Raw genomic sequence first — 132,360 nt, 5'->3', positions numbered from 1 at the left:
TGCGCCCAGCGCACGCCGCGCCCGTCACCCGCGCACGCCCGCGCCCGTCACGCGCACGCCCGCGCCCACCACCAGCGCCTGTCCGTGCCCACTAGCTCCCGTCACCGTGCTCGACCGTGCCCGTGCACGTCCATCCTTGCACCCGAATACCCTTTTAAGGGTTCCACCGAGTCACCCGACTCTCAAAACACTTCCCGACTCTTTTTCCTCGTATTCGAGGCTAGGTAAAACACTTTCGACTTAGAGGAGTTAGGACTTTTTATATTTTTGCATGGCTATGGAGTATTATGGTGTTTTCATGCATGTTTCATTCACAAGATTTAATTTTTATGCAATTTTATGTTATATTATACACGTACACTATCTTAGGACTTGCTACCATGTCGGAAAGGGGCTTGGATCATCATAAAGAAGACTATCCCGACCCTATTATGGCACATTAAGTCTCGGCCAATTCTCTAAAGGAGAGGGTTGAGATTTAAATTGCTCTTTTCGGGTTAAGATCGGTCTCCTTAGCCTATTCAAGTTAATTTCCGAGTTTGTTTATCATTACGTTTGTGAATGTTTGTATGTTTGAATGAGCTAAACAAATCGTGATAACGCCGGCTTTTGTTAAAAAAGGGTGCTATTTATCACGGTCGATGTTTGAGCATGCGAGAAATAATTAAACCACGATTAGGAAATCGTTCGTGACTCGGATAGAGCCATGAGAACCTTCGGCCACCCTTCACAAGATGAAGCCGAGGGCTTCTTGGCCTTCCTTGAGTCAAGAATGAATTCCTTATCTCAAGTTTAATTTGTTGATCGGATGATGTGAAGTTTTACTTCAATGTCTTTACGATTCCCATATTAAAATATCATGTAAAGACTCTTTTAAACAAAGCATGCATGGATTCGAGTATCGATGACTCATTCGGGTCCATTTGGTTATGAGGATAGTTTCGGTCATTAGACCAAATTATCCTCGATCCTTATGGAATCGTCTTGGTCGTCGAGTCGCGAATCGTTTTCACAATTAATGCATTCGGCACAACCCTTAAGCATTAATGCCACAAACTGGTTAATCGGGACGCTCACACGATTAAACTCACTTCACACTGATAAAGTTTACCCGAATTGGACATTAACTGATAACTCGCGTCGACGAGTCGTCAAAGGATGTTGGTGCCCTTTTTAAACTTATCAATTTCAAAACCCGAAACGCGCGGTCCGATGTAGCATGGACGTCTCTAAAAAGGGCTTTTGTGTCTCAACTTGAGTTTTCACTTGATTCCAGGTAACTCATGGTCAAGATACGAAGATCTTTCTGGATCACTTCCGGACAGATCAACCGATTCTTTGGCTTTTTCAGGGTTCTTGCACAACCCTGGATGATCCAGGGAATCGGTCGACACCGGCTACAGGCCGAGGTGGCCCGCACTGTGATGTTTCCCCTTTTCTGAAAACATTTTCAAATAAAGGGCAAAATCGTCTTTTCACAATCCAGCGACATCTTAGGGTTAGCATAACAGAAAACACTACAGTACGGGATAAGAACGGGCTACCTGTTCAGGTGCAGGTTCATCTGCATAGCCTTTTCTTATCTAACTGATGAGTTTCTGCTATCCTAACATAGACTCGGGTAACTAGAACAGTTGATCCTTGTCAGAAAACCTGTGAAATGCTGATTAACTTTCACTCGACCTAACCAAACACTAGATAATGGTTAGGAGGAATTCTAGATTCCAAATCTAGAGTCAAAACACGAGTTTGGTTAATTCAGTGGTAATTCAGTGTCACAATACAGAACAACTGTAAAAGCGATTCACACACCTGAGATTTGACTCTCTTTGTCAAGTTCTCAAAACAAAGCCGAATGCTGAAAATTGGCATATGTTTGATTGTTTAGCATATGGCATTTGCTTGCAAAAACACCCCTGGGTTAATAATCTGTTAATTCACGTAAACAAGACAATAACAAACACTTTGTCTGTTATTAACCTGTTGCTTGTTATCTTTCTGCACCTGTTTGCCATGCGGGTCGGGCCTGACCCTAGGCCGAATAATATTAGGGTTCAACGCCCTAATCATCGAGCACAGGGTCCAACACCCTAATCAACACTCACAGGGTCCAACGCCCTATTCAGTGAGAGCGTTCATTGAATTTCAGTTCTTCGGTCTTTTCCCTAAACTCACGGTGAGTTAGAGTGGAATAATAACCGAACGCGAAACGACTGGAATTCGACCCTTTTGCAATTTGTATTTATTGTTTTTGAGAGCATTGTAAGGATTCTATTTGGTGCATTTATTCTGTAAGAATTCCAGTCGGTGAGCGAACGGTCCGAGAGTCGAATTAATCGAATCGGTCTAATGCTTGCCCAGACACAAGTGAATCCAAGATATCGCGGTTCTGGTTCACGCAGGGATTCAACCTCCATGGTTCGATGAACTGTAATGCAAGATTGTGAACCAATTCCCCGACATATAGATTTACTTCTCTCCCGGCTTCTCAACCGACATCGTTTGGTTCATCGAATATCCGGTGTCAAAACGTGCGAGCCGAGTGCAGCTTAATTCACGCGGTAAATAATAAAACATGCAAGCCTAGCAAACCAGAGTACCGAAAGGGCGTGCGGGATATAGGCCCGCACGTAACATGAACCCCCGAACACGGATTTTCCGGTTCCGCACAGATCAATGCCTTAACAACAAACTAGGTGTTCCATACCCCTAGACCCAGGGTAACTTATCCGCCCTCGACCTTCGGGTCGTAAAATGATAAGTGGCGACTCCTTCTCTCACGCGTGTCCGACGCGCGTCCCCGCGGGAAGGTGGACGTTCCGACCAAGCCGCGCGATCCAAAAGCGCGCGATGCGGGCCCCGACGAGAGTCCACATTCGGGTCCGTACAGCTTGGCGACTCCACTGGGGACATACTTAGTGGGTTCAGGCTCGATCCCGTTTGTTTGCTTGCATGTTCATTTACCGCTTTCTGCAATTTTCCGCTTATCTACTTTATGCACCTTTACTTTCCGCACTTGCATTGCATCATACTAGTGGATTTAGGTACCTCGCCTGAAATCCCACGGGCGCCAATTTAGGAAGCTAGGTTAGTCAGAGGTTCCGAGTAAGGGAACGGATCGAGTCGGCTCCGCCACCGAACCGGCCCCCAAAGATCCTCGCTCGATTTCAAGGAATTGACACCCTTGAATCGAGGGCCCCCATCCCTAGTTAGTGGTTTTCCCAGTAGAGCACTGAAACCATGCATAAACAGGGACCGTCATGCTGGACCAAAAATAACCTTCACGCGCCTACCGACCCAAAAGTTGAGTCTTTGAGTCGGCTCGTAGTTTTCTTTTTTAGGCGAGCCTTTTGTTGTTTTCACTAAGAGAGTGTTGTATAATGTAAAGAACTCGTGCTATAATTTATTTTCTGTACCTGCATGCATATTTCCAAAACAAACTAGGACATTACATCAGTTTGTTATAAACATTAAACCAATATCTTATCCATTTAGGTAAGAATGGATCGCCCGCGTCCCTGTCCTAGGCTGGATGTCATCATCACACCGTCAGCGGACATTACTCGCCTTTGGAACATATTCCGCCCAGTAGACCGCGCATTCCTCCGGCTCTTCATAGGAGACCTACCATTGCTCGCCGATTCTCCCATTGATTGGACCCTACTCAGAACTGCCATTAGTTTTTGGGATACTCAGCGAGCCGTTTTCAGCTTCCATGGGACAGAGTTAGCACCTACAGTAGAGGAATATGCGACGCTTCTTCAGCTGTCTACACCGGTTCATGACATCGTGGTGCCCAACCCGTTTGCCACGATACAGAACAGACTAGCCGTCCTTTTAGGTCTCCGCAACGAAGAAGTTTATTGCGAGCTTCAGTATGGAGGGGAGCACAGCATTAGGACCACATGGCTCATAGACTTCATACAGACCAGTGCTTTGAATGCCACAGGAGAGTCTTATCAGCGCGACGCTTGTCACGGATTTCTTTTACTCATCTTCGGAACCATGCTATTCCCGTACTCGTCGAACCTCACAGACGGGGCACTTGCTCAAGTCATCCTCCAAGTGGTAGGAGGCCATAGTTATGTGGAAGCCGTTTTGGCTGAGACCATTCGGTCTCTTGACTATGTACGAGAGAATCGACGGGGCAGGATGAGAGGATCTCCACATTTGCTTCAGATTTGGCTTCTCGCACACCTCAGGCCGTTCGGCTTATCTCATCCTTTTTCATGTATCACCGACGAGCGATCACTCATCGCTCGCTTACTTCATGTGTTTCGACCTTCCGACCGTAACTACACCGACTGGATGCAGTTTATGGAGGAGCTCACCCCAGCACAGTTTTTATGGACTACACGTTGGAATCCTGGCGGTCCCATGATCATGGGATGTCCTTCGATTATAGGACTTCCCTTAATCAGTCATTTGGGGAGCACACTTATCTTTCCATCCCGAGTCATCAGACAACTCGGCGGGCTACAAGATATGCCTATAGAAGCAGATCGCACTTCACACCGCTTCAGATGGTCAAACACCACAATTTCACTCCCGGATAGGATTCTACGGTTAGAGAGGTCCGACGCTTATGGAGCACGCGCATCGTCCAGCAATTGTACTTTCCAGAACATCCCACTGACGAGGAGCGAGCTTTTGCAGCTACAGCAGCGTATGTGATGCAGTTCCATCCATATGGATTCGCACCTGTTCGTCGACTACGCATGCCACGGATACTGCCAACATCGCACGCAGACATTTCGGATGCAGAGAGCTCAAGTCAAGGAGTCGCACGCACAGAGCTGCAGGTTATTAGGGCAGAACGAGATCGTCTTCGCTGTGAGCTAGTGGATATTCGCGCAGAACTCACTGATCACAGAGAGCTTCAGAGCGAGTTGGTTCAAACTCGTGCACGCGTAGCCGGCCAAGACAGGGAGATAGCGCGTTTGAACGCTACGCTGGATCGAGCGCAGGCAAGAGCGCGCAGGATCTCCCACCCTTGAGCTCATTTACTGAGCGTTTTTGCCTGTACAGAATCCGCGTAGCGCTCACTCAGCTACGGGTCGTAACAGTTGGCGGTTTAATGTTTATGTTTCCTTTTGAACAGACTGCCTTTGTAAATTATGAAACGCGAATCAAGCTGATGTAATGGCATTAGTTTTTTAAACTCATACATCTCATGCATTTATATACTGTCATTTACATCTAGAAGATGGTTAACACATAACAATTGCACTTATACACTTACACATATATAGGTATTAACAACTGGCGTCGCATCGATACCCTACTCGGGCACGCGGGGAAAAAATGGCTGAAGAGCAACAACCTGTTATCTCGGAGCAAGACGCGCCACCGATGCCTGCACAGTCCATCCCGGAAGATACACGTGTGATATCATCTCCAGCACCTACAACGTATTCCGGTGCTATTCCAACGCACTTCCCTTCTCCTGCACAAGTGTCACCCAATGTTGTCGATCCCGTGCGCTTTGCCGCACTTGAAGGGATCGTTAATCAGTTGGCTGCCAATATGAACACCAATATGACAGAGCTCATGGCAATGCTTCGGGATCAAAACCGAGCTTCCTCAAGCCATACTCCGCCTCCTGAACGCAGGACAACTGTTCATCGGAATCCGATTGACCCTCCTATTTATGTGACTGATAGCGAAGATATGTCTTTTCCAGCAACGACATATGTGCCGACAATCACTCCAGTCAGTGATCCTATGCCACCACCACCGGCTCCGACATCAGTGCCATTTCCACCCGCGGCGTTCCTATCAACAGATCCCGCAATGATCACTTTGCCGCCGCGCACCATACCTACTCAATCCCCCATTTACACCGTTCCACCACCGACGGTTCCTCCAGTCGCGATCACACAAGTCCCTGCTCCCACTATGGAACCTTTTTCATTCCAAGCTCCACAAACCCAAATGAGCTTCTCCACCAAACTCCACCGCCTCTAAATATTCCTCCCACTGAGCCTGGCACACCTACTCATGCCGCACCTGCAATTCTACCGACGAACATTCCTCCTGAAAATGAACAGGAGAAAAGAATGAAGAGAATGGAGGAAACCATTCGAACCCTCCAAGCAGGCACGTCCCGTCATGACTTCAGCGACAGTGACTGGAATCTCTTTCCAGGCATGTTGTTACCCCCTAAGATCAAAATTCCAGATTTCAAGAGGTACGACGGGACCAAAGACCCTCGGCATCATCTCCGTCACTACCATAGCAAAATGCTTCCGTATTGGGATTATGAGGAATTTGTCGTCCAGACTTTCCAAGACAGTCTTACGGGATCAGCGCTAGATTGGTTTATGACCCTGAAAGCCGGCGACATCTCTACATGGACAGATCTCTCTCAGAAATTCCTCGACCAATACCGATTCTGTGCAGAGACACCTCCTACTCTTCTTGATTAGCATGGCAGAGATGAAGAGAAAGAAAGTCAAACTTTCGAAGCATACGCAACGGAATGGAGGGGAAAAGCGGCAAAGCATATACCTCCAATCACTGAGCGTCAGCAAGTTCAACTGTTTCATTCTACGCTCAGAGGCGCGTATTATTCACATCTCCTGGCTCATACTTCCTCTTTCTCAGACCTGATTGAGGCAGGAAAGAAGTTGGATATGGGAGTTAAGTTAGGAAGAATTGAAGATCCGGCAAGGAATAAAGACAGAGAGACACACAAGAAGAAACAAACTGCCGGAACATCCAGAAGAGGCAAAAACGCGACTATCGGCATCGTCAATCCTGGACATCAAGCTCCACACCCAATGTCGGTGGACTACGCCCCTGCATTACCGATTTCTCAGCCATATGCGCATCCCGTGCAGTATATGCAACCTCATCAAACGCCGCAAGCTTACTTCTCAACCCCGCCCACTGTTATCCAGTCGCAACCTCCGCAACCGTACCCTTCTGTTCAAGTTCAACCAGTTAGACCCCCGACTTCGAGGCCTCCTCAGCCGGCTCAACGTGTCCCAGCTCCTAGAACTCAACAAGACAATACTGCTCAACCGCGTTCACGCAAGCAATACACCAATTTGCCGGCTCCTCCCTCTTACATATTCAGACAGCTCCTTGCAGGCGACAAGATCAAAACGGAAGCACCAAATCCTCGTTTCGATCCGTCCATGCAGAACCAGAATCTTCGATGCGAATTTCATCGGGGTGCTCCTGGTCATACCCTGGACACTTGTTGGAGACTCCGGGATAAAATTCAGGAGATGATTGATGCAAGACAAATCTCCTTTAATGAGGTGAAGCCGCCAAATGTCCGTGCAAATCCTCTTCCGGATCATGGATCAGGTGCAGGACCTTCTGTGAACATGATTAGCATTGCTGCTATTGAGGAGGAAGAAGATGCGCAAAAGCCCTCAATTCCATTTGCTATTAACTATGCTCCAGTAGAACTCGCATTCGCTCCCGCCCCGTTCGTTATAGAAGTTCCTGCAAAGGAGCCTTATCACGATAGTCGAGTTCCCTGGACATACGAGAGCGAGGTTGCCAGTGCAGAATTGAAGATGAGCACGATGGGAATCACGCGTTCGGGACGAGTATATCAGGGTCCAGAGCATGTTGACAAAGGAAAGGCTCTTGCTACTGAATCCTCAATCGCTCCAAAAGCCGTGTCATTCTCTACAAAGAAGGTCACCGATCAAGAAGCCGAAGACTTCATGAAGGTGATCAAAGCAAGCGAGTACAAAGTGATCGAGCAAATGAGCAAGTCACCAGCTCATATATCATTGCTCGCATTGCTTTTGAACTCCGAACCTCATCGGAACGCTTTGCTGAAAGTTCTCACCGCGGCACAAGTCCCGAAAGATACTGCACCGAATAGAATTGAGGAGACGGTGAATTCTATTTTCTCAAATCAGATTTCCTTTTCGGAAGACGAAATTCCCACGGAAGGACAAGCACATTTGCGGGCGTTGCACATAGTTTGCAAGTGCAACAACCACATCGTTGGTCGAGTCATGATCGACAACGGCTCTGCTCTTAACGTTTGCCCCGTCTCCACGTTGAAACAGATGAACGTGGACATGAGTCACATTCGTGCAAGCAAGACCACCGTTCGAGCCTTTGACGGCTCTAAGAGAGTGGTGAACGGTGAAATTGATCTCCTAATCGATGTGGGTCCTTGCTCATTCTCTATTACCTTCCAGATCTTGGAAATACCCAATGCTTTTAGTCTCCTACTTGGAAGACCATGGATTCACGCCGCCGGCGCCGTTCCTTCATCATTGCACCAGAAGTTAAAATTCTTTGCCGAAGGCAAACTCATCACTGTCAACGGCGAGGAAGATTACGCGGTCTATAAAGAAACGGCCATCCCTTATATCAGCATTGGAGAAGATCAGAATCTCCCTTTCCATTCTTTTGACATGATCTCCGTAATTCGAGACTACGGAGAGGGTTAGTCCATCGCGAACTGATCGCATGATTGGAAAGGTTCTCTTGAAGAACAATTATGTCCCTGGAACTGGACTCGGGGCACGCGCACAGGGAATCCTTCGACCAATCGAAATGGAGGAATACCGCAATAGGAGGGGACTCGGCTTTCGCCCTTCCTGCCATGAGGTCACACAAGCCCGTCGCGGAAAACATCTACACCACCTTGCTGCACATTATGGGAAGCTCTATAGGGGCATGCCATTTCCACCACTCTCACAGTTTTTTGCAGCACCACCACAAATCATGGGAGACACCTCAGAGAACCCAATCACTGAAACAGATGACTTCTCTTCGGATGCGGTTGAAGCGTTTTTGGCTTTGCCAGCCATACATGCCGTCATTGAGGAGACATCTTCTAAGGTTCATATCCGTCCTGCACAGGAGGATGAGGAGCTTACCAACTGGACTTCAATCCCGCTCTACTCGGCCATAGTTGCCGATGTGTAAGACGGTCTTTATACATAATGCTACCTGCATGTCGGCAATGCCATAAGCCACATGACAGAAGAGGGGTTTTTGTTATGGCTTGTTAATAGAATCCCTGCATGTTTTTGATTTCCTGTCCCTAAATCTCTTGCACTCGCTTCTAACATCTTTAATTTCTAAGACAATTCACTTTCATGTCCAGGCTCCAATCGAATCCAAATCATGGATATAACGATTCGGATTCACTCGAAACACATCTCGGAAAGTCCCTACCCATATACTTCGGGGAAGGACTTGACGAGGATGGTCGCGTGCCCGAGATAGAAGAGAGTTTGCATCGTCTCGAAAACCACCAACTCACTTCCGTTGAGCCAACCGAAGACATCAACGTAGGCAATGCAGACGAACCACGCACCCTTAGAATCGGAATAGGACTCGACTCTGCACAGAGGACCCGAATGATCGACTTCTTGACAGAGTACCAGGAGGTCTTCGCTTGGTCCTACGCCGATATGCCAGGCCTAGACCCCTCAATCGTAAAGCATTTCCTCCCACTCGATACTGAAAGATTCCCACCCAAACGCCAACACTTGCGACGTCAAAGAGCTGACCTTCTCTTACGCATTAAGGAAGAAGTCATCAAGCAAGTAGACGCGGGATTCCTGGAGGTATGCAATTACTCTGAATGGGTAGCGAACATTGTTCCAGTGGAAAAGAAAAATGGGAAAGTCAGAGTCTGCATCGACTACCGAGATCTCAATAGGGCTAGCCCAAAGGATAATTTTCCGCTGCCACACATCGATGTCTTGGTGGACAATACAGCACGCCACTCACAATTCTCCTTCATGGACGGTTTCTCTGGATACAATCAGATTCAGATGGCCGAAGAAGACAAAGTCAAGACCACATTCATCACGATGTGGGGTACATTTTGCTACAAGGTCATGCCTTTCGGTCTCAAAAATGCCGGGGCAACCTATCAACGAGCAATGGTCACTCTCTTTCATGACATGATGCATAAAGAGATCGAGGTCTATGTAGACGACATGATCGCGAAGTCCAAAGAAGGAGAAGATCATTTGGTTAACCTCAAACGATTGTTCGACCGCCTCAAGAAATACAAACTCCGACTTAACCCAACAAAATGCACATTTGGCGTCAAGTCAGGGAAATTGTTAGGGTTTATAGTCAGTGAGGAAGGCATCAAGGTCGACCCTGACAAAGTTAAAGCGATCATGGAATTGCCCCCTCCATCGACAGTGCGCGAAGTGAGGAGCTTCTTAGGACGGCTGAATTACATCGCGCGTTTCATCGCAAATTTGACAGACAAGTGCCAACCACTCTTCCGTTTGCTTCGCAAGAATGCAGCGGTCGAATGGGATGATGAGTGTCAGAAAGCTTTTGATACCATCAAGGCATATTTAAGTCAGCCGCCGGTGTTAGTTCCACCTTCACCTGATCGTCCTCTCATTTTGTACTTGACGGTGCGCCGACAATCCATCGGATGCATGTTAGGACAAAAGGACGAGTCCTCTCACGCAGAGCGAGCCATTTATTATTTGAGCAAAAAGTTCACTGAAGGGGAGTCCAACTACCCTGAGATAGAGAAAATGTGTTGCGCACTTGTGTGGGTCATGCAGAGACTCCGGCAATACACTCTCTACCATACTGTTCGCCTGCTGTCGAAGACAGATCCTTTGAAATATCTGCTTAGTACTCCGTCCTCCATGAGGAACATAGCAAAATGGCGTTGCCAACTGACGGAGTACGACATCGAATATGTGTCGCGCACATCAGTCAAGGGCCAAGCGATAGCAGATCATTTAGCAGAATTCCCGATTGTCGATGACACACCGATCGACTCTGATTTCCCCGACGAAAAAATCCTCCAAATGAGTGGTGAGGAGGAAACCACCAGATGGAAGATGTACTTCGATGGTGCAGTTAATTCCACCGGATCAGGGATTGGCGCAGTGCTGATATCCCCGGAAGGGCGCCATTTTCCTGTTGCAGCGAAGATTGATTTCCCCTGCACCAACAACATAGCCGAATATGAGGCATGTATCCTCGGCTTGCAGGCGGCAATCGACCTCAAAGTCAAGGAGCTTGAAGTGTTTGGAGATTCCATGCTCACAATCTTTCAGACACTCAAACAATGGAAGACGAAAGATCCAAAACTGGTGCCATATCATGAGTACCTTGAAGACTTGACAGAAAACTTCAAGGACATCTCATTTACATACACACCACGCATGAAGAACCAGTTCGCTGATGCACTCGCAACACTCGCTTCCATGGTTAGCATTACAAAAGAAATCTCATCGAGCCCCTCGAATTTGAGATTGCTCAGGGTCCTGCCCATTGCGATGTAATCGACGCTATCGACGGCAAGCCGTGGTACGCAGACATTAAACACTTGCTACAAACGGGTCAGTTCCCAGCATTCACCGATCGACATGACCGGAGGACTCTTCGGCGCATTGCAGCAAATTTCTTCCTGAGCGGTGAAATCCTTTACCGCCGTTCTTTCGATGCCACACTGCTTCGGTGTGTTGATGAGAATGAGGCACAACGCCTCATGGAAGAAGTGCACGAGGGAAATTGCGGACCTCATATGAACGGGCTCATGCTAGCAAAGAAGCTCATGCGACTTGGGTACTTCTGGTCCACCATGGAGACTGACTGCGTCAAACATGTCAGGCACTGTCACTTGTGTCAAGTTTACGCAAATCAGATCAGAGCACCACCCAATGAGCTGCATCCAATGGCTGCTCCGTGGCCCTTTTCAATGTGGGGCATGGACGTGATTGGTCCTATTAACCCCAAAGCATCCAATGGGCACTTGTACATATTGGTAGCTATCGACTACTTCACCAAATGGATCGAAGCTATCACTCTTGCATCAGTCACTGCAAAGACCGTGGCACGCTTCCTCAGACGTGACATCATTGCACGTTACGGGGTCCCTGCGACACTTGTCACAGACAACGCCAAGAATTTGAACAATAAGCTCATCGATGAGCTCTGTGCACAGTTCAAGATTCTACACCGCAACTCCTCTCCGTATCGTCCACAAATGAACGGTGCAGTAGAGGCAGCAAACAAGAACATAAAGAAGATCATCGAAAAGATGACAGTTAATTACAGAGACTGGCACGAGATGCTCCCATTCGCACTCTTGGCGTATCGGACTTCTATCCGCTCGTCCACTGGATCAACCCCATACTCTTTGGTCTACGGCATGGAAGCAGTTCTTCCAATCGAAGTAGAGATTCCCTCTATGAGGATCCTTGCCGAGTCCAAGCTCAAGGAAGCAGAGTGGGCAAAGCAACGCTACGAACAGCTCAATCTCATTGATGAGAAGCGGCTAACAGCACTTTGCCACGGTCAGTGCTATCAGCAAAGAATGGCCCGAGCTTTTAACAAGAAAGTTCGTCCCCGCGAGTTCAGCCCCGGCGACCTCGTCCTGCGAAAGGTTCTGCATATTGCCCCTGATTCCAGGGGCAAATTCGCTTACAAATACGACGGTCCCTTCATTGTTAAAGAAGTCTTTGACGGTGGGGCAATCATTCTCAATGATATGGACGGGAACGAGAATGCTCTTCCGGTCAATGCTGATACACTCAAGAAATACTATCCATGATAGTGTTTCTCTCATTCCACGTGGATGTTTTCCTCAAATGCACATTTACATTTCTTTACTTTCTTCGCATGTACAATCTCCCAGCATTTTCATTTCCGCTTATTAATACACTCCCCGCTTCTGCCTTTTTCCCTTTCTCTGAACTTGTCCTGAGAGAAAAATAGTAAATCTCCCGCTAGGTTAAAAACCTCTTTGAGGCGGCCTAGGCAAAAATTAGGGAATGAGGGGCACGGTTTTAAATCCCGAAAAAGGGGAATCGTGGCAAAAGGAGAGTACAAAGCGAAATCCTCGCTAGAGTGAAAACCCGAAAAGGCGCTCTAGGCAAAAGTTAGAGGAACCGAGAGGTATGACCAGATCCAATTGGGACGGTCATAGCAAAAGGTGAGCTCTAAATGAGAAAAGAGTCTAAAAGAATACCCCGCTAGGTCGTCACGCATCTTGCGACCTAGGCAAAAGTTAGGGGCCTTCGGCAGCTCGACTATGAAGTAACAGCTACACTCAGTGTGAAGCGACAACAAGTAGTAGTTTGGCAGTCTCCGATGCAAGCAAACTCTCTTTGACTCTCACAGCACAAGACACGTTTCGACATGCAGTCGAATCGTCGTATCCTTGATATGGAGGATCCCAAAATCCTTCCATTTTCCTTAATGCAAATTCTACGGGTCAAGCCCATTCTGTAAATATAAGCCTTTTGTCGAGTCACAATCTAGTGGGAGACGACCACCCCTTTAAATGGTCATCATGTTCAAATCCCCAAAGCATTATTATTCAGACTTCTTGATACATCTTCATTATGGCTATAGAGTCGGATTGACAACCACTATTAGCCCTTTTGATTCTAGTTGCAGGAAGCAGGATTTGAACCCCGAAAAGAGTTTCTTTTTGACGAATGCATGTCTGTCTTATGCCGAAGACTACAGTCTAAATCCGAAGAGAGACCTTCAGGACAACACTCCAGGCACTCAGTTACATCGCAATCAGTTGGCGAGCAATGAAACGTCCCACCACAGCATTGATTGCGACATGGACGAAATCAACGAGGGAAGGAACACAATGATTCCTTCCACACCTCACACCACTCCCCAGTATTTGCATTTACTTCTCACACATTTATTTCCGCAATGCACTTTCATTAGCGTGCACCCTCTCAGGACTGCAGTGCACATTTATTTCCGCAATGCACTTTCATTAGCGTGCACCCTCTCAGGACTGCAGTGCACATTTATTTCCGCAATGCACTTTCATTAGCGTGCACCCTCTCAGGACGGCAGTGCACATTTATTTCCGCAATGCACTTTCATTAGCGTGCACCCTCTCAGGACCGCAGTGCACATTTATTTCCGCAATGCATTTTCATTAGCGTGCACCCTCTCAGGACCGCAGTGCACATTTATTTCCGCAATGCATTTTCATTAGCGTGCACCCTCTCAGGATTGCAGTGCACATCGCAAGTCCACCGGGTAGGCGCCTTTGAACCATGCAGTTCATTCGGTATGCGCCCCGTGCATATTGCAAACTCGCCGAGCAAGCGCTCTGTGCATCTCGCAAGTCCACCAGGTAGGCGCCTTTGAACCATGCAGTTCATTCGGTATGCGCCCCGTGCATATTGCAAACCCTTCGGGTCAGTCCCGACACTTTTCCTGCATTGGGGTCAGTCCCCTTCGGGTCAGTCCCGATTACTTTTCCTGCATTGGGGTCAGTCCCCTTCGGGTCAGTCCCGACTACTTTCCTGCATTGGGGTCAGTCCCCTTCGGGTCAGTCCCGATCCCGATACTTTTGTGCATATTGCAAACCCCTTCGGGTCAGTCCCGATTACTTTTCTTGCATTGGGGTCAGTCCCCGTCGGGTCAGTCCCGACTTTAATTGCCTGTTTCAGCTTTGTTCCGAACTCTACATGTTATTGTGCACATCTCACCATATTCCCTCTTATTAGGTACAACATCCTACATATCCAAACAAAAAGGAGAGGGCCATATAGGAAATTCCATTTGATCATTGCTATCAAACTGGGGTGCTTTTGAAATCTTTGATTGCATCTCTACTCGACACAAAGTCAAGAGAGTCAAGTGGGCAGCTGTCACCCCATTTTGGCTCACCATTCCAAACAATGATATTAGCAATGACCCAAGCCACGACTTGAGCAGAATACAGAAAACGGCTCGGCAGAGCAAGAAATCACTATTCATCCTCAAGTTGGCAAAATTGAGCAAAGCCCTGGACATGACAGAAGGACTCTAGGGGTCCCAAAGGGAACAGAGCGACCAAAGAACTCACACAATGTCCAAAACCGGCGTTTTCAGTGTATTACACGGACGGCACTATTTTCCGATAGTTCGCTCGGTCATAGGAAGATAGTGATTTGGACTCCAAAAATCAAACACCAGTGCCAGAGAAAAAAGTGACACACCAAGGCATTTTGCAGTTCCTATACATTTCTGTACAGTCTTTCGGTCAAAAGATATGCAATTGGTCCAGAGAAAAGTCAGTTCCATATCAGACACTTCCTGTGGCATACAGACACAGAAAGAGACTGCTTCAAGATTGTAAATGCGGAAAGTTAGATCACTTAAAAAGACTTCCGACCCGGAAAACAAGCTCTACCCTCATGCCCCATAAGCACACAGCCTTGCTCAGGAACAAGTTCAGAGTCTTTTGGAGTCAACATGACTTCAAATGACTTCGAACGGCAAAACAAGCAAACGAAGTTCATACAGCATTGCTCAGAAAACTCTAGCAGACATTCACAATTGGGCAAAACAGACAGCAAAACCCTTCGCGGTTTCCCGAATAACCTCCGAAGAGCGGAAATGACCATTTTCAGTGGAAATCCATATCCGGAGGTCCTCTTTGGGGAAATTTGACGCCGAATGCTTACGTTACACAATGCTAGCCTTCTCAAGGCTCAATGTGGAGTCGTCGGAATAATTCACACAACTCATCTAGATCTCTCAAACAGTGCTTTAGAGGTCTCAGATACACTCTTCAAGTCCTTGGAGGTCTAATCTTGACAAACAGAGATTACAGTAATCTCCGGAGTGCCCAAGCAACTCAGAAGTCATCTTGAGAAAACCAGTCTCGGCCTCCTAGGACGTCTCCGGCCCCACGTTAGCATTACCGCTTAAGGGATGATTGTTCACGTGGTTTGACAACTTATGCCAAAATGACCAACATGAGATGCAGACACGGGATATGCTGTCAGAAGCGGACAACTTCGCCCCGATCCGAACTTGCAATGGGCAAAATCGGCTCCCGAGCCCCACACACATCCGGGACATTTCTCAATAGAAAATGTCAATCTTGGGCTCATTAACTCCGTTTTCACGCGTATACCGACAATTCGACGTTCAATTCGAACCACGAACTTCGAATACGCGACCAATCGAGACCCGAGTTTTTCCCGGTTTCTCCTCACAAGCCGTGGGACCCACGGGCTGCCCAAGGGCAACCGCCCTTTGCCCCAAACTTTTCGGCCTTTTCCCCTTTCCTCTCTTGCCCTCACCTAGCCCAAAATATCTTTGGTCTTCCAAGTCAACACTCAAGCCATTAACTCCACCTCCATTAATGCTTCTTGGCTCTTCCTCATCAAGATACTTGGATGACATTCATCCTCATCTCCATTAGGGCAACCGACCTTCATTAATGAGGCCCTTAATGGTGCTTGTTTTGCTTAATTGCTCATTAGCTTCACATATATATTGCCTATTTGTGATTAAGCTAATCATTCATGAAGCACACCTCATCTTGCTAGTTTCTCCCTCTAGAAAATGCTCTCAACTCCTTAGGAACCAGCAGCAAGAAAAGAACTTCATGAAAATCAAGAATCAAGCCAAATAGCTTTGGAGTTTAGGTCGGGATCCATAGCGGGCACTATTCCGACTTATATCCAAAATTCTTCAAACTTCATAGACGACATGTTTCGAACCCAAGGATTCCATTTCTGAACCCAGTTTTTTAGTTTGGAGTCGTTTGCTTATCATTTTGGATCATTTCGGGTGAAGTTGGAGCTCTCGGGTGAACAGTGCCCGTCACCAGGCGTCACCGAGCGCAGCCAGGCGCACCGAGCGCAGCCAGGCGTCACCGAGCGCAGCCAGCATCCGCAGTCAGGCGTCCCGAGCGCAGCCAGCATCTGTCACCAGGCGTCACCCGCGCAAGCCGCGCAGTCACCAGCGCACGCCGCGCCCATCACCACCGCGAACGCCGCGCCCGTCACCAGCGCACGCCGCGCACGTCATCCGCGCACGCCCGCGCCCGTCACCAGCGCACGCCAGCACCGTCACCAGCGCACGCCCATCGTCACCAGGCGTCACCCGCGCACGCCCGCGCCCGTCACCAGCTCACGCCCGCGCCCGTCACCAGCGCACGCCGCGCCATCACCCAGCGCACGCCCGCGCCCATCACCCGCGCACGCCGCGCCCGTCACCGGCGCGGTCGCCCATCGCCCGCGCACGCCGCGCCCATCACCAGCGCACGCCCGCGCCCGTCACCAGCGCACGCCGCGCCCGTCATCAGCGCACGCCCGCGCCCGTCACCGTGCACGCCCGCGCCCTCGTCACCCGGCACGCCCGTTCCTTCATCCGCGCACGCCCGCGCCTGTCACCGCGCACACCCGTGCCCACCACCAGCGCCTGTCCGTGCCCACTAGCTCCCGTCACCGTGCTCGACCGTGCCCGTGCACGTCCATCCTTGCACCCGAATACCCTTTTAAGGGTTCCACCGAGTCACCCGACTCTCAAACACTTCCCCGACTCTTTCCTCGTATTCCGAGGCTAGGTAAAACACTTTCGACTTAGAGGAGTTAGGACTTTTTATATTTTTGCATGGCTATGGAGTATTATGGTGTTTTCATGCATGTTTCATTCACAAGATTTAATTTTTATGCAATGTTATGTTATATTATACACGTACACTATCTTAGGACTTGCTACCATGTCGGAAAGGGGCTTGGATCATCATAAAGAAGACTATCCCGACCCTATTATGGCACATTAAGTCTCGGCCAATTCTCTAAAGGAGAGGGTTGAGATTTAAATTGCTCTTTTCGGGTTAAGATCGGTCTCCTTAGCCTATTCAAGTTAATTTCCGAGTTTGTTTATCATTATTGCATGCATGAAGCCGGTGTTATGTTATCCTTTTCCTTAATTAACACGTTTGTGAATGTTTGTATGTTTGAATGAGCTAAACAAATAGTGATAACGCCGGCTTTTGTTAAAAAAGGGTGCTATTTATCACGGTCAATGTTTGAGCATGCGAGAAATAATTAAACCACGATTAGGAAATCGTTCGTGACTCGGATAGAGCCATGAGAACCTTCGGCCACCCTTCACAAGATGAAGCCGAGGGCTTCTTGGCCTTCCTTGAGTCAAGAATGAATTCCTTATCTCAAGTTTAATTTGTTGATCGGATGATGTGAAGTTTTACTTCAATGTCTTTACGATTCCCATATTAAAATATCATGTAAAGACTCTTTTAAACAAAGCATGCATGGATTCGAGTATCGATGACTCATTCGGGTCCATTTGGTTATGAGGATAGTTTCGGTTATTGGACCAAATTATTCTCGATCCTTATGGAATCGTCTTGGTCGTCGAGTCGCGAATCGTCTTCACAATTAATGCATTCGGCACAACCCTTAAGCATTAATTCCACAAACGGGTTAATCGGGACGCTCACACGATTAAACTCACCTCATACTGATAAAGTTTACCCGAATTGGACATTAACTGATAACTCGCGTCGACGAGTCGTCAAAGGATGTTGGTGCCCTTTTTAAACTTATCAATTTCAAAACCCGAAACGCGCGGTCCGACGTGGCATGGACGTCTAAAAAGGGCTTTTGTGTCTCAACTTGAGTTTTCACTTGATTCCAGGTAACTCATGTCAAGATACGGAAGATCTTTCTGGATCACTTCCGGACAGATCAACCAATTCTTTGGCTTTTTCAGGGTTCTTGCACAACCCTGGATGATCCAGGGAATCGGTCGACACCGGCTACAGGCCGAGGTGGCCCGCACTGTGATGTTTCCCCTTTTTTCTGAAAACCATTTTCAAATAAAGGGCAAAATCATCTTTTCACAACCCCGCGACATCTTTAGGGTTAGCATAATAGAAACACTACAGTACGGGATAAGAACGGGCTACCTGTTCAGGTGCAGGTTCATCTGCATAGCCTTTTCTTATCTAACTGATGAGTTTCTGCGATCCTAACATAGACTCGGGTAACTAGAACAGTTGATCCTTGTCAGAAAACCTGTGAAATGCTGATTAACCTTTCACTCGACCTAACCAAACACTAGATAATGGTTAGGAGGAATTCTAGATTCCAAATCTAGAGTCAAAACACGAGTTTGGTTAATTCAGTGGTAATTCAGTGTCACAATACAGAACAACTGTAAAAGCGATTCACACACCTGAGATTTGACTCTCTTTGTCAAGTTCTCAAAACAAAGCCGAATGCTGAAACATTGGCATATGTTTGATTGTTTAGCATATGGCATTTGCTTGCAAAAACACCCCTGGGTTAATAATCTGTTAATTCACGTAAACAAGACAATAACAAACACTTTGTCTGTTATTAACCTGTTGCTTGTTATCTTTCTGCACCTGTTTGCCATGCGGGTCGGGCCTGACCCCTAGGCCGAATAATATTAGGGTTCAACGCCCTAATCATCGAGCACAGGGTCCAACACCCTAATCAACACTCACAGGGTCCAACGCCCTATTCAGTGAGAGCGTTCATTGAATTTCAGTTCTTCGGTCTTTTCCCTAAACTCACGGTGAGTTAGAGTGGAATAATAACCGAACACGAAACGACTGGAATTCGACCCTTTTGCAATTTGTATTTATTGTTTTTGAGAGCATTGTAAGGATTCTATTTGGTGCATTTATTCTGTAAGAATTCCAGTCGGTGAGCGAACGGTCCGAGAGTCGAATTAATCGAATCGGTCTAATGCTGGCCCAGACACTAGTGAATCCAACATATCGCGGTTCTGGTTCACGCAGGGATTCAACCTCCATGGTTCGATGAACTGTAATGCAAGATTGTGAACCAATTCCCCGACATATAGATTTACTTCTCTCCCGGCTTCTCAACCGACATCGTTTGGTTCATCGAATATCCGGTGTCAAAACGTGCGAGCCGAGTGCAGCTTAATTCACGCGGTAAATAATAAAACATGCAAGCCTAGCAAACCAGAGTACCGAAAGGGCGTGCGGGATATAGGCCCGCACGTAACATGAACCCCCGAACACGGATTTTCCGGTTCCGCACAGATCAATGCCTTAACAACAAACTAGGTGTTCCATACCCCTAGACCCAAGGTAACTTATCCGCCCTCGACCTTCGGGTCGTAAAATGATAAGTGGCGACTCCTTCTCTCACGCGTGTCCGTCACACGTCCCCGCGGGAAGGTGGACGTTCCGACCAAGCCGCGCGATCCGAAAGCGCGCGATGCGGGCCCCGACGAGAGTCCACATTCGGGTCCGTACAGCGCCAATCAATCCCAGGGACCTCAAGGGCTTGGGAGATAAACCCCAATCGCATTGCATAATCCATTTAGGTTTCCCGAGTACCATTCCGGTAACAAAAGGGCCCCTTTCACGGGGAATCTTGTGCTCAGAGCTCATTCGGTGAAAAGTTGACGTTCGAGCTTCACACCACTCATTCCCTACAACTCCTAAGACTAGGGAAATCATTTTGCCTCCGGCCAAGCAAATCAGTTAGGTCTCCCGAGTGACATTTCAATGATCACGGACGCCTCTCGGCAAGCCTTCAGGACTCGTTTTTGATAAACGGAGGACACAGTGGTCTCCGAACACATCAAAACACTCGGGAAACACCGAGAAAGCCCCGTTCGCGGATTCCTAGGACGCCTCCGGATATCGATCTCTAGCCGGGGCCGACAAGTAAACCGTTCTGCCCAAAGCACAAAGCATGCCGACATGAGCGATACATCACGCAAAGGCGCGAACAAGCGATAGAAACGGACAACTTCACTCCGATCATCCAAACGGAGCAAAACCGGCTTTCGAGTCCTCGGGACGCCTGAGCAATCACCCATACGAAGAATGTCAATATTAGGCTCATTAAAACCGTATTCGCGCATACATCAATAATTCATCGTTCAAGCGAACCACAAAAATCAAACGCCCGACCAATCGAGCCCCGAGCTTCTTCCGGCTTTCTTCCTAATCAAGTGGGACCCTTGAGCTAGCCAAGCCAAGCCGAGCCGAGCCGAGCCGCGAGCCATGGCTCTCCTCTAAAGACAAGCCAAATGAGCCTCATCCACCCATTTCAAAATATCTCTTACACCCTATCACTTTTCTTCTTCCATCCATCACCTCCCATCAACTTTTTAAGACAACTTCCCCTCCCTAATCCCTCTTAAAAATTCGGATCCCTTAAGCACCCACTAATTGCACTTAGTTTTCACTAAACAAGCCATTAAGTCTTCCTTTATAAGCCCATTGCATCATTAACTCAATCACAACTCAACTTCCATCATCTCTCTAGCTTTCTCACTCTAGGAAACCCTCTCCAAGCCCTCTCAAAGTTCAGCATTTTCCAGAAATCGTCCAGCTTTCCCTCAGCCCGAAAGCAAGGCAAAATTGCCGGAAAACGCAACCGATTTCCGGCGACCGCCACTAAACCCGAACCAAACTTGACCAAACTTTATATCCCACATGTATTCGACCTCCCGAGTCCATTTCCGATGTTAGTTTTGGCATTTGAAGCTTCCAGCATGCAGTTCCAGCTCTGTCCAGATTCGGGTCCCTAGGACATTTTCCCTGTTTCTTAGCGATTTCTTCCCTCTCGACTTAAGCAAGCTCAACCAAACTTCCTATCCCACATGTATTCGACCTCCTGAGTCCATTTCCGGTGTTAGTTTTGCAATTTGAAGCTTCCAGCTTGCCAAACCAGCTCTGTCCAGAACCGAGTTCCATTGTCATTTTCGCGGTTTCCCGGGCTTCCTCGACATTTCCACCACCCCACCACTATGGCGAGTCGTGCCATCATTTTCTAGGGGTTCCTTACAACCCTCACTCTCTCCCGTGACGAGGTGGTCGCGTGCCGAGAGCCGTCCAACCGTACACCACGGCCATTTCCCTCTTTTCTCCCTTCACAGATTTTTCCAGTTTTTTACCGGTTTTCTTTGCATCTTTCAGGAAAATCGACGTGTCCAATCATCATGAAACCACTGCAGGCACGATCCTCGCTCAGTTAGGAGTCTAATGCCACCGACCTTACATCAAAAGACCACCGGGAGTCTCCCGTAGAGTCGTTTCTTCATCGGGTGCCAGTCGGGTTTGTTCCTCTGGTTTTCTTTTCTAACCCGAACTTTGCAGGAACGTACAGGTCAGCTCGGGTTGAATCTCGGTACGAGCCGCCTATCACCGTGATCCTCAGTCAGTTAGGAGTCCAATTCCACCGACCTTGCACCAAAAGACCACCGGGAGCCTCCTGTGGAGCCGTTTCTTCATCGGGTGCCAGTTGGGTATGTTTTAACCCGACTGGGTCTGTCCTTTTTTTTTACTGACCCGACTTTGTTTTTCATTTCCGGAAAATATACGCATGTTCTCCTCCCGAAACCACCACAGGTGCGATCCTTAGTCTCTTGGGAATCCAATGGAACTGGCCCCGTGCGAAAATTCCATTCCGATCAACCGGTACAGCCCCGACAAGCCAGACTGCCAATCGGGTCTGCCAGTCGACCCGACTGCACCGGTTCGGGTCTGTTCGTTCCAGCCGAGTCTCCCGACTCCCTTTGCCACTTCCCCGACTCTTTCCTCGTGTTCCGAGGCTAGGTAACACTCCTCTACGACTTAGAGAAGTTAGGATCTCTGATATTCATTTGATATGAGGTGTTAAGGCGTTTAACAAGTTGAAATGCATGCAAGTTTACGTTCTTACCTACTCCCATGCAAATGTACATCGTTTATCTTGTTATACGTCATATGAACACATGCATCATGATGGGAAAGAACTTAAATCGGGTTTGAAGAGGTCGCCTTGACTCGTGTGAACCACGAAAACTCATGGCCATTCCTCATGGGAGGTGGCCGAGAGTTTCTTTGGACCACACGGGTCCAAGGAATCATCTTTCGCCTCGAAATAAGCCGGCTCCCGTATTTTCCATTTCGTCGTTGTATGAGTCGATGCCATTTTGATTGATTCCTTGAATATGGTGTTTTGAGTGTCTCACATGTTTATTTGTGTAAATCGGGATCGTGTTGATATCGATTTAGTGAAATGTGTGTTATTCTCACGTGTATGTTGCTTGATGTATGCAAGGAACGATTAGGAATGACGTGAGAGACCCACCAAGACCCAAATCGAGTCAAGGAGCATTCGACCAATCATCCTTAGGGGATGGCCGACTCCTTCGTGACCTCTTTTGGAGTTCCGGTTGGCCTCTCCATCATTCCGAAGTCGATCCTTGGAATTGTTCGTAATTACACTTCCTCTTAATCGTTGTCCACATGTTTATTACTCGTTAGGCATGTTAGATCCGGATATCACCCGTCAAAACCGTAACCGCAACATGGAACAAATAATCATCGAAGAATCTCACAAACGGGAAGACGGAACGCGTCATTTGATTAATTAAACTACTTGGACTAAATAATTGAATAAATTGAATACCAATTCGTAAGCGCGTCGACGGTTCACGGAACGGCGAGAATGCCCTTTTCCTTTAAAAGCTCACAATTTCAAAACACCGAGACGTGTAACACGAATAGAATCGAAGTCTAGCGAATACTCGCGTGCTACAACTCGAGTCCGGGCCTGATTTGAGGCGGCTCGAGTCGAGACGCGCGAGTCTTCCTTAGACTTCTTCGTGTCACACGATCTTCAATTTGCACCCAAACACCACACTTTTTATTATCCTAGGGCATAATCGTCGTTCCGTGATTCATCGATACCCTAGGCGTTAGGGAGTTGGAAACACCTCGATCTATGAGCGGAAAAGGACAACCCGTTCGGGTGCGAGTTTCATTCGCACGGCCCATTCCGTTCACTTTCGGTGTTTCTACCTTCCTATCATAGATTCGGTGGTGAACATTTTATTTCAGTTATAAAACATGAAGAACCGGATTAATCATGCATTCGACTTAATCAAACATTAGATAATGGATAGGGGGAATACTAGATTCCAATCTAGAGTCAAAATACGAGTTTGGCTAATTCGGTGAAACTGTAGTGACACCTCACTGAATAAGAGTCTTAAAACAAATACACACATGTAATTGGCTTAGAACCCTATTCTAGTCCACCATCTATGTTTGCCTAGGTTAGACACATTGTTTGTTAATCAACCCCTGTTAATAACTGATTAAATCACGTACACTCGACTTAATACACCACTTGTCTGTATTCATCGGTATTTGTCAGTTATTGTCTGTTTTTCATCAGTTTTATCATTTTTCTCCTGTTTTCCATTTGTCCTTGCTAATTTGTTGCGGTTCGGGCCCAAGCCCTTAGGTTACGCATTGCACGGGGTCCAATGCCCCAAACCACCGAACACGAGGTCCAACGCCTCTTAATTCACTAAGCGCGTGCAACCCGAGTGCGGAATGGGATCTAGCCTCGATTCACCATCATACTCCGAATATGGCCTATGTGGAAGGCGATTTGGATTGGAAGCGTGAAACAGGTTTAGATATCACCCGGGAGCTCGATCGGTCTAACGGTTACGGTGGGAATCAACCGGTTCTCCTACAAACCGTTGGATCGATCGGACCCGACCCCCCGGCTCCTTGAGCCCGCATTTCCTTAATTTATTTATCGGTTATTCAAAACACACGGTGAGCCGGAGCGGAATATTGGCCCAACGCAAACCGATCGGGATCCATTTACTTATTCAATTATACTTTGTAATCATTCGAGAGAACATTGTGAGAATTTTATTTGTATACTCACTCATTTACTTGTAAGGATCCCCGATCGACGAGCGTGAGGTCCGAGTGTCGAGTCGGTTAAGTCGGTCTATCGTCACCAAGGGATGAGTAAGTTCGAATAATCGTGGTCTCGGTTCGCGTAGGGAATCGACCATCACGGTTCGATGAACTGTAACGCTAAGATAGTGAACTGATTCCTCGACGCACAAGCCTACTCATCCTTCGGATTCTTGGCCCAACTCGATCAATTCATCGACTTTACGGTGTCAAAACGGGTGATTCAAGTGCACCCCTAAATCATGCGGTACCCTCTAGTAACTTTACTGCTTTCCACGGGCTTCGGCCTAGTCACTTTACTGCTTTCCACGGGCTTCGGCCTAGTAACTTTACCGTTTTCCACGGGCTTCGGCCTAGTAACTTTACTGCTTTCCACGGGCTTCGACCTAGTAACTTTACTACTTTCCACGAGCTTCGGCCTAGTAACTTTACTGCTTTCCACGGGCTTCGGCCTAGTGACTTTATTGCTTTCCGGACTCCGCGTCCATGGACTTCGCGTCTACTTTACTGCTTTCCACGGGCTTTGGCCTAGTAACTTTACTGCTTTCCACGGGCTTCGGCCTAGTAACTTTACCGTTTTCCACGGGCTTCGGCCTAGTAACTTTACTGCTTTCCACGGGCTTCGGCCTAGTAACTTTATTGCTTTCCGGACTCCGCGTCCATGGACTTCGCGTCCACTTTACCGTTTTCCACGGGCTTCGGCCTAGTAACTTTACCATTTTCCACGGGCTTCGGCCTAATGACTTTACCGTTTTCTACGGGCTTCGGCCTGGTAACTTAACTGCTTTCCACGGGCCTTGGCCCTGCACATGGTGTCGTGCGGGCTTAGACCCCTCACCTGCATTTCATAATGTTCGCTTCTTAATCAGGTGGTTACCCTACGACAGGTTCGGGCACCTTTGCACATCCCCCCTGAGTATCCAACACGAGGGAACAAACTATTACAGAGAATGACAACAGAGGCGGTCGCCGGGACCAAAAAGGGTGCCTCTCATGATCTTTGGCTACATCTTCTAACCGAGCATGCAACCAAAGAGGGGCAAGCTGTCAGCACCCCATTTTGGCCCACCGGCTTCCCACACAGGGATTCCCGACCGAAGCCCGGGACACTATTCATCACCCGGCAATCAGAGGCAAATAGGCGGGCACGGGGTCATGAGCGATAGGAGAAAGAGCTAGGCCACTGAGAAAAGCAGAGGAAAGCCATCAGAAGAACGAACGAACAAGGAATTCCCCAAAACGACGGGGCTGGCACTGTGGCACTATTCATCATCGAGTCACCGAAGCACCGAAAGGTGCCTAATATGGGACTCCAAAAATCCCTTTCAGTGCCAAAGTGACCAACGACACGTCCGGACGCATTTCCGGGGCAAGCCACATGAGTCGGGACACCCCGACCTCTCACGGACGCTTTTTTTCTGACAGAGCTCCCGGGGCCCACTCCACTGACAAGCAGACGGCCCCCCAAAACGGGCCTACAGGCACCCAGGGACCACCAAGGTCGGGGAACAAGCTTCAGATGACCTTCCGGAACTCGACTTGGTTTCCCGAGGAACGTTTCAGTGGTCATGAACGTCTCCCGGCGAGCTTTCGGGGCACGTTCACGGAAGACAGAGATCACAACGATCCCCGAGCACCTCAAGACATTCAGAGAATACTGAGAAAATCCCAGTCAAAGTCCCCAGGTTTTCCCGGGCCAACGGCCCTCGACCGAGAGCGATGAGCCAACGATCCCCCACGGGGCAAAAGGATCGCCGAAACAAATGTTAGGGTGCACAAAGAGCAATCGGGGATCGAGGGACGCTAAACTTCACTCCGAATATCCAAACGGGGCAAAACCGACTCACGAGGCGCCGGGTCGCCCGAACGTTCGTTCACAACGACGCACGGAGATGTTGGGCTCTTTCAAATCCTCGTCGCTCAAGCATTCCAAATCTACAAATTAATCGGACATCGGAGATCGGATGCAAGCTCAATCAAGTTTCAAGCATTTTCCGGCTTTTCTCTCAATCGAATGGGGCCCACAGCTCAGCCAAGCCAAGCCGTCAAGCCGCGGCTCAACCCCAAGCCACGGCTCAAACCCATGGCTCCGAATTGACAGCCCCAAGCCGCGGCTCCTCCCTCCCACCGGTGGCTCCAAAGCTCCCCCACCACACAATTCAAATTTCACTCACTTCTTTCACTTCCTCTTACACATCCATCACTCCATCACTTCCCTCTTGCTTGCCCCACACTCTACATGACAAAAACCCCTCCCTAATCTTCCCTCCAATTTTCGGCAGCCACCCTAAGCAATTCGGCAGCCCATGTTTAGCCTTCTAAATCGCAATTAGTTCCCCTTAACCGAACCATTAGAGCTCCCTATAAGTTCCCATTCCTCATTAACTCTAATCACTTCTTCACTCTCACTCTCTCTCAAGCCAACCTCTCTCAAGGATCCTCTCAAACCCCAGCCCACTTCCAAGTTCCGTCCAGCCCTTTGCCAAGGCCGAAACCAGCCAAAATCGCCGGGAAACCACCCGCTATTCCGGTAACCACCCGACCCGACTTAAGCCAAAAATCATCAAACATCCTAGCCTACATATTTCTCACCCCCTAAGTCCATTTCCGGGCTTAGATTTTCGATCGGAGGTCCCCAACACCCCGTTCCAGCCGTGAACATAATCGGGTCCCGAGACCCCTAGCCGCGCGTACCAAGCCACCAACGACGTGCCATTTCACTCCACGACTTCGGCGAGTCGTGCCATCACGTTCAAAGGGTTCCTCACAACCCTCACCCTCCTCCGTGAAGAGGTGGTTACGGTCCGAGGGCCGACCAACCGTGCACAACCTCCGTTTCGTCTGTTTCTCTCTTACCGGGTTCCTCACATTTTTACCGAACTTTCTCTCACGTTTTCGGGTTTGTTCTAGCCTTGGCACGCTCGAGTCTGCTTATGGTCATCTAGATCCGCCTCTTAGGAGTCCAACGAGCCTGACCTTGCACCTTGCCGTGCCCGGAGCTCGCGTGCCGGCCCATTCTCCCGAGACTGCCGCGGCTGCGCTCCCACTCGGGTCACCTACCCGTAGCTTTCAATCCGAGTCTGGCGACTCCCACGGCCGCATCCCTGACTCTTTTCCTCTTGCAACGAGGCTAGGTAACATCCCTCTACAACTTAGAGAAGCTAGGATCCTCAATTCTTGTTTGCATGAGACGTTCATATGATTTAAAGAACCGAATGCATGAAAGTTTCCATTTTCCTTTCGGATCTAGGCCTCCCATGCATTCCCATGCAACGTGTGTCCGTTATGTGCCTATGTATGACCATGCCGTGTCCATATAATGTTTAACCTTGCGTGTCGTGACGGGAAACGACTCGGATCCAGACGGGAGAGGCTCCCTTGGCCACGGATTGAGCCATGGGACTTACGGCCAAGTCTCTAGGGAGAGACCCGTGAGTCCCCTTGGCCCACCCGAGGCTATGGCGGTCTCCCCCCTTCCGAAAAGAGTCGGTTCCTATGTTTTTTTATCCTTAATCGTATGTAACACGATGGCATGACGGGGAGGGATCCGAATCGGGGCCGAAGAAATTTTCCCGACTCGTGTGGGCCATGGAAGCTCACGACCCTCCTTGGAGGAATGTGGCCGAGAGCTTCCTTGGACCACTTGAGTCTGGGAAGTTTTCTTCCACCTCGAGACGGGCCGATTCTCGTGTTTTACCCATTTAGTTGTTAGTTGAGCCAATGTCGTCTTTGTTGTTTTCCGTTTGAATAACCCGTTCGTGCGTGTTGTGTGATTCATGTGGTTATGACTATAATGGTGTCGAATAACCGAAACACGTATCATTATTTTGATTGACGTGTTGTGAATGTAAGAAACGATTGAAACCGGTGTAAGAGACCGTCCAAGATCCGGGGACGAGTCAAGGAGGTATTCGGTCACTTCCCTAGGGATGTGGCCGAGTGTCCCATGACTCTCCTTGAGTCTAGACCGGCCTCTTTATCCGCTTGAAAGTCGGTTCTTAAAATTGTTTTGCAATTGTATTTGTCGTTTAATTATCAATCCTATATCAATTACTCATTAGATGTGTTATTTTCGAGTAAGCATCTACTAAGCCCGTTAATTATGATATAAATCTATAAACATCGAATAATTTCACAAATGGGATAAGCTGGACGTGCCACTCGGCTAATTAAATCACTTGGACTAAGTAATTGGGTAAATTGGTCGCCCATTTGTAAACGCATCGACGATTTATGGAACGGCGTTAATGCCCTTTCTTTTTCCATTAAAAAAGCTCACAATTTCAAAACACCGAGACACGTAACACGAATAGAATTGATGTCCAACAAGTACTCACGTGCTATGACTCGAGTCCGGGCCCAATTTGAGGCGGCCCGAGTCGGAGCACGCGAGTCCTTCTTAGACTCCTTCGTGTGACGCGATCTCTAATTTATTTCCGAACCTCGCAATTTTATCATCCAAGGGCATGATCGTCATTCCGTGATTCACCGATACCCTAGGCTTAGAGAGTTGGAAACACCTAGAACTACGAACGAGAAAGGACAACCCGTTCGAGTGCGAGTTTCATTCGCGCAGTCCATTTCGTTCATTTTCGGTGTTTCTTTCTTCCTATTGTAGATTTGGTGGGGATCATTTTATTTCAGTTACAAAATATACAATAAAAAAAACCGGATTAATCATACATTTGGCCTAATCGAATGTTAGATAATGGATAGGTGGAATGATAGATTCCAATCTAGAGTCAAAACACGAGTTTGGCTAATTCGGTGAAACCGTAGTGACACTTAACTGAAGAAGAGTCATAAAACAAACACACACATATAATTGGCTTAGAACCTTATCTTAGCCCGTCCTCTATGTTTGCCTAGCCTAGATGCATTGTTTGCCAATCAACCACGGGTAATAATTGATTAAATCACGTACATTCGACTTAATACACCACTTGTCTGTATTCACCGACAATTGTCAGTTGTCGTCTGTGTTACGTCAGTTTTCCTCTGTTTTGTCTTTGCATATAATGATTTATTGCGGTTCGGGCCCGAGCCCATAGGTCACGTGTTGCACGGGGTCCAACGCCCCAAATCACCGAACACGAGGTCCAACGCCTCTTAACTCACCGAGCGCGTGCAACCCGAGTGCGGAATGGGATCTAGCCTCGATTCACCGTCGCACTCCGAATACGGCCTATGTGGAAGGCGGATTTGGATTGAGCGCGTGAAACGTGTTTAGATATCACCCGGGAGCTCGATTGGTCCAACGGTTACAGCGGGAACTAATCGATTCTCCTGCAAACCATCGGTTCAATCGGACCCGACCCCCGGCTCCTTGAGCCCGCGTTGCCTTAATTTGTTTATCAGTTATTCAAAACACACGGTGAGCCGGAGCGGAATATTGGCCCAATGCAAATCGATCGGGATCCATTTATTTCATTCAGTTGTGTTCTGTAATTATTCGAGTGTACATTGTGAGGATCTTATTTGTATGTTTATTCATATACTTGTAAGGATCTCGATCGATGAGCATGAGGTCCGAGTGTCGAGTCGGTTAAGTCGGTCCATCGTCACCAAGGGATGAGTAAGCTCAGATGATCACGGCCTCGGTTCGCGCAGGGAATCGACCATCACGGTCCGAAGAACTGTAACGCTAAGATAGCGAACCGATTCCTTGACTCACAAGCTTACTCATCCTTCGGATTCTTGGTCCAACTCAATCGATTCATCGATTTTACGATGTCAAAACGGGCGAGTCAAGTGCGATCCTAAATCACGCGATAAATAAACAAAATGGCAAGCCTTGCAAGCTAGAGTACCGAAAGGGCGTGTGGGATATAGGCCCGCACGTAATAGAACCCCCGAATTCGGAATTTTCGGTTCCGTATGACCATTGCCTTAGCATTTAGGTGTACCTCGTACCCCTAGACCCGGGCGACTCAACGGCTCTCGACCTACGGATCGTAAACAGTAAGTGGCGACTCCTTCTCACGCGTGTCCGTCGCGCATCCCCACGGGAAAGTGGATACTCCCAAGCCGCGTTGCATAGGCATCGCGCATGCGTGCCCCGACGAGATTAGATTCGGGTGCGCACAGCTTGGCGACTCCACTGGGGACTTACTTAGTGGGTTCGAGCTCAATCCCGTTTGTTTGCTTGCTTGTTTATTCATCGCTTTTCGTATTTCCCGCTTATCTACTTTGCACATTTTATTTCCCGCACATGCATTGCACATCATACTAGATTCTTAGGGACCTTGTCCGACATCCCACGGGCACCAATATAGGAAGCTAGGTTAGTCAGAGGTTCCGAGTAAGGGAACGGATCGAGTCGGCTATGCCACCGAACCGGCCCCCAAAGATCCTCGCTCGATTTCAAGGAATTCACACCCTTGAGTCGGGAGCCCCCATCCCTAGTTAGCGGTTCTCCCAGTAGCACCGAAAACCATGCATACACAGGGACCGTCATGCTGGACCAACTTTTACCTCCATGCCGTCAACCGACCCAAAAGTCGAGTCCTTGAGTCGGCCCGTAGTTTTTTAGGACGGGCATTTTGTTGTTTTTGTAAGAAAGAGCGATGTACACTGTAAAGAACACAACTATGGTTTATCTTTCCGCACTGCATACATTTTTTCAAAAAAAAAAAATTTAGGACATTGCATTGATTTGATTCTAAAAACGTTAAGCCGGCATCTCCTCCATCTAGGTAAGGATGGACCGCCCGGCTCCCGGCCTTAGGCTCGAAGCGATCACGCCACCAAGGCAAGACATCATGCGCATCTGGAGGACTCTCCGACCGGTGGACCACGCATTCATCCAGGGCATCATCGGAGACGTGGTTATGCTCACCGAGACCCCGGTGGACTGGATCTTCTTGAGGACTGCCGCCGAACTTTGGGATCCCGAGCACGCGGTATTCAATTTCCAAGTGACGGAGTTAGCACCTACGATCGAGGAGTACACGGCACTCATCCAGAGGCCTACGCCCACGACCCACGGCATCTTCGTGCCGAACCCGTTCACAACCATCCAGGGTCAACTCTCCACTCTTCTCCACATACCGGCTCAAGACATCCACGAGGAGCTTCATCAAAGGTGGGATCAAGGCATTTGGATCGCATGGCTCTCCGATTGGACGCTCCTCCGCGCAATGACGCCTACAACGGCTTCCTATCAGCGCGATGCCTGCCATGGATTCCTACTCTTGGTCTTTGGCACCTTCCTGTTTCCGTACTCGCCGAACCTCATTGATGGGGCTATAGCCCAAGTCGTCCTCCAAGCGGTGGGAGGCCATAGTTACGTGGAGGCTTTATTAGCCGAGATCGTCCGGTCTCTTGACTATGTTAGGGAGGTTCGGCGCGGCAGGATGAGGGGATCCCCGCACCTACTTCAGATTTGGCTTCTCGCCCATATCCGCCCCTTTTGCTCATCACATCCGTTCTTTTACATCGCCGACGAGCGTTCGCTGATCGAGCGCTTGGTACCGGTTATCCCACCTCCCGAGCACAGTTTCTCGGAATGGAGGCGCTTTTGGCGTGAGTTGACGCTCGCGCGCTTCTTATGGGTCACTCGATGGAACCCCGGCGGCCCCATGATCACAGGATGTCCCGGGATTGTGGGAGTCCCCCTTCTCAGCCATTTGGGGAGCACACTCATATTCCCCGGCCGGGTAATCAGACAGCTCGGTGGCCAACAGGACATTCCCGCCGAGGCGGATCGTCTACCTTTCCGCATCCAGTGGGCAGACTCTACATCCACGGCCACCGATAGATTCCTGCAGATTCGGGAGATCCGCCGTCAACGGGACGCTAGCACCATACAGCGTCTGTACTTCCCCGAACACCCCACCGATGACGAGCGAGTCTTCGCCGCCACTTCAGCATACGTGGCTCGGTTCTACGCACGGGGATTGGCATTGCCGCAACCGTCCCATGCCGCCCCGACTCCCCGCGCTACGTCCACCCTCGCCCCCGAAGCCGAGAGTTCCATCCAAGCGGCCATGCCCACGGAGCTACGAGCAATCAAGGAGGAACGGGATAGGCTCCGTTGCGAGCTTGTTGACTCCCGCGCAGAGGTCGCGGACTACAGGGAGCTTCAGACACAGCTGACTCGAGCACGCGCCCGGGTCGCACACCTAGATTGGGAGATGGCCCGTTTAAGCGCGGAATTGGATCGAGTGCACAAAAGGGCGCGCAACCTTGCCCACCCCTAGGATTAGTGAACGCGCCCATTTTTGCCCTCGCTTGGACCAACGCCGCTTTCAAGCGGCCACCGAGCGCAAAGGGATGTCGGCTTTACGTTTATGTTCCTTTCTTTTCCGTCGTATGTTCTATTTTGTAAAACTATGGAATTCGAAGCTAATCAATGTAATGACATTAGTATTTTGAAAACTCATGCATCTCATACATCTTGTCATTTTACTTATTTCGCACTTATCGTTTGAGACATCGGTGCTTGCCCTTACACATTCTTGGAATCTAGGTGATCACAACTGGCGTCATACCGCTACCCGACTCGTCAACGGCTCAGGATGGCGGAAGGGGATCGCATTGATGTTTTGGAAGAAGTCAACCCTTCGGTCCCGACTCTCTCTCAACCACCGCAAGCGCACGCTCCGCCGCCTCTCACTCCTGCAGGCGTACTCCCGGTGTATTTCGGCGCCCTTCCAACACATCTCCCGCCCCCGGCGTCTTCAGGGGCGCCTCTGCCACCGGTCTCACCAACCTCCGCCGCCACCAATGACCAAGCCCGCATTGCGGCCCTCGAGGGCACGGTCAACCAAATGGCCACTAACATGGCAGAGCTGCTCGCCCTGCTCAGAGGACCCAACCGGGCTTCCTCGAGTTCCACACCTCAACCGGGACAAGGGCCAACGACCGAGCCGACTCCTTTGATTCCGCCGACTCAGGCCCCGGAGGACACGGAGGCACCCCCGCCGCCAACGTTGCACACGTCCATGGCTCATCCTGTCACCGGCCCATATCCGCCACCACCGGCCCCCACGGCCGTCCCTCTTCCACCGGCAACCTTCCTATCCTCGGAACACATTTTATCTGCACCTCCGCCTGTCTCCATACCGGCCCCAGCCATGGCCTACGCGATACCTCCGCCGACGGTTTTCCCGGCGTCCAACGCACCCGCTCCGACTCATCTTCAAGCCGCGGAGCTCCCTTCCTATCCGTCTCTACATCCTCATGTCGACCCCTCCTACCAGGCGCCGCCCCCCATAGACACCACCTTCCACGAACCGGGCACGCCGATTCATGCGGCCCAGTTCGCCTCGCCGACGCATTTCTTCCCCGAGGCTGACACCGAACAGGAACGAAGGCTCAAGAGGATGGAAGAAACGTTAAGGGCCCTACAAGCGGGTGATGCTCGTCCCGACGCGCGCTACGGCGACTGCAGCCTATTCCCGGCCATGCAGCTGCCCCCGAAGTTCAAGATCCCGGAATTCAAGACTTATGAGGGCACGACGGATCCGCGCCACCATCTCCGCCACTACCGGGGAAAGATGCTGCAATATTGGGAATACAAGGAGTTTGTCATCCACTCCTTCTAAGACAGCCTGTCGGGATCGGCCCTCGATTGGTTCATGTCGCTGAAGGCTGAGGACATCCCGACATGGGAGGATTTCTCTCGGAAGTTCACCGACCAATACCGATATTGCGCGGAAGCACCTCCCACCCTCCTGGAGTTAAGCACCAAAGAGATGGCGAGGGGCCAAAAGTTCGAAGAGTATGCCGCCAAATGGCGTGCCCAAGCCGCAAAGCACATTCCCCCGATCAGCGAGGCGCAACAGATCCAATTGTTCCACTCCACACTGAGAGGAGTGTACTATTCACACCTATTGGCACACACTTCGTCATTTTTCGACCTCATCGAGGCCGGGAAGAAGTTGGATTTGGGCATCAAGCTCGGAAGGATGGAGGACCCCACCAGCAAAGGAGATGAGTCGTCGAAGAAGGTCCCCGCGACATCATCGTCTTCAAGCGGGAGAAGGGGAAAGGAAGTTACGGTGAATACCGTCAACACGGCCCAACAGGTCCCTCAGCAATATTCGATGAACTACACGGCGACGCCTCCCACGGCCCCCTCCTACGCCCCGCAGGCGCCTCAATATCGGCCTCAAGCCTCTACCCAACCAATCTACTATTCCGCACCACCGCCTCCACCCCCATCTACGGCGCCGTCGCCTGTCGTCCACCATTATGCCCCTACTCCGTCCCAAGCCCCTCAATACCAACCTCCTATTCCTAGGACTTCTCAGCCGACACAACGAGTCCCGCCCCCGCAAAGTCAACTAGGCGGTGCAGCACAACCGCGACCCCGCCGACAATACCCGGCCCTGCCGGTTCCGCTTTCCCACATCTACCGGCAAATTCGCGATAAGATCGGGACAATAGCGCCCGGCCCAAGCTTCGATCCAACCATCCAAGATCAAAGCAAGCAGTGCGAATACCATCGGGGTGCACCAGGGCACACCCTGGACACTTGTTGGAGATTGAGGGAGAGGATCCAGGAAATGATCGATGCGAAGGAAGTCGTATTCAATGCTGTAAGGCCTCCGAACGTACAGGCCAATCCTCTCCCCGACCATGGATCGGCTCCGGAGCCCTCCATCAACATGATCACCCTATGCACATCAGGGAAGGGCGAAGGCGAGCAAGGTTGTTCCTCCCCCTTCGTGATCGAGCACATACCCGCAGAAGCCGCAGTCGGGTTCACCGGGATTGATGCACCTCCTGCCCCGCTCGTCATAGATATTCTCGACCGAGAACCATACTCGGACGACAAGGTCCCTTGGACCTATGAAAAAGGTGTCGGGAGCCTCGAGCAACAATTCAGCGTCATGGGCGTATCCCGCTCGGGACGGTTATACAAGAACCCGGCGACCACCGACAAAGGGAAGGCGCCCGATACTGAAGAGGAGACGAGGCCTAGGACCCTACATACTCCGTCCAAGAAGGTGACAGAAGAGGAGGCCGAAGCCTTCATGAAAGTCATCAAAGCGAGCGAGTATAAGGTGGTTGAGCAGATGGCCAAATCTCCGGCCCACATCTCGTTGCTCGCCCTCCTACTCAATTCGGAACCCCACAGGGAGGCCCTCATGCGGGTCCTGATGGCTGCGCAAGTCCCCAAAGGGACGCCCCCGGACCGGATAGAGGAAACCATCAACTCTATCTTCTCCAATACCATCTCGTTTTCGGACGACGAGCTCCCCCCTGAAGGATGCGCTCATTTCCGGGCACTGCACATCGTTTGCAAGTGCAACAACCATATCGTCGGCCGAGTCATGATCGACAACGGTTCCGCACTCAACGTATGCCCGGTAACCACTTTGAAGCAGATAAATGTGGACCTCAACCGCATCCGTCCTAGCAAAACAGCGGTCAGAGCCTTCGATGGTTCGAGGAGAGAGGTAAACGGTGAGATCGACCTCCTCATAGATATCGGCCCATGCTCCTTCAGCGTCACATTCCAAGTGTTGGATATCCCGAACGCCTTCAACCTACTCCTTGGAAGGCCTTGGATTCACTCGGCCGGCGCCATTCCGTCCTCGCTACACCAGAAGGTGAAATTCATCGTCGAGGAGAAAATCATCACGGTCAAAGGGGAGGAGGATTACGTCATCTACAAGGAGACGGCGGTCCCTTACATCAGCGTCGGGGACGACGAAAACCTGCCCTTCCACTCCTTCGAGACCGTCTCCGTTATTCGGGATTACGGAAAGATCGGGCCATCCCGCGTCGACCGCATGATAGGGAAGGTCCTTCTGCGCCACAATTACGTTCCCGGCCCCGGCCTTGGGGCGCGGGGACAAGGAATCAACGCCCCGTTGAAGTTGAGGAATACAAGCATAGGAGGGGACTTGGCTTTCGCCCCTCTTGCCACGAAATCATTGAGGCCCGCCGGAGCAACCGTCTCCACCGCCTCGCCACCCACTATGGTAGGCTCAACAGGGACATTCCAGTCCCCCCGCTATCACATTTCTTCCCCGGGCCTCCACTCATCATCGGGAGCACCTCTGACGGCCCTTCCTCGGACTTCGACGACACGACCGACGCTTTGCCAACCGTGTATGCCGTCACCGAGGAGATTCCTTCAGGGGTTCACATCCGCCCGGCGCAGGAAGACGAGGAGCTTAGCAGCTGAACCTCAGTCCTGCGCTGTCAGCACCCCATTTTGGTCCACCGGCTTCCCGCACAAGGATTCCCGACTGAAGCTCGGGACACTATTCATCGCCCGGCAATCGGAGGCAAATAGGCGGGCACGAGGTCATGAACAATAAAGAAAAACACGGTCCACCGAGAAAGGCGGAAGAAAGCAGTCAGAAGAACAGACGAACGAGGAATCCAGAAAACAACGGAGCTGGCACTGTGGCACTATTCATCACTGAGTCACCGAAGGACCGAAAGGTGCCCAGTATGGGGCTCCAAAAATCCCTCCTAGTGCCAAAATGACCAATGACACGTCCGGGCGCATTTCCGGGACATCCTGCTTAAGCCGGGACACCCCGATCCCCCACGGACGCCTTTTCTGACAGAGCTCCCGGGATTCGCTCCACTGACAAGCAAGCGGCCCCTCAAAACGGGTCTACAGGCGCCCAGGGACCACCAGGGCCAGGGAACAAGTTTCAGACAACCTTCCGGAACTCGGCTCGATCTCCCGAAGTACGCTTCAGTGATCACGAACGCCTCCCGGTGAACCTTCGGGTATTTCCACGGAAAGCAGAGACCACAACGATCTCTGAGTACCTCACGATAACCTCCAAGCACCTCAAGGCATTCAAGGCACACTGAGAAAATCCCGGTCGAAGTCCCTAGGCCTTCCCGGGCCAACGGTCCCCGACCGAGGACGACGAGCCAACAATCACCCGCGGGGCAAAAGGGTCGCCGAAACGAACATTAAGGTGCACAAGGAGCAATCGGGGACCGGGGACGCTCAACTCCACTCCGAATGTCCGAACAGGGCAAAATCGATTCTCGAGGCGCCGAGTCACCCGAACGCTCGCTCACACGACGTATGGCGATATTGGGCTCATTCAAATCCTCTTCGTTCAAGCATTCCAAATCTATAAATTAATCGGACATCAGAGACCGGACGCGCGTTCAATCAAGTCTCAAGCTTTTTCCGGCTTTTCTCTTATTCGAATGAGACCCACAGCTCAGCCAAGCCAAGCCACCAAGCCACGGCTCAATCTCCAAGCCGCGGCTAAAACCCAAAATTCGGTGGCTCCAAGCTTCAAGAAGCTACCCCCTCCACACATTTCAAATCCTTCTTACACCCATCACTTCCTATCACTTCCCCATCACCTCCCATCAACTTTCCCTTCTCTTCCTTTCCCCACACTCAACAAGACAACTTCCCCACCCTAATCTTCCCTCCAAAATTCGGAACCCCTAAGCTCCCCCCTCTAATTGCACTTAAATTCACTAATTTGGCTCATTAAGACATCCTATAAGTGCCTAATTGCAAGACACTTTAATCACAACTCCTCTTGCACTCTCTCTCTAGCTTTCTCACTCAAAAACTCTCTCAAATTCCTCTCAAACTCCAACAATTCGTCCAGCTTTCCCTCAGCCCGAAACCAAGGCAAAATTGCCGGAAAACTCAACCGTTTTCCGGCGACCGCCACTCAACCCGAACCAAACTCAACCAAACTTCATATCCCACATGTTTTCGACCTCCCGAGTCCATTTCCGGTGTTAGTTTTGCGATTTGAAGCTCCCAGCAGCCCGAACCAGCTCTGTCCAGAAACGGGTTCCGTAGGTGTTTCACGGCTTCCCGGGCTTCCCCGACATTTCCACTACCTCACGACTATGGCGAGTCGTGCCATCATTTCCTAGGGGTTCCTCATGACCCTCACTCTCCCCCGTGACAAGGTGGTCGCGTGCCGAGAGCCGCTCAACCGCACACCACCGCCATTTCTCTCCTTTCTCCCTTCACAGATTTTTTCTAGTTTTTACCGGTTTTCTTTGCATCTCTCAGGAAAATCGACATGTCTAATCTTCATGAAACCACTGTAGGCATGATCCTCAGTCAGTTAGGAGTCCAATGCCACCGACCTTGCACCAAAAGACCACCGGGAGCCTCCCGTAGAGTCGTTTCTTCATCGGGTGCCAGTCGGGTCTGTTCCTCAGGTCGTCTTTTCTAACCCGAACTTTGAAGGAACGTACAGGTCAGCTCGGGTTGAATCTCGCTACGAACCACCTATCACCGTGATCCTCAGCCAGTTAGGAGTCCAATGCCACCGACCTTACATCAAAAGACCACCGGGAGCCTCCTGTGGAGCCGTTTCTTCATTGGGTGCCAGTCGGGTCTGTTTTGACCCGACTGGGTCTGTCCTTTTTTACTGACCCGACTTTGTTTTTGATTTCCAGAAAATCTACGCATGCTCTCCTCCCGAAACCACCACAGGCGCGATCCTTTGTCTTTTGGGAATCCAACGCAACTGGCCCCGCGCGAAAATTCCATCCCGATTAACAAATACGGCCCCGACAAGCCAGACTGCCAGTCGGGTCTGCCAGTTGACCCGACTGCTCCGATTCGGGTCTGTTCGTTCCAGCCGAGTCTCCCGACTCCCTTTGCCACTTCTCCGACTCTTTCCTCGTGTTCCGAGGCTAGGTAACACTCCTCTACGACTTAGAGAAGTTAGGATCTCCGATATTCTTTTGATATGAGGTGTTAAGGCGTTTAACAAGTTGAAATGCATGCAAGTTTACGTTCTTACCTACTCCCATGTAAATGTACGTCGTTTATCATGCTATACGTCGTATGAACACATGCATCATGACGGGAAAGAACTTAAATCGGGGTTGAAGAGGTCGCCTTGACCCGCGTGAGCCACTGAAAGTCACGGCCATTCCTCATGGGAGGTGGCCGAGAGTTTCTTTGGACCACACGGGTCCAAGGAATCCTCTTTCGCCTCGAAATAAGTCGGTTCCCGTATTTTCCATTTCGTCGTTGTATGAGTCGATGCCGTTTTATTGATTCCTTTAAATATTTTGTTTGTGCATGTTTGTATGCCCGTTTGCGTAATTATGATCATGGCGGCATCGATTTGGTTAAAACGTGCGCTACTATCGTGCTTGACGTATTATGCATGCAAGATACGATCCGAATCGATCTAGGGGGCCCTCCATAACCCAAGTCGGGTCATGGAGAGCTCTCGGCTCAACCTTTGGAGGAGGGGCCGAGTGCTCTTTGACCCATCCCGGGCTTAGGACGGTCTCTTTCGTTGTTTCGGAATCGTCCCTTGGAATTGAGTGTACCCATATTTTGTGTTTCTATCGTCGATCATGTGCTAGCCGTCTCCTAGGAGAGTTAGTTTTGGAAGATTATCCGTCAAGTCCACAATTCCTCGATATAAGATCACTACCACCGAATAATTTCACAAATGGGAGAAACGAGACGTATCATTCGGTTAATTAAATCACTTGGATTAAATAATTGGACAAATTGAATATTAATTCGTAAACGTATCGATGGTTCATGAAACGGCGGAAATGCCCTTTTCCTTAAAAGCTCATAATTTCAAAACATCGAGACGTGTAACACGAATAGAATTGTGTCTAGCAAGTACTCGCGTACTATGACTCGAGTCCGGGCCCAATTTGAGGCGGCTCGAGTCGAGATGCGCGAGTCCTCTTTAGACCTCTTCGTGTCACACGATCTTTAATTTATATATGAACATCACATGTTTTACCACTCAAGGGCATAGTCGTCATTCCGTGATTCATCGATATCCTAGGCTTTAGGGAGTCGGAAACACCTCGATCTATGGACGAAAAGGGACGGCCCGTTCGGGTGCGAGTTTCATTCGTACGGCCCATTCCGTTCACTTTCGATGTTTCTATCTTCCTAACGTAGATTCGGTGGTGAACCTTTTTATTTCAGTTGAAAAAGACGAAGAACCGGATTAATCATGTACTTGACTTAAATAAACATTAGATAATGGATAGTGGAATATTAGATTCCAATCTAGAGTCAAAACACGAGTTTGGCTAATTCAGTGAAATCGCAGTGACACTTAACTGAATAAGAGTCATAAAACAAACACACACATGTAATCGGCTTAGAGCCTTATCCTAGCCCGCCCTCTATGTTTGCCTAGGTTAGATGCATTGTTTGCCAATCAACCACGTGTAATAACTGATTAAATCACGTACATTCGACTTAATACACCACTTGTCTGTATTCACCGACAATTGTCAGTTGCTTTCCGTATCGTGTCAGTTACATCAGTTTTCTTCCGTTCTATTCTTGCTTTTCATGATTTATTGCGGTTCGGGCCCGAACCCATAAGTCACGTGTTGCATGGGGTCCAACGCCCCAAATCACCGAACACGAGGTCCAACGCCTCTTAACTCACCGAGCGCGTGCAACCCGAGTGCGGAATGGGATCTAGCCTCGATTCACCGTCACACTCCGAATACGGCCTATGTGGAAGGCGGATTTGGATTGAGCGCGTGAAACGTGTTTAGATATCACCCGGGAGCTCGATCGATCCAACGGTTACAGTGGAAACAAGTCGTTTTTCTGCAAACCGACGGTTCGATCGGACCCGACCCCCGGCTCTTTGAGCCTGCGTTGCCTTAATTTATTTATCGGTTATTCAAAATACACGGTGAGCAGGAGCGGAATAGTGGCCCAATGCAAACCGATCGGGATCCATTTACTTATTCGGTTATACTTTGTAATTGTTCGAGAGAACATTGTGAGGATTCTATTTGTATGTTCATTCATCTCCTTGTAAGGATCCCCGATCGGTGAGCGAGAGGTCCGAGTGCTGGATCGGTTAAGTTGGTCTATCGCCACCAAAGGGTGAATAAGCTTGGATACTCGTGGTTTCGGTTCACGCAGAGAATCAACCATCACGGTTCGATGAACTGTAACGCTAAGATAATGAACCGACTCCTCGATGCACAAGCCTACTCATCTTTCGGACTCTTGGTCCAACTTGATCAATTCATCGAATTTACGGTGTCAAAACGGGCGAGTCGAGCGCAACTCTAAATCACGCGATAAATAAACAAAATGGCAAGCCTAGCAAACTAGAGTGCCGAGAGGGCGTGCGGGATATAGGCCCGCACGTAATAGAACCCCCGAATTCGGAATTTTCGGTTCCGTACGACCATTGCCTTAGCATTTAGGTGTACCCCGTACCCCTAGACCCGGGTAACTTGCCGGCCCTCGACCCTCGGGTCGTAAAATGGCAAGTGGCGACTCCTTCTCACGTGCGTCCGTCGCGCGTCCCCGGGAAGGTGGACACTCCCAAGCCGCGTTTGCTTAGGCGCGCGCATGCGTGCCCCGACGAGATGAAATTCGGGTGCGCACATGCGCTATTCGGCTGTGATCGCCGATGTGTAAGATTTATCTATGTATAAGATGTTTCCTGCGTGTTAGCGTAGCCGTAAGCCGCACGACGGAAGAGGGAACTCTGTTATGGCTTCGTAATCCGCACTATCAATGAATCCCCTATATGCATTTTTTGAACCCTTGTCTATTCCACTCTCTCTTCCTTACTCTTTTGTTCATACCATTCTAAATTTTTCTAAGACAATTCTTTCGATTCTCCAGGCTCCACTCGAATCCAAATTCTCGACGCGTTGATCCGAACCCACCCGAAGAATGTCTCGGAGAGCCCGGACCCGTATACTTCGGGGAAGGGCTCGACGAAGACAGTCTAGTGCCTGAGATAGAAGAGAGTTTGCGCCGCCTCGAGGATCGCCAACTCACCTCGCTCGAGCCGACAGAAGAGATCAACGTGGGTACGCAAGAGGAGCCCCGCATCCTAAAGATCGGTACAAGCCTCGACCCAACACAACGGGTCCGAATGATCGATTTCCTGACCAGGTATCAAGAAGTTTTTGCTTGGTCCTACGCCGACATGCCGGGGCTAGACCCGTCAATAGTAAAGCACTTCCTCCCGCTGGACACCGAGAAGTTCCCGCCCAAACGGCAACAATTGTGACGGCAACGGGCAAGCCTCCTTCTCCGCATCAAGGAGGAGGTTGTCAAGCAGATCAACGCGGGCTTCCTCGAGGTCTGCAATTATTCTGAATGGGTTGCAAATATCGTGCCGGTGGAGAAGAAAGATGGAAGGGTTCGAGTCTGCGTCGACTATCGGGACCTCAATAAGGCCAGCCCCAAGGACAATTTTCCCTTGCCCCACATCGACATACTAGTTGACAACACGGCGCGCCACTCTCAGTTTTCTTTCATGGACGGCTTCTCCGGATACAATCAAATTCGGATGGCCGAGGAAGACAAGATCAAGACGACGTTCACCACCATGTGGGGAACCTTTTGTTATCGCGTCATGCCTTTCGGCCTGAAGAACGCCGGGGCAACTTATCAAAGGGCTATGGTCACGTTGTTCCACGACATGATGCACAAGGAAGTCAAGGTCTACGTCGACGACATGATTGCCAAGTCCAAAGAAGGAGAGGACCACCTCGTTAATCTGAAGCGTCTCTTCGATCGTTTAAAGGAGTACAAGCTTCGGCTTAATCCGGCGAAATGCACGTTCGGCGCTCGATCGGGAAAACTACTAGGATTCGTGGTCAGCGAGCGTGGCATCGAAGTAGATCCCGATAAAGTCAAGGCGATCAAAGAACTTCCTTCACCTTCTTCGGTTCGCGAAGTACGAGGCTTCCTGGGACGATTGAATTACATCGCACGATTCATTGCGAACCTGACAGACAAATGCCAGCCACTCTTTCGCTTGCTCCGCAAGAACGCGGCGATCGAATGGGACGAAGAATGTCAGGACGCCTTTGACACCATCAAGGCGTATTTGGCCCAACCGCCGGTTTTGGTCCCGCCTACACCAGGTCGTCCCCTCGTACTTTACCTAACGGTGCGCCGCCAATCGTTAGGATGCATGTTGGAACAAGAGGAGGAGTCCACACGTACGGAGCGCGCGATCTACTATCTGAGCAAAAAGTTCGCTGATGGAGAGTCCAATTACCCGGAAATCGAGAAGATGTGCTGCGCATTGGTGTGGGTCATGCAAAGGCTCCAACAGTACACGTTTTATCACACGGCCCGCTTGCTGTCAAAGGCGGACCCCTTGAAATATTTACTCGACAGTCCTTCCTCCACGCGGAACCTCGCCAAATGGCGTTGTCAGTTGACGGAATATGACATCGTGTACGTGTCCCACACTTCGGTCAAGGGGCAAGCGATCGCGGATCATTTGGCAGAATTCCCAATTGAAGACCACACACCGATTAATCCCGACTTCCCGGATGAAGGAATTCTCCAAGTAGACGACGAGGGAGAGAAATCGGGGTGGAAGATGTACTTTGACAGCGCTGTCAATTCTACGAGATCAGGTATTGGCGCAGTGCTGATATCCCCGGACGGACACTATTACCCGGTAGCGGCAAAGATCGATTTCCCGTGCACCAATAATGTGGCCGAGTACGAGGCATGTATTCTCGGCCTAAAAGCGGCGATTGATTTCCAGGTAAAAGAGCTCGAAGTATTCGGCGATTCTATGCTCACTATCTTCCAGACATTGGGGCAATGGAAGACAAAGGACGCAAAGCTAGTGCCATATCACGAGTACCTCGAGAAGTTAACCGAGAACTTCGAGGACATCTCGTTCACCTATACTCCGCGCATGACAAATCAATTCGCAGACGCGCTTGCAACGCTCGCCTCCATGGTAAGCATCGCGAAGGAAAACCTTATCGAACCCGTTGAGATTGAGATAGCCGAAGGACCGGCACATTGCAACTCAATCGAAGCATCCGAGGCAAAGCCGTGGTATGAAGACATCAAGAACCTTCTACGAACCGGCCAATACCCCCCATTCGCCGACCGCCGCGATCGGAAGACTCTCAGACGCCTCGCGATACATTACTTTTTGAGCGGCGAGATACTCTACCGCCGCTCCTTCGACTCCACACTCCTCCGGTGCATCGACGAACACGAATCGCGACGTCTCATGGAGGAAGTGCACGGGGGAAACTGTGGACCTCATATGAACGGTCTCATGCTTGCTAAGAAGATTATGCGCCTGGGTTATTATTGGTCCACCATGGAGACTGATTGTGTGAAGCATGTCAGGCATTGTCACCGATGTCAGGTTTACGCCGATCAGATCAAAGCACCACCCAACGAACTGCGCCCTATGACGGCACCATGGCCTTTTTCAATGTGGGGGATGGATGTGATTGGCCCGATCAACCCCAAGGCGTCTAACGGACACATGTTCATTTTGGTGGCAATTGACTACTTCACCAAGTGGATCGAAGCCGTCACTCTTACGTCAGTCACCGCAAAGGCCGTGGCCCGTTTTCTCAAACGCGATGTCATCGCCCGATACGGGGTCCCTGCGACAATCATCACAGACAACGCCAAGAACCTGAACAACAAGGTCATCGATAAGCTCTGTGCACAATTCAAAATCCGACATCGCAACTCCACCCCGTACCGTCCCCAAATGAACGGTGCGGTGGAAGCGGCGAATAAAAACATCAAAAAGATCATTGAAAAAATGACGGTGAACTACAAGGATTGGCACGAGATGCTCCCCTATGCACTTTTGGCGTACCGTACATCCATACGGACCTCAACCGGGGTAACCCCGTACTCGCTAGTCTATGGCATGGAGGCCGTCCTCCCAATCGAAGTAGAAATCCCTTCCATGAGGATTCTTGCTGAGGCCGAACTCGAAGAAGCAGAATGGGCAAAGCAGCGGTACAAACAGTTGAATTTCATTGATGAGAAGAGGCTGAAAGCGCTATGCCATGGACAGTGCTATCAACAAAGAATGGCTCGAGCCTTCAACGCAAGAGTCTGCCACCGCGATTTCAACCCCGGCGACCTCGTTTTGAGGAAAGAGGTTTTCTCCGGTGGAGCAGTCGTTTTGAGCGACATGGACGGCACTGAAAACGCCTTTCCCGTCAACGCTGACGCCATTAAGAAGTATTATCCGTGAGCACTCGTATATTCTTTATTCTCCGGGCTCCGTGCCCCTTTCATTATAAGACATTTCCATTTCCGTGGGCGAGCTTCAATTCCCACAATCTGTCCAATACTAAGCTTTCTTGAGAGAAAAAATAAATTTTCCCGCTAGGTCGAAAACCTCTTCGAGGCGGCCTAGGCAAAAGCTAGGGAACGAGTGGCACGACTTAAAATCCCGCAAAGGGGGGTCGCGGCAAAAGGAGAGCACAAGTCACTTCCTCGCTAGGTCAAAAACCTCTTTGAGGCGGTGTCAGCACCCCATTTTGGCTCACCATTCCAAACAATGATATTAGCAATGACCCAAGCCACGACTTGAGCAGAATACAGAAAACGGCTCGGCAGAGCAAGAAATCACTATTCATCCTCAAGTTGGCAAAATTGAGCAAATGGCCCATGGACATGACAGAAGGACTCTAGGGGTCACCAAAGGGGAACAGAGCGACCAAAGAACTCAACAATGTCCAAAACCGGCGTTTTCAGTGTACTACACGGACGACACTATTTTCCGATAGTTCGCTCGGCCGTCGGAAGATAGTGAATATTGGACTCCAAAATTCCACACCAGTGCCAAAAAGATGAAAAGTGTCCCCAAAGGCATTTTTCAAATCATCTGCTCTATACAGAACAATATTCTGTATACAGAGAACTTTTCAGTGGAAGTCCAAAAATGCCGGTTTCCTGGAGAAAAGTTAATTCCAAATATCGGACGCGGCCATGCCCCATCAGCACACAGAGTGGGAACAACGCTTCAGATTGTCTTTTGGAAGTCACACAGACACTTCAAATGACTTCCGAACGGCAAAACAAGCATACCCCTCTTCAGAAGAGCATAGCCGGAGAAGGGTCTGATGGAATTACGGCAAACGAAGTTCATACAGCCTTGCCCAGAAAACTCTAGCAGACATTCACAATTGGGCAAAACAGACAGCAAAACCCTTCGCGGTTTTCCGAGTAACCTCCGAAGAGCGGAAATGACCATTTTCAGTGGAAATCCATATCCGGAGGTCCTCTTTGGGGAAATTTGACGTCGAATGCTTACGTTACACAATGCTAGCCTTCTCAAGGCTCAATGTGGAGTCGTCGGAATAATTCACACAACTCATCTAGATCTCTCAAACAGTGCTTTAGAGGTCTCAGATACACTCTTCAAGTCCTTGGAGGTCTAATCTTGACAAACAGAGATTACAGTAATCTCCGGAGTGCCCAAGCAACTCAGAAGTCACCTTGAGAAAACCAGTCTCGGACTCCTAGGACGTCTCCGGCTTCACATTTGCATTACCGGCTTAAGGGTCAATTGTTCACGTTGTCTGACAATTCATGTCAAAATGACCAACGTGGGATGCAGATACAAGATATGCTGTTAGAAGCGGTTAACTTCGCTCTGGTCACCCGGAACGGGCAAAAACGGCTTCCGAGCCTCGTACGCACCCGAAGCATTCTTCCACAAAAATTGACAATCTTGGGCTTATCGGGATCGTTTTCTCACACACATTGTCGATACAACGTTCTTTCAAGTCACGGAACTCGAACACGTAACCGATCGACATCCGAGCATTCCCGATTCACCTCCAATCCCGTGTGGGACCCACGGGACCTTCTTCCCCTTGCCAAAGACAAGAAGAATCACCCCTCTCTTGTCATCTTCTTCTTCAAGCCAAGAAGACAACTTGCCTTTGTCTTCCTTTTGCAAAATATCTAAGTGTTTCAATTCAACACTCCAACTTCCCATCCAAGCCATCAATGCTCTTATCTCTTCTCCATTAATGCAATGGATGAGGATTGAGCTTGATATTTCCTTAAGAAATTCGGATTCCACTAATCCATGGCCCTAATTGCACTTTTCTTCACTAATCTTGCATTTAAGCTTTTCTATATATTGTCCAAATGTCATTAACTTAAGGGGGACCTTAAAAACACTCTCTCTCTAGCATTTCTCACTCTTCAAAAGCTCTCAAACTCCATAGCAAACCGCAGCAAGCTTCAGCCATTTCCAGCAAGCAAAACCAAGCAAAACCGGGCAAAGTCTTAAGTCGGAATCCATCCCGGCTTGAATCCAAACTTTACCAAACTTCATATCCCACATGTTTTCGAGCCCCTCTATCCATTTCTGAACTTAGATTTTAAGTTTGAAGCCTCTAAGCCATAGAACCAGCCTTGAACAAAATCTGGACAGATTTGGTCCTTCTCGGGTAAAAAATGTCAAACCGGGTTTCAAGCCTTTCCAAGTCGGTTTGAGCTACCAAAACCCATCAAACACCTCCCCACACAACCCTAGGGTGTCAAGAAGTCAAGAAATCCAAGAAAAACCCGTCGGTTTAACCCCAGGAAGAAGAAACAGCCCGACTGCCCAGTCGGGTCGAAATTTCTGACTGTTTGTGCGGTTTTCTTGCAGATCGGGTTGATCCGAGACTCTTTTCGGAAAACGACCACCACAGCCACCTCCAGAGGTGAGTTAGCAGTCGGGAGCCGTTGGCCTTGCTCAAAAATTCCATCGGGAACCTCCGTAGCAACGTCCGACCCGACTGGTGCCAGACGGGTCCGAATTTCCAGACGTACTCTGTTTTCCGTGATCTTTGCAGGGCTGTACGGGTCGACCCGATAACTCTGGGACCAAACGACCACCACAGTCACCTCCGGGGGTCAATTAGGAGTCAGGAGCCACTGACCTTGCCTCAAAATTCCATCGGGAGCCTCCGTGGCGACGTCCGACCCGACTTGTGCCAGTCGGGTCTGTCCAATATTTCAGCCGGGTCTGTTTGATGCCATTCGGGTCTGTTCAACGGAAAACAGCTCAAAACCGACCCATCAACGGTCCAACCCGACTATTGAAGATCCCATCCCGCATCTTGGGACTAGTTGGAGCTCTCGGGTGACCAGCGTCCGTCACCGAGCGCAACCCTCGGGCGTCACCAACGTCCGTCACCGAGCGTCACCAGCGCCACCCGCACCCATCACCAGCACACCCGGGCCCGTCACCCGCGCACGCCCGTGCTCGTCATCCAGCGCCACCCGCGCCCATCACCAGCACACCCGCGCCCGTCACCCGCGCACGCCCGTGCTCGTCATCCAGCGCCACCCGCGCCCATCACCAGCACACCCGCGCCCGTCACCCGCGCACGCCCGTGCTCGTCATCCAGCGCCACCCGCGCCCATCACCAGCACACCCGCGCCCGTCACCCGCGCACGCCCGTGCTCGTCACCAGCGCCACCCGCGCCCTTCACCAGCACACCCGTGCCCGCCACCCGCGCTCCCGTGCTCATCATCCAGCGCCACCCGCGCCCTTCACCAGCACACCCGTGCCCATCACCCGCGCACTCCCGGGCTCATCATCCAGCGCCACCCGCGCCCGTCATCCAGCGCCACCCGCGCCCATCATCAGCACACCCGCGCCCGTCACCCGCGCACGCCCGTGCTCGTCATCCAGCGCCACCCGCGCCCATCACCAGCACACCCGCGCCCGTCACCCGCGCACGCCCGTGCTCGTCATCCAGCGCCACCCGCGCCCTTCACCAGCACACCCGTGCCCGCCACCCGCGCACTCCCGTGCTCATCATCCAGCGCCACCCGCGCCCTTCACCAGCACACCCGTGCCCATCACCCGCGCACTCCCGGGCTCATCATCCAGCGCCACCCGCGCCCGTCACCAGCGCACGCCCGCGCCCGTCACCAGCGCACGCCCGCGCCCGTCACCAGCGCACGCCCGCGCCCGTCATCCGCGCACGCCCGCGCCCGTCACCCGCGCCCGTCCGTGCCCGCCATCCGCGCACGCCCGCGCCCGTCACCCGCGCACGTCCTTGCCCAACACCAGCGCTTGTCAGTGCCCACCAACGCCCGTGCACGTCCACCCTTGCGCCCGAATACCCTTTTAAGGGTTCCACCGAGTCACCCGACTCTCAAACACTTCCCCGACTCTTTCCTCGTATTCCGAGGCTAGGTAAAACACTTCTGACTTAGAGGAGGTAGGACTTTTTATATTTTTGCATGGTTGGAGTATTATGGTGTTTCATGCATGTTTCATTTGCAAGATTTAATTTTTATGCAATTTTATGTTATATTATGCACGTACACTATCTTAGGACTTGCTACCATGTCGGAAAGGGACTTGGATCATCATAAAGAAGACTATCCCGACCCTATTATGGCACATTAAGTCTCGGCCAATTCTCTAAAGGAGAGGGTTGAGATTTAAATTGCTCTTTTCGGGTTAAGATCGGTCTCCTTAGCCTATTCAAGTTAATTTCCGAGTTTGTTTATCATTATTGCATGCATGAAGCCGGTGTTATGTTATCCTTTTCCTTAATTAACACGTTTGTGAATGTTTGTATGTTTGAATGAGCTAAACAAATCGTGATAACGCCGGCTTTTGTTAAAAAAGGGTGCTATTTATCACGGTTGATGTTTGAGCATGCGAGAAATAATTAAACCACGATTAGGAAATCATTCGTGACTCGGATAGAGCCATGAGAACCTTCGGCCACCCTTCACAAGATGAAGCCGAGGGCTTCTTGGCCTTCCTTGGGTCAAGAATGAGTTCCTTATCTCAAGTTTAATTTGTTGATCGGATGATGTGAAGTTTTACTTCAATGTCTTTACGATTCCCATTAAAATATCATGTAAAGACTCTTTCAAACGAAGCATGCATGGATTCGAGTATCGATGACTCATTCGGGTCCATTTGGTTATGAGGATAGTTTCGGTCATTAGACCAAATTATCCTCGATCCTTATGGAATCGTCTTGGTCGTCGAGTCGCGAATCGTTTTCACAATTAATGCATTCGGCACAACCCTTAAGCATTAATGCCACAAACTGGTTAATCGGGACGCTCACACGATTAAACTCACTTCACACTGATAAAGTTTACCCGAATTGGACATTAATTGATAACTCGCGTCGACGAGTCGTCAAAGGACGTTGGTGCCCTTTTCAAACTTATCAATTTCAAAACCCGAAACGCGCGGTCCGATGTAGCATGGACATCTGGAAAGGGCTTCTGTGTCTCAACTTGAGTTTTTACCTGATTCCAGGTAACTCAGGTCAAGATACAGAAGATCTTTCTAGATCACTTCCGGGCAGATCGACCGGTTCTTTGGCTTTTTCGGGGTTCTTGCACAACCCTGGACGATCCAGGGATTTGGTTGACACCGGCTACAGGCCGAGGTGGCCCGCACTGCGATGTTTCCCCCTTTTCTGAAAACAATTTTCAAATAAAGGGCAAAATCGTCTTTTCACAATTCAGCGACACCCTTAGGGTTAGCATGACAGAAACACTACAGTACGGGATAAGAATGGGCTACCTGTTCAGGTGCAGGTTCATCTGCATAGCCTTTTCTTATCTAACTGATGAGTTTCTATTATCCTAACATAGACTCGGGTAACTATAACGGTTATCTCTGTCAGAAAACATGCGAAATGCTGATTAACTTTTCACTCGACCTAACCAAACACTAGATAATGGTTAGGAGGAATTCTAGATTCCAAATCTAGAGTCAAAACACGAGTTTGGTTAATTCAGTGGTAATTCAGTGTCACAATACAGAACAACTGTAAAAGAAATCCACACACTTGAGATTTGACTCTTTTTGTCAAGTTCTCAAAACAAAGCCGAATGCTAAAACGTTGGCACATGTTTGATTGTTTAACATATGGCATTTGCTTGCAAAAACACCCCTGGGTTAATAATCTGTTAATTCACGTAAACACGACAATAACAAACACTTTGTCTGTTATTAACATGTTGCGTGTTATCTTTCCGCACCTGTTTGCCATGCGGGTCGAGCCTGATCCCTAGGCCGAATAATATTAGGGTTCAACGCCCTAATTATCGAGCACAGGGTCCAACACCCTAATCAACACTCACAGGGTCCAACGCCCTATTCAGTGAGAGCGTCCTTTGAATTTCAGTTCTTCGGTCTTTTCCCTAAACTCACGGTGAGTTAGAGTGGAATAATAACCGAACGCAAAACGACTGGAATTCGACCCTTTTTGTAATTTGTATTTATTGTTTTGAGAGCATTGTAAGGATTCTATTTGGTGCATTTATTCTGTAAGAATTCCAGTCGGTGAGCGAACGGTCCGAGAGTCGAATTAATCGAATCGGTCTAATGCTCGCCCAGACACAAGTAAATCCAAGATCTCGCGGTTCTGGTTCACGCAGGGATTCAACCTCCATGGTTCGATGAACTGTAACGCAAGATTGTGAACCAATTCCCTGACATATAGATTTACTTCTCTCCCGGCTTCTCAACCGACATCGTTTGGTTCATCGAATCTCCGGTGTCAAAACGTGTGAGCCGAGTGCAGCTTAATTCACGCGGTAAATAATAAAACATGCAAGCCTAGCAAACCAGAGTACCGAAAGGGCGTGCGGGACACGGACTTTCCGGTTCCGCACAGACCAATGCCTTAACAACAAACTAGGTGTTCCATACCCCTAGACCCAGGGTAACTTATCCGCCCTCGACCTTCGGGTCGTAAAATGATAAGTGGCGACTCCTTCTCTCACGCGTGTCCGACGCGCGCCCCCGCGGGAAGGTGGACGTTCCGACCAAGCCGCGCGATCCAAAAGCGCGCGATGCGGGCCCCGACGAGAGTCCACATTCGGGTCCGTACAGCTTGGCGACTCCACTGGGGACATACTTAGTGGGTTTAGGCTCGATCCCGTTTGTTTGCTTGCATGTTCATTTACCGCTTTCTGCAATTTTCCGCTTATCTACTTTATGCACCTTTACTTTCCGCACTTGCATTGCATCATACTAGTGGATTTAGGTACCTCGCCTGAAATCCCACGGGCGCCAATTTAGGAAGCTAGGTTAGTCAGAGGTTCCGAGTAAGGGAACGGATCGAGTCGGCTCCGCCACCGAATCGGCCCCCAAAGATCCTCGCTCGATTTCAAGGAATTGACACCCTTGAATCGAGGGCCCCCATCCCTAGTTAGTGGTTTTCCCAGTAGAGCACTGAAACCATGCATAAACCGGGACCGTCATGCTGGACCAAAATTGCCTTCATGCCGTCAACCGACCCAAAAGTTGAGTCTTTGAGTCGGCTCGTAGTTTTTCTTTTAGGCGGGCCTTTTGTTGTTTTTCTATAATGAGCGATGTACATTGTAACAGATACGATTATAATTTATTCTTTCTGCACCTGCATGCATGTTTTCAAATAAACTAGGACATTGCATTGGTTTATTGCTTAAGTTCCCTTTTTCAAATGAACCATCTTCGTAAATCTGGGAACTTGAATCAAATCAATGCAACGGCATTAGCTTTTGAAAACTCATACATTGCCTGCATCCAATGTTTGCACAGCGACTACCCACCCCGTACGACATGTGAGTTGTGCTAACTTTCGCGGGTAGACCACTTGCGGTCTTCACCTCTCCATGGCGAGACGTGCTATGACCAGAGGCCGTCCAGCCCGGCCACCCACCCCGTACGACATGTGAGTTGTGCTAACCTTCGCGGGTAGACCACTTGCGGTCTTCACCTCTCCATGGCGAGACGTGCTATGACCAGAGGCCGTCCAGCCCGGCCACCCACCCCGTACGACATGTGAGTTGTGCTAACTTTCGCGGGTAGACCACTTGCGGTCTTCACCTCTCCATGGCGAGACGTGCTATGACCAGAGGCCGTCCAGCCCGGCCACCCACCCCGTACGACATGTGAGTTGTGCTAACCTTCGCGGGTAGACCACTTGCGGTCTTCACCTCTCCATGGCGAGACGTGCTATGACCAGAGGCCGTCCAGCCCGGCCACCCACCCCGTACGACATGTGAGTTGTGCTAACCTTCGCGGGTAGACCACTTGCGGTCTTCACCTCTCCATGGCGAGACGTGCTATGACCAGAGGCCGTCCAGCCCGGCCACCCACCCCGCACGATAGGCGAGTCGTGCCCACTTTAGCGGACAGGCCACTCGCGGCCTTCACCCTTCCTCCACAGCAAGACGAACTGTGGCCCGAGGGCCGATCAACCTTCCCAGGCGAAGTTAACCAACACTAACTTCTTCCTAACAGAGAGTGTCACTGCGTGGTCGGACGCACGTCCCTCCGCGTGACCCAGCGCATCTACCAGCGATCGAGCGCGCCTCACACATGTCCAAGCATGTTCACACCAACTCATACATGCCTGCTCAATGTATCAATGCATGTCTCTTGGTGTGCTCGCACGACACCTACCAGGCCAGTTCGCTTCCCTACACTCTTGCATTGAAATGCTGAACGGTTCATGCTCCTTCATTGTTTTCTTTTCCCATTGCAGGAAATTCTCAACAAGAAGACAGCCTGAATACTAAGCGACCACAATTGAGACAACAAACGTCTCCCATCCATCCAGCTCCTTGGGATTTCAACACTAAGTCCCCATCCCTGCTCCATAGAGCAATACCGCAAGCAAATCGGCGTCACTGCATTGCAGCGCCTTGCGCTATTCCTCAGCATTGACCTTTGCTCTTACATCTCTTGCATTTTCCTATCGAGCATGCATTTACTGCATCGGACCTCAGTTCTGCATTTACTGCTTTCGGGCCTCGGCCCAGCATTTACTGCTTTTAGGCTTCGGCCCCGCATTTACTGCTTTCAGGTTTTGACACCTTGCATTTACTGCTTTCAGGCTCATCTGAAATCCAAAATCGACTTGGATACAAATTCATCCAAGCGATACTTCAAGGAGCAAGTCTAATCTTTCTACTGCAAAGACAGAAAGTGACAGCTCCACAAACAGAGCATGACCCAACTCTCCATCGCAGACCAGCACGGTCATGCCTCCGATCAAAGAATGGATCTCATCCACCTCCGTTGTGATCACCGACTAAACACTGGGGCAACACGCGCAATTTTCTTTAAACTCTCTGTTGCTTTCATTCAAATGCATTCCCACAAATGGGCTCCCGACATGAACAAATCCTTCAATGGAGCATTAGGACAGTCTCGAAGACGCCCTATCAGTTCTGTTGGACCTGTTCGACTCACCTGTCCTCGTGGGACTCGGCTTCTCAAGCCTTCCCTAGGACGGTTGCGCATGCCTACTCGTAATTAGGGAAAACATGCTTATGTGACCTCAGTCAGGGTCTAACCACTCCAGAGTGGTGATGACTACATTCCCGGAAACAAATGTCATCCACACGCGACACCCCATGGGTCGTGTGCGGGACAAAGGGATTTTCCCATGGGTCCACCCCATATTTCTTACCGCATACTCCACCGCACAATCGCCTAACACACTATCTTCTTTGTCATCTTTTACAGGGACACGTCGGTCACAGGCGAAGAATGATGCACAGGCTCACGCCTTTCCGAGAACTCCTCTCGAGCCTCCTCCCTTATACTTTGACAGGGAAGGGGCTCAGCACGGAGGTACCCCCTACAAAGCTAAAGACAAAAACAACTGAGCGAGCCTTATGCCATCAACGCAACGATTTCAGTTGACATTGACGACATGAGACGGCCAGGGGCGACAGTTGCACAAACCGCCCACCAAGAGTCACATCGACGATAAAAGACCAGGGCATTCGCGTTCAACGCTTGCACCGAGACCACCTCGGACAACACCACACCCACGAAAAGCATTTCCAAGCGACGTACACTGGGGCATCCCCGGTTGAAGTTCGCACTAGCACAACTTTTCCAAGCGACGTACACTGGGGCATCCCCGGTTGAAGTTCGCGCCAACACAACCTCGGCAAGCGACGTACACTGGGCCTCCCTGGTTGAAGTTCGCCCTGAGGTCGCCATCGTGGGTCACTCCAGCAAGTGACGTTGGAACGCTCCTGGTCATTTACATTAAGTCCAGGCCTCCTCCACAACAAGCATCAAGACAACTCCGGCCACTGATTCCCTAGGGCAAATTTGTATTTTCCTTCTAGACAATAGGGGAATTCACCTGAAGAGATTGCAAGGGAAAATGACACGAAGTTCAACTTTCGAGTGCACGGGAGTCAAACTTCCAAGAAAGCCGGTCCTCACAAAATAGGGCTAGCAACACACAACAAGTCTCCACGAGGCGAAGCACACCAAAGTGGCCTCGGCGATACAAAGTCGAGGAGTTTCAAACAAAGACACGGGGCACAAAACAAACCCCAGCTGCAAGAAAAAAAAACAGAGCGAAAAGAAGCGGGAAAAACCCGCCAATGAAGAGAGAGAGAAAAGATGCAGGAAAAACCTGCCAATGAACAAAACAAGGCACCGCCGAGATTTAAAATTCCGGCACCGCCAATTCAAAAGCAGTCAATAAACCCCGACAAAAAAGGGGAGCAGCAGACACAACTCCTTGACGGAGACAGAAAACAATGCACTCGGAGGTTGAATCCTTCAAAATCTTCGCCCTTGCAAACTCGAGAGATAAAAGAATCGAGCCCGCTAGGTCGAAAACCCCTTTTTGGGGCGACCTAGGCAAAAGCTAGGGTAAAAGAGAGGCACGACCGAAAACCCTTTGGGGCGGTCGTGGCAAAAGGAGAGCTCTTCCCCTTTAGGTTGAGAGGTGCGGCCCCGGGGTGGGTGACCGTAGCAAAAGGAGAGCAAAACGAGAGATAAATAAAATTGCCCCTAGTCTCTCACACACCGTGTGGACAAGGGATCCCCAAGGGAAGTGGCCAATTTATCTATTCCAACACGATCCCCGATCGGCTCTCCAATACCATTCAACCGTCCAAGAGGGAACCTTCCTCAAACACAGTGGGTAACTGAATACGATGTCCAAGCAGTTCAGTACAACCTACACAACAGAAGGACGAAGAAAAATGGGGTACATCTCATTGCAGGCGTGAACCCGTGTATCCTTTTAGCCTGCGGGCAACGTGCTTCCCAAGCTTTCTCTTTTCACTTTGTCTTTGCATAACTCCGAATGGGTCACAGCCACCCTTCAACAGGCTATCACAGAGCCAAAATCCCAGACATTCCTCTCCGAGAGTCTAGTCATAACGCTTTGGAAATGGTCAGACCGAGTCTGACCAAATCTGAATAGAAATCCCCAAGCGGGTTGCAAATGCAGCCGCCCTACTGTACCCTATTGAGAAGGGTTCAAAGCCGACGGGCGCGTCGAACAAACGATAGAATTGCTAGGGCATCGTCGGGGAAGTCTCGATATGCCCAATACATAGCTAACAGGAGCCCCTGGAGGCCTCGCATCTAGGCCTCCGAGAACGGGACCTACTTATACTGTCAAAGCAAAAATCTTCATGGGTTGTTTAGGTGACCCAAAACTGAAGATCTGCGTGTCGCAACAACATTTTCATGCTTACCTGTGTCCATTACTTGTTAGTATTTCTAACATGATTTACTAGTAATGTCAGGATCACAAGTACTGCAAACAGCATGAACTACGACAGACTCTGATTCCTAGTTCCACGGGATACGTAGGCGCTCTGTCTTAGAGCTCGAGTCTCGCAATACAAGACGCCGACTTTTGGCGAACTTCTTGCAGGTCAAAGCATGACCGCCCAAGCAGCAGAGCTGGCCTCCGACAAAGCACAATCATTCCTCAGCAGCAAAGTCGGTTTCCGGCAGCCCAATAGGTAACCGCCTAGCGGCGAGCCCGGCTTTCGGCAGATCAAACACATCACTGCCACAGAGGTAAGGCTTCAGTGAAATGACTTCGTCCCAGCATCAACGCTTGCCTCCGACAAATCAACGCTCCTTGGAAGATATCTCCCCAAGATCGATTCATCTCTACTTCATGTGACGGATGACAATCTCAACCCAAGAGGAGAATCTTCAGAGCAGCACTCCAGGCACTCAGTTGCATCGCAATCAGTTGGCAAATAACGAAGCATTTTGCCACCACATCGATTGCAACATGGACGAAATCAACGAGGGAAGGAACACAATGATTCCTTCCACACCTCACACCACTCCCCAGTGTTTGCATTTACTTCTCACACATTTATTTCTGCAATGCACTTTCATTAGCGTGCACCCTCTCAGGACCGCAGTGCACATTTATTTCCGCAATGCACTTTCATTAGCGTGCACCCTCTCAGGACCGCAGTGCACATTTATTTCCGCAATGCACTTTCATTAGCGTGCACCCTCTCAGGACCGCAGTGCACATTTATTTCCGCAATGCATTTTCATTAGCGTGCACCCTCTCAGGACCGCAGTGCACATTTATTTCCGCAATGCACTTTCATTAGCGTGCACCCTCTCAGGACCGCAGTGCACATTTATTTCCGCAATGCATTTTCATTAGCGTGCACCCTCTCAGGACCGCAGTGCACATTTATTTCTGCAATGCACTTTCATTAGCGTGCACCCTCTCAGGATTGCAGTGCACATCGCAAGTCCACCGGGTAGGCGCCTTTGAACTATGCAGTTCATTCGGTATGCGCCCCGTGCATATTGCAAACCAGCTGAGCAAGCGCTCGTGCACATCGCAAGTTCACCGGGTAGGCGCCTTTGAACCATGCAGTTCATTCGGTATGCGCCCCGTGCATATTGCAAACCCCTTCGGGTCAGTCCCGACTACCTTTCTTGCATTAGGGGTCAGTCCCCTTCGGGTCAATCCCGATTACTTTTCCTGCATTGGGGTCAGTCCCCTTCGGGTCAGTCCCGATTACTTTTCCTGCATTGGGGTCAGTCCCCTTCGGGTCAGTCCCGATTACTTTTCCTGCATTGGGGTCAGTCCCCTTCGGGTCAGTCCCGATTACTTTTCCTGCATTGGGGTCAGTCCCCTTCGGGTCAGTCCCGATTACTTTTCCTGCATTGGGGTCAGTCCCCTTCGGGTCAGTCCCGATTACTTTTCCTGCATTGGGGTCAGTCCCCGTCGGGTCAGTCCCGACTTTAATTGCCCGTTTCAGCTTTGTTCCGAACTCTACATGTTTATTGTGCACATCTCACCATATTCCCTCTTATTAGGTACAACATCCTACATATCCAAAACAAAAAGGAGAGGCCATATAGGAAATTCCATTTTGATCATTGCTATCAAACTGGGGTGCTTTTGAAATCTTTGATTGCATCCTCTATTCGAGCAAGCAGTCAAAGAGGGGCAAGCTGTCAGCACCCCATTTTGGCTCACCATTCCAAACAATGATATTAGCAATGACCCAAGCCACGACTTGAGCAGAATACAGAAAACGGCTCGGCAGAGCAAGAAATTACTATTCATCCTCAAGTTGGCAAAATTGAGCAAATGGCCCATGGACATGACAGAAGGACTCTAGGGGTCACCAAAGGGGAACAGAGCGACCAAAGAACTCAACAATGTCCAAAACCGGCGTTTTCAGTGTACTACACGGACGACACTATTTTCCGATAGTTCGCTCGGCCGTCGGAAGATAGTGAATATTGGACTCCAAAATTCCACACCAGTGCCAAAAAGATGAAAAGTGTCCCCAAAGGCATTTTTCAAATCATCTGCTCTATACAGAACAATTTTCTGTATACAGACAACTTTTCAGTGGAAGTCCAAAAATGCCGGTTTCCTGGAGAAAAGTTAATTCCAAATATCGGACGCGGCCATGCCTCATCAGCACACAGAGTAGGAACAACGCTTCAGATTGTCTTTTGGAAGTCACACAGACACTTCAAATGACTTCCGAACGGCAAAACAAGCATACCCCTCTTCAGAAGAGCATAGCCGGAGAAGGGTCTGATGGAATTACGGCAAACGAAGTTCATACAGCCTTGCCCAGAAAACTCTAGCAGACATTCACAATTGGGCAAAACAGACAGCAAAACCCTTCGCGGTTTCCCGAGTAACCTCCGAAGAGCCGAATGCTTACGTTACACAATGCTAGCCTTCTCAAGGCTCAATGTGGAGTCGTCGGAATAATTCACACAACTCATCTAGATCTCTCAAACAGTGCTTTAGAGGTCTCAGATACACTCTTCAAGTCCTTGGAGGTCTAATCTTGACAAACAGAGATTACAGTAATCTCCGGAGTGCCCAAGCAACTTAGAAGTCACCTTGAGAAAACCAGTCTCGGACTCCTAGGACGTCTCCGGCTTCACATTTGCATTACCGGCTTAAGGGTCAATTGTTCACGTTGTCTGACAATTCATGTCAAAATGACCAACGTGGGATGCAGATACAAGATATGCTGTTAGAAGCGGTTAACTTCGCTCTGGTCACCCGGAACGGGCAAAAACGGCTTCCGAGCCTCGTACGCACCCGAAGCATTCTTCCACAAAAATTGACAATCTTGGGCTTATCGGGATCGTTTTCTCACACACATTGTCGATACAACGTTCTTTCAAGTCACGAAACTCGAACACGTAACCGATCGACATTCGAGCATTCCCGATTCACCTCCAATCCCGTGTGGGACCCACGGGACCTTCTTCCCCTTGCCAAAGACAAGAAGAATCACCCCTCTCTTGTCATCTTCTTCTTCAAGCCAAGAAGACAACTTGCCTTTGTCTTCCTTTTGCAAAATATCTAAGTGTTTCAATTCAACACTCCAACTTCCCATCCAAGCCATCAATGCTCTTATCTCTTCTCCATTAATGCAATGGATGAGGATTGAGCTTGATATTTCCTTAAGAAATTCGGATTCCACTAATCCATGGCCCTAATTGCACTTTTCTTCACTAATCTTGCATTTAAGCTTTTCTATATATTGTCCAAATGTCATTAACTTAAGGGGGACCTTAAAAACACTCTCTCTCTAGCATTTCTCACTCTTCAAAAGCTCTCAAACTCCATAGCAAACCGCAGCAAGCTTCAGCCATTTCCAGCAAGCAAAAACCAAGCAAAACCGGGCAAAGTCTTAAGTCGGAATCCATCCCGGCTTGAATCCAAACTTTACCAAACTTCATATCCCACATGTTTTCGAGCCCCTCTATCCATTTCTGAACTTAGATTTTAAGTTTGAAGCCTCTAAGCCATAGAACCAGCCTTGAACAAAATCTGGACAGATTGGTCCTTCTCGGGTAAAAAATGTCAAACCGGGTTTCAAGCCTTTCCAAGTCGGTTTGAGCTACCAAAACCCATCAAACACCTCCCCACACAACCCTAGGGTGTCAAGAAGTCAAGAAACCCAAGAAAAACCCGTCGGTTTAACCCCAGGAAGAAGAAACAGCCCGACTGCCCAGTCGGGTCGAAATTTCTGACTGTTTGTGCGGTTTTCTTGCAGATCGGGTTGATCCGAGACTCTTTTCGGAAAACGACCACCACAGCCACCTCCAGAGGTGAGTTAGCAGTCGGGAGCCGTTGGCCTTGCTCACAAATTCCATCGGGAACCTCCGTAGCAACGTCCGACCCGACTGGTGCCAGACGGGTCCGAATTTCCAGACGTACTCTGTTTTCCGTGATCTTTGCAGGGCTGTACGGGTCGACCCGATAACTCTGGGACCAAACGACCACCACAGTCACCTCCGGGGGTCAGTTAGGAGTCAGGAGCCACTGACCTTGCCTCAAAATTCCATCGGGAGCCTCCGTGGCGACGTCCGACCCGACTTGTGCCAGTCGGGTCTGTCCAATATTTCAGCCGGGTCTGTTTGATGCCATTCGGGTCTGTTCAACGGAAAACAGCTCAAAACCGACCCATCAACGGTCCAACCCGACTCTTGAAGATCCCATCCCGCATCTCGGGACTAGTTGGAGCTCTCGGGTGACCAGCGTCCGTCACCGAGCGTCACCGAGCGCAACCCTCGGGCGTCACCAACGTCCGTCACCGAGCGTCACCAGCGCCACCCGCACCCATCACCAGCACACCCGGGCCCGTCACCCGCGCACGCCCGTGCTCGTCATCCAGCGCCACCCGCGCCATCACCAGCACACCCGCGCCCGCCACCCGCGCACGCCCGTGCTCGTCATCCAGCGCCACCCGCGCCCATCACCAGCACACCCGCGCCCGTCACCCGCGCACGCCCGTGCTCGTCATCCAGCGCCACCCCGCGCCCATCACCAGCACACCCGCGCCCGTCACCCGCGCACGCCTGTGCTCGTCACCAGCGCCACCCGCGCCCTTCACCAGCACACCCGTGCCCGCCACCCGCGCACTCCCGTGCTCATCATCCAGCGCCACCCGCGCCCTTCACCAGCACACCCGTGCCCATCACCCGCGCACTCCCGGGCTCATCATCCAGCGCCACCCGCGCCCGTCATCCAGCGCCACCCGCGCCCATCATCAGCACACCCGCGCCCGTCACCCGCGCACGCCCGTGCTCGTCATCCAGCGCCACCCGCGCCCATCACCAGCACACCCGCGCCCGTCACCCGCGCACGCCCGTGCTCGTCATCCAGCGCCACCCGCGCCCATCACCAGCACACCCGCGCCCGTCACCCGCGCACGCCCGTGCTCGTCATCCAGCGCCACCCGCGCCCATCACCAGCACACCCGCGCCCGTCACCCGCGCACGCCCGTGCTCGTCATCCAGCGCCACCCGCGCCCTTCACCAGCACACCCGTGCCCGCCACCCGCGCACTCCCGTGCTCATCATCCAGCGCCACCCGCGCCCTTCACCAGCACACCCGTGCCCATCACCCGCGCACTCCCGGGCTCATCATCCAGCGCCACCCGCGCCCGTCACCAGCGCACGCCCGCGCCCGTCACCAGCGCACGCCCGCGCCCGTCACCAGCGCACGCCCGCGCCCGTCATCCGCGCACTCCCGCGCCCGTCACCCGCGCCCGTCCGTGCCCGCCATCCGCGCACGCCCGCGCCCGTCACCCGCGCACGTCCTTGCCCAACACCAGCGCTTGTCAGTGCCCACCAACGCCCGTGCACGTCCACCCTTGCGCCCGAATACCCTTTTAAGGGTTCCACCGAGTCACCCGACTCTCAAACACTTCCCCGACTCTTTCCTCGTATTCCGAGGCTAGGTAAAACACTTCTGACTTAGAGGAGGTAGGACTTTTTATATTTTTGCATGGCTATGGAGTATTATGGTGTTTCATGCATGTTTCATTTGCAAGATTTAATTTTTATGCAATTTTATGTTATATTATGCACGTACACTATCTTAGGACTTGCTACCATGTCGGAAAGGGACTTGGATCATCATAAAGAAGACTATCCCGACCCTATTATGGCACATTAAGTCTCGGCCAATTCTCTAAAGGAGAGGGTTGAGATTTAAATTGCTCTTTTCGGGTTAAGATCGGTCTCCTTAGCCTATTCAAGTTAATTTCCGAGTTTGTTTATCATTATTGCATGCATGAAGCCGGTGTTATGTTATCCTTTTCCTTAATTAACACGTTTGTGAATGTTTGTATGTTTGAATGAGCTAAACAAATCGTGATAACGCCGGCTTTTGTTAAAAAAGGGTGCTATTTATCACGGTTGATGTTTGAGCATGCGAGAAATAATTAAACCACGATTAGGAAATCATTCGTGACTCGGATAGAGCCATGAGAACCTTCGGCCACCCTTCACAAGATGAAGCCGAGGGCTTCTTGGCCTTCCTTGGGTCAAGAATGAGTTCCTTATCTCAAGTTTAATTTGTTGATCGGATGATGTGAAGTTTTACTTCAATGTCTTTACGATTCCCATTAAAATATCATGTAAAGACTCTTTCAAACGAAGCATGCATGGATTCGAGTATCGATGACTCATTCGGGTCCATTTGGTTATGAGGATAGTTTCGGTCATTAGACCAAATTATCCTCGATCCTTATGGAATCGTCTTGGTCGTCGAGTCGCGAATCGTTTTCACAATTAATGCATTCGGCACAACCCTTAAGCATTAATGCCACAAACTGGTTAATCGGGACGCTCACACGATTAAACTCACTTCACACTGATAAAGTTTACCCGAATTGGACATTAATTGATAACTCGCGTCGACGAGTCGTCAAAGGACGTTGGTGCCCTTTTCAAACTTATCAATTTCAAAACCCGAAACGCGCGGTCCGATGTAGCATGGACATCTGGAAAGGGCTTCTGTGTCTCAACTTGAGTTTTTACCTGATTCCAGGTAACTCAGGTCAAGATACAGAAGATCTTTCTAGATCACTTCCGGGCAGATCGACCGGTTCTTTGGCTTTTTCGGGGTTCTTGCACAACCCTGGACGATCCAGGGATTTGGTTGACACCGGCTACAGGCCGAGGTGGCCCGCACTGCGATGTTTCCCCCTTTTCTGAAAACAATTTTCAAATAAAGGGCAAAATCGTCTTTTCACAATTCAGCGACACCCTTAGGGTTAGCATGACAGAAACACTACAGTACGGGATAAGAATGGGCTACCTGTTCAGGTGCAGGTTCATCTGCATAGCCTTTTCTTATCTAACTGATGAGTTTCTATTATCCTAACATAGACTCGGGTAACTAGAACGGTTATCTCTGTCAGAAAACATGCGAAATGCTGATTAACTTTTCACTCGACCTAACCAAACACTAGATAATGGTTAGGAGGAATTCTAGATTCCAAATCTAGAGTCAAAACACGAGTTTGGTTAATTCAGTGGTAATTCAGTGTCACAATACAGAACAACTGTAAAAGAAATCCACACACTTGAGATTTGACTCTTTTTGTCAAGTTCTCAAAACAAAGCCGAATGCTAAAACGTTGGCACATGTTTGATTGTTTAACATATGGCATTTGCTTGCAAAAACACCCCTGGGTTAATAATCTGTTAATTCACGTAAACACGACAATAACAAACACTTTGTCTGTTATTAACATGTTGCGTGTTATCTTTCCGCACCTGTTTGCCATGCGGGTCGAGCCTGATCCCTAGGCCGAATAATATTAGGGTTCAACGCCCTAATTATCGAGCACAGGGTCCAACACCCTAATCAACACTCACAGGGTCCAACGCCCTATTCAGTGAGAGCGTCCTTTGAATTTCAGTTCTTCGGTCTTTTCCCTAAACTCACGGTGAGTTAGAGTGGAATAATAACCGAACGCAAAACGACTGGAATTCGACCCTTTTTGTAATTTGTATTTATTGTTTTGAGAGCATTGTAAGGATTCTATTTGGTGCATTTATTCTGTAAGAATTCCAGTCGGTGAGCGAACGGTCCGAGAGTCGAATTAATCGAATCGGTCTAATGCTCGCCCAGACACAAGTAAATCCAAGATCTCGCGGTTCTGGTTCACGCAGGGATTCAACCTCCATGGTTCGATGAACTGTAACGCAAGATTGTGAACCAATTCCCTGACATATAGATTTACTTCTCTCCCGGCTTCTCAACCGACATCGTTTGGTTCATCGAATCTCCGGTGTCAAAACGTGTGAGCCGAGTGCAGCTTAATTCACGCGGTAAATAATAAAACATGCAAGCCTAGCAAACCAGAGTACCGAAAGGGCGTGCGGGATATAGGCCCGCACGTAATATGAACCCCCGAACACGGACTTTCCGGTTCCGCACAGACCAATGCCTTAACAACAAACTAGGTGTTCCATACCCCTAGACCCAGGGTAACTTATCCGCCCTCGACCTTCGGGTCGTAAAATGATAAGTGGCGACTCCTTCTCTCACGCGTGTCCGACGCGCGCCCCCGCGGGAAGGTGGACGTTCCGACCAAGCCGCGCGATCCAAAAGCGCGCGATGCGGGCCCCGACGAGAGTCCACATTCGGGTCCGTACAGGCGGCCTAGGCAAAAGTTAGAGGACTCGAGGGGTGCGATCTCACCCAAACATGGGGGATCGTAGCAAAAGGTGAGCATTCATGTGGGAAAAATCAAATAAAATGCCCCGCTAGGCTATTGCGCATCCCGCGGCCTAGGCAAAAGTTAGGGGACAATGTCGGCTCGACCACGAAAGAAAAGCGACACTTTCCCTGTGAAGCTACACCGAGTAGTGGTTCGGCACTCTCCGACGCAAGCAAACTCTCTTCGGCTCTCCAGGCTCGAGACTCGCTTCAAAATGGGGGTCGAATCAACGTATCCTTGACTTGGAGGATCCCATAAGATCCCTCCTTTTACCTTTACACACATATTCTACGAGCTACCCGTTCCAAAAAAAGCCATTCTCCGATAGGGAAACGACCACCCTGCAATGGTCACCGATATCAAATCCCCGACACGTCTTTACATAGATTTCTCTTACATATACCCCGTTTCGCCGATTAAGTGCAACTGACATCCTTTGTAGGTCTCCCTGCCTCCATGCACAGGTGCGATTGGGAATTCCAAGGGGCATCTCCTTCTTGACGAATGCACGATTGGTTTGCGCGACAGATTGGGGTTTCGAACCAAACGGAGGGCATGACAAAGAATCCTCTTGGCTCTAGCTCGAGGGAACGACAAATAACAAGCTCGACTCGGGGCGGGACAATTTGCCTCTGCCAACACCTCTGGCACACCACCTAACGCGGATCCCCGCCTCTGCTCCCCCTTGCACATTGTCCACTTTACCGTTTTCCACGGGCGTCGGCCTAGTAACTTTACTGCTTCCCACGGGCTTCGGCTTAGTAACTTTACTGCTTTCAACGGGCTTCGGCCTAGTAACTTTATTACTTTCCGGACTTTGCGTCCACTTTACCGTTTTCCACGGGCTTCGGCCTAGTAACTTTACAGCTTTCCACGGGCTTCGGCCTAGTAACTTTACTGCTTTCCGGACTTCGCGTCCACTTTACCGTTTTCCAAGGGCTTCGGCCTAGTAACTTTACCGTTTTCCACGGGCTTCGGCCTAGTAACTTTACCGCTTTCCACGGGCTTCGGCCTAGTAACTTTACTGCTTTCCACGGGCTTCGGCCTAGTGACTTTATTGCTTTCCGGACTCCGCGTCCATGGACTTCGCGTCCACTTTACTGCTTTCCACGGGCTTCGGCCTAGTAACTTTACTGCTCTCCACGGGCTTCGGCCTAGTCACTTTACTGCTCTCCACGGGCTTCGGCCTAGTCACTTTACTGCTTTCCACGGGCTTCGGCCTAGTAACTTTATTACTTTCCGGACTTCGCGTCCACTTTACCGTTTTCCACGGGCTTCGGCCTAGTAACTTTACTGCTTTCCACGGGCTTCGGCCTAGTAACTTTACTGCTTTCCACGGGCTTCGGCCTAGTGACTTTATTGCTTTCCGGACTCCGCGTCCATGGACTTCGCGTCCACTTTACTGCTTTCCACGGGATTCGGCCTAGTAACTTTACTGCTTTCCACGGGCTTCGGCCTAGTAACTTTACCGTTTTCCACGGGCTTCGGCCTAGTAACTTTGCTGCTTTCCACGGGCTTCGGCCTAGTAACTTTATTGCTTTTCAGACTCCGCGTCCATGGACTTCGCGTCCACTTTACCGTTTTCCACGGGCTTCGGCCTAATAACTTTACCGTTTTCCACGGGCTTCGGCCTAATGACTTTACCGTTTTCTACGGGCTTCGGCTTAGTAACTTTACTGCTTTCCACGGGCTTTGGCCCTGCACATGGTGTCGTGCGGGCTTAGACCCCTCACCTGCATTACATAATGTTCGCTTCTTAATCAGGTGGTTACCCTACGACAGGTTCGGGCACCTTTGCACATCCCCCCTGAGTATCCAACACGAGGGAACAAACTATTACAGAGAATGACGACAGAGGCGGTCGCCGGGACCAAAAAGGGTGCCTCTCATGATCTTTGGCTACATCCTCTAACCGAGCATGCAACCAAAGAGGGGCAAGCTGTCAGCACCCCATTTTGGCCCACCGGCTTCCCACACGGGGATTCCCGACCGAAGCCCGGGACACTATTCATCACCCGGCAATCAGAGGCAAATAGGCGGGCACGGGGTCATGAGCGATAGGAGAAAGAGCTAGGCCACTGAGAAAAGAGGAGGAAAGCCATCAGAAGAACGAACGAACAAGGAATTCCCCAAAACGACGGGGCTGGCACTGTGGTACTATTCATATCGAGTCACCGAAGCATCAAAAGGTGCCCAATATGGGACTCCAAAAATCCCTTTCAGTGCCAAAGTGACCAACGACACGTCCAGACGCATTTCCGGGGCAAGCCACATGAGCCGGGACACCCCGACCTCTCACGGACGCTTTTTTTCTGACAGAGCTCCCGGGGCCCGCTCCACTGACAAGTAGACGGCCCCCCAAAACGGGCCTACAGGCACCCAGGGACCACCAAGGTCGGGGAACAAGCTTCATATGACCTTCCGGAAGTCGACATGGTTTCCCGAGGAACGTTTCAGTGGTCATGAACGTCTCCCGGCGAGCCTTCGGGGCACGTTCACGGAAGACAGAGATCACAACGATCCCCGAGCACCTCAAGACATTCAGAGAATACTGAGAAAATCCCGGACAAAGTCCCTAGGTTTTCCCGGGCCAACGGCCCTCGACCGAGAGCGATGAGCCAACGATCCCCCACGGGGCAAAAGGATCGCCGAAACAAATGTTAGGGTGCACAAAGAGCAATCGGGGATCGAGGGACGCTAAACTCCGCTCCGAATGTCCAAACGGGGCAAAACCGACTCACGAGGCGCCGGGTCGCCCGAACGTTCGTTCACAACGACGCACGGAGATGTTGGGCTCTTTCAAATCCTCGTCGCTCAAGCATTCCAAATCTACAAATTAATCGGACATCGAAGATCGGATGCAAGCTCAATCAAGTTTCAAGCATTTTCCGGCTTTTCTCTCAATCGAATGGGGCCCACAGCTCAGCCAAGCCAAGCCGTCAAGCCGCGGCTCAACCCCAAGCCACGGTTCAAACCCATGGCTCCGAATTGACAGCCCCAAGCCGCGGCTCCTCCCTCCCACCGGCGGCTCCAAAGCTCCCCCACCACACAATTCAAATTTCACTCACTTCTTTCACTTCCTCTTACACATCCATCACTCCATCACTTCCCTCTTGCTTCCCCCACACTCTACATGACACAAACCCCTCCCTAATCTTCCCTCCAATTTTCGGCAGCCACCCTAAGCAATTCGGTAGCCCATGTTTAGCCTTCTAAATCGCAATTAGTTCCCCTTAACCGAACCATTAGAGCTCTCTACAAGTTCCCATTCCTCATTAACTCTAATCACTTCTTCACTCTCACTCTCTCTCAAGCCAACCTCTCTCAAGGGTCCTCTCAAACCCAGCCCACTTCCAAGTTCCGTCCAGCCCTTTGCCAAGGCCGAAACCGGCCAAAATCGTTAGGAAACCACCCGGTATTCCGGTAACCACCCGACCCGACTTAAGCCAAAAATCATCAAACATCCTAGCCTACATATTTCTCACCCCCTAAGTCCATTTCCGGGCTTAGATTTTCGATTGGAGGTCCCCAACACCCCGTTCCAGCCGTGAACATAATCGGGTCCCGAGACCCCTAGCCGCGCGTACCAAGCCACCAACGACGTGCCATTTCACTCCACGACTTCGGCGAGTCGTGTCATCACGTTCAAAGGGTTCCTTACAACCCTCACCCTCCTCCGTGAAGAGGTGGTCACGGTCCAAGGGCCGACCAACCGTGCACAACCTCCGTTTCGTTCGTTTCTCTCTTACCGGGTTCCTCACATTTTTACCGAACTTTCTCTCACGTTTTCGGGTTTGTTCAGGCCTTGGCACGTTCGGGTCTGCTTATGGTCATCTAGATCCGCCTCTTAGGAGTCCAACGAGCCCGACCTTGCACCTTGCCGTGCCCGGAGCTCGCGTGCCGGCCCATTCTCCCGAGACTGCCGCGGCTGCGCTCCCACTCGGGTCACCCACCCGTAGCTTTCAATCCGAGTCTCGCGACTCCCACGGCCGCGTCCCCGACTCTTTTCCTCTTGCAACGAGGCTAGGTAACATCCCTCTACAACTTAGAGAAGCTAGGATCCTCGATTCTTGTTTGCATGAGACGTTCATATGATTTAAAGAACCGAATGCATGAAAGTTTCCATTTTCCTTTCGGATCTAGGCCTCCCATGCATTCCCATGCAACGTGTGTCCGTTATGTGCCTATGTATGACCATGCCGTGTCCATATAATGTTTAACCTTGCGTGTCGTGACGGGAAACGACTCGGATCCGGACGGGAGAGGCTCCCTTGGCCACGGATTGAGCCATGGGACTCACGGCCAAGTCTTTAGGGAGAGACCCGTGAGTCCCCTTGGCCCACCCGAGGCTATGGCGGTCTCCCCCCTTCCGAAAAGGGTCGGTTCCTATGTTTTTTCTATCCTTAATCGTATGTAACACGATGGCATGACGGGGAGGGATCCGAATCAGGGCCGAAGAAATTTTCCCGACTCGTGTGGGCCATGGAAGCTCACGGCCCTCCTTGGAGGAATGTGGCCGAGAGCTTCCTTGGACCACTTGAGTCCGGGAAGTTTTCTTCCACCACGAGACGGGCCGATTCCCGTGTTTTACCCATTTAGTTGTTAGTTGAGCCAATGTCGTCTTTGTTGTTTTCCGTTTGAATAACCCGTTCGTGCGTGTTGTGTGATTCATGTGGTTATGACTATAATGGTGTCGAGATAACCGAAACGTGTATCATTATTTTGATTGACGTGTTGTGAATGTAAGAAACGATTGAAACCGGTGTAAGAGACCGTCCAAGATCCGGGGACGAGTCAAGGAGGTATTCGGTCACTTCCCTAGGGATGTGGCCGAGTGTCCCATGACTCTCCTCGAGTCTAGACCGGCCTCTTTATCCGCTTGAAAGTCGGTTCTTAAAATTGTTTTGCAATTGTATTTGTCGTTTAATTATCAATCCTATATCAATTACTCATTAGATGTGTTATTTTTGAGTAAGCATCTACTAAGCCCGTTAATTATGATATAAATCTATAAACATCGAATAATTTCACAAATGGGATAAGCGGGACGTGCCACTCGGCTAATTAAATCACTTGGACTAAGTAATTGGGTAAATTGGTCGCCCATTTGTAAACGCATCGACGATTTATGGAACGGCGTGAATGCCCTTTCTTTTTCCATTAAAAAAGCTCACAATTTCAAAATACCGAGACACATAACACGAATAGAATTGATGTCCAACGAGTACTCACGTGCTATGACTCGAGTCTGGGCCCAATTTGAGGCGGCCCGAGTCGGAGCACGCGAGTCCTTCTTAGACTCCTTCATGTGACGCGATCTCCAATTTATTTCCGAACCTCGCAATTTTATCATCCAAGGGCATGATCGTCATTCCGTGATTCACCGATACCTAGGCTTAGGGAGTTGGAAACACCTAGAACTACGAACGAGAAAGGACAACCCGTTCGGGTGCGAGTTTCATTCGCGCGGTCCATTTCGTTCGTTTTCGGTGTTTCTTTCTTCCTATTGTAGATTTGGTGGGGATCATTTTATTTCAGTTACAAAATATACAATAAAAAAAACCGGATTAATCATACATTTGGCCTAATCGAATGTTAGATAATGGATAGGTGGAATGATAGATTCCAATCTAGAGTCACAACACGAGTTTGGCTAATTCGGTGAAACCGTAGTGACACTTAACTGAATAAGAGTCATAAAACAAACACACACATATAATTGGTTTAGAACCTTATCTTAGCCCGTCCTCTATGTTTGCCTAGCCTAGATGCATTGTTTGTCAATCAACCACGGGTAATAATTGATTAAATCACGTACATTCGACTTAATACACCACTTGTCTGTATTCACGGACAATTGTCAGTTGTCGTCTGTGTTACGTCAGTTTTATCAGTTTTCCTCTGTTTTGTCTTTGCATATAATGATTTATTGCGGTTCGGGCCCGAGCCCATAGGTCACGTGTTGCACGGGGTCCAACGCCCCAAATCACCGAACACGAGGTCCAACGCCTCTTAACTCACCGAGCGCGTGCAACCCGAGTGCGGAATGGGATCTAGCCTCGATTCACCGTCGCACTCCGAATACGGCCTATGTGGAAGGCGGATTTGGATTGAGCGCGTGAAACGTGTTTAGATATCACCCGGGAGCTCGATTGGTCCAACGGTTACAGCGGGAACTAATCGATTCTCCTGCAAACCATCGGTTCAATCGGACCCGACCCCCGGCTCCTTGAGCTCGCGTTGCCTTAATTTGTTTATCGGTTATTCAAAACACACGGTGAGCCGGAGCGGAATATTGGCCCAATGCAAACCGATCGGGATCCATTTATTTCATTCAGTTGTGTTATGTAATTATTCGAGTGTACATTGTGAGGATCTTATTTGTATGTTTATTCATATACTTGTAAGGATCTCGATCGATGAGCAAGAGGTCCGAGTGTCGAGTCAGTTAAGTCGGTCCATCGTCACCAAGGGATGAGTAAGCTCAGATGATCACGGCCTTGGTTCGCGCAGGGAATCGACCATCATGGTCCGAAGAACTGTAACGCTAAGATAGCGAACCGATTCCTTGACTCACAAGGTTACTCATCCTTCGGATTCCTGGTCCAACTCAATCGATTAATCGATTTTACGATGTCAAAACAGGCGAGTCAAGTGCGATCCTAAATCACGCGGTAAATAAACAAAATGGCAAGCCTAGCAATCTAGAGTACCGAAAGGGCGTGTGGGATATAGGCCCGCACGTAATAGAACCCCCAAATTCGGAATTTTCGGTTCCGTATACCATTGCCTTAGCATTTAGGTGTACCTCGTACCCCTAGACCCGGGCGACTCAACGGCCCTCGACCTACGGGTCGTAAATAGTAAGTGGCGACTCCTTCTCACGCGCGTCCGTCGCGCATCCCCACGGGAAAGTGGATACTCCCAAGCCGCGTTGCATAGGCATCGTGCATGCGTGCCCCGACGAGATTAGATTCGGATGCGCACAGCAAGCCTAGCAAACTATTGTACCGAAAGGGCGTGCGGGATATAGGCCCGCACGTAATAGAACCCCCGAATTCGGAATTTCTGGTTCCGTATGACCATTGCCTTAGCATTTAGGTGTACCTTGTACCCCTAGACCCGGGCGACTCAACGGCCTTCGACCTACGGGTCGTAAACAGTAAGTGGCGACTCCTTCTCACGCGTGTCCGTCGCGCATCCCCACGGGAAGGTGGGTACTCCCAAGCCGCGTTGTATAGGCTTCGCGCATGCGTGCCCCGACGAGATTAAATTCGGGTGCGCACAACACTGTCCATGGCATAGTGCTTTTAGCCTCTTTTCATCGGTGAAGTTTAACTGCTCGTAACGCTGTTTTGCCCATTCTGCTTCTTCGAGCTCGGCTTCGGCAAGAATTCTCATGGAAGGGATCTCAACCTCAATTGGGAGGACTGCTTCCATGCCGTAGACCAAGGAGTATGGAGTCGCCCCCGTGGAGGTCCGGATCGATGTTCAGTATGGCAAGAGCGCGTAAGGTAGCATCTCGTGCCAGTCCTTGTAATTCACCGTCATTTTCTCAATGATCTTCTTGATGTTCTTGTTCGCAGCTTCCACTGCACCGTTCATTTGTGGACGGTATGGAGTGGAATTGCGGTGTTGGATTTTGAATTGGGCACAGAGCTTGTCGATTACTTTGTTGTTTAGGTTCTTGGCGTTGTCCGTGATGATCGTTGCCGGGACCCCATACCGGGCAATGACGTCGCGTCTGAGAAAACGGGCCACGGCTTTTGCAGTGACCGACGCGAGAGTGATAGCCTCGATCCATTTGGTGAAGTAATCAATTGCCACCAAGATAAACATATGTCCGTTAGACGCTTTGGGGTTGATTGGGCCAATAACATCCATTCCCCACATTGAGAAAGGCCATGGTGCCGTCATGGGGCGTAGTTCATTGGGCGACGCTTTGATCTGATCGGCGTAGACCTGACATCGGTGGCAATGTCTAACATGCTTCACACAATCAGTCTTCATGGTGGACCAATAGTAGCCTAAGCGCATAATCTTCTTAGCGAGCATGAGACCGTTCATATGGGGTTCGCAGTTTCCCCCGTGCATTTCCTCCATGAGACGTCGTGATTCGTGTTCATCGATGCATCGGAGGAGTGTGGAGTCAAAGGAACGGCGGTAGAGTATCTCGCCGCTCAAAAAATAATGTATCGCGAGGCGTCTGAGAGTCTTTCGATCGCGGCGATCGGCGAACGGTTTGTAAGAAGTTCTTAATGTCTTCGTACCACGGTTGTCAGCACCCCATTTTGGCTCACCTTTCCAAACAACGACATCAGCAATGGTCCAGATTATGACTTGAGCAGGAGTATAGAAAACGACTTAACAGAGCAGAAAAATCACTATTCATCCTCAAGTCGGCAAAATCCGGCAAATGACACATGCATATGACAGAAGGACTTTAGGGGTCATCAAGGAGCGTCAGAGTGACTAGAGAGCTCAGCAATATCCAAAACCGGCATTTTTAGTATATCACACGGACAGTTCTATTTTCCGATAGTTCGCTCGATCATCGGAAGATAGCCAATATTGGACTCCAAAAATCCACTCCAATGCCAAACAGATGAAAAGTGTCCCCAAAGGCATTTTGCAAATCATCTGCTCTATACAGAACAACTTTCTGTATACAGACAACTTTTCAGTGCAAGTCCAAAAATGCCGGTTTCTCGGAGAAAAGTTAATTCCAAATATCAGATGCGGCCACGCCCCACAATCATACAGAGCACGTGCAGAGCTTCAGATTGTCTTTTGGAAGCCATACAAACACCCTAAATGACTTCCGAGCGACAAAACGGGCATACCCTTCTTCGAAAGAACGTAACCGGAGACTGGTCTGATGGAATTACGGCAAACGAAGTTCACACTACATTGCCCTGAAAACTCCAGCGGACATTCGCAATTGGGCAAAACAGACAGCAAAACCCTTCACGGTTTCCCGAGTAACCTCCGAGGAGCACAAAAGGCCATTTTCAGTGAAAATCCATATCCGGAGGTCCTCTTTGGGGAAACTTGACGCCAGATGCTTACCTTACGCAATGCTAGCCTTCTCAAGGCTCAATGTGTAATCGTCGGAATGAATCACACAACTCATCTAAACCCCTCGAGCAATGCTTTAAGGGTCTCAGATGTACTTTTCATATCCTTAGAGGCCCAATCTCGGCAAACAGAGATCACAGTGATCTCCGGATCGCCCAAGAAACTCAGAGAGCAATCTGAGAAATCCAGTTTCGGCCTCCTAAGACATCTCCAGCTCCATATTTGCATTTACCGGCTTAAGGGACAACTGCCCACGTAATTTGAAAATTTATGTCAAAATGACCGACGTGTGATGCAGATACAAGATATGCTGTCAGAAGTGGGCAACCTCGCTCTGAATGCCTAAAAGGAGCAAAACCGGCTTCCGAGCCTCATACAGACATTTGGCAATTTCTCACGGAAAATGCCAATCTCGGACTCTTTAAACCCGTTTCCTTGCGTATATCGATAATTCAACATTCGGTTCGAACCACGAGCCTCGAATGCGCGATCAATCGAGACCCCAGCTTTTTTCCGGTTTCTCGTCTTCAGTCGTGGGACCCACGGGCTACCCAAGATGAGTCACCCTTTGCTCTAGAAGCTTCTTCTTCTTCTTCAATGCAAGAAGCCAACTTGCCCTCTCTTAGCCAAAATATCTTGGAGAGGTTGAAGACAACACTCAATACTCATCAATGCTCATAAATGCTCTTGGATCATCTTCATCAAGAACACTTGGTCCACATTCATCCTCATCCTCATTAGGCAAACCGAAATTTGCTAATGGGAGGCTTAAGTGTGCTTACTTTTGCTTAATTACCCATTAGCTTTGCCTATAAATGGCCCAAAAGTGATTAAGATAATCACTTCTCCTCTTACACACTCTCTCCAACCTTTCTCCTTCAAGAAATCCTCTCAAACTCCATAGCCAAGAACACTCAAGGACCAGAAAACTTCAGCACTTAGAAGGAAAAGAAAAGAGAACCGAAAAGATCCAAAGAGAACCTTGAGTTCTTAAGTCGGAAGCCGATGTTCATCATCCCGACTTAAGCTCAAAAATTCTCAAACTTCATATCCCACTCATTTTGGACCCATGGAGTTCATTGGTGAAGTTGGTTTTTCCATTTGAAGTCTTTAAATTATTGTTTCAGGTCAAATAGTGCATTTCGGGTGAAATCGCTACTCTCGGGTGAATAGTGACACGCCAACGCCAGCCGCGCGCACGCCGGCGCACGCCCACGCGCCCCGCGCGCACGCCACGTGCCCCTCGCACGCCCGCGCTCCCCACGCGCACGCATGCACGTCCGCGCGCCTGCCCGTGCCCCCGGGTACCTCGCGCGCCTGCCGTGCACTCCAGCCGCACGCCCCGTGCACCTAACTCCCCGAACGTGCATGCCCTTGCACCCGAGCACTCTTCCAAGCGTTCAACCGAGTCACCCGACTCTCGAACACTTCCCCGACTCTTTCCTCGTATCCCGAGGCTAGGTAAATCACTCTTGACTTAGAGGAGTTAGGGCTTTTTACATTTATTGCATGGCTATGGAGTATTATGGTATTTTATGCATGTTTAACTTGCAAGACTTCATTTTTATACACTTTTTATGTTATGTTATGCATGTTTACCATTTTATAACTTGCTAGCATGTCGGAAAAAGGTTTGGATTGTCGTTTGGAAGACCATCCCGACCCGGAAATGGAAAGCAAGCTCACGGCCAAGTCTCTAAATGGAATGGCCGAGACTTAAGTTGCTCTTTTCGGGTTAAGATTGGTCTCCTTAGCCCGATCCAAGTTAGTTTCCGAGTTTATTTTGTTGTTCTTGCATGCATGAAGCCGGTATTATTTTATCGATTCCTTAAATAACATGTTTGTGAATGTTTGCATGTTTAAATGAGTTAATCAAATCATGGAAATACCGGCTTTTGTCAAAAACGTGTTATTCATCATGTTTGATGTTTGAACATGCGAAAAATGATTAAACCAAAACAAGGAAATTGTTTGTGATTTGAATCGAGCCATGAGAGTATTCGGCCATCTTTGACAAGGTGAAGCCGAGGGCTTCTCGGCCTTTTTGGATCAAGAATGATTTCTTTATTTCGAGTTTAATTCATTTCTCGGATTGTATGAAATTGTAATTTCTATGTTTCCACGATTCCCATGTTAAAACATCGTTTACATGTCTTTTCAAAACAAAGCATGCATGGATTCGGGTATCATTGACTCATTCAGGTCCATTCAGTTACGAGGGTAGTTTCGGTCATTGGACCAAATATCCTTGATCCTTACGGATTCGTGTTGGTCGTCGAATCACGAATCGTTTTCACAATTAAAGCATTCGGCAATAACCTTAGGCATTAATTCTACGAACGGGTTAATCGGGACGTTCACACGGTTAATTCATTCAATTTAAACAACTTTGCACGAATTAGATATTAATTTGTAACTCGCGTCGACGAATTACAAAACGGTGTTAATGCCCTTTTCAAAACCCTCATACTTTCAAATCCTTATTGTGTTGTTCTCCTTTTCTGAAAACAGATTTTCAAATCAAGGGCAAGAACATCATTTCGTGATTTGCCGACATCCTAGCGCAGTTTAAGATGTCAGTTGGGTATTCTGTATCAAAATACAATTATCGGACTAATCATTTCACTCGACTTAACCAAATCTTAGAAAATGGTTAGGCGGAACTCTAGGTTCCAAATCTAGAGTCAAAATACAAGTTCGGATCAATTCAGTGGTAATTCAGTGTCACAACACCGAATCACTATAAAAGCAATCCACACACATGAGATTCGATTCTCTTTTCCAAATTTCCAACAAAAGCAGAATACTAAAACATTGGCATGTGTTTGATTGCTTAGAATATGGCATTTGCTTGCAAAAACGCCCTTGGATTAATAAACTTGTTAAAACACGTACACTCGATAATAACAAAACACCTTGTCTGTTATTAACATGTTGCGTGTTATCTTTCCGCACCTGTTTGCCATGCGGGTCGAGCCTGATCCCTAGGCCGAATAATATTAGGGTTCAACACCCTAATCATCGATCACAGGGTCCAACGCCCCAATCAACACTCACAGGGTCCAACGCCCTATTCAGTGAGCGCGTCCATTGAATTTCAGTTCTTCGGTCTTTTCCCTAAACTCACGGTGAGTTAGAGTGGAATAATAATCGAACGCGAGTCGACTGGAATTCGGCCATTTGTAATTTGTATTTATTGTTTTCGAGAGCATTGTAAGGATTTTATTTTGTACATTTATTCTGTAAGAATTCCAGTCGGTGAGCGAACAGTCCGAGAGTCGAATTAATCGAATCGGTTTAATGCTTGCCCAAAGGAAAGTAAGCCCAAGAACTCGCGGTTTTGGTTCACGCAGGGATTCAACCTCCATGGTTAGATGAACTGTAACGCAAGATTGTGAACCAATTCCCCGACATAAGGGTTTAATTCTCTCTCGGCTTCTCAACCGACATCGTTTAGTTCACCGAATTTCCGGTGTCAAAACGTGCGAGCCGAGTGCAGCTTAATTCATGCGGTAAATCATAAAACATGCAAGCCTAGTAAGCCAGAGTACCGAAAGGGCATGCGGGATATAGGCCCGCACGTAACATGAACCCCCGAACACGGATTTTCATGTTCCGCACAGACCAATGCCTTAACAACAACTAGGTGTTCCATACCCCTAGACCCGGGTAACTTATCCGCCCTCAACCTTCGGGTCGTAAAATGATAAGTGGCGACTCCTTCTCTCACGCGTGTCCGTCACGCGTCCCCACGGGAAGGTGGACACTCCCAAGCCGTGCGATCCAAAAGCGCGCAATGCGGGCCCCGACGAGAGTCCACATTCAGGTCCGTACAGCTTGGCGACTCCACTGGGGACATACTTAGTGGGTTCAGGCTCGATCCGTTTGCTTGCTTGCATGTTTATTTATTGCCTTCCGCACATTTATTTTACGCACATTTACTTTTCTGCACTTGCATTGCATCATCCTAGCGGAATTCTAAGTACCAAATGCCCGAAATCCCATGGGCACCAATTTAGGAAGCTAGGTTAGTCAGAGGTTCCGAGTAAGGGAACGGATCGAGTTGGCTCTGCCACCGAACTGGCCCCCAAAGATCCTCGCTCGATTTCAAGGAATTGATCCCCTTGAATCAGGAGCCCCCATCCCTAGTTAGTGGTTTTCCCAGTAGAACACTGAAACCATACATAAACAGGGACCGTCATGCTGGACCAAAAATAACCTCACGCCGTCAACCGACCCAAAGTCTGGTCTTTGAGTCGGCCCCTAGTTTTCTTTTAGGCGGGCCATTTGTTGTTTTTTTTACAATGAGCGATGTACATTGTAATAGATACAGATATACTCTACTTTTCTGCACTGCATGCATGTTTTCAAAACAACCTAGGACATTACATCAGTTTGTTTATAAACATTAAACCAACATCTCTCCATTAGGTAAAGATGGATCGCTCGCATCCCTGTCTTAGGCTCGATGTCATCATCATGCCATCCGCGGACATTGCTCGTCTTTGGAACACATTCCGCCCAGTTGACCGTGCATTCCTTCGGCTCATCATAGGAGACTTGCCATTACTCGCTGATTCCCCCATTGACTGGACCCTACTCAGAACTGCTATTAGTTTTTGGGACACTCAGCGGGCCGTATTCAGTTTTCAGGGGTCAGAGCTAGCTCCTACAGTAGAGGAGTATGCGGCACTCATTCAGCGACCCATGCCGACCCTCGACATCGTGGTGCCCAACCAGTTCGCCACGATACAGAGTAGACTCGCCATCCTCTTAGATCTCCGCGACTAAGAAATTCGTCTTGAGCTTCAGCATGGATGGGAGCATAGCGTTAGGACCACATGCCTCATAGACTTCATACATGTTCGTTCTCTCAATGCCAGGGGAGAATCGTACCAGCGTGACGCCTGTCACGGGTTCCTCTTGCTCATCTTCGGGACCATCCTATTCCCCCACTCGTCGAACCTCATAGACGGGGCACTTGCCCAAGTCATCCTCCAAGTGGTAGGAGGCCGTAGTTATGTAGAAGCTGTCTTGGCTGAAACCATTCGGTCTCTTGACTATGTACGAGAGGTTCGATGTGGTAGAATGAGAGGAGCTCCGCATCTTCTTCAGATTTGGCTCCTCGCACACATCAGGCCGTTTTGCTCATCACATCCCTTTTCCTACATCACTGACGAGCATTTGCTCATTGCTCGCCTACTTCAGGTGTTTCGGCCCTCCGATCGCGATTACACCGATTGGATCCAATTCTTCAAGAGACTCACCCCGGCACAGTTTTTGTGGGCTGCTCGCTGGAATCCCGGTGGTCCCATGACCATTGGATGTCCTTCAGTCATAGGACTTCCTCTGATCAGTCACTTGGGGAGCACACTTGTTTTCCCAGCCCGAGTCATCAGACAACTCGGCGGCTTACAGGATATTCCTATAGAGGCAGATCGCACTCCACACCGCTTCATGTGGACGGATATTATAACTTTACTTCCAGATAGGGTTCTGCGGATTAGAGAAGTTCAACATTTATGGAACACGCGCACCGTTCAAGAGCTCTATTTCCCGAAGCACCCTACCGACAACGAACGAGCTTTCTCAGCTACCGTAGCATATGTGGCGCAATTCCATCCGCAGGGACTCACAACCGTTCGTCGGCGACATTTGCCGCGGATTCCTCACGCACCGCATGCAGACGTTCCAGACGCGAAGAGCTCAGTCCAAGGAGCCATACGTACAGAATTGCAGTCCATCAGAGAGGAGCGAGATTGACTCCGTTGTGAGCTTGTGGATATTCGCGTAGAACTCACTGATCACAGAGAGCTTCAGAGTGAGTTGGCTCAAATTTGCGTACGCATAGCGAACCAAGACAGGGAGATAGCGCGTTTGAACGCTATGCTGGACCGAGCGCGGGCAAAAGCTCGCAAGGTCTTTCATCCTTAGGTTTAGTTTGTTAACGCTTTTGCCCCGCACCGGACCCGCGCAGCGTTCACTCAGCTATGGGTTGTAATAGTTGGCGGTTTAATATTTATGTTTCCTTTTCAAGCAGACTGTCTTTATAAATTATAGAATATGAATCAAACTGATGTAATGGCATTAGTACTTTCAAACTTATGCACCTCATGTATTCATAAACTGTCATTGTATTTTGAAGATAGTCAAAGCATAATAAGTACACTCATACATTTACACATACAGGTACTAACAACTGGCGTCCCATCGATATCCGACTCGTGCACGAATAAGGATGGCAGAAGACTAACAACTCGCCATTCATGAACAGGATACTCCGCCAACGCCGATACATTCTCAAACACCACTGACGCAAGTTACATCACCTGTAATGCCCACAGACATATCTACAGCGCATTCAGGCATCCTTATCGGACATCCTCCACCAACAGCACAAACGGCGTCCAACCTTGTGGAGTCCGCACGTTTTACCGCGTTAGAAGGAATGGTGAACCACTTGGCGGCCAACATGGCCACCAACATGACTGAGCTCATGGCCATACTCAGGAATCAGAATCAGGCCTCATCGAGCTTTACTCTGCCTCTGGAGCATAGACCAATTGTCGATCCAAATCCAACAGTCACTCCAACCTTTGTTTCGGAGGTTGAAGACGCATCTTTTTCAGCAATGGCGTTTGCACCAACGGTCCATCCGATCAATGATCCTTTACCGCCACCACCTGCTCCAACAGCAATTCCGTTGCCACCAGCAGCTTTCTTATCCACGGACTCTACTATGCATACACTGCCACCGCTAACCGTGTCAATGCATCCTCCAATCTATACTGTGCCACCACCGACAGTTCCTCCGGTCACGATCGCATAGGCTCCTGTTTCCACTACAGACCAATTTCCTTTCCAAACTCCACAACCCCAAATAAGCTTTTCTTACCCTGCTCCACCGCCCCTAAACATTCCTCCCACTGAACCGGGCACGCCTACTCAGGCTGCCCCTCCAGCTCTACCAACAAACGTTCCTCCCGAAGCGGAGAATAAACAGGAGAGGAGAATAAAGAGAATGGAGGAAACCATTCGAGCCCTCCAAGTAGGCAACCCCCGTTTTGATTTCAGTGACGGTGACTGGAATCTCTTTCCAGGCATGCGGCTGCCCCCTAAGATCAAAATTCCAGAGTTCAAAAGATATGACGGGACCAGAGACCCTCAGCATCATCTCCGTCATTATTAGAGCAAAATGCTCCCATACTGGGATTATGAGGAATTCGTCATTCAGACTTTCCAAGATAGTCTTATGGGATCGGCGCTAGATTGGTTTATGACCCTGAAAGTCGGCGATGTCCCTAAATGGACAGATCTTTCTCAGAAGTTCCTCGACCAGTATCGATTTTGTGCGGAAACACCTCCTACCCTTCTCGATCTGAGCATGACAGAGATGAAAGAGGGTCAAGCTTTCGAAGCATACGCAACGGAATGGAGAGGAAGAGCGGCAAAGCACATTCCTCCAATCACTGAGCGACAACAAGTTCAGTTGTTCCACTCCACACTCAGAGGCGCGTATTACTCACATCTCCTGGCTCATACTTCCTCCTTCTCGGACTTGATCGAGGCAGGAAAGAAGCTTGACATGGGTGTTAAGTTAGGAAGAATCGAAGACCCATCAAAGAAGAAGGATGGAGAGACGTCAAAGAAGCAGATTGCTGGAACCTCCAGGAGAAGCAAAGACATGACTATTGGCGCCGTCAACTCCGGATATCAGGCTTCACAGCCGATTTCGGTGGACTATACTCCTGTATTACAGACTTCCCAGGCATATGCACATCCCGTGCATTATGTGTAGCCCTACCAAACATCGCAGGCTTATTTCCCAACCCCGCCAACTGTTATCCAGTCGCAACTTTCGCAACAGCATACTCCTGCTCTGGCTCAACAAGGTAGATCCACGGCTTCGAGATCTCCTCAGTCGGCTCAACGTGCTCCAGCCCCCAGAACTCATCAGGACAATATTGCACAACCGCGTCGACGCAAGCAGTACACCACTTTACCAGCCTCTCTCTCTCACATATTCAGGCAGCTTCTTGCAGGCAACAAGATCAGAACAGAGGCGCATGGTCCCAACTTTGACCCCGCAGTGTAGAATCAGAACTTGCACTGTGAATTCCATCGGGGTGCTCCTGGTCATACCCTCGACAATTGCTGGACACTCCGGAATAGAATTCAGGAGATGATCGACACAAGGCAAATCTCCTTTAATGAGGTGAAGACACCGAATGTCCGCGCAAACCCCCTCCCCGATCATGGATCAGGTTCAGGACCTTATATCAACATGATCAGCATCGCTTCTATCGAAGAGAAAGAAGACGCACAGAAGACCTCAATTCCCTTTATCGTCAACTATGCTCCGACAAATGATGCATTTACATCTGACGTCCCATTCGTTATCGAGGTTCTTGCGAAGGAGCCATACAAAGACCGTCGAGTTCCCTGGGATTATGGGAATGAGGTTGCCAACATGGAGCAGGAGATGAGTGCGATGGGCATCACGCGCTCAGGACGAGTTTATCAGGGTCCAGAGTCTACAGACAAAGGGAAAGCCCCTGTTGTTACATCCTCAGTCGTTCCAGAAGCCGTGCCACTCCTTACAAAGAAGGTCACCGATCAAGAAGTTGAAGCTTTCATGACAGTGATCAAGGCAAGTGAGTACAAAGTGGTAGAACAAATGGGCAAGTCACCCACCCATATCTCGCTCCTCGCATTGCTTTTGACTCCGAGCCGCATCGGAATGCTTTGTTGAAAGTCCTCACCGCGGCACAAGTCCCAAAAGACACGGCATCGGATAATATCGAGCAGACTGTTAGTTCAATCTTCTCGAATCAGATATCCTTTGCAGATGATGAGCTTCCATTAGAAGGTCAGGGACACTTACGGGCATTGCACATAGTCTGTAAGTGCAACAATCACATTGTTGGTCGAGTCATGATCGACAACGGCTCTGCTCTCAACGTTTGCCCCGTCTCCACACTGAAACAGATGAACGTGGACATGAGCCGCACCAGTGCAAGCAAGACCACTGTTCGAGCCTTTGATGGCTCTAGGAGAGAAGTGAATGGAGAAATCGATCTCCTGATCGATGTGGGTCCTTGCTCATTCTCTGTCACCTTTCAGATCCTCGAGATACCTAATGCTTTCAGTCTCTTGCTCGGGAGAGCATGGATTCAAGCCGCCGGCGCTGTTCCTTCGTCGCTGCACCAGAAACTGAAGTTCTTCGTCGAAGGTAAGCTCATCACTGTCAACGGTGAGGAAGATTACGCAGTCTACAAGGAGACAGCCGTTCCTTACATCAGCATTGGAGAAGATCAGAATCTTCCCTTTCACTCTTTCGACACGATTTCCGTAATCCGAGACTACGGAGAAGTCGGTCCATCACGAACCGATCATATGATTGGAAAGGTTCTGTTGAAGAACGATTACGTCCCCGGAACTAGACTTGGGACACGTGCACAGGGAATCCTTCGACCGATTGAAATGGAGGAATACCGCAATAGGAGGGGACTTGGCTTTCGCCCCTCCTGTCATGAGATCGTGCAGGCTCGTCGTGGAAAGCATCTACATCGCCTTGCTGTACATTACGAAAAGCTCTTCAGGGGCATTCCGGTTCCACCACTCTCACAGTTTTTTGCAGTACCACCGCAGATCATGGGAGGCACCTCTGATAGCCCAATCACTGAAACAGATGACTTCTCTTCGGATGCAGTTGAAGCGTTTTTGGCTTTGCCAGCCATATATGCCGTCACTGAGGAGACATCTTCCAGGGTTCATATCCGCCCTGTACGGGAGGATGAAGAGCTTACCAACTGGACTTCAGTTCCGCTCTACTCGGCCATAGTTGCCGATGTGTAAGACGGTCTTTATATATAATGCTACCTGTATGTCGGCAACGCCATAAGCCACATAACAGAAGAGGGGTTTTTGTTATGGCTTATTAATAAAATCCCTACATACTTTTTGAATTTTTGTATCTAGATTCTCTCTCTCGCGCTTACTTCTAGCATTTTTAATTTCTAAAACAATTCGCTTTCGTGTCCAGGCTCCAATCGAATCTAAATCACCGATGCAACGATTCGAATTCATCCGAAACACACCTCATAAAGTCCCTACCCATATACTTCGGGGAAGGACTTGATGAGGACGGTCGCGTGCCTGAGATAGAAGAGAGTTTGCATCGTCTTGAAAACCATCAACTCACTTCGATCGAGCCAACCGAAGAGATCAACATAGGCACCACAGAAGAACAACGCACCCTAAGGATCGGGACGGGTCTCGACCCCGCACAAAGAGCCCGGATGATCGATTTCTTGACAGAGTATCAAGAGGTCTTCGCTTGGTCTTATACTAATATGCCAGGTTTGGACCCCTCGATCGTAAAGCATTTCCTCCCACTCGACACTGAAAGATTTCCGCCCAAACGTCAACACTTACGACGTCAACGAGCTGATCTTCTTCTCCGCATTAAAGAGGAGGTCGTCAAGCAGGTGGATGCGGGATTCTTAGAGGTATGCAATTACTCTGAATGGGTAGCTAACGTTGTGCCAGTGGAAAAGAAGAATGGGAAGGTCAGAGTCTGCATCGACTACCGAGACTTTAACAAGGCCAGTCCTAAGGATAACTTCCCGCTGCCCCATATCGACGTCTTGGTGGACAATACAGCACGCCACACACAATTCTCCTTCATGGACGGTTTCTCTGGATACAATCAGATTCAGATGGCCGAGGAGGATAAGATCAAAACGACGTTCATCACGATGTGGGGTACGTTTTGTTACAAGGTCATGCCTTTTGGTCTCAAAAACGCCGGGGCAACCTATCAGCGGGCAATGGTCACTCTATTTCATGACATGATGCATAAAGAGATAGAGGTTTACGTCGACGACATTATTGCAAAGTCCAAAGCAGGTGAAGATCATCTTGTCAACCTCAAGCGGCTATTCGATCGTCTCAGGAAGTACAAGCTTCGACTCAACCCAACGAAATGCACTTTCGGCGTCAAGTCAGGAAAATTGCTAGGGTTTGTAGTCAGCGAAAAAGGCATCGAGGTTGATCCTGACAAAGTCAAGGCGATCATGGAACTGCCCCCTCCATCGACAGTGCGCGAAGTAAGGAGTTTCCTAGGACGGTTGAATTACATCGCGCGTTTCATTGCAAATTTAACAGACAAGTGCCAACCACTCTTCCGTTTGCTTCGCAAAAATGCAGCGGTTGAATGGGATGACGAGTGTCAGAAAGCTTTTGATACAGTTAAGGCATACCTAGTTCAGCCGCCGGTGTTGGTTCCACCTTCACCGGATTGCCCTCTCATTCTGTACCTGACAGTACGCCGACAATCCATTGGATGCATGTTAGGGCAAAAGGACGATTCCTCTCACGCAGAGCGAGCAATTTATTATTTAAGCAAAAAGTTCACTGAAGGGGAGTCCAACTACCCCGAGATAGAGAAGATGTGTTGCGCACTCGTTTGGGTCATGCAAAGGCTCCGGCAATACACTCTCTACCATACTGTTCGCCTGCTGTCAAAGACAGATCCTTTGAAGTATCTACTCAGTAGTCCGTCCTCCATGAGGAACATAGCAAAATGGCGTTGCCAACTAACGGAGTATGACATCTAATACGTATCACGCACGTCAATGAAGGGCCAAGCAATTGCAGATCATCTAGCGGAGTTTCCGATCGAGGACGACACACCGATCAACCCTGACTTTCCAGACGAAAGAATCCTCCAAGTGAGTGATGAGGAAGAGACTCTAGGATGGAAGATGTACTTTGACGGTGCAGTCAATTCCACCGGGTCTGGTATCGGCGCAGTGCTGATATCCCCTGAGGGGCGTCATTTCCCTGTTGCAGCGAAGATTGATTTCCCTTGCACCAACAACATAGCCGAATATGAAGCTTGTATCCTCGGTTTGCAGGCGGCAATCTACCTCAAAGTCAAGGAGTTAAAAGTGTTTGGCGATTCTATGCTCACAATCTTCTAGACGCTTAAACAATGGAAAACGAAAGATCCAAAGTTGGTGCCATATCATGAGTACCTCGAAGAGTTGACAGAGAACTTCGAAGATATCTCATTTACGTACACCCCACGCATGAAGAACTAGTTCGCAGATGCACTTGCAACGCTCACATCCATGGTGAGCATTACGAAGGAGAATCTCATAGAACCTCTTGAGTTTGAGATTGCTCAGGGCCCTGCCCATTGCGATGTAATTGATGCTGTTGACGGCAAACCGTGGTACGCAGACATCAAACACTTGCTGCAAACAGGTCAATTCCCAGCGTTCACCGATCGTCATGACTGAAGGACTCTACGCCGCATTGTGGCACACTTTTTCCTGAGTGGCGAGACTCTCTACCGCCGTTCATTCGATGCTACACTGCTTCGGTGTGTCGGCGAGAATGAGGCACAACGCCTCATGGAAGAAGTGCACGAAGGAAATTGCGGACCTCATATGAACGGACTCATGCTAGCAAAGAAGCTCATGCGACTCGCGTACTTCTTGTCTACCATAGAGACCGACTGCGCCAAGCATGTCAGACACTGTCACTTGTGTCAAGTCTATGCGAATCAGATCAGAGCACCACCCAACGAGCTCCATCCAATGGCTGCTCAATGGCCCTTTTCAATGTGGGGCATGGACGTGATTGGTCCGGTCAACCCTAAAGCATCCAATGGACATTTGTTCATACTGGTAGCTATCGATTACTTCACCAAGTGGATCGAAGCTATCACCCTTGCGTCAGTCACTGCAAAGGCCGTGGCTCGCTTCCTCAAACGCGACATCATTGCGCAGTACGGGGTCCCTGCGACTCTCATCACCGACAATGCCAAAAACCTGAATAATAAGCTCATTGACGAGCTCTGTGCACAGTTCAGAATCCAACATCGTAATTCCTCTCCATATCGTCCACAAATGAATATAAAGAAAATCATCGAAAAAATGACGGTGAATTACAAGGACTGGCATGAGATGCTCCCGTTCGCACTCTTGGCATATCGGACTTCTATCCGCTCATCTACCGGGGAAGCCCCGTATTCTTTGGTCTGCGGCATGGAAGCGGTTCTTCCAATCGAAGTGGAGATTCCCTCCATGAAGATTCTTGCCGAGTCCAAACTCAAGAAGGCAGAATGGGCGAAGCAACGCTATGAACAACTTAATCTCATTGACGAAAAGCGGCTAACTGCACTTTGCCACGGTCAGTGCTATCAGCAAAGAATGGCTCGAACATTCAACAAAAAAGTTCGTCCTCGCGAGTTCTGCCCCAGCGACCTCGTCTTGCGAAAAGTTTTACACATCGCTCCAGATTCCAGGGGCAAGTTCGCTTACAAGTACGACGGTCCCTTCATCGTTAAAGAAGTCTTTGACGGAGGGGCAATCATTCTCAACGATATGGACGGAAACGAGAACGCTCTTCCGATCAATGCTGATGCTCTTAAGAAATACTATCCGTGATGGTGTTTCTCTTATCCCACTGCGGGTGTTTTCTCAAATGCACATTACATTTTATCTTTCTTCGCTTGTAAAATTCCTAACACTTTTAATTTCGCTAACTCATGTACTCCCATCTTCTGCTCTTTTCCTTTCTTTGAATTTTTCCTGAGAGAAAAAGAATGGATTTCCCGCTAGGTTGAAAACCTCTTTGAGGTGGCCTAGGCAAAATTTAGGGAATGAGAGGCACGGTTTAAAATCCCGCAAAGGGGAACCGTGGCAAAAGGAGAGCATGAAACAAAGTCCTCGCTAGGTTGAAAACCCGAAAAGGGCGATCTAGGCAAAAGTTAGAGGAACCGAGAGGTGCGATCATACCCAAAACGGATGATCGTAGCAAAAGGTGAGATCTAAATGAGAGAAATGTCAAACAAAACGCCCCGTTAGGTCGTCACACGTCTTGTGACCTAGGCAAAAATTAGGGGACTTTCGGCGGCTCAACCACGAAATGACAGCTACACTCAACGTGCAGCGGCAAGTAGTTTGACAATCTTCGATGCAAGCAAACTCTCTTTCACTCTCAGAGCATGAGACACGTTTCGACATACAGTCGAATCTTTGTATCCTTGATTTGGAGGATCCCAAAGAATCCCCCGATACCCTTATGCAAATTCTACAGGTCATGCATGTTCTGTAAAAAGCCTTTCTTGTCAAATCACAAATCTAGCGGGATGCGACCACCCCTTTAAATGGTCATCAAGTTCAAATCCCCAAAGCATTATTATTCAGACTTCTTTGCACATCTTCATTATGACTGTAGAGTAGAACTGACAACTACTGTTAGCTCCCATGGTTCTATATGCAGGAATGAGGATGTGAACCCCAAAAGAAGTCTTTCTTTGATGAAAGCATGTCTGCCTTATGCCAAGGACCACAGCCAAAATCCAAGGAGAAGTCTTCAGAATAATACTCCATGCATTCAATCGCATCACAATCAGTTGGCAAATAATGAAACATTCTGCCACAACATGGATTGCAGCATAGACAAGCTCAGTGATAGAGGAATCACAATGATTCCTTCCACACCTCACGCAACTCCCCAGTGTTCGCATTTACTTTCTGCAAGCACTTTCTTTCTGCAATGCATCCTAAGCAACTTTACTTTTCAGCACAGGGGTCTGTCCCCTTCAGGTACGCCCCGACTACTTTTCTGCACAGGGGTCCGTCCCCTTCGGGTACGTCCCGACTACTTTTTCGCACAGGGGTCCGTCCCCTTCGGGTACGTCCCGACTACTTTTTCGCACAGGGGTCCGTCCCCTTCGGGTACGTCCCGACTACTTTTCAGCACAGGGGTCCGTCCCCTTCGGGTACGTCCCGACTACTTTTGCGCACAGGGGTCCGTCCCCTTCGGGTACGTCCCGACTACTTTTCTGCTCAGGGGTCCGTCCCCTTCGGGTCCATCCCGACTACTTTTTCGCACAGGGGTCTGTCCCCTTCGAGTACATCCCGACTACTTTTCTGCTCAGGGGTACGTCCCCTTCGAGTATGTCCTGACTACTTTTCCGCACAGGGGTCCGTCCCCTTCGGGTACGTCCCGACTACTTTTTTGCTCAGGGGTCTGTCCCCTTCGGGTACGTCCCGACTACTTTTTCCTGCACCATGCAAACCGCCGGGCAAAACACCCCGCACCCCGCAAGTCCATTGGGTAGGCGCCTTTGAACAATGTTGTTCATTCGGTATGCGCCCCGTGCATATTGCAAACCTTTCGGGTACGTCCCGACTACTTTTCAGCACAGGAGTCGTCCCGACTACTTTTCAGCACAGGGGTCCGTCCCCTTCGGGTCGTCCCGACTACTTTTTCGCACAGGGGTCCGTCCCCTTCGGGTACGTCCCGACTACTTTTCAGCACAGGGGTCCGTCCCCTTCGGGTACGTCCCGACTACTTTTCTGCACAGGGGTCCGTCCCCTTCGGGTACGTCCCGACTACTTTTTCGCACAGGGGTCCGTCCCCTTCGGGTACGTCCCGACTACATTTCTGCTCAGGGGTCCGTCTCCTTCGGGTACGTCCCGACTACTTTTCAGCACAGGGGTCCGTCCCCTTCGGGTACGTCCCGACTACTTTTCTGCTCAGGGGTCTGTCCCCTTCGGGTATGTCCCGACTACTTTTTCCTGCACCATGCAAACCGCCGGGCAAAACACCCCGCACCTTGCAAACCCACCGGGCAACACGCCCCGCACCTCGCAAGTCCATTGGGTAGGCGCCTTTGAACCATGTTGTTCATTCGGTATGCGCCCCGTGCATATTGCAAACTTTTTGGGTACGTCCCGACTACTTTTCAGCACAGGGGTCCGTCCCCTTCGGATACGTCCCGACTACCTTTCTGCTCAGGGGTCCGTCCCCTTCGGGTACGTCCCGACTACCTTTCAGCACAGGGGTCCGTCCCCTCGGGTCTGTCCCGACTTTTACATTTCTGCATCAGGCATAACATCCCCACATATCCAAAGTAGGAGGGAGAAGACTATTGTCGGAAGTTCCATATCAATCATTGCTATCAAATTGGGGTGCTTCTGAAGTCTTTGGCTGCATCCTCTACTCGAGCATGCAGTCAAAGAGGGGCAAGCTGTCAGCACCCCATTTTGGCTCACCTTTCCAAACAACGATATCAGCAATGGTCCAGATTATGACTTGAGCAGAAGTACAGAAAACGACTTAACAGAGCAGAAAATCACTATTCATCCTCAAGTCGGCAAAATCGGGCAAATGACACATGCATATGACAGAAGGACTCCAAGGGTCATCAAGGAGCAACAGAGTGACTAGAGAGCTCAGCAATATCCAAAACCGGCATTTTCAGTATATCACACGGACAGTTCTATTTTCCGATAGTTCGCTCGATCATCGGAAGATGGCCAATATTGGACTCCAAAAATTCACTCCAATGCCAAACAGATGAAAATTGTCCCCAAAGGCATTTTGCAAATCATTTGCTCTATACAGAACAACTTTCTGTATACAGACAACTTTTCAGTGGAAGTCCAAAAATGCCGGTTTCTCGGAGAAAAGTTAATTCCAAATATCAGATGCGGCCACGCCCCACAATCATACAGAGCACGTGCAGAGCTTCAGATTGTCTTTTGGAAGCCATACAAACACCCTAAATGACTTCCGAACGACAAAACGGGCATACCCTTCTTCGGAAGAACGTAACCGGAGACTGGTCTGATGGAATTACGGCAAACAAAGTTCACACTACATTGCCCTGAAAACTCCAGCGGACATTCGCAATTGGGCAAAACAGACAGCAAAACCCTTTATGGTTTCCCGAGTAACCTCCGAGGAGCACAAAAGGCCATTTTCAGTGAAAATCCATATCCAGAGGTCCTCTTTGGGGAAACTTGACGCCGGATGCTTACCTTACGCAATGCTAGCCTTCTCAAGGCTCAATGTGGAATCGTCAGAATGAATCACACAACTCATCTAGACCCCTCGAGCAATGCTTTAAGGGTCTTAGATGCACTTTTCATATCCTTAGAGGCCCAATCTCGGCAAACAGAGATCACAGTGATCTCCGGATCGCCCAAGAAACTCAGAGAGCAATCTGAGAAATCCAGTTTCGGCCTCCTAAGACATCTCCGGCTCCATATTTGCATTTACCGGCTTAAGGGCACGTAATTTGACAATTTATGTCAAAATGACCGACGTGGGATGCAGATACAAGATATGCTGTCAGAAGTGGGCAACCTCGCTCTGAATGTCTAAAAGGAGCAAAACCGGCTTCCGAGCCTCATACAGACATTTGGCAATTTCTCACGGAAAATGCCAATCTCGGACTCTTTAAACCCGTTTCCTTGCGTATATCGATAATGCAACATTCGGTTCGAACCACGAGCCTCGAATGCGCGATCAATCTAGACCCCAGCTTTTTTCCGGTTTCTCCTCTTCGGTCGTGGGACCCACGAGCTACCCAAGATGAGTCACCCTTTGCTCTAGAAGCTTCTTCTTCTTCTTCAATGCAAGAAGCCAACTTGCCCTCTCTTAGCCAAAATATCTTGGAGAGGTTGAAGACAACACTCAATACTCATCAATGCTCATAAATGCTCTTGGATCATCTTCATCAAGAACACTTGGTCCACATTCATCCTCATCCTCATTAGGCAAACCGAAATTTGCTAATGGGAGGCTTAAGTGTGCTTACTTTTGCTTAATTACCCATTAGCTTTGCCTATAAATGGCCCAAAAGTGATTAAGATAATCACTTCTCCTCTTACACACTCTCTCCAACCTTTCTCCTTCAAGAAATCCTCTCAAACTCCATAGCCAATAACACTCAAGAACCAGAAAACTTCAGCACTTAAAAGGAAAAGAAAAGAGAACCGAAAAGATCCAAAGAGAACCTTGAGTTCTTAAGTCGGAAGCCGATGTTCATCATCCCGACTTAAGCTCAAAAATTCTCAAACTTCATATCCCACTCATTTTGGACCCATGGAGTTCATTGGTGAAGTTGGTTTTTCCATTTGAAGTCTTTAAATTATTGTTTCAGGTCAAATAGTGCATTTCGGGTGAAATCGCTACTCTCGGGTGAATAGTGACACACCAGCACCAGCCGCGCGCTCGCCAGCGCCAGCCGCGCGCACGCCGGCGCACGCCCGCGCGCCCCGCACGCACGCCACGCGCCCCTCGCACGCCCGCGCTCCCCACGCGCACGCATGCACGTCCGCGCGCCTGCCCGTGCCCCCGGGTACCTCGCGCGCCTCCCGTGCACTCCAGCCGCACGCCCCGTGCACCTAACTCCCCGAACGTGCATGCCCTTGCACCCGAGCACTCTTCCAAGCGTTCAACCGAGTCACCCGACTCTCGAACACTTCCCTGACTCTTTCCTCGTATCCCGAGGCTAGGTAAATCACTCTTGACTTAGAGGAGTTAGGGCTTTTTACATTTATTGCATGGCTATGGAGTATTATGGTATTTTATGCATGTTTAACTTGCAAGACTTCATTTTTATACACTTTTTATGTTATGTTATGCATGTTTACCATTTTATAACTTGCTAGCATGTCGGAAAAAGGTTTGGATTGTCGTTTGGAAGACCATCCCGACCCGGAAATGGAAAGCAAGCTCACGGCCAAGTCTCTAAATGGAATGGCCGAGACTTAAGTTGCTCTTTTCGGGTTAAGATTGGTCTCCTTAGCCCGATCCAAGTTAGTTTCCGAGTTTATTTTGTTGTTCTTGCATGCATGAAGCCGGTATTATTTTATCGATTCCTTAAATAACATGTTTGTGAATGTTTGCATGTTTAAATGAGTTAATCAAATCATGGTAATACCGGCTTTTGTCAAAAACGTGTTATTCATCATGTTTGATGTTTGAACATGCGAAAAATGATTAAACCAAAACAAGGAAATTGTTTGTGATTTGAATCGAGCCATGAGAGTATTCGGCCATCTTTTGACAAGGTGAAGCCGAGGGCTTCTCGGCCTTTTTGGATCAATAATGATTTCCTTATTTCGAGTTTAATTCATTTCTCGGATTGTATGAAATTGTAATTTCTATGTTTCCATGATTCCCATGTTAAAACATCGTTTACATGTCTTTTCAAAACAAAGCATGCATGGATTCGGGTATCGTTGACTCATTCGGGTCCATTCGGTTACGAGGGTAGTTTCGGTCAATGGACCAAATATCCTTGATCCTTACGGATTCGTGTTGGTCGTCGAATCACGAATCGTTTTCACAATTAAAGCATTCGGCAATAACCTTAAGCATTAATTCTACGAACGGGTTAATCGGGACGTTCACACGGTTAATTCATTCAATTTAAACAACTTTGCACGAATTGGATATTAATTTGTAACTCGCGTCGACGAATTACAAAACGGTGTTAATGCCCTTTTCAAAACCCTCATACTTTCAAATCCTTATTGTGTTGTTCTCCTTTTCTGAAAACAGATTTTCAAATCAAGGGCAAGAACATCATTTCGTGATTTGCCGACATCCTAGCGCAGTTTAAGATGTCAGTTGGGTATTCTGTATCAAAATACAATTATCGGACTAATCATTTCACTCGACTTGACCAAATCTTAGAAAATGGTTAGGCGGAACTCTAGGTTCCAAATCTAGAGTCAAAATACAAGTTCGGATCAATTCAGTGGTAATTCAGTGTCACAACATCGAATCACTATAAAAGCAATCCACACACATGAGATTCGATTCTCTTTTCCAAATTTCCAACAAAAGCAGAATACTAAAACATTGGCATGTGTTTGATTGCTTAGAATATGGCATTTGCTTGCAAAAACGCCCTTGGATTAATAAACTTGTTAAAACACGTACACTCGATAATAACAAAACACCTTGTCTGTTATTAACATGTTGCGTGTTATCTTTCCGCACCTGTTTGCCATGCGAGTCGAGCCTGATCCCTAGGCCGAATAATATTAGGGTTCAACACCCTAATCATCGATCACAGGGTCCAACGCCCCAATCAACACTCACAGGGTCCAACGCCCTATTCAGTGAGCGCGTCCATTGAATTTCAGTTCTTCGGTCTTTTCCCTAAACTCACGGTGAGTTAGAGTGGAATAATAATCGAACGCGAGTCGACTGGAATTCGGCTCGCACGTAACATGAACCCCCGAACACGGATTTTCCTGTTCCGCACAGACCAATGCCTTAACAACAACTAGGTGTTCCATACCCCTAGACCCGGGTAACTTATCCGCCCTCGATCTTCGGGTCGTAAAATGATAAGTGGCGACTCCTTCTCTCACGCGTGTCCGTCACGCGTCCCCACGGGAAGGTGGACACTCCCAAGCCGCGCGATCCAAAAGCGCGCAATGCGGGCCCCGACGAGAGTCTACATTTGGGTCCGTTCAACGGTTTTGCCTTGGACGCTTCGATTGCGTTGCAGTGTGCCGGTCCTTCGGCTATCTCAATCTCGAGGGGCTCGATAAGGTTTTCCTTCGTGATGCTCACTATGGAGGCAAGTGTTGCAAGCGCATCTGCGAACTGATTTGTCAGGTGTGGGGTATAGGTGAACGAGATATCTTCGAAGTTCTCCGCTAACCTCTCGAGGTACTCGTGGTACGGCACCAACTTTGCATCCTTTGTCTTCCACTGCCCCAATGTTTGGAAGATTGTGAGCATAGTCACCGAATACTTCTAGCTCTTTCACTTTGAAGTCGATTGCCGCTTGTAAGCCGAGGATGCATGCCTCGTACTCGGCCACGTTGTTGGTGCATGGGGATATCAGCATTGCGCCGATGCCGGACCCCGTGGAGTTGACGGCACCGTCAAAGTACATCTTCCACCCCGGCTTCTCCATCTCATCATCTACTTGAAGAATCCCTTCATCCGGGAAGTTGGGGTCGATAGGCTTGTTGTCCTCAATTGGGAATTCTGCCAAATGATCCGCGATCTCCTGCCCTTTAACCGAGGTACGGGACACGTATTCAATGTCGTACTCCGTTAATTGACAACGCCACTTGGCGATGTTCCGCATAGAGAATGGGCTATCAAGCAAATACTTCAAGGGGTCTGTCTTTGATAGCAAGCGAATCGTGTGATAAAGAGTGTATTGTCGAAGTCTCTGCATGACCCACACCAATGCGCAGCACATCTTCTCAATTTCTGGATAATTGGACTCTCCGTCGGTGAATTTTTTGCTCAGATAGTAGATCGCATGTTCCGCGTGTGAGGATTCCTCCTCCTGCCCCAACATGCACCCCAATGATTGTCGGCGCACCGTCAGGTAAAGTACGAGGGGGCGGCCTGGTGTAGGTAGAACCAATACAGGTGGTTGAACTAGATATGCCTTGATGGTGTCGAAGGCTTTCTGACATTCTTCGTTCCATTCTATTGCTGCGTTCTTGCGGAGCAAGCGAAAGAGTGGTTGGCATTTGTCTGTCAGGTTTGCAATGAATCGCGCGATGTAATTCAATCGCCTTAGAAAGCCTCGTACTTCACGGACCGACGACGGCGGAGGAAGCTCTCTGATTGCCTTGACTTTATTCGGGTCTACCTCGATACCGCGCTCGCTGACCACGAACCCTAGCAGTTTTCCCGACCGGGCGCCGAACGTGCATTTTGCCGGATTAAGCCGAAGTTTGTACTCTTTTAAACGGTCGAAAAGACGCTTCAAGTTGACGAGGTGATCTTCTCCTTCTTTGGACTTGGTAATCATGTCGTCGACATAGACCTCAACTTCTTTGTGCATCATATCGTGGAACAATGTGACCATAGCCCTCTGATAAGTTGCCCCGGCGTTTTTGAGGCTGAAAGGCATGACACGGTAACAAAAGGTTCCCCACATCGTAGTGAATGTCGTCTTGATCTTGTCTTCCTCGGCCATCCGAATTTGATTGTATCCGGAGAAGCCGTCCATGAAGGAGAATTGGGCGTGGCGCGCCGTGTTGTCAACTAGTATGTCGATGTGGGGCAGGGGAAAATTGTCTTTGGGGCTAGCCTTGTTGAGGTCTCGGTAGTCGACGCAAACTCTAACCCTTCCGTCTTTCTTTTCTACCGGCACAATGTTTGCTACCCATTCGGAATAGTTACAAACTTCGAGAAAACCTGCGTTGATCTGCTTGACGACCTCCTCCTTGATGCGGAGGAGGAGGCTTGCCCGTTGCCGTCGTAACTGTTGCCGCTTGGGCAGGAACTTCTCAATGTCTAGCGGGAGGAAGTGCTTGACTATCGATGGGTCTAGACCCGGCATGTCGGCGTAGGACCAGGCAAAGACTTCTTGGTATCTTGTTAGGAAGTCGATCATCCGAGCTCGTTGCGTTGGGTCGAGGCCCGTGCTAATCTTTAGGGTGCGGGGCTCATCTTCGGTGCCCATATTAATCTCTTCCGTTCGCTCGACTGAGGTGAGCTGGCGATCCTCGAGGCGGTGCAAACTCTCTTCTATCTCAGGCACTTGACTGCCTTCGTCGAGCCCTTCCCCGAAGTATATGGGTCCGGGCTCTCCGAGACATTCTTCGAGTAGGTTCGAATCAACGTGTCGAAGATTTGGATTCGAGTGGAGCCTGGGAAATTGAAAGAATTGTTTTAGACAATTTAGAACGCTGCGAATGAAATAGCAGGGAAAGAAAGAGAGAACAGGCGGGAATTCAAAAAAATGCATGTAGGGATTTCATTGATAGTATGAATCGCGAAACCATAACAGAGATCCCTCTTCCATCGTGCGGCCTATGGTTACGCCAACACGCAGGAAACATCTTGTACATAGATAAATCTTACACATCGGCGATCACAGCCGAATAGCGCGGGACTGAGGTCCAGTTGGTAAGCTCCTCATTTTCCTGCGCCGGGCGGATGTGAACCCCTGAAGGAATCTCCTCGGTGACGGCATACACAGTTGGCAAAGCGTCAGGCGTGTCATCGAAGTCCGAGGAAGGGCCGTCAAGGGTGCTCCCGATGATGAGTGGAGGTCCGGGGAAGAAGTGAGACAGCGGGGGAACCTGCATGCCCCTGTTGAGCCTCCCATAGTGTGCGGCGAGGCGGTGGAGATGGTTGCCCCTGCGGGCTTCAACGATTTCGTGGCAGGAGGGGCGAAAGCCGATTCCCCTCCTATGTTTGTACTCCTCGACTTCAATGGGGCAATTGATCCCTTGTCCGCGTGCTCCAAGGTCGGAGCCGGGGATGTAGTTGTGGCGCAAAAGAACCTTCCCTATCATGCGGTCGGTGCGGGATGGTCCGATCTCTCCGTAATCCCGGATGACAGAGATGGTCTCGAAGGAGTGGAAGGGTAGATTTTCGTCATTCCCAACGCTGATGTAAGGGACCGCCGTCTCTTTATGGATGGCGTAATCTTCCTCCCCTTTGACCGTGATAATCCTTTCTTCGACGATGAATTTCAGTTTCTGATGTAGAGAGGAGGGGATGGCGCCGGCCGAGTGGATCCAAGGCCTTCCGAGCAGTAGGCTGAAGGCGTTTGGGATATCAAGCACTTGGAATGTGACGCTGAAAGAGCACGGGCCGACATCTATGAGGAGGTCGATTTCCCCGTTCACCTCCCTTCGCGAGCCGTCGAAGGCTCGGACCGCTGTTTTGCTCGGGCGGACGCGGTTGAGATCCACGTTCATCTGTTTTAAAGTGGTCACTGGGCATACGTTGAGTGCGGAGCCGTTGCCAATCATGACTCGGCCAACGATGTGGTTGTTGCACTTACAGACAATGTGCAACGCCCGGGAATGTGCGCATCCTTCGGAGGGAAGCTCGTCGTCCGAAAACGAGATGGTATTGGAAAAGATAGAGCTGACGGTCTCCTCTATTCGGTCCGGAGGTGTCTCTTTGGGAACTTGCGCCGCCGTCAGGACCCGCAAGAGGGCTTCCCTATGCGGTTCCGAGCTGAGGAGGAGGGCGAGCAACGAGACATGGGCCAGGAATTTGGCCATCTGCTCGACTACCTTGTACTCACTCGCCTTGATGACCTTCATGAAGGCTTCAGCCTCTTCCTCGGTCACTTTCTTGGGCGGAGTAGGCGGGACTCCGAGTATTGTCTCTACTGCTGCTGCGGGTGCCTTCCCTTTGTCCGCGGTTGCCGGGTTCAAATATAGCCGTCCCGAGCGCGTCACGCCCATGACGTCGAACTGTTGTTCGAGGTTCCCGATACCCTCTTCATAGGTCCAGGGGACCTTGTCATCGGAGTATGGTTCTCGGACGGGGATATCTATGACAAACGAGGCGGGGGATGCGCCAATCCCCGCGAACCCAACCGTAGCTTCTGTGGGGACGTATTCAATCACGAAGGGGGAGGGATCGCCTTGTTCGCCTTCGCCCTCCTCTACCACGCATATGCCGATCATATTAATGGAGGGCCCTTGGGCCGGTCCATGATCGGGGAGGGGATTAACCTGCACATTCGGAGACCTTACGGCGTTGAATGTGAGCTCTTTTGCGTCGATCGTTTCCTGGATCCTCTCCCGTAGTTTCCAACAATTATCGTGGTGTGCCCCGGGGCGCCTCGATGATATTCGCACTGCTTGCTCCGATCTTGGATGGTTGGGTCGAAGTTGAGGGCGGGTGCTATCGTGCCTATCTTGTTACTCGCACGGAGCTGTTGGTAGATGTGGGAAAGCGGAACTGGCAAGGACGGGTATTGCCGGCGAGTATGTGATTGTACTGCGCCACCCGGTTGACCCTGCGGAGGTGGGACCTGCTAAGCCGACTGAGAAGCTCCTGAGGATGCGGGCCGGTGCTGGGAGGCTTGAGGTGGGGTGGGCGCGTAATGATGGACGTTGGGAGATTGAGGTTGAGGCCGGTATTGCGGCCCCGATGGGGTGTAAGCGGGGACAGCAGGCGGCAGGGGCGTGTAGTTTATCGAATACTGCTGGGGCGCCGGATGTGCCGGGTTGATGGCGTTGACTGTTACCTCTCTCCCTCTTCTTCTGGTAGACGACTTTGTCGTTGTAGAGGCCTTCTTCGAGGATTCTTCTCCTTTGCTGGTAGGACCCTTCATCCTGCCGAGCCTGATTCCTAAATCGAGCTTTTTCCCGGCCTCGATGAGGTCGGAGAATGATGAAGTGTGCGCCAACAGGTGTGAATAATACACACCCCTTAGGGTAGAATGGATTAGCTGGATTTGCTGCACTTCGCTGATCGGGAGGATGTGTTTCGCCGCTTGAGCACGCCATTTGGTGGCGTATTCCTCGAATCTTTGGCCCTGTGCCATCTCCTTCATGCTCAATTCCAAGAGGGTCGGAGGAGTCTCCGCACAGTATTGGTACTGGTTGATGAACTTACGGGAAAGGTTGCCCAAGTCGGAATGTCCTCGGCCTTCAGGGACATGAACCAATCGTGAGCGGATCCCGATAGGCTGTCTTGAAATGAATGAATAACGAATTCCTCGTGGTCCCAGTATTGTAGCATTTTCCCCTGGTAATGGCGGAGATGGTGCCGCGGATCCGTTGTGCCTTCGTAGACCCTGAATTACGAGATCTTGACCTTCGATGGTAATCGCATGCCCGGGAATAGGCTACAGTCACCGTAGCGTGCATCAGGTCGAGTCTCGCTTGCCTGCAGGGCCCGTATCGTTTCCTCCATCCTCTTGAGTCTTCGCTCCTGCTCGGTGTTAGCCTTGGTGAAAAAGTGAGTCGGTGAGGCGAATTGGGCCGCGTGAGTCGGCGTGCCTAGTTCGTGGAAGGTGGTGTTTATAGGGGGCGGTGCTTGGTAGGAGAGACTGACATGGGGTTGTAGAGATGGGTATGGAGGAAGCTCGGCGGCTTGGAGATGAGTCAGAGCAGGTGCACTTGGTGCCGGAAAAACCATCGGCGGAGGTACGGTGTAGACCGCAGTTGGGGCCGGCATACAGACAGGTGGGGGTGCGAACAGGACCTGCTCTGAAGACAAGAATGTCGCCGGTGGAAGAAGGACGGCCGTGGGGGCCGGTGGCGGCGGAAATGGACTGGTGAAAGGGTGAACTGTGGACGTGTGCAGTGTTGGTGGTGCGGGAGCATCAGTGTTCTCCGGCATTTGGGTTGGCGGAACCCAAGGGGTTGGATCGACTGTTGGCCCTTGTCCCGGTAGAGGTGTGGAGCTTGAGGATGCATGGTTCGGTCCTCTGAGTAGGGCGAACAGTTCCGCCATGTTGGCGGTCATGCTCGCAGCTAGTTGATTAACCGTGCCTTCGAGTGCCGTGATGCGGGCTTGGTCGTCGGAGGCGGACGACGTCAGTGAGACTCGTGGAAGGGGCGCCCCTGAAGACGTTGGGGGCGGGAGATGTGTCGGAGGGGCGCCCGAATACGCCGGGAGTATGCCTGCGGGAGTCGGAGGCGGCGGAGCGTGTGTCAGGGGCAGTTGAGAATGAACCAGGACCGGCGAATTGACTTCCTCGGAGATATCAACTCGGTCCTCTTCCGTCATCCTGAGACGCTGACGAGTCGGGTATCGGTGCGACGCCAGTTGCGATTTGCCTGAATTCCAAGAGTGTGTAAGGCCCTTTCAACGAGAATCTCGAACCAGAGACCTCTTTAGCAAAATGTTGACATCTGAGATCAAACTAGGCCAATCCTAGGGACCCCAAGGACCAGGGAGGTCACATCAGATCGAACTGCACAAGTCATTAAGGTCTCCTAAGTGCCTCCCGAGTTAGAAAAGGGCTCATTTCAACGGGAATTTCGAATTAGAGACCTCTTTGGCTAAATGTTAACACTCGAGGTTTGGCCAACCCAGTCCCAGTGACCTCAAGGGCCAGGGAGATTTTTTTAGTTTACACTGCACAAATCGTCCAAGTTTCCTGAATGGCTCCTAAAGGGTCTCGAACATCACCCGACAAACTTCGGGATCCGTTTTCGAAAAACAGAGAATACAGCGATCTCTGGGCACCTCGAGATACTCAAGAAAAAAAATATAAAAGTTTGACTGTAGATTTTTTCAGTTTAGACTGCACAAATCGTCCAATTTTCCCGAATGGCTCCTAAAGGATCTCGAACATCGCCCGACAAACCTTCGGGATCCGTTTTCGAAAAATAGAGAATACAACGATCTTTGGGCACCTCGAGATACATAGGAAAAAAATATAAAAGTTTGACTGCAGATTCCTAGGACGTCTCTGTTCCCCATTTGTGACGAAGGCCGCGGTGTTAGCTGTTTTGCTCCGACCACAGCGCATACCAAAACGACCGACACAGAACACAAACACACGAACCTCAATAGAAATAGTTAACTTTGTTCAAATCGCTCGAATCGAGCAAAACCGACTCTCGAGCCTCCGGGCCCTCTAGTCATCAGCCTAAATGAAATATGTCAATATTAGCCTCGTTGGAATCCTCTTATCGCCACGGTCAACAAGGTGTCATCCATTCGAGTCACAAATTCCGAACGTGCCCTCGATTGAGACGCGAACCTCTGGGCTACCTTTCTCCCATTTAATGGGCCCCACACATATCTCCCATCCACCCATCACATCTCTTCTTCTCTTTTTTCCCATTCACTCTTATACTCATATATACATCCCCACATATATATGCACTCTTACCATCCATCCATCCTCAACATCCTTTCATCTTACAATCCATTTTCCTCCAATCACAACTCGTCAAAATCTCCTTCCAACCAATCACCATCCACATTATCTTCCTTTTACCCCACCCCCGTACATATATACACATACACACATCTCCCATCCACTCATCATCTTCTTCTATCGGTTCTCATATACCTCTATATATATATACATTCTATCTTTCCTTCCATCCAAACATAATCTCCTCTCCTTCATTTACCATCCAACATCTCACCATTTTCCTATTCATCATCTTCTTCAATTTACCCATTTCAACCACCATGCTTCATATACTCTTCAACTATCAACTCTCTATAAATTCATTCTCTCACTAAACTCTCAACTCTCTCAATTCTCTCTAGCCCTCAACTCCTCTTTAATTCCCCAATTCCGTCCAATAAGCTCCAGCAGCTTCCCAAGGCTTAAACCGACCTAATTTTGTTGGGAAACCAACCGATTTTTTGGCGGCAACCTCCCGACATGACCCAAACTTCAAACAAATTATATATCCCACATGTATTCGACCTTCCGAGTCCATTGGCGATGTCCAATTTTCCGTTTGAAGCCTCCAGCAAGCTGTTCCAGCTCTGACCAGTAGCAGCACCTCCTTCGAGTTTTCTCGATTTTTCCAATGACCCCTTGCTGAATCAACACAAACTCGAAAAAAACTACATATCCCACACATATTCCACCTTCCGAGTCCATTGGCAATGTTTGTTTTTTCGCCTGAAGCATCCTACTTGTTATTTTAACTCAGGTCAGTAAGGTCGCTCGAGCCTTCCTCGGTTTCCCAATGAGCTTCTTACCTCCACGGCCAAGGCGAGTCATGCCCACAACCTTGGACGGGCCACCCATAGCCCTCCCTCTTCCCCGTGTCGAGGAGGTCACAGTCCAAGAGCCGTTCCACCGAGCACAACCATCTCCCGAGCCATCATCTCCTTCTCGGATCACTCTACACCTTTCTTGGTCTCTCTCTTGGGCGAGTCAACCCCTTACCCAGTGACCCATGAGCCACTTCTAGCCCTCATTTAAGGTCCCTCAATTGCCAAGAACCATCGTGCTTAGTCGCGACAATAGCCCTGACTCACCCTTCCAATTAAGCCACCCGTCGGTGCCCTTTTTGCATTTATCGAATCACCCTAGCACACCAGTGCCCTTCATCCCTCTTTTTTTCTCCTTTTTTTCTTGTTTTGTAGGTCGGAAGCCCCCAGGAGTCCCTTGAACAGCCGCGACTCACTAGCAGCTTGGAGAGCCCGATAACCCCATCTCGGCTCCACTAGTCTTCTTAGCTTCTGTGCTGAATGGTGCCAGCCTTCTAGCAAGTTATTTCTCTTTCTTTTTCCCTCTCTTCTACTATATTTCGTAGGTTGGGAACCTCTCGGAGTAGCCCGTGCAACCACCCACCTCCGACAACCTCACGACCACCTGAAAGCCCGATCGGCTCCACTATTCTATTAAGTTCTATGTTGAGTAGCTCCTGTACCTCATGCCTACTCCGAGCGCTCAACTACCTCACCCGGAGAAGGTATAACATCCCCCGACTTAGGGAGACAACACAATATGTATTTGAAAGTATGAGGGTTTTGAAAAGGGCATTAACACCATTTTGTAATTCGTCGACACAAGTTACAAATTAATGTCCAATTCGTGCAAAGTCGTTTAAATTGAATGAATTAATCGTGTGAACGTCCTGATTAACCCGTTCGTGGAATTAATACTTAAGGGTTGTGCCGAATGCATTAATTGTGAAAACGATTCGTGACTCGATGACCAAGACGATTCCATAAGGATCAAGGATAATTTGGTCCAATAACCTAAACTACCCTCGTAACCGAATGGACCCGAATGAGTCATCGATACCCAAATCCATGCATGCTTTGTTTTGAAAAGACATTTTCATGCGATATTGTGACGATAATGTAAATTGAAAATTACACGAAAGTCGAGAACGGACTCAAAACGGGAAGAGGAAGCCTCATGCAACCCGTACGAGTCTAAGGGGCTCTCGGTTACTTCTCCTTGGAGATAGCCGAGAGGTCCCATGGCTCGAATGGGTTCCACGAGGTTTCCCTGTCTCGTTTCGAATCATTTCTCGCATGCTTAAACGACAAACATGATAAATGACACGATTAAACGAAAGTCGGTATTGCCATGATTTGAATAACGCATTCGAACATGGAAACATGCATAAACAAGTTATTTAAGGAATCGATAAAACTGTACTGACTTCATGCATGTAAGAAAACACGAGAAAACTCGGGAATCGAACTTGGATCGGGCTAAGAAGGCCTTTCTTAACCCAAGGAAAGCAAGCCAAGTCTCGGTTACCTCTTCTTGAGGCAAACCTGAGAGCTCTTTTGCTTATTTCGGGTCGGGAAGGTCTTCCGAGGGTCAATCCAAATGTTTCCTGACATGTTAACATGTTATATGATAACGAGCATGCATAATATAACATGAAAGTGTATAAAAATGAAGTCTTGCAAGTTAAATATGCATAAAACGCCATATTCCTCCATAGCCATGCAAATAACGTAAAAGGTTCTAACTTCTCTAAATCGAGAATGTTATACCTTGCCTCGGGATACGAGGAAAGAGTCGTGGAAGTGTTCGAGAGTCGGGTGACTCGGTTGAATGATTGGAAGAGTGCTCGGGTGCAAGGGCATGCACCTTCGGGGAGCTAGGCGCTCGGGGCGTGCGGTTGGAGTGCACGGTAGGCTCGCGGGAGGCGTCAGGCGCACAGGGCACGTGCGTGGCCGCGCAGCTGGCGCGTGGTGCGCTCGGCGGGACACGCGGTCGGGTGGGAGCGTGCGGCTACGGGTGCACTGTTCACCCGAGAGCACGTCCTTCACCCGAAATCACCTAAATGACCTGAAATGATGAGCAAATGACTTCAAATCAAAAATATAAGTTCATAAATGAACTCCTTGGGTCCAAAACATGTGGTCCATGGAGTTTGAGAATTTTTGAACTTAAGTCGGGATGATGAACATCGGCTTCCGACTTAAGAAACTCAAAGCTTTCTTCGGGTTTTCTTCGGTTTTTCTCTCTTGGTTTTGAAGTGTTGAAGCTTGCTGGTTTTGGCTATGGAGTTGAGAGCTTTTCTTGAGGGAGAAAGCTTGGAGAGAGTGTGCAAGAGGAGAAATGATTAATTTAATCACTTTTGGGCCATTTATAGGCAAAACTAATGACACAATTAGCAAAAGCAAGTGCTCTTAACCTCCATGCTTAGCAAATTTCGGTTTGATTAAGAAAATATCAAGCCTCATCTTCTTCCATTGCATTAATGAAGAAGAGATAAGACATTGATGAGCATTGATGAGCATTGATGAGAAGTTGAGTGTTGTCTTCAACCTCTCCAAGATATTTTGGCTAAGAGACGGCAAGTTGGCTTCTTGTTTTGAAGAAGAAGAAGAAGCTTCTAGAGCAAAGGGTGACTCGTCTTGGGCAGCCCGTGGGTCCCACGACCGAAGAGGAGAAACCGGGAAAAAGCTCGGGTCTCAATTGATCGCGCATTCGAAGCTCATGGTTCGAACTGAATGTTGAATTATCGATATACGCGAGGAAACGGATTTAATGAGTCCGAGATTGACATTTTCAATGAGAAATTGCCAAATGTCTGTATGAGGCTCGGAAGCCGATTTTGCTCCTTTTATGCATTCAAAGCGAGGTTACCCACTTTTGACAACATATCTTGCATCTGCATCCCACGTCGGTCATTTTGACATAAATTGTCAAATTACGTGGGCACTTGACCCTTAAGCCGGTAAATGCAAATATGGGCCGGAGATGTCCTAGGAGGCCGAAACTGGATTTCTCATATTGCTTTCTGAGTTTCTTGGGCGATCCGGAGATCACTGTGATCTCCGTTTGCCGAGATTGGGCCTCTAAGGATATGAAAAGTACATATGAGACCCTTAAAGCACTGCTCGAGGGGTCTAGATGAGTTGTGTGATTCATTTCGACGATTCCACATTGAGCGTTGAGATAAGCGGCACTGAAATTGCCAACCATCCGGCTTCAAGTTTCCCCAAAGATGACATCCGGATATGGATTTCCACTGAAAATGGTCTTTTGTGCTCCTCGGAGGTTACTTGGGAAACCGAGAAGGGTTTTGCTGTCTGTTTTGCCTAATTGCGAATGTCCGTTGGAGTTTTCAGGGCAATGTAGTATGAACTTCGTTTGCCGTAATTCTGTCAGATCAGTCTCCGGTTATGCTCTTCCGAAGAGGGGTATGCCCGTTTTGTCGCTCGGAAGTCATTTAGGGTGTTTGTATGGCTTCCAAAAGACAATCTGAAGCACTGCTCGTGATCTGTATGATTGTGGGGCATGACCGCATCTGATATTTGGAATTAATTTTTCTCTGAGAAACCAGCATTTTTAGACTTCCATTGAAAAGTTGTTTGTATACAGAAAGTTGTTCTGTATAGAGCAGATGATTTGTGAAATACGTTTGAAGACACTTTTCATCCGTTTGGCATTGAAGTGGATTTTTTGAGTCAAATATTGGCTATCTTCCGATGATCGAGCGAACTATCAGAAAATAGGATTGGCCATGTGGTACTGAAAATGCCGGTTTTGGACATTGTTGAGCTCTCTAGTCACTCTATTGCTTTTTGATGACCCCTGGAGTCCTTCTGTCATATCCATGTGTCATTTGCCTAATTTCGCCGACTTGAGGATGAATAGTGATTTTCTGCTCTGTTAAGTCGTTTTTCTGTATTCTACTCAAGTTGTGGCTTGGATCATTGCTGAATAATGTAATTTGAATTGGTGAGCCAAAATGTGGTGCTGACATGTGGAAATATTAATACCGATGACACCTTTGGGAACTTCTCTTCAAAATATAAAATTTTCACAATCTATAGAGGCAACTCATGTGATTCTAGAGTTAACTCGTTTTTCACCACGATATCATCTTCCTTTTTAGGACTCTCAACAATCTTGAAAACTTCCTTAATCTTCTCTTCTTGCAGTCGATTGGCGTTGGTCTCTCATCTTCCTTTTCATTTCCATGGTTACTGTTTGGAATTTTCTCTTCCATCGCCTGATGAATATTCGCCTTATCACTAAGATTTACCTTAGCCCTTTCATGATGAAGTTTGGCAAAATTAGCAAAATTTGCTCGAGTTTTTGTTCTAATGTGTTCCTTGAATTGCAATTCGACCTTAAAAGCTAAGTTGCAAGCTTCAGATAAAGTCGAAATCACCTTGTACCCCATTCTTTCTCGTATGTCGGGATTTAGGCCTTCAAGATAGCGATTGATTTTGATATCTTCACTTTCCACTAGTAAAACACATTCAGTCAAGCGAAAGAATTCCATGGTATACTCTTCAACCGTCCGACTTTGTTGAGAACATTGCTGGTATAATTGAAACAAGTACTCTTCATACTTCAAGGATAGAAATCTCGATTTTAGAAATCTCTTCATACGTCTCCATGTAAAAACTGGATCTTTGCCATCTCGAACGCGATCTTGTTGCAATCTTTCCCACCAAGTAGAAGCTCTACTTCTTAAGCGATAAACCACCCGATCTACCCGGCTTCCATTATCAAGGATATCATAGTAATCAAAGAAACAATCCACATCGGAAATCCACTCTAGAAAATCCTCGTCACTTACTCTTCCATCAAAAATAGGAATTCTTCTGGGATGGTTATCTCCAGGATCCCATTGAAATCTTGCGCTGTCGCAATAATTCACAACTTGATCGTATCCTCCATCTTGATATGGTACAGCATCGACTCGGAGTGTACGATTGGTCGAAACATGTCGAACAACAGGATCTTCACGAGGAACAACTCGATATGCCCGATGTCCGTCTTCCGCGTTTTGACCAGCACGCAAGCCTAGAGCACCAAGCATGACACGCAGCTCCTCAAACCTCTAGTCTAGCCTCCGCTCCAACCTCTGTTCGAGTGTGTGTTCCATCCTTTCAATCCTCTGCTCTCATGCTTGAATCGCTTCCACCTCCTGCTCTTCAGCATTAAAGTGGTTGTGAATCGCCTCGTCCACCATGATTAGATTTAGGCAACTCCTACTCTGATACCAACCGACGCAGCGCGGATCACAGTTTCTCACGCCTAAATTTGAATTTAGACTCGAATGGAATAGAACACGGCTAAACCCTAACAATATGCTAAAAACAAAGAGTTATGGCAAACTCAAAGTATCATTCATCAATAGGTGTTTCTGAGGTATGTAGTTCTCCCTTCTAGTACATTGAGATGGACTATATATAGGCCTAAGAAATCTAAGAAACTAAAATAGGAAATTAGAATCTAGGCCCTTACTATGTAACTTCCTAAAACAAAACACGTAATTATTTCAAAATTGGAAACTTTAGACTCTTGACTCGAACTAAAATTGCAAGTAATATATAATTCTAAATATATTTCTGTCTAAATTAAATATACTACCTAATTAAGATAATAATATTATCAATCTATGGATCAAGACATCTCATCTTCCCCTTCCACATCACAAGAATATTTCTTTGATATAGCCAAAATATGCTTCTTTGGGTTTGGGCTTGTTGATACAGATATTGGCTGAAAATCCTCTACGTCACATACGAACAACCAACAATTTTCACTATGATGGCTTCTTCTATACTGAGACCAGAAGCCTCTTTGGTGGGAACTGGGTCATGTGGAAATCTGATCGCGTTCAACTTGATATCTCAAGTTCCACAGATCAAGAAGTCATGCAGTGACTCAGGTGCGGAAGTCTTCCACTGCTCCTTGGTTTCTTACTGCTATCTATGCAAGTCCTCCACCAAAAGAACGGGAAACCTTATGGAATAACTTACATAAGGTATCTCAGTCTGTCAATTTACCTTAGGTAGTACTTGGGGACTTCAATGAAGTCACGAGTAGTGCAAAAAAGTTTGGAGGTAACCCTATTAATGTGGCTAGGGCATCGGCTTTTAATGATAGGGTAAATTAAAAAAAACCTAAATTTTGATAATTGTCTTAGATTTATCCTAAATTTTACTTTTTAACAAAAAAAAAACCACATGTTTTGATAATCGTCTTAGATTTGGCCTCCGTTACTATTCTGTTAAGATTTATGTCTATTTGCCTACGTGGACTTTATGGGACCCACCAAATTTGCTGTAAGACCTGATTTTTTCTCCTAAAACATGCATACATATACTTATACATATATACGATGTTATATATATTATACACGCTGCTTTAAAAAAAATTGAAAGGGGAGCATGGCTCCACGTGGCCTAACATCCTCCCCCTTAGCAACCCCTTTTCCACCGCCTTATCACCCATTTCATTTATTTTTCCCACCTCTCTTTTCTATTTTGTTCGACGTGGAGAAGAACAAAGAAGAACAGAGGGTGAGAGAGAGAGAGAGAGAGACAGGGCGCTAGAAAGAGTGAACAAAGCTGAGAGCTCGGGAAGCTCACGGAGGAGAAAGAGGACTAAGCTTGGAGTTCTTGATTTGTAAGTTGATTTTCATGACTTAAACATTAGTATAGGTAGGTTTAGGTTTATTTTCAACTCAACTTAGCCTAAGGTCGGATTTGTTGTCGAGCTTATTTGAGGAAGAGAGCCATCTGTGAGTTTCTCTCGGTTAAGGTTATGTTGAAATCAGTTAGTTGAGTTAGTTATATGATCAGAAAGTGGTGCAATTAGCTGAAAATTAGAGTTGTTCTTGATGGAAGTAATATGGCAATGGATATTGTTTTGGTTATGGAGTAAAGAGCCGAGCTTGTTCTCCAACGTTTAGATGTTTTTGCTTGGCCAATCAATATTCTTTAGCCAATTGAAGTGCCTTCGATAATTCACCATATGCCTAGGTATGTGAGATTGATTTTATAGGTTTTATACTATAAGATCATCTTCTTTTGAACTCGCGTTCTTAATTTGATTATGAATTGAGTAGTAAGGACATTTGGCTATTAATTTAGGAAATGTTAGAATAGCTTTTAGGAATTTTAGATGGTGATTTGTGCTGAAATGCTTGACTGCTGGGGTTTAAGGGCTTTTGGTATTAGTTTTAGTTGGTGTGATAATTAAAGGAAATTGATATTTTGGGGTAGAGCTACTATTATGTTGACGTGTGGATTAAGGACTCGTTTACGTTTGGATTCATATTGAATATTGATTAATTGAGTACCGAAAGTTGACTTTCTAGATTTTACTGTGAGAATTCCTTATTTATTGGTTTGATCTTATAAAATAATGGACTTACAAATTTCTTCAATTAATCTATTGAAAAGAAATATAGAGTGGGAATTTGATAAATCTGGCCTTGTGAAACTTCAGATTTTCCTTGTTTTCGAATCGAATCGAGTCACACTTAAGACATGAGTTGAGCTTGAATTCGGTTCAGTTATTGATAGGTTGGGTGCTAGATATTGCTGGTCTTGCTTTTCAAAAGTTCAGGTAATTTCATTAGGAAAAAAAATCTTAAGAGAATTAAATAATTAGCTATTAGAGTAAACTGGTGATTTATTTCTTATTGGGGTCAAAAAGGGTTTTGTTCAGTACCTTTTTATTAGGAGGAATGAATTATTGGTAAAGGAATATGATTACTTACACTATTCTTGTGTTTATAATCTTATTAATATTCACGTATGGAAATTTATAAGAACTTGTCTCTGTAGTGATAAAAAGAAATATGTCAAGTAGGAGACCTAGAATTAATTCTTTTCGTTTATCTAAGTGTCGTTATCTGAGCTTGTCTGGTTTTGATATTTATTTTCAAGTATGATGAGATTATTTTCTTCGTATATTTAGGATATGTGGGTTGATTTAGTTAGTTTGAATTGTTACCTTAATATATATATATATACACACACGTTATGATGGATCGTTAATCTTTATAAATTACCTAGAGTAAGAATCTGACAATAAGAATTTTGTTTCTGCCTCATATGGAGTGTTTGGTGGCTAGTGCTATTGTTGCATTTCTATCTTAGCTACGTTGATCCTCCAAGGCCATTGAGGGATGATGTAGTATGAGAATTAGTGGAGGAAATAATTGTCAGGCATAACTTGTTTTTTAGGTTATACTCGTGATTGATAGGAGCTGAGGACATCGATTGTGCACCCTGAAGGTTAAGTTGGTGAAATATTTTTGGGTAGTCGGTGAGTACTTCATTCCATTATGAAATGATATTTATATATATATATATATATATTATGTGAGTACTCTATTCCCTTATAAAATGATGCATTACAGTTATATAAACTATTTAGGAAGAATATTGTGATAGTTAGAGATTAAGAAATCGGTCTTGCTATGTTGTAGAGATAAGAATTGACTTGAGAGATATTGCCCTTTTATGTTTATTTTGATTTGAGATATGCAGTGTGATTGTATATATGTTGATTGTATATGAGATATGTGATGATAATGTGGTACCATTGTAATTTGATTGAGATTGTGCTTGTGTATGATGATATATGAGGTGCGATGGCATGGTTGCAATTATTTATGCTTGTGATTGTTGTTTGATTATAGCCATGGGACCGCTGATCCGGCGGGATACAAAAAGGGACGCTTAGACCGTTGATCCGGCGGGATATAAAAATGGATGCCTAGACCGCTAATCCGGCGGGATACAAAAATGGACGCCTAGATCGCTGATCCGACGGGATATAAAAAGGGACGTGTAGACCGCTGATCCGACGGGATACAAAAATGGACGTCTAGACCGCTGATCCTGCGGGATATAAAATGGACGCCTAGACTCCTACTGCCGGAGGATAATGGGTAGCCCCCGCTTATGAGACATGGATATTGGGAGTTGAGGATGATATGAATGAGATGTGCGGGGTCACGGTACCGTTATAACTCAGTTGCGAGGAAATGCAACCCTATGACTATATTGATTGGTTGTGTTCCGTATTGTTTGTCCAGTATGATTGTTGAGATTGCTAGAGATGTGATGATTGTTGAGATTGTCTAAAGTTGTTATGTGAAAGTCGTGTTGTTGCTAGAGTATGATCTGTCAAGCTGTTGTGTTGAGAGTTGCTATGAAATGCTAATGAATGGATATTTGAAGTTTATGTGATATTGCATATTAGAGAAATGGTTGGAAGAGTTGTGTGTATTCGTTAGTAGCACTTAAGTTTAGTTATTATATTGGATAAAATTAATTTTTCTTAAATATGTATATATATAATATATACTGCGTATATATGCGGTTAAGCTGATAGCTGGATTGAATATGATTGTATTATTTATTTGAATATTTGGTTGTTTGCAATTAAATATTTATTTAATAATAATTCATTTTATTTTGGAATATAGTACTCACTGAGATGCAGTTCACACTCTACATATGTTTTTCAGATGAGTTAGGAGCTAGATTAGCAGCACGGGAGAACTCTTTTGATATTGGGGATCAGCTCGGAGGATTAGGTAGGAACCTTAGTTATTTGATAAGTATTTTTTGTATAGAGTGTATTTGAATATGTTACGACCTGAAATTTTTATTTAGTTTGGTTTAATGATTGATTGAGAAAAGAAAATTATTCTCTCTTGAGATGTATATACATATTAGAGCTTACCAGATTTGTTTTATATTTTTGGGAGTTTATGGAAAGCCAGTTTTAGGTGAATAGTTATGTGGTAATGGATATTGAGGAAATATAGGGAAAATCCAGCTGAAATTTCGGGTCGTGACATTTGCACATCATTTGATCATATTCTCTTTTCTTTACAAAAATAACTTAAATTTTTATAAAAGTTTCAGTTTTGTTCTAAATTTTGATTTGTAATTAAAAAAAATACATTTCAACAGCATAGCATTCCTGCTTCAGGAGAGAACATCAATAGCATTCCTGACTACAACCCGGAAACTATTACAAAAGAAGACCCAGCAAACCCCGGATTACTATTCACAGTCGAGTCAGCCGGGTTACTTTCTTCCGATGGATGACAGAATTGATGATTTTACCCCTCCTCCTTGTGATCATGCTAGATTGTCGATTTCGAATTTTCCTCATGCTGCAATCCTCCGTGCATCGTTCCCGGGGCCGTCCGGTTGACATGGCTAACTCGGTTATGAATGGTAACCGAGGGTTTGTTAGGTATTCTTCTGTGATAATTTCCGGGTTGTAGTCAGAAATGTTGTTGATGTTTTCTCTTAGAGCCAATGGACCAAAATGGGGTGTTGATATGTATTTTTTAAAAATTACAAATCAAAATCTAGAACAAAACTGAGACATTTGGGAAAACTTAGGTTATTTTTGTAAAGAAAAGAGAATATGATCAAATGATGTGCAAACTTGGTAGGTCCCATAAAGTCCACGTAAACAAATCAATAGAAATCTTAACAGAATAGTAACGAAGGCCAAATTTGAGACGATTATCAAAACATGTGATTTTTTTTATAAAGTAAAATTTAGAACAAATCTGAGACGATTATCAAAATTTAGATTTTTTTTTGTAATTTGCCCTTAATGGTATGCTCCATAATTGTTCTCTTACTAACCTTGGTTTCACGAGACCAAGATATACGTGGACTAACCTACGTTCCACCTCAAGCCTCATTATGGAGCGACTCGATAGGCCAATAGCAAACCCTGCTTGGCACCTACTTTTTCCAGATGCATTGGCCCATCATCTTCCCCGTACACACTCTAATCATTGCCCTCTTATGCTCCAACTAAACCCCAGCTTGCCTCCTAGCCATAACTGCCCTTTTCGCTTCGTAACCATGTCGCTTTCTCACAATGATTTTAAGGATTTGGTGCTCCATTAATGGGAGCAAGTTGGCTTTGATCACTGCCATGCCGTTCTACTCTTCAAAGCCAATGTCCAGCTCTGGAACAAAGAAGTTTTGGAAATGTTTTTCGAAGGAAAAGGACTTGTTTAGCGCGTCTTCCCGGCATTCAGCGTTCTCTCGCTGTCCGTCCTAGCCCTTTCCTAATCCATTTAGAAAAAAAACTCCGAGAGGAGTATTCCTCGATACTCATTCAGGAGGAAGAGTTATGGGCTATAAAGGCAGGGACGAACTGGATCACTGGGGCTGACCAAAACACCACCTTCTCCCATATGTCTGCCATTGTTCACCGATGTCGTAACAAGATTTTGGCACTCCGAAACCCTATTGGCGAGTGGATCTCTGATCACACATCACTCTCATCTCTGATCCAAAGTCATTTCCAACAACTTTTCGACTCTGAGGAAATCTCATCTTCTAGGGTCATCCCCTCCTTGCCGGCTTGGAAAGTAACATTGGATTCCACTTGAGCTGTGTCACTCACCCGGCCTATTTTGTTTGATGAAACCATTGCCCTGTTCTCCATCAAGCCTTATAAATTGCCTGGACCAGATGGTCTTCATGCTTGCTTTTATCAACGGTGTTGGGATGTTATTGGATCCTTAGTGCATCAAGTTGTTTCTCATTTCTTCGACTCCAACATTATGCCAGAAGGCGTCAACAATATCCTCATCTCACTCATTTTGAAGAATCAATCGCTAGAAACCATTTCCTTATATATACCTATTAGCCTCTGCAATACCATTTACAAAATTATATCCAAAATATTGGTGCGAAGGTTGCGCCCTCACCTCAGTGACCTCATATCTCCATTCCAGTGTAGCTTCGTACCTGGTTGACGTCCTTCCGACAATGTTGTCCTTGTCCATGAAGTTATGCATTACTTCCGAAGGAGTAAAAGGGCTTTGGGTAATTTTGTCCTTAAATTGGACCTTGAGAAGGCCTTTGGTCGTGTGGAATGGAGCTTCATTCGCAAAGTTCTGTACTACTATAGATTCCCCGAGACCTAGATTAACTGGTTAATGACTTGTGTATCTACCACTTCGACATCCATCATTTTCAATGGAAGTTGACTCGACTCCTTTACTCCCTCTCAAGGCATTAGACAAGGAGACCCCATCTCCCCCTACATTTTCATCCTTTGCATGGAGTAGCCGGTACATCTTATAGAAGATAAAGGCCAAACACGAGCATGGAAGGGTGTTAAGCCTACTCGTGGTAGCTTCTTCATGACACACCTCTTGTTTGCTGACGACATCCTCCTAATGGGCACTACTTCTCTTGCCATGATAAGCGCAGTCAAATCAGTCCTCCACTCCTTCTGCTTGGAGTCTGGGATGAAGATCAACCTGGAGAAATCGAAGCTGATTTTCTCCACAAACACCTCCATAAACCACTGTCAACAGACTTGTTTGGCCTTTAAGATCCAAGAAACGGATAATCTTGAAAAAAAACTCGCATTTCCCATTGCCCTCTCCCCGCGCAAGGAAAAAGACTTCACCTTTGTCGTGGATAAAGTACGAGCAAAACTTGCAGGATGGAAAGCTAGCATGTTATCCATGGCAGGTCGGGCACTCCTCATTAACACAACTTATGCTACCATTCCCTCCTCCTTCATGCAATGCACCCACCTTTCCCAAGCAACTCTTTCTAGCCTTGTTCGAATAAATAGGAACTTCTTATGGGGTACAACATCTGAAAAAAAAAAAAAAAAAAAAAAAAAAAAAAAAAAAAGAGGATTCATCTTGTATCTTGGGAGATTACAACCATACCGAAAGCCTTCGGTGGACTGGGGATCCCTAGAATGAATTTTCATAACAAAGCCCTTCTTGCGAATCTTATATCCATAGCAGCATCCTCAAGGGAGCCTGGGCTCGTTTACTATGTCACCAGCATAATACACTCAACCTATCCCATCTGAACCAAGGATCTAGCAACTAGAAAGCTCTCCGAGTGGGCATGGAAATATGGGATAAAGGTGCAAAATGGCTTATTGTCAATGGAGCTTCAGCTCTCTTCTAGTCAGATCGTTAGGTAGGAGAAAAGCCACTCAGAAGCATCGTTCACGACCCCCTCCCTGCTCAGGAAGAAAGTAGGCTTGTTAGATCCGTCCTAAAGCTTAACAGAACTTGAGACTTCTCTTCTCTCCCCTTTGATTTACCGCAGGACCTTCGACAATCAATTCAAGGTCTCCCAATAAGTCTTAACCAGGATATTCCAGATGCTATCATTTGGGGCCTTTCGCATGATGGCCAGCTCAACACCAAGTCAGCCTACCTCCTACACTTTGATCACCAAATAAGTCCGGAGGATAGTTGGGACTGGTTATGGAAATGCTTAACCCTCCCATGCATCTGCTACTTCACATGGTTGTGCCATAAAGAGAGGCTCCCCACTACCTCCCTACTTGCTCAGCGTGGCTTACTCATTGCGCCTCATTGTCTTAGGTGTCCTTCAGAGCTGAAAACAGTGGATCATATACTATGGAGCTGCCCTACGACTCACTCCTTCTGGCAACACATGCAGATTCCACCCTCAAAGTTGGGCACTCTCACTGCTCCAATCAAGGACTGGCTCAGCTACAACATTGCTTCCTCCCAAGCATCGTACTTACACATTCCTTGGGGTGTTTTATTCACATTCGCTATCTGGCACCTCTGGAAGAATAAGAACTCCCAAGTTTTTTCAACAAAAGCCCTCCAAAGTAGCTTGGTTGATTTCACCATCCAAGCTACAGTTGAATACTATGCTTCTCAAGCAAAGCCTCCTCGAAAGCCACACTTGACCATCCAAGTCTACTGGGAGGCTCCTCCTGATGGCTACTACAAACTTAATTTTGATGGTTGTTCGAAAGGTAACTCAGGAATAGCTAGAGCCAGAGGACTCATTCGGGATTCCTTGGGTAGATGGGTCAGGGGGTTCTATATGAATCTCGGGCGTACAACAAGTCCCATAGCCGAGCTCAAAGCCCTAAGACAAGGCCTGATCATGGTTAAGGAGTGCGGCATTAGTAACTTGATTGTAGATATTGATGCTAAATTGATCTTAAGCTGGGTATGGGGAAACTCAAGCAACACGGTGCTAACAAACTTGATCGATGATTGCAAGGGCCTCTATCGACACTTTGATGCCATCATACCCAAGCATACTTATAGGGAAGCAAATAAATGTGCTGATCATCTCGCCAATCTTAGAGCCAACCAACCTAACTTCCTTGTTACCTTTCCTCTTTCCCCTCCTTCCATTAGGTAGATTTTATTTGATGACATTATGGGTCTTTCAACCCCTCATTCTATAAGCGCTATGCGCATCGATGTTTAATTTTAATGAATTCTGTTATTTATAACAAAAAAAGACCAATTAGACCAAATTAAGCCTAATCTCAAGCAATCAGAAGCTAATTATCAATAATTAAGCCTAATCGAGTCATAAATCATCAAATCGACTCTTCTAAGCCTAATCATCCGAAAATTACAGAATGTTGACAATTCAATTTCATGCTAATTTCAACCAATTAAGCAAACACAAACCTAATTACTTATAGTCAAGTGTACCATTAGTCCGATTTCATGCAATTTGACTCGAGTTAGACTGGATTGACCCTAAATGGGACTTGGACACAACACGACCAGAATTGATTCGAGATCAATTAAGCAAGTTTAAGCCAAATTAGCATGCCACTACTCAATTAATCATATGAGGCCACTAATCACACACAATCAAGACATATTTAGCAATATTTAACTAATCCTAGTGTATTACACGTAATAGACAACCTAATCATATGAGCATAGCTCTTACTATCCTAAGGCTAATCGTCAATGAATTGACCGAAAGACCCCGATTTCTACCATAAACATGCATATCGGATAATAAAAGCATGAGAAAAGAAAAGGATCGGTTCCGACCCGAGCCACAAGGCTTGGATCAGTCCTAGGCAGAGGCGAGAAGTCGCCCACACTATACATTTCCTTACTTGTTCAAGAAAAACAACCTTCGATGAATACCCCAAGCCCGAAAATGGATGCCTCCTTACTATATTAAGTAGGTATTAATGTAATTATAAAATTTTGGGGTTATTTTAGCAGAACCTCAGCACATGAAATGGCCAAAAGCCCATAATTCAGCAAACAACCCTTTATTTATAGGCATGTAGTCGAAGATCGTTTTGCAAATAACGAAACATCAGGGGTCGAAATGAAAAATAATTTTTGACTTTGATGCTCCGGATGGGTCTAGCTGTTTGGACAACTGGACACTGGGCACAGTTGGTAACTGGGCCTCCATACAAGGGCGCGATTTTCCAAGTGCGCCCCTTCCTAAAATTTCACCTTGTCGGAAACTATGTTTAATTATGAGAATCAAAGGGTTTTAATTAAAGAAAATTAACGTGTTTTTTAAATAAAAAATATGAGTAATTGGGGTTTAAAATAAGATTTTCGAAGAGTAAGTGAAACGTTTCAAAATTCGTTTTATACGCAGTTCCCCAGAGAATGAAAATTTACCAGTTATCCCATATTATTTTAAAAAATAGGCACTGAAAGTGGAAATTATGTACTTAACATTCGAGAACTTATGTATTTATTCTTGAAGGTCCGTCTTCTAATGTATTATCCCCGTGTGCTTCTATCTGTTTTCTGATCCATTGTGCTTCCTAGATAGTTGACCTAGCTTGGGCCAGAACAAGGTGCTTACAGCGCCCAAGGCCAGCTATCCTGAGCGGATAGCTAGTGCCTCATGGAGCCCCCTAGACAACTGAAATCTCGAAATTAATTTTATTTTTGCCCCCACAGTTTTTGAAATTGCAAAATGACCCCTGACTCCTTCCTCTATATATGCCGGGTTATTTTTAGAAAAATGGAGCTTTTTGATACGGGAGTGATGTGTCACTATATGGTGGATCAACCCAACAAAGAAGATCAAGTCCAATACGAGATTATTTCCATTCATGGAGATTACAACATAAGGATGATTTTTATTTACTTTATTAGTTTTTTATAAAGAGAATATATTCATTACCTTTGAGTTTAGGAAGATAATTTCATAATTTTCTATTTTATATTTGGGGAGTATGTTAGATATCAGTTTCGTATTTTATATTATGAAAGTTCCTTAATTATTAGTTTCCTATTTTAAAAGTCTAGATAGTTGTCTCGAGTCTATAAAATAGGGATTTATTCTCATTGTAAGAAAAGACTTGGTTGATTAATAATATTGGAGTCCGCTTTGTGCACTCTTTACGTTCTGTATCTCTCGGGTTTTTCCTAAAGTGGTGAACATCATTTCTGTATCCTTGAATTGGCCTACCAAAGTGGTGATTCGACTACACGATTCTTAGAGTGGTGATATCTGTATCTCTAAGAAAGTGTTTTATCCCAACTTTCTCTTTCTAAGTTGGTGATATATGTATCCTTTGAGTTTGAAGTCCCGACCCCTTCCACGTCGATCATCCCATACCGTCTCGATATCAATTTGAAATTCGTTGATTTTATCTTAATCTTCACGAATGGAGAGATTTATGCACTTCCATTGCTTCCTCGCTTGCCACTTGAATGCTTTCTTCTCTTTGCGAACTCTTTCTTTTAATTCTTCATAAATAATGTTTTGTACTCCTCTTCGCCAATGAACACTTTCGCTAAACCGTTGCTTGTTAGGTTGAGGCATGAACGGTTCATCTAAATTTCACAAATGACGAACTTCAAGAATCATTATTGAGACTCTGATTTTGCATGACTTACACTACAGTAGTTCCCGTAGGAAAGAAATTCAATGTCGATATCAACATGAAGAAGATCGTCATCACCTTTAGTGTCAGTTGATGTCGTATCTCTATCCACAAATATTAATCGTCCTATACTATCGAAAAATAAGTGGTGTAACATCATCATCTTGGTAGCAACAGGTACTTTTTGACCGTTACTCACGTTCAATAATGTTTATGTACTTTCTTGAAAATTCATATTCGAGAGATTTAAATAGAAGTATTGTGTGATTGGAATTAATTTTGGGAAGGAAATTGGCACATAATTTCATTGAGAAAATTGGTCCCATTTAACTTGTAAATAGTACTTACGTAAAGTTCTATATTAGGTGAAGGGAGTGTCAATTCCCATTTAATCACCACGGTAAGATGGCAATTAATTTTGGGAAGGAAAGCATAATTTGTAAATTGCTAGGAGTATCAATTCCCATGTAATCACTACGGTAAGTACTATGGGGCCGATTGGATTGCTAGAATGTTAGATCACAGGAAATGTTAGATTGCAGGAAAAGTAAGCTCGGGAATATTAGATTACAAGGAAAATGACATTGTAAGGACCCGAATGTGGACTCTCGTCGGGGCCCGCATCGCGTGCTTTTGGATCGCACAGCTTGGGAGTGTCCACCTTCCCGTGGGGACGCGTGACGGACACGCGTGAGAAGGAGTCGCCACTTATCATTTTACGACCCTGAAGGTCGAGGGCGGATAAGTTACCCGGGTCTAGGGGTGTGAAACGCCTAGTTGTTGTTAAGGCATTGGTCTGTGTGGAACCAGAAAGTCCGAGTTCGGGAGTTCATGTTACGTGCGGGCCTATATCTCGCACGCTCTTTCAGTACTCTGATTTGCTAGGCTTGCATGTTTTATTATTTACTGCATGGATTAAGTTGCGGTAGGCTCACACGTTTTGACACCGAAAATTCGGTGAATTAAACGATGTCAGTGGAGAAGCCGAGAGAGAAGTAAACCCATGTATCGGGGAATTGGTTCACAATCTTGCGTTACAGCTCATTGAACCATGGAGGTTGAATCCCTGCGTGAACCGAAATCGCGAGATCTTGGATTTACTTGTGTTTGGGCAAGCATTGGACCGATTCGATTAGTTCGACTCTCGGACCATTCGCTCACCGATTGGGATTCTTACAGAATGAATGTACAAAGTAAAATCCTTACAATGCTCTCAGAAAAACAATAAAATACAAATTACAAATGATTGAATCCCAGTTGATTCGCTTTCGGTTATTATTCCGCTCCGACTCACCGTGAGTTCAGGGAAACACCGAAAAACTGAAATTTAAGCGCTCTCAATGAATGGGGCATTGGACCCCGTGATCGATGGTTAAGGCATTGAACCCTAAGTGCAATGCATCATATGGTTCGGGCTCGACTCGCATGGACAAGCAATAGCAGAAAAGTAACAAACAGCATGCAGATTGCAGACAATGTGTTTGTTATTGCCAAGTTTACGTGGATTAACAAGTTATTAACCCAAGGGTATTTTGCAAGCAAATGCCATATGCTAAACAAGCAATCGTGCAAAACCTTTTGCATTCGGCTTTGCTTTGAGAACTTGACAAATAGAGTCAAATCTTATGTGTGTGGATTGCTTTTATAGTTGTTTTGTACTGTGACACTGAATTAATCAAACTCGTGTTTTGACTCTAGATTTGGAATTTAGAATTCCTCCTAACCATCATCTAATGTTTGGTTAGGTCGAGTGAAAGGTTAATCCGCATTTTGCATGTTTTCTAATAGAAATAACCGTTCTAGTTACTCGAGTCTACGCTAGGATTACAGAAACTCATCAGTGGATAAGAAAAGACTTTGCAGATGAACCTGCACCTGAACAAGTAGCCTATTCTTATCCTGATACTGTAGTGTTTCTGTCAAGCTATCCTTAGGGGTGTCGCTAAATTGTGAAAAGACGATTCTACCCTTTATTTGAAAATTGTTTTTAGAAAAGGAAAACATCACAGTGTGGGCCACCTCGGCCTGTAGCCGGTGTCGACCAATTCCCTGGATCGTCTAGGGTTGTGCAAGAACCCCGAAAAAGCCAAAGAACCGGTCGATCTAACCGGAAGTGATCTAGAAAGATCTTCTGTATCCTGACCTGAGTTACCTGAAATCAAATAAAACTCAAGTTGAGACACACAAGTTCTTCCTAGACGTCCATGCTACATCGGACCACGCGTTTCAAGATTTTGGAAATGGGAGTTGTGAAAAAGGTAGTAACGTCATTTGACAACTCATTAACGCGAGTTATCATTTAATTACCAATTCATGCAAATTTATCAATGCCAAGTGGGTTTAATCATGTGAGCGTCTCGATTAACCCGTTTGTGGATTACAACTTAAAATTAAATGTCAAATGCAATAAATGTGCAGGTTACAGTTAATCAGACAGATCATGAATTGATCCACTGAATGAAGTCTGAGTGCCCGAAAAGCTTAATTTAATGAAAACAATTCATGACATGGCGACCAAGATGGGTCCAAGAAGGTCGAGGATAATTTGGTGAAAATGACCAAAATACCCTCGGAATCCAAATGGCCCCGAAAGAGTCATTGATACTTGAATTCATGCATTTTTACTTTAAAAACAATGTTTAAAACATTGTTTTTAAAGTAAAAATGCATGAATTCAAGTATCAATGACTAGCATGCGGGGTTTACGACGATATTGAAATTACAATTTGCACAAAATCCGATAAATGGATTTCATCAAGGTAAAGAGGCCGTTCTTAACCCGAATAAGGTCAAAGAACTTTCGGCTCTTTCCTCTTGGGAATAGTCGTGGGTTTCCTTGACCCATTCCGGGTTTCAAGCATTCTCTTTAACCCAATTTTGACTATTTTTCGCATGCTCAAATGTTAAACACGATAAATGACACGTATTTAACAAAGCCGGTATTGCTAAGAGTTTGGAAAAGGCATTCAAACATACAAACATGCACAAACAAGTTATTTATGGAATCAATAAAGCAATACCGGCTCCATGGACTTGGGAAAAAATAAAGATTCGGGAAACAACTCAAATCGGGGTAAGGAATTTGGTCTTGACCCGAAAAGGTCAAGAATACCCTCGATTACCTCTCCAAGAGGTTAATCCTAGAGTTATCTCGGCTTTTCCGAGTCGATATGGTTTCCTCGACTTCGATTTAAATATTTCCCGACATGCTAGCACGTTAAACGATGATAAACACGCATGATATAACATGGAAATTGCATAAAGATTAAAACTTGGAAATAAAACATGTATAAAACCCCTTATAACTCCATAAACGCAACGAGAATGTAAAAGTCTTAGTTCCTCTAAGTTGGGAATGGTCATACCTAGTCCCAGGATGTGAGATGGGACTATTAGAAGTCGCGTTGGACCTTTGTTGGGTCGGGTTTGGGCTGTTTTTCATTGAACAGACCCGAAATGCACAAACAGTCCCAGTTGGAACACTGAACAGACCCGACTAGCACAAGTCGGGTCGGACGTCACCACGGAAGTTCCCTATGGAATTTTGAGGCAAGGTCAGCGGCTCCTGACTCCTAACTGACCTCCAGAGGTGATTGTGGTGGTCGTTTGGTCCCAGAGTTATCGGGTCGACCCGTACAGCCCTGCAAAGATCACGGAAAACAGAGCACGTCTGGAATTTCGGACCCGTTTGGCACCAGTCGGGTCGGACATCGTCACGGTGTCTCCCGATGGAATTTTGAGGCAAGGTCAATGGCTTCTGACTCTTAAATGATTCCCGGAGGTGACTATGGTGGTCGTTTTGTGAAAGGAGTCTCGGATCGACCCGATCTGAAAGGAAACCGCAAGAACAGTCAGAAAAATCGACCCGACTAGGCAGTCGAACTGTTTCTTCGTGCTGGGTTAAAACCAACGGGTTTTTCTTGGATTTCTTGAATCCTTGACACCCTAGGGTTGTGTGGGGAGGTGTTTGATGGGTTTTGGCGACTCAAACCGACCCGGAAGTCCTTGAAACTCGAGTTGCCATTTTTGACCCGAGAAGACCGTTTTCTGGGTTCGGTCCTGTGGTGGCTGTTCCGATGGATTGGAGGCTTCAAACTTAAAATCTAAGCCCGGAAATGGATAGAGGGGGTCGAAAACATGTGGGATATGCAGTCTGGTGAAGTTTGGATTTAAGCCGGGATGGTAAATACCATGATTCTGACTTAAGTCTTTGAGGGTTTTGCTTGGTTTTGCTTGCCCTTGTTTGCTGCGATTTTTGCTGAAACTAAAGGGGAGTTGAGAGCTTCTTGAAGAGTGAGAAATGCTAGAGAGATGGCATGTGGTGAGTTGTCATTAGCTTAATCACTTTGGAGCAATTTATAGGCAAAGCTAATGAGCAATTAAGCAAAAGCAAGTGCCCTTAACCCCTTGGATTAAGCTTGGGTGGTTTGATTAAGGAAATATCAAGCCTCATCTTCTTCCATTGCATTAATGAAGAAGAGATAGGAGCATTGATAAGCATTGATGAAAATGGAGTGTTGTCTTCAAATTGCAGGCTTGATATTTTCCTAAGAGGATGCAAGTTGCATGGAGAAGATAACAAGGAGATGAGGGGCGGTTTAGGCAAATGGAATGGCTCGTGGACCCCACGGTTCATGAGAAAGAAAACCGGAAGAAAGCTCGGGTCTTGATTGGTCGCGTATTCGAAGTTCGTGGTTTGAATTGAACGTCAAATTGTCGATATATGCGAGAAAACGGATTAAATGAGCCCGAGATTGTTAATTTTCATGGAAGAATGCCTCGGGCGCATACGAGGCTCGGAAGCTAGTTTTGCTCGTTCCGGATTACCAGAGTAAAGTTAACCGCTTCTGACAGAATATCTTGTATCTGCATCCCACGTTGGTCATTTTGACATGAATTATCAAACAACATGAACAATTGACCCTTAAGCCGGTAATGCAAATGTGAAGCCGAAGACGGCCTAGGAGTCCGAAACTGAATTTCTCAGATTGCTTTCTGAGTTGCTTGGGCGCTCCAGAAATCATTGTGATCTCCGTTTGTTGAGACTGGATCTCTAAGGACTTGAAAAGTGTATCTGAGACCTTTAAAATAATGCTCAAGAGGCTTAGACGTGTTGTGCAGTTTAGTCCGACGATTTCATATTAAGCCTTGAAGTTTGTACCACTATGTAGCGCAGGCATCCGGCGTCAAGGTTCCGTAAAAAGGACCTCCGGATATGGATTTGTGTTGAAAACGGCGTTTTCTACTCCTTTGAGGTTACTCGGGAAACTAAGAAGGGTTTTGCTATCTGTTTTGCCCAATTGCGTCTGCTCGCTAGAGTTTTTGGGGCAATACAGTGTCAACTTCGTTCGCTGTAGTTCTGTTAGACCAGTCTCCGATTATGCTTTTCTGAAGAAGGGTATGCCCGTTTTGTAATTCGGAAGTCATTTGAAGTGTGTGCGTGGCTTCCAAAGGACAATTTGAAGTAATGCTCATGCTCTATATGCTTGTGGGCCATGGCCGAATCTGACATTTGGAATTAACTTTTCTCTAGGAAACCGGCATTTTTGGATTTTCACTGAAAAGTTGTCTGTATACAGAAAGTTGTTCTGTATAGAGCAGATGATTTGTAAAATGCTTTTGAAGACACTTTTCATATGTTTGGCAGTGACGTGGATTTTTGAAGTCCAATATTAGCTATCTTCCGACAGTTGAGTGAACTATTGGAAAATAGGACTGTTCATGTGATATTCTGAAAATGCTGGTTTTTGACATTGTTGAGCTTTCTAGTCATTCTGTTGCCTTCTAGTGACCCCTGGAGTCCTTCTGTCGTATGCATATGTTATCCGCTTGATTCTGCTAACTTGAGGATGAATAGTGATTTCTTGCTCTGTGGAGCCTTATTCAGTGTTCCTGTTCAAGTCGTGGCTTGGATCATTGTTGATAATGTTGTTTGGAATGGTGAGCCAAAATGGAGTGCTGACAGACATTATTGTGTTTGGTAAGTTATTATATATTTCAGAAAGTTTAAGTAATATGAGATTACTATGTTTGGTATATTAAGTAAATCGATGGGAAAGTAAAGTAAGTTTGCAAATATATCCCTATAAATTATATTTTATTATTATTTTTTTAATTTCAAATATATATTTTATATAAGTATTTGTTATTTGTTTATATTAATATTTAATATGAATATTTAAATAAATGTTTTTATAAAAATATTTATTTAAATATAAACATATATAAATAAAATATATTTAATATAATATATAAATATTTATTATAAATATACAATATATAATATTTATATAAATATTATATACTTAATTAAATATTTATATTAAATATAAATATATAAATATATAAGTGAAATATCTTCATTACATTGAACCAAACACCCCTATATGTAAGCACCTCGTTCCGGTTTGGGCTAGGTCAATAATCTGAGAGACACACCGAGATAGAAACACATAGGGATTTCAGGATTTAACAGATAAGTCCTCGAGTGCTAAGTGCTTAATTTCCACCTTTAGTGCCGACTGTTAAAATAACACGGATAATTGGAAAAGTTTCATTCTCCAGGAAAACGTGTGTAAAATAAATTTTGAAATGTGACGCTTACTTTCTAGAGACCTTATTTTAAACCTCAATTACTTGTATTTTTTTTACTGAAAAGGGCACTATAATTTCTACGGTTTAAACCCTTTTGATTATCATAATTTATTTGGTAGGAAAATAGTTTGAGATGGAGAAATCAATATTCTAACATAGCGAGAAATACTCATGTCGGAGTGTTTTCCATTAAAAAATTTATTTTATGGACCTGAGGATATTTTTTGATAACTTTTCTTCACTTGGATGTGCTTTAAAATCACGAAAAGGAAGAAAATGGAGTTTTTTTGAGAAGTTTGACAGCAAACATGCTATTATTTCCAACAAAACCAATTCAATTCGAAAAGGTTGAACTGAATTCCTGCCGAGGTGTAAATTTAGGGCTAGGGCGCCGTTGAAATCCACGCCTCTGTATGGAGACTCGGATGGTAACCCCACCCAAGTACGGAGGCGCGGTTACCGTCTGTGCCCAGCCTCCAATTGGCCAGATGGAAAATTATTTTTCATTTTGACCCAGCTATTTTGTTATTTGCAAAACGATCCTCAACTCCTCCTTGCCTATAAGTAAAGGCCATTTCCAGAAAATGAGAACTTTTGGCCATTCTCATGTACTGAAACTCTGTAACAAATTTGACCGGAAATTCCACTGTTAACTTAGGTTCTAGCCAAATTAGTAAGGATATCCTCTAATCGGAAGTCCGGCGGCTCATTTGGTGCTTATTTCCTGAACTTTGGCCGGAAACAAAGGTAAAGCCCGACTTAATAGAGGTTGGTCGGCCATTATCTGAGCTTTCTAGCCCGGGTAGTGACCGAACTAATCCTCTCCTTCTCTAATCTCTACTTGTTGCAAGACCATCTTGGAAAAAACCGAACATTTTGTGCTTTTTCTTTCGTCTTAGACTAGTATCTTGCTAGGATAGTCGTAGATGTGTTTAATATGTATGCTAATAGGATGATTAGGGTGGATTAGAGTAGGTAAAGTGGTTATGTGTAATGTAAATATGCTAATCTGGACATAATCTTGCTAGTTTAATATTGATTTTGCTTGGTTGAAGATTAGCTCTAGGACTAACCGGTATTATCATGTTAATCAAGTTCCAATTCGGCTAAATTTTCTCCTAATTGATCTATGCTGGTCATGATGAGACGGAGTCTAATTTGTGGTCAATTGGATCGGTTATTAATTGCGTGAGATTGGCATGACATTGAATTCCCTAATCTCTGTTACATGCTGATCATTTTGAATAAATAGGATTAGGAGATCTAATTGGATGAATTTGGGCTTGATTAGGCTTAATTGTGCATGATTAGCGATAGGGTGATGTTACCACGGTTGTTTGCAAAAAACAACCACCGCGGTTATTTTATTTTCGGTTGTTAGATCGGATTTCATGAGATCTAGACCGTACACGTGTTGCAACTTTTTAAAATAAAAGATTCACCCCTATATCTTTGAGTCCCGATATCTTCGACTGAACCCCTATATTTGGAGCATTTAATCCTTTTATCTCGGGTTGCACAAAACAGTGTTTTTTCTTTTTATTTGTTCATCATTCATGTGTATATAACATACTGGGTCGGTGTGATTTTTTAATCTTAGATGGATTTGTTGCTTAGTAATTTTGATTTTTCTTATTTAATAATATATTTGGAAGGGGTCCTGAGGTTGGTAGCCCGGAGGGGAGGGGGACGAGTTGGGGTCGGAGGGGAAGGAGCCGGACAGGAACATGTGACGATCGGAGATGGAGGGATCGAAGGTAGATGATCGGAGGGGGAGGAGGGATCGGAGGTAGACGATCCGAGGGGGAGGGATTTGATCTTCTCTGTTGTTCTTGATTTGATGTAAACAGACAGGCAGTAAAACATACGAGTGTCGATGTAATTATGTCGTTGTTTTTTATTTTATTTTATTTTTCTCCTTTTTAATAAATGATGATAAAGGTGTTATTTATTTAAGTGAACCAGTAGATTTTGATTCGGTTTAGTCTCGAACTGACTTCAACTCTTTCATGGGTGTGAATGGGCATCGTCGAGTAGATGTGCGGTACAAGATTGAGACTCAAAGATATAGGGGTGAATCTTTTATTTTAAAAAATCGGGACATATGTAAAGCCTGAATCTCATGAAATCCGATCCAACAGTTAAAAATAAAACAACCATGGTGATTGTTTTTTGCAAACAATAGTGGTAAAATCTCCCATTAGCGATAATTAGATCTCAGCTTGTGTGATTAGTTTAGATTAAGGTTCAATTGGCTCATTTGACTCCTCAAATTGATGAACCTCCTCTCAGATTAATTCTGGTCGGAGTGGAGCCGAGTGGGTTTAGGTGCTAATCGGGTCCAATTTAGCTTACATAGGGCTAATTAGGGGTAATTAGCGTAATTAGGATATGGCCACTAAAAATTGAAATCTAATTGAGTCTAATTGAATGTCCTTAGGCTTGACGAAATCACCACTTTGTATATGTATGAGTGTGGTTGTGTATGCATGTGTGAAATAATCAAGTCAAAATTGATCAAATTGTAAAATTGAAGTCCAATTGTGTAATAATCAAGTAAACTGGGTTTAAGTACATGGGATTAAGGTTTAATAGATGCCAATTAGGGGTAACGTCCCGTTTGATTTTGCAATCAAGTTTTTAATTTTAACTCTAACTTTAACTCTATTCACTACACAACGAAAATCAACAACATAATTATTACTTTTCTTTTTTAAAATTTTTTTTAACCATTCAATTCAATTTTTAATATTAAATTCTCTCAACTATGCATTACTTTTTTCACAATTCAATAACACAATCATTATTTTCTCTCAACTATTCATTATTTTTTCACACTTTTTCTCATAATTCAACAACACAATCATTAGAACCCAATTAAAATCAAACTTAACGTTACTTAACTCTAAAACCAAACACGCTAGTGTCTTAGGAAGGTCTCCGTGGCCTTGAGGGTGGGTCATTAGGATCCAAGATCGAATTAACCGGTTAAAGTCCTCAATTTGATTAATTGACAATTAATTGAATTTAAATCTGATTCTTGTGGTGAAATTGATAAATTGATATTAAAATGTGTAATCACGTAAACTCGAACATTGAAAATCGTGAGATCAACATAAAAACCCACGTGTTGATTCTTAGGCTAAATTTAAAGTCATTTTGACCTTGAGGGAATTAGAACCATTTTTTTAGATTTTTAGATTAATCAGCTAAGTCATGTAAATATGACCTTATTCAAACCTATATATAACATAGAATTGCAAAACGGAGAGTGAGGATTAACGAGGTCACTCTAAGTGGAGAGAGATTATTAACAATGTCGGTCCAAGTGTCAAACCCTAAGGTCACCATTATGTTACCTTTCATTTACTTATGGAGATAACTTGACCAACAAGGAAATGAAAAAAATAGACTCAATAATAATTGTCCAAACTCTCATGTTGTATTTTTGGCTAAAAAAAAGAAAAAAAAAAGAGTAGCCTCTAAATTATCTTACAAATCGAAACCAATAGAACAACTCAATAATAATTGCTCTAACTCCTATATCCATCTTTGACCGAGACAAAGAAAAATGGTTGCCTCTAAAAAGAAACAAGACTTATCTTACAAATCAAAACTAAATAATAATAATAATAATTTTCCAAACTCCTATTTTCATCTTTGACCCGATACAGAAAAAAGGGCGGTCTCTTGAAAGATACAAGCCTTCTTTTGCAAATCGAAATGGTAGGAGATATTTTAATTTTTTTTACATCTTTTACTTAATAATAAATCGTTCAAAAACTTATACGTTTCATGTATCATAAATTATATTTAAAATCATATTTAAAATCATATTTGAAAAAATATAATAACAAAGATTTTAAAATGATTAATATTCTATACATAATTCATAGGTTCTTTACTTAATAACGACCATTAATTTGATGAAAAGGTAAAATGTTATAGAATAATTTACTCATAAAAATATAAATGCAGGTCTCAAAACAAAATGCAACAGTAAAAATATTAAGTGAATTGCATAATGCATGGGATAAATTTATATTGTAATTTTAACTACATTAATTTCTATTAAAATAACTTTAATAATTTCATTTAATCGTCAACTTGCAAATTATCAAAGACTAAATTTTACAATCATAAACTAATTAATATTTTTAAAGATATTATTTTTCGTGAGTAATAATCCCATGCGCAACATGCGGGTGGGATGGCTATTTGAAATAAATTAAAAAATAAAAATTATGAATAAAAGATATAGACACAGGAAAATTAATTTAGAGTTTTCTGGATTAGGGCCCTAGGTCCATTTTCCTTTTTCGGGCCTTAAGCCCAACTTTTAGGCCCAATTGACCCATTTGTCAATGTTTGCCCTGAATTCATGATTGATTTGGCCTGAATGTATGACAAATGTAGGTCTGAAGGTGTGGCCCATGTGATGTATGTACATAAGAGGATGTATGAGCACGTGTGTGACGTGTTGAAAAGCCATGCAATTCTTTTATTCTTTATTCTATCTCATATAAACACATAATCGAGACCATTGATCATAGGGTAAATAATTGGATTTTAAAATAAAAATTGAATGTAGGTCTGAAGGTGTGGCCCATGTGATGTATGTACGTCGATGTATGAGCACGTGGATGACATGCGAAAAAGCCATGTAATTCTTTTATTCTTTATTCTTTTTTCATATAAACATGTAATCGAGATCATAGACCATAGGGTAAATAATTGGATTTGAAAATAAAAAGTATTGGAAACCAATAAGTTTAAGAGGGTACCGAATGGGCAAGCTATTAGCTTGCGGGCTTCTAATCCGTAATTATGCCCGTGGATCTTGTTCTTTCGTTCAAAGAGCGAGTCAACTTTAAATCCTTTATTGGTTAGTACCTTAAACCCTTAGGTTATCTAAGTGGCTCATCGGCCAATAAAACGGTATAGTGGTGATTCCAATCAAAACGGACACCAAGTACACGGACTAACAAGAATTTTCAAGTCAAGGCGGAGACTTAAAAACCACGCCCGCGTGATGCTATGTTTGATTAATTTGTAAATAGTAATTATATATAGTAAGTTTTGTATTTGATTAATTTGTAAACGCTACGTAATCACATCCCCATATATATACAATTATAAAAGTTAAGACAATGAGCTTGGATGCGCTACGTAGAACGAAGCAAGTTTTTCATTAAATAACCTTTCATTTCATTGCTAATAGGATGCGGCATGTAGCACAATATCATGCTGCCACGTCGATTATAGAAGTCAAAAGGACCAACACTTAATTAAGGGATTAAATATTTACATTAATAATAAGTTAAATGTAATTATTATTTTTATATAGAAAAGAGACTATGGCGGGTGATTCTCAAATAAGGAATTCATTGAAAAGATATTGAATGTGTGTTTTAGGACATATCTTACAATTTTTCAAGTTGACTAAATCGATTACAAGGTAGAATTCTGATGTTCTTCAGATTAAAGCACAACACGTATTCGAATTTTCGGGTCCAAATGCGTATTCTAGAAGATTTCAGAACAAGAATTTAGCTTAATTAGATATTAAGTTTCATAAATTGCTATGATATAGTTTCCATTAATTAGATATTATTTCCTATATTAGCTTGAGTTAGTAATCTTAAGTTTTCCATTTCAAATTGTTTCTTTATTCTATTTTAGGAAAGTAATCTGGAGAATATTAGATGTCAATTTCCTAATCTAGAGTCAAGGGAGGTGAATTCTCTATATATATATATGCTAGGATGAAATCTGAAAAAAGACGAATTTGATGAATATTTTGAATGAAATTGCCTAGAGCGTTTTCTCTCTTTTTTTTATCTGAACAAGTTCCTTGTTTAGTGGCGAAAATCTCGATTCTTATCATTCATCCTTAAGCGTGGCGAATTAACTCGACTTTTCTTACTCGTGGCGAGTCATCTTATCGAGTGAGTTTTGTTGGTTCTACCCTCCACCCTTCTTTCTTACCCAGTTCTGGTTCATGATTCTATCATTTGGTATCAGAGCTTAGGTTTTACCATTGAATAGCCGAGTGAAACACGCAAGGGTGTGTATACACGAGTGTTTAGTGAGGAATCCTTCTGAGAAACGCAATGGCTGAGGAAAATGTCCATTAGGGTTCGAGGGGAGTCACACTCGACCAAGCCCAGTTCCTTGGGTTCTAGTTGAAGCAAGATGAGCTTTCTGCACGGCTCGATCAACTAACCCAAGTTGTTGAGCGATTGGCTGTGGCACGTGCTACTCCACCACGTGCACATTGAGTTCCTAGACGGAATGTTCAAGTGGAAGATGAACCTCCTAAAGAAGAAGAGCAGCTGGTTCCATGACGGGAGCAAAGGGGCGTCGGTAACAACCTCAAGCTAAAGATTCTGCAATTCAAAGGCACGAGTTCCCCTGAAGAGTACCTCGAGTGGGTCCAACGAGTCGATAAGGTGTTCGAATACTATGAGTACTCCGAAGCCCAGAAGGGTCAGCTTGTTGCCCTCGAGTTCACCGATTATGCGAATCTGTGGTGGGAAAACGTAAAAGCACAACGAAGGAGAGATGACGAGAATGAGATTCGTAGTTGGTGGGAGATGAAAAGACTTATGCATAGAAGATTGGTGCCTGAGTACTACAAGCAACAGCTTTATCTTCAATTGCAAAGTATTAGGCAGTGTGGTATGTCCGTAGAAGATTATGTTAAGGAATTCAAGCTGTTGACCATGGGATGTGAGCTACGTGAGTCTCAAGAGACCACCATTGCGTGTTTCTTAGGAGCTCTGAACAAGGAG

General features: G+C 47.2%; 1 protein-coding gene across 1 annotated transcript; it reads left to right on the top strand.

Moving 5' to 3' along the window:
• The first annotated feature begins 34,395 nt into the window (after positions 1–34,395).
• LOC116188772 (extensin-like) lies at positions 34,396–80,887 on the top strand. The gene is made up of 2 exons (XM_031518245.1): positions 34,396–35,439; positions 80,333–80,887. The coding sequence occupies exons 1-2, from the start codon at positions 34,396–34,398 to the stop codon at positions 80,885–80,887; spliced, it is 1,599 nt and encodes a 532-aa protein (XP_031374105.1).
• The last annotated feature ends 51,473 nt before the right edge of the window (positions 80,888–132,360 follow it).

The sequence above is a fragment of the Punica granatum genome, chromosome 8 (assembly GCF_007655135.1).
Source record: "Punica granatum isolate Tunisia-2019 chromosome 8, ASM765513v2, whole genome shotgun sequence".
Classification (NCBI taxonomy): Eukaryota; Viridiplantae; Streptophyta; class Magnoliopsida; order Myrtales; family Lythraceae; genus Punica; species Punica granatum.
The sequence above is the reverse complement of the archived record's forward strand: the minus strand, read 5'-3'. Positions and strand labels throughout refer to the sequence as shown.

Coding starts and splice junctions, on each gene's coding strand:
- LOC116188772 (XM_031518245.1), top strand. CDS start 34,396: ATGGAGGACCCCACCAGCAAAGGAGATGAGTCGTCGAAGAAGGTCCCC. Junction 35,440..80,332: donor TACATACTCCGTCCAAGAAG/GTGACAGAAGAG, acceptor ATTCATGAACAG/GATACTCCGCCAACGCCGAT.